The 117,662-nt window shown below is 44.3% G+C and overlaps 3 protein-coding genes across 7 annotated transcripts; all 3 read right to left on the bottom strand.

The window, feature by feature from the left end:
- Positions 1–2,909: 2,909 nt before the first annotated feature.
- Positions 2,910–9,586, bottom strand: LOC125624520 (chymotrypsin-C-like). 2 transcript variants are annotated; one of them, XM_075121075.1, is made up of 8 exons: positions 9,393–9,586; positions 8,585–8,673; positions 8,388–8,485; positions 7,476–7,598; positions 6,097–6,233; positions 5,156–5,301; positions 3,897–4,046; positions 2,910–2,983 (listed from the first exon to the last, which is right to left on the bottom strand). In XM_075121075.1, the coding sequence occupies exons 1-8, from the start codon at positions 9,430–9,432 to the stop codon at positions 2,966–2,968; spliced, it is 801 nt and encodes a 266-aa protein (XP_074977176.1). In that variant the 5' UTR covers positions 9,433–9,586; the 3' UTR covers positions 2,910–2,965. The 2 variants fall into 2 exon arrangements, with proteins under 2 accessions (XP_074977176.1, XP_074977175.1); XM_075121074.1 differs by having other exon boundaries at positions 2,937–4,046.
- Positions 9,587–16,611: 7,025 nt separating this feature from the next.
- On the bottom strand, positions 16,612–37,670 carry EFHD2 (EF-hand domain family member D2). The gene is made up of 4 exons (XM_048825107.2): positions 37,307–37,670; positions 23,533–23,680; positions 19,374–19,508; positions 16,612–18,761 (listed from the first exon to the last, which is right to left on the bottom strand). The coding sequence occupies exons 1-4, from the start codon at positions 37,615–37,617 to the stop codon at positions 18,627–18,629; spliced, it is 729 nt and encodes a 242-aa protein (XP_048681064.2). The 5' UTR covers positions 37,618–37,670; the 3' UTR covers positions 16,612–18,626.
- A 6,701-nt stretch (positions 37,671–44,371) lies between these two features.
- FHAD1 (forkhead associated phosphopeptide binding domain 1) lies at positions 44,372–112,990 on the bottom strand. 4 transcript variants are annotated; one of them, XM_048825091.2, is made up of 31 exons: positions 112,773–112,951; positions 110,780–110,862; positions 109,540–109,651; positions 107,595–107,801; positions 100,113–100,386; positions 98,292–98,365; positions 97,593–97,820; positions 95,476–95,599; positions 94,387–94,517; positions 90,117–90,182; positions 89,375–89,479; positions 87,626–87,733; positions 85,387–85,467; positions 83,622–83,774; positions 81,805–82,000; positions 78,252–78,322; positions 77,775–77,912; positions 75,927–76,034; positions 74,980–75,069; positions 74,198–74,423; positions 73,667–73,748; positions 72,457–72,563; positions 66,436–66,595; positions 65,967–66,096; positions 62,726–62,861; positions 60,741–60,865; positions 59,616–59,711; positions 57,338–57,558; positions 52,430–52,595; positions 51,519–51,599; positions 44,372–47,721 (listed from the first exon to the last, which is right to left on the bottom strand). In XM_048825091.2, exons 3-31 carry the CDS (start codon positions 109,633–109,635, stop codon positions 47,623–47,625), a joined length of 3,879 nt encoding a protein of 1,292 aa, XP_048681048.2. In that variant the 5' UTR covers positions 109,636–109,651; positions 110,780–110,862; positions 112,773–112,951; the 3' UTR covers positions 44,372–47,622. The 4 variants fall into 4 exon arrangements, with proteins under 4 accessions (XP_048681048.2, XP_048681049.2, XP_048681050.2 ...); XM_048825092.2 differs by lacking the exon at positions 112,773–112,951 and adding an exon at positions 112,459–112,700; XM_048825093.2 differs by lacking the exon at positions 51,519–51,599 and having other exon boundaries at positions 112,773–112,942.
- Positions 112,991–117,662: the final 4,672 nt, after the last annotated feature.

The following is a 117,662-nucleotide window of genomic DNA, read 5'->3' on the forward strand; positions in this document are numbered from 1 at the left end:
TTGCCTTGATGACGGAACTCTGCAATGCACCCGGGGTGGCTCAGATTTGAGATGAGTTTGGTCTCAGTATCAATCCACAGCAGAGGAATATTTGAACGAAGAGCAAAACCCACTTCAGAGTTTGGAGCCAATAATCCATGTGCTCTGGGAACACCCAGCACACTGGCAGGAGAACTGGTGGCAAATAGCTGCGTGTGCCACAGGAATTGGGCTGTTTTCAACCAGTTTGCTCAATTCCCCAGTGTCACAGGCACTTTAATTTAGAAAGGCCAATTGACTTATACAGAGAGCTGGGGACGGTGGTGGGGCGAGGTGCGTGTGAGTGTGAGAGAGAGCGAGAGTGTGAATATTTTACAGTATTTCCCTTCTACAATGTAGGTTGTGTAGTGAACCTAAAAGTCACCAGGAGGCACGGTTTGGCGCACATGGATTGGGTGCTGCCTCTTCATTTCTGGAGCCCTCTGCTCTTGCTCTGTGAAGGCCTTTGATCTGTCTTAGTCTCTCTGCTGTGCATGCGCATTCATCCCCAAAGCACAGACCAGTGAGCCCGCTCTGTGCTCCCCGGGAAGTAGGGAAGTGTTAACCCCATTTTGCCAAGAGGAGAATGGCGAGGTGGCTCATGTGAGATAACAGTGAATGGGTTAGAACTCAGCAATGCCTGGCTTCCAGCCCCGGGCACCCTTACGAGATGCAATACAGAGTTAGAGCCAAATCTTTTCTCTACCCCTCACCCTTAAAAAAAAAATTGTGTAGCAATCCCTGATTGCAGTCAAACAGGTACCATTCCACTGCCCATGGGAAGGTGGGGCAGGATTCCAGGAGCCCACAGATGGATTCTATAGAGCCATGCTCCCTTCTCCAATGCACGGGTGTTTTTGGAGGAGCAGGTCAGGGGAGGGTTGGATCTGGCACGTCTAGGACTGCATTAATCCCCTAGCCACTCCCCTACGCAACAGGGCTGTGCAACAGGACAATTTTCTGCATCATCCAGGAAAATCCTTAGTGAATTAAGGTTAAGTAGCTCTGGCATCCTTTAAAAATGCAACGTTTATGTGTTAGTGTGGAATTGTACACAACTTCTCTAGCGGCGAGAGGTGACCAGTGTAAACGCTGGGATGTGTTTTGAGCCCCAAAGGACTATTTGAAACAATGTGCCTGGCCAGAATGAACTTTTGGGACAAACAAATTTAAGTGGGCTTCCCAGAAAATCGTCAGGGGGAGGTGAATGCAAATGTACAACCACCCCTCCTTCCCAGTTGTGCAAAACCCCAGCCTTCTGAAGCTATGCCCTGAGGAAAGGACCTGTGTCTGCTGATCACCTGTTACAGGAGGACAAGAGCAAAAACCCAAACCTTATAAAGGAAAAACAAAACCTATGCACGGTTGTTCTTGCTCTGAGCTAAAGCAGTTGTGAACTTGTAGCCCCAGGAGAAAACCGTGCATAGGGTTTGAAGGACTGACTCCTGTCAGCGCCTGTTGGCGTTAGGGGCCTGATCTCCAGTAACCTTAATAGCAAGCATGTCAGTTCTTTTATCGTTTCTAATGATTTTGCTGTAATGCTTTCACCTTAAGAATAAATGTGCTTGCTTAGAAAGGGCTACACAGTAACTTAACTCTGGGCCATTACCCTGTTTGTAGCCTCTGGAGAGAAAGCAAAGCACAGATGCTGGCTGGGTTAGGCAGTCTGGCTTGCTGGAGAACTCACCATGTAGTTAGGGAACAGTGCAGCCTCGGAATACCCCGGTCAGAAATGGGAAAGATGCAGGTCCCCACCCACGAGAGGTGACAGCTGGGGAGTGGGTGCCGTGCTGGACCATGGAGGGGGAAAACAGCTACCGCTGCCCTGAATTGTGGCACGGTGCACAGCAGCCACCATGGAGTGGCTCCACTGTGTTGCTCCTCCTCCCGCCATGCTTGGGGATCTCCTGCAGTGAACATCCCAGTCCCAGTCACACCAGACCAGCCGTGTTAAAGGAGATGCTCACTTGTCATTTTAGCTCTGTGGTCCCTCAGACAGTTCTACCGCATGATCTACCAAAGCATACGGGGGCATCCAAATATCTCTTTCAACGTAAAAATGAAAGGATCAGGCAGAGAGTGGTTCCAGGTAGGACCAACACCTTTCCCCTCCTTTGCTTTGTTGCTTGTGCATAACAAAAATCTTCCTTTGAGTGGTTGTGGGGGAATGTGCTATGCGATTTTGCAAGCACAGGACAGTAAACATATGGGTGAGTGGGCTTCCCTCTGCTGCAGAGGGAAGTGGCTTATACTTCTTCAAATGGAGCCTGAAGTTACTGACCAGTAAGACAGGGGCTACTTTATAGTTACATTCCACAAAGAGCCAAGCCTGGTTGTGTGCAACTGACGCGGGTTCGTGGGCTTGCTGGTTTGGGATGCATCACCGGCGAGATAAAGCCGTTGTATAAGCGAATGTATCAGCATCCAAAATCAAAGCAAGGCAGCTTTCACTTCAGCGTTATGTACAGATGCCAGAATAGCTTTGATCATTTCACTGCTGAGCTGATACCCCTTGTTTTTAGCCCAGCCTGGGCTCGCCAATCCTTGAGGAATTTGAGGTACAGACCATATCTCTGTTGTGTTTGGACAGCGCCTGGTGGAATAGCACTGGGAACTCTAGGTTCTGCTGTGGTAACAGCAGTAGTAAGGACAACCATCTGCTTTCAACTCTTGCCTATTGATAGTCACACATGATTCCACAGTTTAGTCTCAGGTATTTTCTCCCCTGTATAAGTGTCCCTGGGAAAAGGCAAAAAGCTGGGCCAGATCCTCAGCTGGTGTCAATCAGTGTAACTTAACTGAAGTCACTGGCACTGTGTGTATTTCCTGTAAATAAGTACCCATGTGTCAGACACATTTCAAGCAGCCTCTGGACCAAGGAAAGTTATGATGAGACAATTTATTAGGGTTTCCTGGGATTTACAATCAATGAAATGAGCTGGACTCTTCAGTTGAGATTTATTTTCTGGTGACAGGGGAAAGAAAAGAAGCAGTGTTAGTCATTTTTAAAAAATAAGTTACAGTTTCACACTAAACCAGACTAAATGGCTCCCGGTAAAGCAAGTTCTTATTTACAAGTCCACTCTGTCTGAAGCATCAATGGCTCTCTCCTACTGGAGAAGTGTAACCTATACTGTGGCAAGCTAAAACAGATGGGCCCGAAGTCCTGGGTATCCAATTAGATTTATACACGTGCAACAAGCTGGTCATAAAACTGGGAGATTTCTTTGTAAATTTCAAAAAGTGTCCGAACAGCTGACCACTCTCCTCTAAAGTAACGTCGGCATCTGAGGCAAGCCCACAATCCTTCTGCATGGTGCAGCTGAGTTAAGTCTCTCTGGGTTGCCTCCTCTCCTATTGGCATTTCCAGCATTGTAGACTATTTCTAGGCCAGGAGGCTCAAAGCTAGGGATGAAATAAATGGCTGGACTTTCAAAGTTGCCCCTTACCTAGTAGCTCTCACTGAAATCCCACTGAAGTCAATGGAAGCTCCTTGGTGCTCAGGCTATTTACTTCAACACCTAAGTAAGCCTAACTTTAGGCCTCCATTTTTGACGCTGGACACAAGAATGCCTCATTTTTGTAGGACAGCAGCAAAACCATTTGCTGTGTAGAGATGGCACCAAAGATGGGCCAAGGCTGTTCAGTTGCGATCCTGCTCCAAACTTCCCCAGAGTTTGAGGGCTTTGGTGCAGGCCTATACATTTGATTTAGTCATCGAGAGCTGACTGAAAAGGAAACAGAGATAGTAGTTCTGGGATGGGTCAACCGGTTTTCTTTTAGGTACTTAAATAAAAGCAACTAGATAATCATTTCACGTAAGTGTGCAGAAATCTAGTTAAGCACTTGGAGCTTTGCTTTAATGGGCCGATACCTACCTCATTTATCCAGTCGATGTAGGCAGACACCCGGGTGAAGACAGTTGGCTTCTTATAAGTGTTGCAGCCCAGCCCAGATCCAAAGCTCACAATGCCATGTACTTCCCAAGCATTAGCGCCATGACAGTTCAGTGGGCCCCCAGAATCTCCCTGACACAACACAAAAGAGGGAAACTTTTATTATAGTAACAGTCCTTCTGGCTCAGCGATAAGGCTTGGCTGATTTTCTTAGTATTAAGACTTTGGGAGGATACAGAGAGAATTTCTGCCTTTTTTTTTTGTGTCTAGTGTCTTGGACTTCTTCAAACTCTTGGGGATAATGCCTTCATTCTGTACTGTGGTCACTGTTCAGAAAGTCCATATGTGACCCGGTGTTGTACATAGGACACTACCATTTTTCTCTATACTCGGAGTAGGAAATAACTGGTAGCTTTGACTTTTTCAAGGCAGCCTTGCGTATCTTCGCTCATGCATTCGAGTAACTTGTTCTATTGGGTGTGTGGCCAAGCTGAATTCCACTGTTCTATCAGAAGTGGGTGAATTGGTGTCTGCATGGAAATAAGAGGCTCGTGTTCAGATACGGGTGAGGCGAGCACCTTCAGACTTCTTCTCCACCCAGGCACTTCACTCTAACCTGCAACAGCTGCTTCAGTTCAGAGGATGGGCCTTGTGCTCAGCTATGAAGTGGATGAATCTTTTACATTTGTGTTCTGCGTTGTCAAAGGCATACATCAATCACCAGTGAAATGCAGCCCCTCTGGTGTGGCGAACAGCCAGATTAACTCTTCTGCTCAGCAGTTAGAAGAGACACTGGGATCTTATGAAAAGCACTGTGGGATCTTTAATTAATTTGCACGGATCAAAAAGGACATTGGTTTGCAAGATTGAGTTCAATCCTCCCCTTACCCCCCCCAAAAGAAGTAAATAACATGGCTTGAGAGGTGACTTGATCCCTGCTTAGGTTTGAACCTGTAACTCCAGGGAGTCCTATATTCCAAACTTGATACATGGACTGCTCAGCTGTGCCACAAAACTCACTCAGCTTGTTAGCAAATATCAGAGGTGCCAAGTCTCACTTTGATGTCATTATCCAGAGGACTTTCTTGGTTGAATTTTCATAGCTAGGGAGTCCCTAGGAGCCACTGAGATGCCGCTGTGAACCCATCAGCACATGCCCCAGTTCCTGCCAACAGGATTTGCTCACCTTTCTTGAGAGGTGATGAGAAAGGATGCAGCGCTACCGTGCTGGGAAGACTTACTTGGCATCCAGAAACGACTCCATCTCCTCCGGCACAGACCATGGTTTCTCTGACCATGAAGCCCCACCAGTCCCACTGACTGCAAGTGGCATGGTCCACCACAGGCAGCAATGCCTGCTGGAGATCATCAGAGATGGGGCCATTGGCTGGTAAATAGAGTGGGTCACAAAAAAAGAAAAAGAACCATCAGGAGCGTTTTACACAGGTGAGAAGCCAAGTCAGGAGCTGTCTTCCTCACAAGGGAGGTTATTCAGAAAATGGAAACATCAGATTGACTGGCTATTGGTGATCACTCAAGATACCAGTATATGAAGGGTGCAAACAGCAAAGGAAGGAGAAGAATCACTGAGGGTGCGTAAAAGCATTATGGGAAGAAACTGAGTAAAGGTAAATTTAAGATGTTAATCAGAGAAGACTAGACTGGGAAAAGGACTAGAACAAAGAGTAGGAATCAATGCTGCATTGTCAAGCAGGTAAACTAGTAACTCTCCTAACTCTCTTCCACCTCTAACCTCTATGATTTATTAGCTCTTTTGGGAGTCTGAGATCTGATCTGGCTCCAAGGGAAATCCAAGCTCAGACATCCTTTGGTTTCTGGTTCAGGAGCTCAGTCAGCCTGAAGGCACTGTGTCCTATTTCCTCCAGCATAATAGTTTCCAATCTTTTTGGCCACCTGCACCAGTTCCCCATGCTTTGGCCTCCACTGAACCAGCCCATGCTCACTCTAGCCTTTCACAGTGCATGGGCTGTTCCAGATCTTAGCTTTGTGAGAGGGCCATGGCATGTCAGAGCGGGGCCAGTGACATGGGAAGCTTGCAAAGGAGGCTCATTGTTAAAACAGGTAGCCTGGAGTAATACTCAGCAACAACTGGAGTTTATCGGTACTGGGCCAAGTCCCAGGAGCGGGACACCACGGCTGTAGGAGAAGGTGCTCTACTCACTCCAAAGGCGTCCCCATCCGGTGATGTAGCAGGGGAAGTCTTGTGTCAGGATTGCACCGTTTGCAGGAAGGCAGGCTGGCTGGATCGTCTTGCTCAGTTGTACGGGCTCCGCTAGCTTGATCAGGGCAATATCGTTGCTGAAACCCAAATCAGATCGGGAGGGGAAGTTTAAACTCAGCTGGGAAACACTGGACTCCTTAGGACTGAGAGACCCTTTGAGACCCTCTTACCCACCTTTTCTTTTCTAGCTGAGTAAGATGTTCAAGTTCTTGTTCCTTCCACACTCAAGAGTGAGTGGGCTCACTAACAACCTTCCTTTCCCTCCTTCGCTCATTTCTAACTGCCGGATGTCTATGTCAATGTCTATGCTCAGTCCTGACTTGGTGTGGAAGGCAGACCCACAGAACAAACAGCAACTCTCTCAAGCAGAGAGGACACAAGTCCAGTTCAGTAGCTCTATGCAGGGCCAGATTTCAGTGGGAGTTTTGCCTGTGGGAAGGAAGCTGCAGGGTTGGCATCTTTAAGCAGTATTAGAGTAGGATCCAAATTTCAAAACATGGTGTTAAAAAATAATCCCACCGTAAATAAAGATGCAATATCAATATACTGGATAAAGAGCAAAAGTGTCAAAACGGCTTAAGTCCCATTTTCAAAAATGACCTGGGTACTTAAAACCTGTGTCCCTTTGACTTTCAGTGAGACCTAGGTGCCTAAGTCACTTGGGCCTTTTTGAGAATTTTACCAACCACTTTTTCGCACACATTAAATACATGCCTTAGTTTGCAAACACTTTAAACTTGAGTTATGAGAATAAACGAAGTTTAATATCTGAGCCAGTCAAAAAAAAAAAAAAAAAAAAACATGGACAGCCAATGTAGCCATAAAACAACTGCTGAGGTGTTTGTGCCTTACCCCGGCCTGTCTTCTTAATTTGATTGAATTGATGTAATCTGAACCGTGACATTCCATTACAAAAGCAACCCTTCACTAGAACCACCTCACCAAAGCACATCCCACACGGCAGCCAGTCAGAAAGCAAACGGAACCAAAAATCTCCCCTGCCCACTCCTTAGCTTCCCAAAGGAAACACGTCACGTGACTCCAGATCAAAGCAGGGAAGGCTGGCAGTGAGTTTGGGGCGGTGGTGAGAGAATGAGGGTTGGTGACATGACCCAATAATTCTCTTTACACAAGAGTGGCCCGCCTGAATAGCAACTTTCCTTATTGCAGCTGTCAGAGGCATATTTTAATCAAAGTGGCTTAGGGGGCAATCAGTGAAATAGAGCCAGAACTGGCTGATTTGAGCTCAGCTTTCACAGCACAACTGCTGAAAGAGAAACTGTAGAGCCCCCAGCACCCAGGGGCCTTAGAGGATTTACATGATCAGGAAGGAGTTCCATTTCTCATGGACAATGATCTTCTCCACAGCAGCGGCCACAGAGCCAGGTTCCTCGACCTCCAGGTTTTGTTTCCCCAGTAGAACTCGGTATGTTCTGCTGTTGCTATAGGAACAAACGGCAGGAGAAAACACTGTTAAACTTACGTCTTCAAATTCACAGCTTATCTGCTTAGGCCTTGCATTAGTTTCCTAGCTGTGACGAGGCCATCAATGAAAGCTAAGGAAGTAACTCTGTTAGCGGACAGCTATTAGCCTCATTGTGGATCAGGCACCAGGTGAAGGCAAAGACCCACACACCCCTAGCATGAGTTGCGTATTCTCACTCTTGGTCCCCTCCCCAGCTGCGTTTCTGCACTAAACACTTGGACTTCCTGGACAAGGGCTTGGGGCCTGTTCCCTTGGCAAAAAACTTCCGCTCCTAGTTTGTGCGCATGGCTTATCTGCCCTCGTTCACCCACCATGGCTATTTGTTTATCTCAGTGGTTCTCAGCCATGGTACATGTATCCCTGGGGGGTACGCAGAGGTCTTCCAGGGGGTACAGCAACTCATCTAGCTATTTGCCTAGCTTTGCAACAGGCTACATAAAAAGCACCAGCAAAGTCAGTACAAAGTAAAATTTCGTACAATGACTGGTTTATACGGCTCTGTATACTATACACTTAACTGTGAGTACAATATTTATATTCCAAGTGATTTATTTTTATAATTCTATGGTGAAAATGAGACAGTAAGAAATTTTTCAGTAATCATGTGCTGTAACACTTTTGTGTTTTCATGTCTGATTTTGTAAGCAAGTTGTTTTTAAGTGAGGTGAATCTTGGGGTACACAAGACCAATCAGACTCCTGCAAGGGGTACAGTCGTCTGGAAAGCTTGAAAGCCACTGGTTTACCTGATGCAGTGGGCCGCAGTGAGGACCCAGTTGGTAGCAATAAGGGTCCCGCCACATGTGTGAGCCCAGACGCCACTTTTGTCGTACTGGAGGGAAATCTGAAATTCACCGAAAGCATGAGGACGTTAGCCTGGATTTCACCCAGTGGTTAAAAAAATAAAGCCCAATCTTGGGCAATAATAACGCTGCTTCTTTACCTGCCAGGGCCAGCTGTGGGGATTGGCATCTTCACCTCCGACCACACGGGCGACAAAAGGTGGGTAGGCAGGGACGCCACAACTGTAGGCTGGGAAATGCAACAGGGAAGAGAGATGAGCATTTACAAATTACCACAACCTGATACTAATGGCCTGACCCTATGCTCCTGTCTGCTAACCAGCTCAAGGAGTCCCAAGTTCATTTGGGGACGGGGAATGTGCTTGTGAGCTTTATTTCCACCTGAACTCCCCTGCCCCCTGCCCGCCCATGCGATTGGATTGAATGCAAGTTTGTCATCAAGCTGAGCTGGGCATCTGAAGAAGAGATGTTCACTAAAGGATGTGGTGCAACATACCAAGGAAACTTAGGAGGGAAGAGGAGAAGCCCTGTGTATGGTAAACCTGCATTCAATATGCTATGGGCACTGACAGTAAATTGCACCAAGGAAATCCCCCAAGTTAACTGACCCAAATTGGGTCCAGTCTCAAGTGCAACTGTCAAATTCTCAGGAACAAGTGTCCATATTGCAGCAGGTGTGAACTGGTCACCTTGCTGGAGTCTCTGTAGTGAGGCCAAGGTCTAACTGGGCCAAGGTAACTGAATTCCCATCTGGCTCCTGGAAGAAGTCCCTGTGGAGTAGGTTTGAGGGACACCGGCAGGAAGCTTGCTCAGTGCTCCAGCTTGTGGTGAGGGAGAGGCCTTCAGTCGCCAAGGCTGTCATTTGGCAGCCCCCTGCACTCATTTCGGGCCTCCCCTCTCCCTTCCCATCCAAGGAGACTGGAGTTGCCAGACATATAAAAAACTTACCATAGCCCAGGAGCAAAGCGAGGAACACAAACCCGAACATGGTGACTGTCTAGGTTCAGCGAAGGGGACTGCTGACTACTTATAGGGTAAGACCAGTTTGACCTGAAGCCAAGAATGGAGATTAGCTGCAGCATAGAACCAATACGCGGTGAGATAAATATTTGTTCCTAACCTTGGGAAGTTATCGTTCCGCAAACATGATGCACTGGGCAGTTTGGAAGAAAAGGCAATGTCTTACCTTTAAAATGTGCGACCTAGCAGGATTTCTCTCTCTGTAGAAAGAAAAGGAGTACTTGTGGCACCTTAGAGACTAACAAATTTATTTGAGCATAAGCTTTCGTGAGCGACAGCTCGCTTCATTGGATGCACGTAGCAAAGGCTCACTCACCGTGCCATGCTGGGCAAGCCACAGTTGCTTTTAGGTATACCCAGGATATCAGGCACCACGAACCAGGTAATGCTTTCATTCTACACAGAGATCCTGGGGTCAGTAAAGAAAAGGCAAAACTTTGCTCTCCGGCCTCCATACACTGGGTTTGTACCGTGTTTAATCTGCTAATGGGCAGTCGTTTTTGACTCGCTTACCTGATCTTCTCTGTGCATCAGTTTTTCCATCTTAATTAATGCTCCCTGAAGGCCTCACATGGACGAGGCTATAGCACAGGCAAAGTACCGGTGTTATAGTCAAGTATTTTCTCATTTCGGAAACTTTTTCTTCTCAAGTGGGAGGCTTGGCTTGGTCTGGGTTACTGGGCCACCCATTGCTACTGTATAACAGTGGGGCCACTGTAAGATGCATATGCATCTCCAGCACCTAGTTTTGACACCGAAAAGGGGTCAAGACAGTATCTGCCAAGGTATTTAGGTACCTAATGCTCATGGGAATTTGGTGCCTCAAGCCCTTTGAGGATCTGAGCCTCACTACTTAAACATTCCACAGATAACCTTAGCAATAGCTTCAGTCCAGCCGAGCACTCGCACGCTGTAGCAATTTTCCGGACAAGAAGCCCCCTGACTTCAATGGGACGATGGTGGAGTAAGATTGCAGACAATGCGAATAAGGGAGGCAGAACCTGGCCTATCGCTAGAGAAGCTGTATCATTTTGCCTCGCCTTGCGACAGATTAGCGAGGATATTCTCTTACTAGTTACAAGAGCAGGGTTCCTAGGCCTCTGAAGGGCTTCTGTAACATTTAAGCACTTCCATATTTTCAAGGCGTGTTCTCAGAACGGCTCGCGCAAGTGAATCTGTGGGACAATTGTTTTTGGTAACAGGATTAAGGAAAAACCGTCTGGTTACTTCCAAAAGTAAAGCTGATGTTCCGGCTTCTGCAGAAAGCATTTTAGGTGCTGCTGGCATTCACGAAATCCCCGTCCAGCTGCTGCCTGACCTGTAGGAGCCTCAAAGATATTTAGATGGTTTCAATGGGAGTTAGGTGCCAAACTAGATTTGGATCTAGGCACTTAAGTTCCACTGTGACAGTCCCTAAAGCCCCTGACTGGCTAGTGCAGGGGTGGGCAAACTACGACCCATGGGCCGGATCCAGCCCCTCGGGGCTTTGGATCCAGCCCGCAGGATTGCCCCCACTGCTCTCAGAAGCGGCTGGCACCACGTCCCTGGGGCCCCAGGGGGGGCAGGGGACTCTTGCCTCCAGGCACCGCCCCCCCCCCCCCCCAGCTCCCATTGGCCGGGAATGGAGAACCGCGGCCAATGGGAGCTTTGGGGGAGGTACCTGGAGGCGTGGCAAGGGCAGCGTGCGGAGTCCTGTGCCCCCCCTACCCCCAGGGGCCACGCCGGGACGTGGTTCCTGCCGCTTCCCAGAGCGGCGCGGGGCCAGGGCAGGCAGGCAGGGACCCTCCCCTGGCCCCAGTGCACGCCGCTGCCACCCCGGAGCCCGAACCCCTCCTCCCAACTCCCTGCCCTAAGCCCCCTGCCCTCCCATGCACCCCAACCCCTTGCCACACCCCTCCTGCATCCCAACCCCTTACCCTGAGCCCCGTCACACCCCACACCCCTCCTGCACCCCAACCCCTTGCCCTGAGCCCCCTCCCACAGTCCGCACCCCTGCCCTGAGCCCCCTCCTGCACTCTGCACCCCAACCCACTTCCCTGAGCCCCCTCATACACCCCGCACCTCTCCTCTGCCCCAATCCCTTGCCCTGAGCCCCTTCCTGTACACCGCACCGCCTCCTACACCCTGTACTCCTTCCTGCACCCCAACTCCCTGCCCCGGCCCTGCATACCATTTCCCCTCCCAGATGTGGCCCTCGGGCCAAAAAGTTTGCCCACCCCTGGGCTAGTGGCTAGTTTAGGCAGCTCACCGCTGAGCTTGCTGGCTTTTGTGACTCGGTGCCTAAAGTGCCCCACACATTGTGTGTGTGGGGAGCCTGGACACCTAACGCGGAGCTGTGAATTCCCCTGGGCAGCCCAGCACCTAAAAGATGGGTGCTGCCCCACTCCGCCTGGCAGCACTTACGTTCCTCCTTGAGCATCCGGCCCTTAGACTCAGCCTGGAGTCTGGGCAACCGGAACGGAGTTGCAGAAGGCAGGGGTAGCCCTATATGAAAAAGGAAGCCAAGCTTTAGAAGGGTCAGTGTGTCAACAATGGGAATGGAGAGCCCAGACTCTGTAGATGGACACTGGGCCTATCAAGAGGGAATTTGAGGAGCAAATAGCCAAAGGCAGAAACAAATCACAAGAGGTAACGTAAGGGCTTGTCTAATTCACAGGGAATTGGGGAATTGACAGGGCCGTGAGTGAAGAATAGCCAGGGTGGGAATTCAAAGTGCAATAGCTGTTCTGCACTAACTCCCTGTGTGGACACTTACTCCGCAGTGGATTGACCTAACCCACACAAAGGCACTCACCTGGCAATAAGAGTGTTCACACGAGGCGCTTTGCTGTTCCGGGCTTTCCCCCCAATGGAGATAACACTGGTATGTCAGAGACAGTAGATCAGAAACAAGAAGACTGAGAGAATTGGTGGATTTGCTGGAATACTAAAGAACTGGGAGTGCAACTACAGAGACAAATGTTTTCTTTGATGTTCATCACAGAGGATGTTGAGGAGATAGCGAGCCTAGACCCACCTTCTCAAGTAATAAAGGTGAAACGGTGAAAGATGTGGAGCCATCAGAAGAGGAGGCGCTGGAAGAAATTAGGACATATCAGCTGGGTAGATCTCACGCCATTGTGGGGCCCTGAGGCATTGGTGCACCTCAGGCCTCCCTGTTCTCTGCCTGCCGCACACAGTAGGTTAGTCTCTTGAAGGCTGTGTAATTTGGTCTTATTCTGGTTGTTGGGTTCAGTGGGTGGGTGCTGGGTGGAACCTGTGATGTTCAGGTCAGATTAGAAGATCTAGGCAGACACTGCAAAGGGACTGGCTGACCCTTGCAGAGAGCTCAGCTGTGAGAGGCTCCAGTTCTTTTACACGTTGGCGTGAATTCAGCCAAGCTCCCACAGATTGGAGCATTAGCTTTGCTTCTGGCGGGAAGGCCCCTGAGAGCGAGGTGCTAACAGGTGTTTCACAGAAAGACAAATAGGCAAATACTCAAGGACCCATTTTTCAGCTGTCCTGTGTAACCAGCTGCTCAGCTCCCCCCAGAGCCCTCGCTGGTGGCAAAGCGTCAGCTTGGGTGCCCTAGATGCAGTGAATTTTACTGCCAAACCTCCTAGTCAGACATAGAACCATGGGCCTCCAGCAGGGTGCGAGGCAAAGTGCTGTGTTCTCACGCCCTGGGAGGACACAAACCCGAGAGCGCCTTGCAGCCCGCGGACTGGCTGACGCATTAAAACGCAATGGCGCTTCCTTTCCTGTAGAGTTCCCGATAGAGTCCCATGCAAACTGTCCCCAGCACGCTTTGTAGATGCCAACGCAACAGTTGATGCCGGGTGTGAAATGGTTTTGGCACCCCTTACCGGGTGGCTGTGCCCGAACGCCAACGGAAGCCATAGCTGCAGGTCAGCCTGTGTTAGGTGAGCATAATGGTCCCGTGGGACCTTAAAAATCTATTAATTTAGTTCTTACAGCTTTTGCATAGCGACTTATAATCAGAACCTGAGCAACGGGGTGGCACGGGGGGAGGATGTCTTTGCAGCCTGCCTGTGTGCTCTCCTCCCCTCTATACACTATTGTCAGTTTTGTGGCTGCAAAACCTGCAGCCCCACTGAACACCCTTGGCTTTCAAAAGCAGCCTGGAGCGACCTCTAGCCACGGACAGCTGGCACTGGAGCCAGGGTGGGAGGCTGGTACAGATCATCCCTCACCCCTGCTGGCTTAGATGGGCTGCTTAATATGGGGCTTGCTGGCTGCTTCTAAAACTTCATGGTATCATCAGGGCTGGATTAACCTTTTCTGGGCCCTGGAGCCTGGACTGTGGCCACGGCTCCCCCACTTCACCCCCAGGCCCTGCCCCCGCTTGGCCTCTTCCCCCAGAGGCCCGGCCCACCACTCACACAGGGGTAGGGGGCAGAAAGGAGCAAGCAGCAGGTGGGTGCGGAGAGGAACGAGCCAGAGGTGGGTCGTCCGGGGCAGGAGAGGCCAAGTGGGGGAGTGGCCTCAGGGCGGATCGCAGGTGGAGCAGGGGGTGTGGCCATAGTCTGGGCACCAGGGCCTCTTCTGGCATCATTGTAAACCCGGTACTGGGTATCATACAGATTGCACCAGCCTGGCTGCACTGTATCAGGGTGGGGAGGGTGGGGAGAAAATGGGAGGACTGGGTATTAAAACTAACTGTCACCAGCACTAGTAAACCTAGCATGGTCATAGCCAGCATCACCTCCTATTGCTCTCTACTGAATTGTCCCATCTTGGATCCATCCAGCAGAGCACTTTGTATCTCCACCTACTCCTGCCTCTCCTTGGATCTAGTTTCCCACTGCTGTGGCCTCCCAACTCCCTTTTCCTCACGGTTCCTATGCTGGCTCAACCTCTCTCCCAAGTCTCCCTCGCACCCTTCTGTTTCCCCGTGTTGTTTGTGTTTCCCCTTCTACTTTAGCCCATCTTTCTTCTCCATCTCTTTTTCTAAGGGAGGCAGGTGCTCAACCCACATTGATTTTCCGCTGGTGCCGAGTGACTAATTTCCATTAGGCCTCTCTGAAAATCTTATCCGCAAGAGCAAACTGGGAGGTTTGGCTTGGCAGCCGCAGGGGATTCTTGTGGGCAATTTGCTCATTTCATTACGTTTTAGAAAACATTTCTTAACACGGACGTTTGCCCCATTTCCGCCTTCCCATTCCCCAGGGTCGTGAGCAGGAGAATAAATATAGCTGCTGTGATTTAACTATCCAGGACAAATCCACAGCCCACATGGAGATTTTGCTTATCAGGCGGCTGCTGGTATGAAAGTAGGGTTTGGGCTCATGAAAATTTCATCTGGGGCTCCCCAGGGCAACAGCCTCCATGCTGCATCAATGAGTAACGAGCAGGAGGATTAGGGAAGAAGTTTTAAGAATCCATTTACTTAGGAACCTAGATCCAGAATCTAAAATGATCCAGTGAAAAAGCTCTTCTTTGGCAAGAATTCCACTGGGTCAATTTCTAAGGTCAAGCACAGACGCAGACAAGTGAGAGGGAAATGTTCTACTATATCAGCGAGTCCATCACCTAGGGGGCTGCACAGGGTAGTCACCTACCTTGTTCTCTAGCTCAGTGCATCTCGGCCTTTCCTGCACCAGGATCCCAACCCCTTTTAGGGAGCACTAGGGGATCCCTGGCTTTGTCCAGTCCATTTTGAAGTGGCCCCAGTAATGAAGTTTCCATTACTTACCTTGAAGCTGTTACATGATCTAAGATCCACTGGCAGGACAACTGTCCTTATCTTCAGCCTGAGTGTGTATTTTCTGAATTTCTTCCCAGGTCTCCTAGTTATTGTTTCCTGTACCACATGCTAGGTAGCAACATGTGGACTCCATGCTTGTAAAATTAAAACTGCTGACAGAGGTGCTGCAGCCAGCATTCCAGCCTTGTGCACACAGACTAGCTTCCTGGTCCCTCCTCCAAACTTCTCCTGCAACTTGTGCTCCTCCCTCAGAGTTCCATACAGGTTGCTACAGCTCCCCAGAAGGTTAGGCTGCTAATCTATGGGCAAGATGATGTCATAAAAATCAAATCCCACTCTCAAACACACATACAAACTCCCATTGGTTTCAGTGTCTATCTAAGAGCAGAAACTAATCCTAAAACTTCTCTCCATTTTCTAGTCTAGGCTATGGGTCTCAATCTGTGGTTCCCAAACTGGTCTGCAGAGAGCAGCTGGTGATGTGGGAGAAGAGGCATCCATGGGTTTGAGATGTGGGTGTCACTATGAAAAAGCTTATGAGTCACTGGTTTAAGCAGAACCAGGAAAAACCAGTGAACAAAATTGCCTGTTGCAATTCTACACGCTAGGTGGCAGTTTTCAGAGTAACAGCCGTGTTAGTCTGTATTTGCAAAAAGAAAAGGAGGACTTGTGGCACCTTAGAGACTAACCAATTTATTTGAGCATGAGCTTTCGTGAGCTACAGCTCACTTCATCGGATGCATACCGTGGAAACTGCAGCAGACTTTATATACACACAGAGAATATGAAACAATACCTCCTCCCACCCCACTGTCCTGCTCAATTAAAGGGTCCCGTTATTTTTGCAGGGGTTTCTGTATTGCTATCATAGTGGCTGGCTGTACAACACTGCATGTGCATCTTCTGCACTGTTTCCATTTTAAGGGGTAGTGACCAGAAGTATTTTTGAGTAATATTTGCTGCCAGCAACATAGGGGGGGAAAGTATGTTGCTCTTTGCCACTGCAGTGTCACGCTCACTTTCAAACGGAACCTAGGGAGAGTACACAGGTCAGGGGCTACACACGTGTTCACTTGCAACAAAGCTGGTTTCTGCATGCGTTAGACAGCTTGATGCCTGACTCATGCCCAAAAGAAGGCGAATGGGCAGCTTTGCACCTAAACAGCCGCGCTGCTGCTAGGATTTAACTCATGCAGAGAGTCATAGTTTAAGGCCAGAAGGGACCACCAGAGCATCTGACCTGTCTACCACAGGCCACCAACACCACCCCTCACCTGCCCGCTAAACCCAACCAGCTGGAATGAGACCACAATATTACAGCCCATGGGAGACTAGACAGACTCATGGGCCACAGGCAGAGAATAATACCTACATAATAGGAATAATAATAATAAATCCCTTTGCATTTGAAATTCACCAGCCATCAGCCACACACAGGCATAAGAAATATAGGTTTTATTTTAGTTTAGTTACAAAAAATAATCGGACCCCTGAATGGAAGGAGCTTTTGAAGAAAAAAACAAAACAACAACTTCTAAATTCATCTGTAAAAACATCTGCTAAAGAAAAGCAGTAAAAGAATGGAAGAAACCAATATAATCTTTTAGCAGATAACCGTATGAAAAATAATAGAGCCTCTAAATCCACCAATGGGTTTCTTCTTAAAATCTTTTACCAGAACACCAGGTTGGTCTACACGCAATCAAGCAATTAACTTTTTCAGGATGAACATGACACTCTGCATTTGCATACCAGTGGCATGGATTTTTAAAACACTTTTTCCAGTAAACATCAACACTTAAATGTCAAGTCTTCTGTTCTCACACTTCACTTCCTCATCTGAATGACGACATTAAGGGTTAGTTCGGGCTTTCCATGCTTACAGGCAGGCACAAACCAATTCTACTGGTTTTCCTTACAAACACCACTTAGTGCCATGGAGGTTTCTGCGCATTCCAGTTGACCTTGTCAGAAATGCAGTTAGAGACATTAGTTATGCGTATGGTTTCGTTACAAACCCTGAAAGGACCGAACAACGGTGATTAGAGTTTGTCCCTTTCTTTTAAGGATCACAGTGCATGCAAAAGACATATAAAAGCACTTCTCAGAGAGGTGTTTTTCCAGCCGGAATGTTTATTGGTTGTTAAAGAGCCGTAGCTGTATTCAGCAAGTTTCCCCAGCATGCCTGTGGCTTTCCCCTCACTTTTTGCAGGTGACCAAAATATTTAGGCCTGATACTGAGAAATCCCCTGCGTTCGTTCTCCTACCATGGCTCTTTCTGCACAGGGAACACTGTCTACAAACCAACTCAGGTGACATACACAAGATTATGCCAGCACTAGCTGCATCTTCCAGAACTAGGCTGTCCCCTTTTCCCTAACACCTCGGTACTAAGCGTTTATCAAGAGGGAATGCAGAGAGAGGCAGAGCTTCGTCATGAAATGCAGCACTTGGATCTCAAGTCAGCAATATGCCAAGCAACTTCTGGAGGTGCTGTGAGTCCTTAACTCCCACTGCCATCAAAGGCAGCTCAGGGAACTGTCCAGATTGTAAAGTTGAGCCCTTAGTGTATGCAACCATTTAGGACCAGTCTGTGGTGCTTAGCATCTCACAGAGAGGCAGGCCCTGCTCAAAATCCACCTTCTCGTTTGCACCCCCTGGTGAAGGGAGGTAGCCTTGTCCTCATTGTACGGGCACAAAAAGTTTCAAGCAACTCATCCAAGGCCACACAGTGAATCAGTGCCAGAGGCAGGATTAGAACTCAGCGTCCCCAGCTCCTCATCCCTTATTCAGTTGACTGACCATGCTGCCTTAATGTGGGCTTTCCCCCAGATGATTTTTGGAACGGTTTCAGCTACGGGCCTTTAAAGTGACTGATTTAAAGCATTAAGTGTAGACTGTTTCCAGAAGACCCCGCACACTAACAGCTGCCTGAGGCACTTCTGCACAAGCAGGAGATGCTAGTCCAGAGTGCAGTACAATCAATGCCGGGGGCATAGCCACAGTGCTTATCATATGGTTTGGTTTACAAAATGGTTCACAGCTAGAGAACACACACGAGTTCAGAGCACACGGAAAGTTGTTTTCTTTTTTTGTTTTGTTTTGTTTTTTTAAAAGCAGAGTTACACCCCCACCAATTTGCAGACACACATCGTCACAGAACAGCTAACAGACCAACGGGAAACGGCTCGCCAAGTCTTCACTTGCCATATTTACATTGCAAGACAACAGGATGATAAACAAAACCATCAGCAGCCTGTCCCTGAAGGTGGCCCAACAACTCTGGATTCACAGACAAAAAATGTTCTTTATAAATTGGTCCATTCAACCATCACTTACACAAATCATTCCGGACATTTCCCAGACAGCGGTTTGCTCAGCACCTCCTTGGCACTCTGTACCGTGGAAGTCCTTTCCAGGGCTGCTGCCGCCCGCCGCCCCCTGCCCACCTCTGATCATTGCTTGAACGCGGACTGTAGTTCCTTAAAGGCGGCTTTCCTCTGTTTCATCTCCTCCGCCTGCTTTTTCTTCTCCTCCTGCTCGGCTTTGATCTCCTCTTCGAAGCGGCTGGCCTCATTAACAGCTTGGACCTGGAAGTTCAATCGCATTAGGCAAGGGAGTCAGAAGAGCCAACCCCACAAGGCCTTTGGCAGCAGGATTTCTCACAAAGAGCGTGAGCCAAAGCCCAGCGGAGCCCAGGGGAAACTCTCCACTCCCTTCAGTGGGTTGGGGATCAGGCCCTAACAGCGAGGCTTCTAGCTGGCCCTTTGGGCACGACTCATCTACAAGTCGCCATCCAAACTCGTCATGTGTGAACCGGCAGCAGGTGCGAAGCCACGGCACCTTTGCTGTCCCGGCTGTCATTCAGCAGCCTCGCAAGGAAGAGCAGATGCCGCATGCAGCAGCTTTGCAGGCTGCAAGCCAAGCTCTACCCTTGGGGGCAGGCAGCTGCCATTGGCTCACACAGGAAACGCACGACAACGGGTGGTGGTCGGGGTCTGGCTCCAGAGTTGCTTTCTGTAAACCGCAGTGTGATGCACACTGGTTATATAAGACATCTGAACACCGGGCACTATGGTCAGAATCCTCTACCAGGCCCAGAACACCCGTCACCTTGTGATAATGGAACACACCCTCATGTGTTCCCCCTGCCCCCCTCCTAGCTGCACTAAAATGACTTCAAGTTGTATTTTTATCCTTACTTTGGCCTCGAAGAAGCTTTTGGCTCCTTTCACGCCCTCCGTGGAGACGTCGATCTCCGAGAGCCGCGCTAAGGCGTGAAGCCCGCTGTCTTCCTGCAATTCGCCTGCCGCGGCTTTGCGGAAAATCAGGAGAAACTGTCAGAGGGAAGAGGCACAAAACTGCAGTAAGTGGAACTTGGCTGGAGGGCCTAAGAGAATAATCCTGGGAAGAGAGACTTGCTCCCCGCTGTGTTATTTATTACTGACCAAGATCAGGGGCCCACTGCACTCGGCGCTCTGCAGATACGTAGGACAGTCTCCGCCCTGAAGAACATACACAATCTCCACCACCGAAGAGGAGAAGGAAAAGCTGAAGTGACTTTCCCAAGGTGTCCCAAGCCAGCAGTGGCAGAGCTGGGAGACACCAGGTTTCCTCAGTCTTGGTCCAGTGTCTTGCCCACTGGACCTGGCCTGATACAAAATGTTCAGAGTCAGTTGTATCAAGCACGAGAGGGCGAGTCAGGAGACTGCCGTGTAACCAGGAAAGGCGGGAAGCTGACAGGTTAGACACTGAAAATTAGGTCACTGGGCCAGCATCACCATCTTATTTAGCGACTGTAGGACCAAACACCATGAATATTCATCTTGTGAATGATACTGAGCTGTATCACATGTCTGCTGCACATCTGCTCACGAGTATTTTAAGGGCAAGTGCCGAGATAACTGCATAGAGCAAGCAAGCATGAATGCCAGCCGCTCAGGGTTGCATGCAGCCATGTCCCTCACAGAGAACGAAGGCGCTGGCGACAGCCTGGACAGTGCATAGAACAGGAAGATGTAATCCCCTGAGTGCATTATTTTGCCTTGCTGCTAAAGTCTCACTTCTCTTTTCGGAAGGGGATTTCATTCGATCTGCAGAGGCTTCGTTACGACGCCCCAAGAGCGGAGTGCTTTTGCACAGATGCTGTTTAAGGAGGCAAGCAGCCCGTCTCCCACAGGAAGCGTGTTTAGAGCGATGCCACCCCAAAGTCTCCGTGCAGTTAGTGTAACTCACTGGAAATCTCCCACAAGGAAGGAAGACTTTGAAATGCAAGGGGCTGCGTGTCCGCATGAGTGTCCTACACTGGGGGTGAGGTTCAATGCTGGAGAGACCTAGAGATCTGCAGGAATGCAACAACCTAAACACGACTGCCCCATTAGACTTAGCCTTGTTCATATAGCACGGTAGGAGTGCACAGTGCTTCGCGGCTAGAAGAATATATTAATGCCTGCCAGCTTACAATCTAACAGACATAGCGATCCTCCTCTGGGTGGGTCAAGAGGGGAAGACATTCTGGGGAAAGCAGGTTTAACCATTTCTTATATTATCCTAGACAAGCTCCAGAGCAGAGATGGGTGCCAGCCGGATGCTAGGCCAGAGTGTCGAGACGGGGTCTGAACCGAGGACAGCGAGGACGTGAGAGGCAAAGGGGGAAGGAGGATTTTGTAGGCGAGATGGACAGCAGAGGCAAAGGCATAAGTGGAGGGAGAGAAGGAGGGGCACAGAAGCATCAAGGCAATAGCAGAATTAGGGATGTAAATATCAGCTGAAAAGTAAACCAGTTAAAATTATATTGTTTAACTGGTTAACCGAGGTTGCTCTGGCCGGTCTGGCAGGGGTCCCTCCTGCCAGCCCGACCCGGCATAGCTGGGGTCCTCTGGCCGGCATGGGACCGCCGTGGTTAACAGGTAAGGCCAGTTAAGGGTAAACCTAATGCTTACTGGTTAACCTTTTACATCCCTAAGCAGAATGTGGGGCCAAGCAGGGAGACCTCAGAAGCGGAGGCGGCAGCACTGATGGGGAGGAACGTGCAGCAGATGACACCGGGGAAGGACGTTACGCCATTATGACGTTTCATCTATTTTAAGTAGAAGGGACCATCGTCCTCCAGCCTGACCTGCACAACGCAGGCCCCAAACCTCACCCTGTGATCCCTGCAGCAAGCCCAGCACCCTGTCAGCTAGCGCAGATCTTTTAGCCTTGATTTAAAGTCTATGTGATGGAGAATCCACCACACCCATAGGTAAGTTACTCCAATGGTTTGTTGCCCTCACTGATTTAAAAAAAAAAAAGCACCTTATTTCTAGTCTGAATTTGTTTAGCTCCAATCTCTAGCGACCGTTCTGCCATTGTCTATTAGACTGACAAGCCCGCTGTGAAAAATGTCTTGCCTTGTAGGTACTTCTAAAGCCATGATCAAGTCAGCCCTTAACGCTTTGGTTGTTAAGCTAAAGAGACTGAGCTCCCTGAGCCTCTCTCCATCAGGCAAGTTTTCCAGACCTCAAATTTCAGCAGAAGGATTCTTGAAGGGGGGAGATGACAGCTCAGAGTGAGAGGGGACCGGCTGCATGGAGGAAGCACTTGCAGTTTTGATTTAAACCCAATACAGATATTTGCGGGGAATCCAGCCCCATTAGCAGTGACCCTGTTTGCCCTTCCATTGTCCAGGGGGAATTTCTTGCCAAAAAGACATGGCGTGGGGCGTGTTAATTTCTCATCCAACCGAATAAGGAGTGGCTGAGCACTTGTAGACCTGCAGAATCAGGTTAATTGTGTGTGGTCTCCTGGGAACTGTCTTATTTAAGCGCGTGATGGACAGGGAATGGGGAGGGGCACAGGGCTGCGTTACGACTCTTTTCCAGTCCCCAGACTCACATTAACAACACTGGTTTTGCCAAAAGTAGTAGGTGAAGCAAAAAGTGCATCACAGAGTAACAGAACCAGACGCTCTCCATCCTATCTCCCTATCAGTCATTCGCAGCCCTGTGCCAACTCCCCCCCTTTCCTGCTTCATCTCCCCTCGAAGAGACACTGGGCCTGGGGCCAGACTGCCTGCTGGTCCTCTGACAGAGCTAACGTGTAATGGGGACAATTCACACTCCAGATGATACAGGAAGAGGGTGAGCCAAGATCTGGACCAACGGCTGCCACAGGGGACTCCGAAAATGGCACAAGCATCGCTCAGACAGGAGGTACAGAGTCATGGCTCCGCACAGAGGCAGCTGGACCCCTGGTGCCCAGAGATCTTTTCAAAGGTGGGAAGGAGGGAGAGGCCTTTATCAATTGCTTGAGAAGCAGCCCACTCCTTCCTGTAGCAAACGCCTAGAGCGCACATTGACACTTACCCCCTCCCCTCTAGTGACTGGGCACTCAGCCTTTATACGCCGTCCCCCAGTGCCAAACCCGCCCACGTTGCGCAAGACAAATTCCAGTATAACCTGACCTCACCAGTGTCATGGAAGCTTTGCAGATCCCGAAGAAATCAGAGTCAGAAAAGCCCCTGGATTAGTGAAATGCTGGTGATTTAAAAACACGGGAGCTGAAAAAATAAAGAGCCACAAATTTGGCAGGTGACTGAAGCCAGTGGGACTGGTCCGAGGCTTAAAGATAGGCACGTGCTTAATTATCTTGCTGGATCAGGGCCGAAGGGAGAGATCACACAAGCCCCACGCTGCCAGCCACAGTAACACAAAGATGCTACAGCTGTGCAAGGTGGGAACCTCAATCACAGCCCAGCGTTGTGGCCTCCAGGTTGAAGTTGCCAGCTGTAAAACCGCCCAAATGCAGTTTAGCTGGCATTTAAGCACAAGCTTCACCCCAGGGCACAGTTGCTATAGACATTTATATGGGGCACGTGTTGAATTCTCCTGCCTTCGACTGGGAGGCCATTCCCTTAGGGCTATGGCAGGAGAAACAGGCTGGTGGATCTGGAAACTGACTCAACCCACCCTGACTCCAAACTGACCCAGATCTAGCCCTCTAAAGCATTTCTAACACACCCATCACCATGCTATCTACATCCTTCTACAGGAGCCTACAGACACATCAGAAGAGCTTTTAGCCAGCTACTTTCTAGGGCAAAAGGCAGCCTGGCTGAACGTGCACAGCACAGATATTCAGTGGTGGAGGGCTCGGAGACACATGCAGCGTGATTAGCTATACACCGTAACCGAGGGCACAAAGATCACTGGGGAGCAGGTGAAGGAGCAGTTGTCCTGCCCTGGCAGAGAAGAGAAACATCTAAAAGTCTCGGTATCCCCGGAGAGGAGCAGGTGCTTCCATGGATCAGGCACACAAACCAGGATGGGCACACTGTCCTGGCGCACTCACTCTGATACTGCTCACTAGAGAAGGCCTTACCTCCCGGAAGCTAAGCTTGCCATCAAAATCTTCGTCTACTTCTTTGATCATATTTTTCAGCCCAAGGTGCGTTTGTGATGCTCCTAGTTTTTCCATCATTAGCTTCAATTCCATCAGATCAATGAAGCCATCTTTCCCCGCGTCATACCTAGGAGACAGAAACAATAACTACAGAGACCAGCTTCCCTTCAGAAGTTGCTAATTCAGATCCCGTGAATTTGCCTCTATGTTATCAGCATTTTTCTAGAAGGCCCTGTCCTATCGCTCCCTGTCAGTGCTGCCTTTGCAAACCCACCTGTACCATCTCTCTATGCCGTGGATTCATCAAATACCATGGAGTCAGTGGAACTCAGGGACTTCAGTATCAAATGATCAGGCCTCTCCCAGTTGAGCTAAAATGTTAGCTTAGCTAAAATCTTAGCTGTGAGCAATAGCAAGCTGTCATCCTCTGTGGGCAGCAGCTACTCAAGGGAGACATGATCACACATGATGGGTGAAATTTACCCTCCTCTCCCCCAGGGCCATGCAGCAAAGCTTCATGGGGGGACATATATAACATACTAAGAGTGAAATCCATCTCTGTACAGGAGACCAGCAGAGTGATGCAAGGAGATAGTACTGACCCTCTGTATTATACATGCACCCCCTGATGCTTGGCTACAGCCGCTCCTGAACGGCTAGTTCTCAATCAAAAAAGAAACATTAATTCCACAAAGCATCATTCCAGCTGGCAGAGAGTGAATCGAAGACCTTTGCCTAGAGCCCCTGGCATGGGATTGAACTACACACCCAGTAAATGCAATCCCTTTCCAGCTCAGGACCCTGAAGCGCTAACTTTCAATTCCCTCTCCAGCAACACAACACACAGACTGTAAAAAGAGCTACAGTTAGTGACATTCAGATCCAGCTTAGGAAGCTGATCTACTGCCCAATGGTACAATTTCCCCACTGTACAAAAGCCGACCAGGTGAATACCACAACAGGAAGTTCATAGTCCATAATAAAATAAGTTCTTAAAATAATGGATCTGCTTTCGTCTCTTAATGGCCTACCGCCATGCATTATGCAGCCTGTTGACACTGAGTGCAGAGTTATGGTATAGCTCAGCCCCTTCATTGTACTTAGTGGGCGAGTCTGTTTGCTTTCCAGCCTCCAACCCTGGCAATAGCTGGAGCTTATCACAATATCCACAAGCAATGCCATGCTAAAGACAAAGACCAGACTCTGTGTGGGTGTGGAAAGAGCATGGGGACATGCCAACCTGAATGGGGCAAGGCAGGAAGCAAGAGCAGGAAGCATTTCGACATTGCATTACTGATTGTACAGAGTGCAATGGCTTGCAAACAGACAAGAACAAAGCAAACAAAGGAGGAAATTACAGGGTTGGTTGTGGGCTTTTTTGCACCATTAAAATATTTCTTCTACTTATTGTTCCAAAAATTGTACAGGGGGCATAAACAACACCAGAACTTACTACGGCAGTTGCTCTGATAAGAATCGGGGCACCCCTAGAAAGTGAGCAGAAGTTCGGGTAATGGGCCATCACTTCCTTCAGTGGAGATTCCAAGGCCACAAGGGACCACTGATCATCTAGTCTGACCTTCCATATAGCACAGGCCTGGGCACTGCCCCACGATAATTCCTAGAGCAGAGCTTTTAGAAAAACATCCAATCGTGATTTTAAAATGGTCGGTGAGGGAGAATCCACTATGAGCCTTGGTTAATTATCCTTACTGTCAAAAATGTACGCCTTATTTCCCGTCTGAATTTGTCTAGCTTCCACTTCCAGCCATGGGATCATGAGTTAACCCTTTCTCTGCTTGATTTAAGAGCCCATTATTAAATATTTGCTCCCCATGTAGAGATTTATAGACTGTGATCAAGTCACCTTTTTAACTTTCTCTTTGTTAAACTGAACAGATTTAGCTAACTAGATGGAATGGTGGCACTTTGGTAGTGTCAGTACACTCTGCATCAAGCAATAGCTCTTAAACGGCTTGGGGGAAGAGAGGGAGAGAGACTTGGCACAAGCCTCCAGGCCTGGCAGCTGAGCTGTGAATATCAGTCGTGCAGAGCCCTGCTGTAGGAGGTCGTCTTACAGATCTCCAGCTGGTGGCTTCAGCCGGTTATAGACACATCTATATGGAGCTTGGCTGCTGCACTCCAAGTTGAGTACTCTCAGGAGCAGGAATTTTGTTTCCCACTCTGAAGAGGAGATGGCGCATTCAGGTATGAAATTAGCTACCGGGATGGGAGGAGAAGCAATTAAGAGTCTGCACATTCTAGGAAAGCCTCTCCACCCACTTAGCGTGCAGATGATCTGCCTGGTGCGCTGTCTAAAACCTTCCTGTTAAAAGAAATGAATAGTGGAAACCACACACCTCCCCAGAGGCTTATGATATTGTGAGGTTTTAGATGAAGATCTGGTTCCTCTAAAGTCTCCCAGGTCAATGACTCAACATGTATTTAAAAATAGTAGCCAGAATTTAGATAGCCAGGATGTGGCTGGAAGCACCTAGTATTGAAACTCATCACCAGGCATGTACCAATGGACCTCAAAACACCCTCAGTCTCTTCTCTTAATTTCGTCTCTGGCTAGGAATTCTCTGTCACTAAGGAGTGCATAAAGAGACATGAAGTTTTATCATCCTCAGATGCAGCCCCCAATTCACACTGCAAGAGCTCTGTGGCTACAATTATTAGTACCGGTGTTGCTTATATCCACTGTGTCCTGGCCCAGGGGTTCCCCATAAGGACGTCGATATCCCACTATAATAATAGTCAAGGTTCATCGTGAACATGCCCCATAAATCCCATCACAGAACATGTTTGTGCTGAACGTTTATAGCAAGCATTAAGATGAGCCAGGCCGTGCTTTGGTGGCTTACTCAAGATGGCTTTGGGTGTGTTTCCACACCGGAGGCATGTGCGAGACCACTAAAGGCACCCGAGAGTGTCTTTTTATAGCATCTACTTTTACTTTTGGCTTAAATGAGATTGGTTTGCAATGGTATTCAAGCCCTCCAGGACACATCCAAGTGCTCCATTTGCTCATCACTCTCGGGGCTTAGAATGCACTTGCACTAAGCATTAACAACCCCACTAAAGGGCTCCCTGCGGGGGGGAGTGGATGCTTTTTGAATGATACTTTGTGTTACTGCTGAAATTAACACGCCAGATGCTTTTCTCCCCAGTGAAGCGTGCACCACTTCAGCTAAAGAATTTGTTGCAGTACAAGAGGAGCTTTTCCAGGTAAATCTTGCCACCGCTACCAAGCATGGAAGATTGGTTTGAGACCTGTGCCTTGATAATCCCCCTTCAGCCTAGGCCAACCTACTTTTGAAGTGGAATCACAGCTGTACATGTGCTTTGAGTTGAGTGGATTTAATTTGCTTCATCATTATCTGACGACACCCTACACCTCTTTGCTTAAGTCCTACATGGTAAAATGTGCACATGCTATAGGAGGTTCAGTGCTTGCTTTACTCGGCATATACGAGATTTCCAATGAAGTGATCACGCTAAATCCATTCAAAAATACTAAATTAGAAAACATAGTGCTCCAGAGGCAGATTCAATATAGGACTGGTGTGTGCATCAAGACGAATGTAGCTACGCACATCTGTTAAGGAAGGAGGAAAACACATCCACTTCAGTTGTTGAATCATTATAAACTCTGAAGGGAAGTTTAAAATCTAAATAAGACTAAGCACTAAGCAACAGGACTGAACCCAGAGACTGATGTATAATATAATGGGGTGGAATAAATAACCTAAACATTCTTATTTACCATTCTTCTTTCTGCCATGATGTCCAGACACTGGAATGCTGTGCTGAAACAAAGGATTTCTGCTAATATACGTGTCTATGGTGACACAAGAGACGTGTATCTTAAGGCACAGAGTAGCTCTGCACTGGTTTTCAAACCAGGAGAGATGGCCACAGGATCAGTGTTTTAACAATGACTTCATTTCTATTGAGCAATGAGAACTGGTGAATCAGCTAACCTGACAGACACTGGTAGTGAAAGTAACTATTACGCTGATACACCATTTACCTGCTCTATTAAGATTGGTTTAGAACAAAGTTGCTGTTCTTTAATGAATCAGAATCGTTTGTCCATAAACTAGAAGGTTCTTCTGATTAGGGTGAAGTCTTCATACCTACTCTTATCAGTGAATCATTGTCGGGCAGCCAACAATTGCAGAAGTCACAGATGGAAACGACCCATTAGAACATGAGGGCCCTCTCCCTGAAAATGCTAGATTAATCTGGCAGACTGTCTAGGAAAGCAGATTCAAGTCATATCCATACTTAAAAATTTCATAAGGACATCTAGTGAGTTTGTTTGAAGACCCTGATGTTTTTTGTCCCTAGAATACACCTGCTGAAGTTACCTGACTTCCCTAAAGAATCATAGAAGATTATGGTTGGAAGAGACCTCAGGAGGTCATCTCGTCCAACCCCCTGCTCAAAACAGGACCAACACCAACTAAATCATCCCAGCCAGGGCTTTGTCAAGCTGGGCCTTAAAAACCTTTTAGGATGGAGATTTCACCACCTCCCTAGGGAACCCATTCCAGTGCTTCACCACTCTCCTAGTGAAATAGTGTTTCCCAATATCCAACCTAGACCTCCCACACTGCAACTTGGGACCATTACTCCTTGTTCTGTCATCTGCCAAAACTGAGAACAGCCGAGCTCCATCCTCTTTGGAACCCCCTTCAGGTAGTTGAAGGCTGCTATCAAATCCCCCCCTCACTCTTCTCTTCTGCAGACTAAATAACCCCAGTTCCCCCAGCCTCTCCTCGTAAGTCATTAACACATCCCAGACACATTACGCTAAACACCTGGTGTCTGACAGAGTAGATCCCAGCAACATCCAGCAGGAATTACTTCATCTCCTTGAGCTGACTTGTTCAGAAAGGCGATTTATATGTTTGATCTGGATGATCCCTGCACCTAGCACAGTTCTCCCAGCACTGCTTGATAGTTCCCCATCAGCAGTTCTTTTAGTTACTTTATTCATTGTTCATCTTCAAAGTCCTTTGCAGACATCCTCCCAACACCCTTCTGAAACAGGCAGATATTCTTACAGGTTTATAGATGGGGAGAAGCCCGTGGTCAGAAAGCTGAGCTCAGAAGTCAGGAATTCCTGGCTCACCATTAGAGTTGGTAATTCAACAATCTGGAGTGGGTAGCCCTGATTTCAGAAGTCCTGAACTCCCCTAATCCAGCTGAATGGCAGCCCCAAGCAGCACCGCTAGCTTCAATATGGTACAAAGGGTTGGGTTTGTAGAACTAGCAGGTCAACATCTTGTCTACAAAAATGAAGCTGGAACAGTGGCGGATTTAGAGTTAGTGGGGCCCTGTGCGCAGCTTCATTTTCGGGGGTCCCCCCCCTCGGGACCCAGCCAAGAAAAAGAACATTCTCTCTTATCTCCCTCCTCCGTTTTTCATTCTTTTTTTCTTCATCCTCCTCCTATATTATAAGTAATGGGAAGTAAATGAAAATAAAGTGAGCTACCTTGATTGGGGCAGGGGGTTGGGGTGCAGGAGGAGGGCAAGGGGGCAGCGCTTACCTTGGGCGGCATGGCTCCCAAAGCAACCGACACCCCCCCCCCTCCGTCAGCGACTCCTAGGCGGGCGGAAGGGCAGGGGGGTCTCTGTGTGCCGCTGCCCGCAGGCATTGCCGCCGCAGCTCCCATTGGCCGCAGTTCCCAGCCAACGGGAGCTGCAGAGTCGGTGCTCGGGGTGGGGGCAGCGTGCAGAAACCACACCCCCCCCCCTGCCCAAGGGCTGCAGGGACATGCCGGCTGCTTCCAGGAGCAAAGCGGCGCTGAAAGAGGGAGGTAGAGCGGGCAGGGAGCTGCCTTAGCCCTGCTGCTGGCATGTCTCTGCATGCCCCTGGAGGGGAGGGGGGGCAATGGGTCTCTGTGCATTGCCTGGGGCAGGGGCAGCATTTGGAGCTGACTCTCTCCCTCCCCCTCCCACGAGGGGCGCGCAGAGACGTGCCAGCCGCCAGCCACTTCCAGGAGCAGTGTGGGGCCACCGGCCACGGCATGCAGGCAGCCTGAGCCCTGCTGCGCCACCCGCCGGGACTCGGGGCAAGTTGTCAGATATTTGTCCTGCATTTTGGGAGCCCCCCCATCATTGGGGGCCCCGTGCCACGCCTCAGTTTGTTTCATGGTGAATCTGCTCCTGAGCCGGAAGACATATCAGGGGGTGGAGGTGGGGAAAGAGTTTAATCTTCCAGTTTGCCAGGGTCGGAAACAACCCTTGCACAGTATTGGAAAAATGGAGCCCGCTACTTCCCGGGGATACACACCGCTCTCCGTAAGACACGGGGCGTCAGGAAGCGTCCCTTAAATCTCTGCATGGTCCCTCAGCCGAAAGGAGCCTTTCTGGCACTCCTCCAGGGATTAATAGAGCAAAGGCCTTGGATCAGGGTAATTTCCGGTCCTGAAAGCGAGATCTGAAAACGCTCCAGGCAATTCTCATAATTGTGCTTCGGAGTTTGGAGGTGGAAAGTCTCAGCCGTGCCTTGTCTGATCCTCTGTGAGCAGTGACCTGCTTTTGAGTCCCGGCTGCCAGCGGGGGGCAGTTCGCGATACCCGACACCCACGCTGCTAGCCAAAGTTGAGAGCTACCCTGCAGCACAAATGAAGGCTTGGTCATTTTCCACCTTTATCGGGAGCTAGCGCTGTGAGTAACTGGTGGTGGGCCAAGGTTCCAGACTGCCTTCCATTAAGTATCTTGCCTGCAGGACATTCATCCAGCCCCAGCTTGTGCCGTCTGCTGCCAGAGGACAATGTTCCCCACACTGAGCAGAAGAGAGGAGAATGTGGGGCTGCCCCGACAGCCGTCTCTCTGTTCCACTCATTACGGACATCGTAGTGTAACTCACGACTTCACCACTTGTGCGCGCCACACTCTCTCCCCTGCACGGGAAGGCCCGAAGATCCCAGTGGCGTGTCTCCAGCCTCTCTGGCTGTCCTGGAGTGAAATCAGACCCACGAAACACAGACCCAGGGACAGGTCCCCACCCCCAAGGAACCTGCCAATTGCGTTGGCTCCAGCGGCAACGGGCGTCAGGCTTCTCCTCTGCAGGGCGCTGAACAGAACCATTTGATTCCTCTGTTCAGAATTCCTTGACGCAGGCCCCTAGAGAATTAGTGATCCACATGGCTGGGATTCTCGAGCTGCTGCAGGGACTTGTGCGTTGGAGAGGTGGACACAGCGAAGAGATTCCCAGACAGACACGCATCCCTTGGCTTCGCTCCTCCAAGAATGCCAAAAGGGCCGGGCCAGGCCCACCTGGCTGGGAGGGGTCAGTCTCACCCTCCCCTCCCTGCCACAGTAGCTCCAGCTAGGATCAGCTGGAGAGCAGTACCTTGGGGCCACCTCAGCTGCTGACTCTGATCCTAGTGTTAAGAACCCAGCAGGGAAACTGGGCTCTTAGATGTGGGCCAGTCAGCGCCCCCACTGCCCTGAGAGTTCAGGGGCAGAGGGATTTCTCGGTGCTGTCCAGCTGCAGGAATCCGGCACTTCACCACCGTCAGCAAAGCACAGGCGATCCTGAAAACATGCCCAGGCCCACCTGATCATTTCCTTTCTTCCAGCAGGAAAATCCACAGATCTGTCCCACCTTGTTAGTTACCGCAAGCAAGACTCTCTTCCCTCTGGAGGAGGGGGGAGAAGTTGTGTTTAGGCTCTGCCACAAGCAGTCACTGTAATCGCAGCTCGAGGAGCTAGAGCTGGGTCCGAATAAGGCGTGTTTGAAGCTATCATGCGAGGGGAGCAGAGGTTCTCCACAGTGCAGAGCCTAAACCTGCGCCGGCCTGTGACTCAGGGGTGCAGTTTGCTTTTGGAGCAGCAATGGTTCCTCTCACTCCCCATGGTCTGTGGGCCTTCCTACTATATTAGGAGAAAGGACGGTCTCCTGGAAGCCTGGGTACATTTGGTTGAACGTGTAGCTGATGACAAAGCCAGTTTGGGAGGCGGAAAAAAAGCTTCTCTCTAGACTGGGTTCTCTCCAAACTGCAACAAATGCAGCTCCAATTCAGTGGCTAGTACATTGGCTGCCTTGAATTAGGCACCTGCCCCTCTTTTCCCCTTCCTTAAGTTATTCTAGGGATCCATTTTAACTTCAGTGTGATAGCCTGGGCTATAAAGCAAAATCTCCCTTCTTGCTAGCATGACTCATGCTTTGCGTGCCAGGGCTGGTAGCCGCTCTCTTGCTGAAAATCCCGCCGCCCTGTATGTAACTCAGTCCTTCCTCTTCCCCAAATCAGTGGGGTCAATTCAGTGCAGCATTTCAACAAAGCCTCTGTCTGGATAACATTAAATACACCCTGTGGATGAATTATTGCAGTGTTGCAAATTCCCTCAGCTTCCTAACTTGGAAAGGGGGATTACCTCTCCTGGAGACAGGCTTTAATTGTGCCCCTAATCTCTGGCTAAGTGGTAAATGACCCCATTATTAACAACCTCAAAAGAAACATCATTAGAGCATTTCTGTGTCAGAAGGGTCAGTCAATGGCTCCTTCAAATTCTTTGCTAGCAAGCTCTTCCTGCTTGTGTTACTTAGTCTTCCCCAGTTCTTTGCCTCATTAAACAGGACCGTCCCAGGAACCCTTCATAATTTAAAACAGCCATGTTTACCAGTTTGGCGCCAACAGATCGAATAAGGATTTGACCAGGCAAAGAGGACAAGGACGAACTATGTTGAAACCAGGCTCCTAGCTAGAGACAGCATGTCCTTGCCCTGGTTTAACCCCATCCACACCGGGTTATCTTCACTGGCACCAACCAAGCACGATTTTTAGAATTCGGGATGTAAAGCCTGTGTAAATGGAATCTGGAAGATGCCAAGATTCTAGAATCTTGGAAGTAACGGGGCTGCAATCAGAGGTGCTGGATAGGAGGCGATGGACCGTTTCTTTCTCTGAGGAAGAAGTATCCCCCAATCTGCCAACTCCTTTCAGGAAGAGAGCATGGCACAGAATTCAGCAACATTTTGTCTGACATTATATATTATACCGTAGGAAAACAAGTACTGATTAGATCTCTACCATAGCTGCTTCAGGGAAGACAGATGACTAAATATGTGACTGACCTATACTATAGAAGCAGATGACTGTATTTCCTGTGTCTTTCTAAGCCTCTGGTTCTATGGTCTCCTTAAACAGACACTTAATTGCTGTAGCAGAGAGAAACACGCACACAAAAGACTGCAGAAAGCAGTGAGCTCATTTCAAATTAAGTGTAAAGGTATTTGAAACTTACAGAACTAAACGTAAGTATGTTGATAGCAACGTGGCCTTTTGAACAGGAGCTAATAAATACAGAACCAAAAATACACCCCACAACTCAGAAGAAAGCCAATGGGGTAGAAGAGGAACAACCTGCAAACATATACCGGAGGAGAAAAGCAGAACTAGAAAAAACAGCATGAAAGGAAGAGAAGTAAAACCTCTAAAGCCGGAACAAGCTAACACAGCTTTGGAGGTGGACTGACTTAAATCTTTACCTATGCGGTTCTGGTGACTAGGAAGGAGAAATAATTTAAGGCTAACTTTTGTTTTTCTTTAAAAGGTTAGGGGAGAAGCAGAACTTAACAAAGGGATATTCATGGGCAGAGCATTACTTCTGCAACCTTTTCATTTTACAAGATGTTTTAATTGTTGCTTTCCCTTCTGGACATCTACAGAAATGCCTCACACTGACTTAGGAAGTGGGGGATGAAGTCAGGGTCCCTTAGGTTCTGTTACACACACACACAACCGGGCTTTGCAAGCTCTGCTACAGGCCAGCACAGCTACACTACAAGAGATTAAAAAGTAGCAATTTGCTGAATTCGATGCGACACATAAGCCACTGTCTGAGGGACTGATCGAAAGACCAAGGAAGTCAACGAGACACTTCCCATTGACTATGACATGCTCTGAATCACACCTCGTGTTAATACCCTGAAAGGGACGCAGGAGGAGGGCGAGAGAATGAGAAACGGTCCATTCAGTAGGTTTTAAAAATGAAGAACAAGGGAGAGCACACAGAGGCAGATTACAAAGCCGCTAATAACAAAATGTCTGGGTAATGCTGGATCTCAGGACCCAGACCAGTAACCCTTACTCACACGAACTATCCCACGGACTATGAAAAGTGAGCTCTGGAAACCTTAGTACAAATACACATTTAGAAACTGAATGCCTCATGCTATGATTAATCACTTCCCTATCACCGAGGTGGCCTTGGGCACTGGAGCACCTTGCTCCCTCCTGTTCTCTAACTGTGGCAAATAACAGGTTAGTCTCCTGTGGGCGCTGGTGCTGTGGTTTAGTTTTGGTTGTTAGGTTTAGTGTGAGGGTGCTGGGTGCTGTTGGTGGTTTGTAATATACCGGAGGTCAGACTAGATGATCTGGTTGTCCCTTCTGGTCTTGAACTCTATGACTCTTTGATTCCACTAGGCTCCACGGGGCGAGTATACATCTCAGGCCTCAATGGAGAAAAACTTTCCACAGACCCTCATATTTTACCTACCAAATGTCTGTTAACGCTATCAGAACGGGGGCAGTCTTGTCACTAAAAAAAGGCATCTGTGGCAAAAGAGGAGCAGCAAATTCATCTATACCAATGAGAAAATCTTCGGAGAACAAGTCAGATACAGAGAAATTAACACAAGAATAGGACAGGGATTGCCACTGCTCTAGTTTTCATCAATATATAGACAACACAGGCAAATCCAGAAAGTAACCTGAACTGGTATTCTGGCTACCTGGATTTGCCAGTGGTTTTGGGTAGAATTCTCTAGATTTTGCTAATTATCCAAGTTATGCCAGTGGCCCTGGCTTGATACATAAGAATGCAATTTGCTTGGCTTTACTTTGCAATCTAGCTTTACAGCTCCCACACAGACTCTCATTCCTCATGCGGCAGCAAAATGCTCGGAAGTGTGTTCAACTAAGTAACGTTAGAACAAATGAGCTGAGTGTGTAGAAACTGCTCACTCTGTAGTTCTGTAATCAGAAGTAGGCGTTAGAGCTGGGCCAGAATATGGCCAGACGCAGCTTTTGGCCAACAATGTAGCATTTCCTCATTTTCAACTGCCACATGCAATGCCTATCCCTGAGCAGTGGGTTGCACTCCAATTTTAAAAGAACAAACACAGGTCAGCACTGGTCCAAAATTAAGATCTCTGTAGCCAGAAAAAATTTAAGTTTCAGGGGAAACAGATTAACAATCCCCAAACAAACATTCCAAAACAATGCAGCAGAATAATGCCAGCGCAAAGTATCTGGAAGTGAAATTGACTCGGAACTTACCGTAAAAACAAAAGCAGAACTAGTCCATTTTTAATGTCCCAGCAGAAAAACATTTTAAAAAAAAGGCCCATCATAGTGAAAAGTAACTTATTCAAACAAAGCGTTTCCAGTATAATTTCAGATTTTGTAAACATGAGGAAACGTGTTGTTTTCCAATAGCATCTCCCTTAGTTCCATCACTGCATTTATTTTAAATCAGTGTCAGAGTTTAAAGCCAGAAGGGACCATTAGATCATCTCGTCTGACCTTCTGTATATCACAGGCCATTAAAATTCACCTACTTACTCCTGTATGGAGCTCAATTAAGAGTCTATGGACCATTGCCCTGAAGATCCTTATGTTTTTTTAGTGCAGCCTTTCTAGTTAACATACTCAAACTCTCTAAATATTTGTTCCTAGACTGATTTAGCTAAATGCTGTTTAAATAAATGGCTAACAACATATGTCATGTCTCAGCTGGATGCGAATTTAAAATAGCTGAGCAGGAAAGGTCAGGATTTAAAGAGCAATGACAGGCCCTTATATTGATGGTAGTAACATACACAGAGCAGCATCCTTTCCACCGATTTCATCCCTGTTCCTACCCCTATTGAAGCCAACAGTAAAACTCCCAGCAGTGGTGCAAGAATGGGCCCTCAAAGCATTACACAACTGACCAGGCGCATTATGGGATTTTCCCACTTTGCTTTGAAGCATTTGGTGCTCACCAGTGCCAGAGGCAGGACACCAGACTACATGGCCCATTAATGTGATCTGTATTCCCGGAATTTTAACTTGTTACACTGAGAAGGTAATGTCTGAACATCAAGCTATAGATCAACCGATTTTTACAGAGGAGATCCAGGCTATTTTACTTATTAATGTTGCAGCTTGTAACTTAACCCACAGCCTGCAGAATTCTTATGTCTCCAGAAGATCAAAACTTACGTTTCTTTTCAGTTTCCATGAGAAATTTCTACAACTCTAAGGTTTCTTCCCCGATAGTTGCCGTTAGCGACTAGTGATAACTTATTTGAAGCAAGCTGGTTACAGTAATTGTCAGAGCGCGAGCCTCAGGAGGGACTGAATGGAGAGCAACCAAAAAGAGGAATGCAGCAGAAATTAATAGAGCAGGAAGTGTTGCTCTGATGTGTGAAATTTATTGCCATGTCAGGTTTTTCTAAAGTTGCCTTCTTTTCTGTTAACTCTACGGAAAAGAGCAATGTCTGCAAAGCCGTAACGCCACAGGCCCGGCTTGGTTAGTTGGGAAGAGATGGAAGGATTTTCTTGTTAAATCCAAAACAAGAGCAAGTCACCTCCAATTCTGGAAATGGAACTTGCAACACACACACACACACACACACACACACACACGACAAAAAAAGGAACAAGATTCCCTAAGCTATAACTATTACAAAAGCAGCACTGGGTATTATCTCAGCATGCAGCAGAAACGCTAATCACCCTCACACCACTAAGCTTTCTTGTGCAGGACCAACTTCTTCTATAGAGGTCTGGAGGCTTCACCCCCGTTGCCAGACTCGCTTAAAAGGAGGGGGGAGTTTGTGCAGAGATCTTTTCCCTCTTCTATCCACAGGCACACTGCACACCCTGCTTTAAATCAAAAGCCCAGCCTCTCTAATGCAGCTAAGTCTGGCAGTCTTTTGGGGGAGGAAAGGGGGAATTGCTCATGCTTCTAATGTAACCATTCCTACTCCCCCCAGCGTCACATGGCTGAGAGTGGCATCTCTAAGCCTGCCAGAAGCAAGCTGAACTACACCCCACTTGTGCATAGGTCAGTGATGCCCCGAGGGGCAGAGGAGTGTCTTAGGGGCAATTCTCCCCCCAAGACAGAGGTCAGTGATGCCCCCGGGGCAGGCGATGAGGATGGGGAAGCGGTTGGGTTTGCTCCTCAGGAGGGGAAGGAAAGGGGCTGGAGTCCCCCAACCAGAGACACAGGTGTCTCTGCCCAGAGGAAGGAGGCTGGGGAGGAGGATCTCCATCATCTCCCCCCGGCACTCAGTGGTTGCAAGTGGCTCCATCCACGCCCTGTGGTGTGTGGTTAGGGGGTGGGGTGGGGGCTCCCCTTCTCCCCCGGACTTTACGGGGGGGGTCGCTTTCCCGGTCCCCAGCACCGGCTGCCGGGGTGGGGAGCGGCTCAATTCCCTGGTTCTCCTTTCCCCGGGCACTCACTGCACCAGCCTGCACGGCCGCCGGGGAGCTCCCTGCCCCGCCCCGGGCGCCCCCCAGGCACCCCCGACCCCGGGCACCCCCCGCGCCCCCGGGCACTCACTGCTCCAGCCTGCACGGCCGCCGGGGAGCTCCCTGCCCCGCCCCGGGCACCCCCGGCCCCGGGCACCCCCCGCGCCCCCGGGCACTCACTGCTCCAGCCTGCACGGCCGCCGGGGAGCTCCCTGCCCCGCCCCGGGCGCCCCCGGCCCCGGGCACCCCCCGCGCCCCCGGGCACTCACTGCCGGAAGAGACGCTCCATGTCGCGGATCTGCCGGCGGGAGAACTCGCGGAACTCGGTGTAGGGGTTAAAGACCTTGCGGCCGCCGCCGGGCGAGAGCTCCCCGCCGCCCTGGCTCAGCTCCGTGCGCCGCTGCAGCCTGGCGCTCAGCTCGTCGCCCGCGCCGCCGCCCAGGGGCTCCGGGCCGTCGGGCTCGGGCGCGGCCGCCTCCCCGTTCTGCCCCTCGGGCCCCCCGCCGCCCTCGCCCTCGCCCTCGCCCTCCTCCAGCTGCAGCCGGCGGCTCAGCTTGCTGGCCAGCTCGTCCGTGGCCATGGTGCGCGGCGGCTGGCGCGGCCGAGACTCTGCAGCAGCGGCGGGGACGGGCCCAGAGGAGGAGCCGGCGCCGCCCACCCGCCGCCACTGACTGACAGCGGGGCCAGGCGCGGGGCGGGGCACGGGGGCGGCACGGGACAGGCAGACAGGTGAGGTCGGTGCACGGTGCAGGACAGACAGACAGGAGGCTCAGGCTGGACAGGACAGGGGCTGGGACACAGGACAGACAGACAGGTGAGGTCGGTGCACAGTGCAGGACATAGAATCATAGAATCATAGAATATAAGGGTTGGAAGGGACCGCAGAAGGTCATCTAGTCCAACCCCCTGCTCGAAGCAGGACCAATTCCCAGTTAAATCATCCCATCCAGGGCTTTGTTAAGCCTGACCTTAAAAACCTCTAAGGAAGGAGATTCTACCACCTCCCTAGGTAACGCATTCCAGTGTTTCACCACCCTCTTAGTGAAAAAGTTTTTCCTAACATCCAATCTAAACCTCCCTCACTGCAGCTTGAGACCATTACTCCTCGTTCTGTCATCTGCTACCATTGAGAACAGTCTAGAGCCATCCTCTTTGGAACCCCCTTTCAGGTAGTTGAAAGCAGCTATCAAATCCCCCCTCATTCTTCTCTTCTGCAGGCTAAACAATCCCAGTTCCCTCAGCCTCTCCTCATAAGTCATGTGTTCCAGTCCCCTAATCATTTTTGTTGCCCTTCGCTGGACTCTCTCCAATTTATCCACATCCTTCTTGAAGTGTGGGGCCCAAAACTGGACACAGTACTCCAGATGAGGCCTCACCAAAGTCGAATAGAGGGGAACGATCACGTCCCTCGATCTGCTCGCTATGCCCCTACTTATACATCCCAAAATGCCATTGGCCTTCTTGGCAACAAGGGCACACTGCTGACTCATATCCAGCTTCTCGTCCACTGTCACCCCTAGGTCCTTTTCCGCAGAACTGCTGCCTAGCCATTCGGTCCCTAGTCTGTAGCTGTGCATTGGGTTCTTCCGTCCTAAGTGCAGGACCCTGCACTTATCCTTATTGAACCTCATCAGATTTCTTTTGGCCCAATCCTCCAATTTGTCTAGGTCCTTCTGTATTCTATCCCTCCCCTCCAGCGTATCTACCACTCCTCCCAGTTTAGTATCATCCGCAAATTTGCTGAGAGTGCAATCCACACCATCCTCCAGATCATTTATGAAGATATTGAACAAAACCGGCCCCAGGACTGACCCTTGGGGCACTCCACTTGATACCGGCTGCCAACTAGACATGGAGCCATTGATAACTACCCGTTGAGCCCGACAATCTAGCCAGCTTTCTACCCACCTTATAGTGCATTCTTCAGACAGACAGACAGGAGGCTCAGGCTGGACAGGACAGGGGCTGGGACAAAGGACAGACAGACAGGTGAGGTCCGTGCACGGTGCAGAACAGACAGACAGGAGGGTCAGGCTAGACAGGACAGGGGCTGGGACACAGGACAGACAGACAGGTGAGATCGGTGCACAGTGCAGGACAGACAGACAGGAAGGTCAGGCTGGACAGGACATGGCTGGGGCACAGGACAGACAGACAGGTGAGGTTGGTGCACAGTGCAGGACAGACAGACTCAGGCTGGTGCCCAGCACAGGCCAGCCCCAGGGGCTGCAGCAGGACACACACCAACAGGGGAGGCTAATAGGCTGCCCCTCTTCCTGACACACCCCCAGTCCAAGCGCCACCTCCTAAAGAGAGAGAGTTTCTTTCTGGAACAAATTTTAGCAACCAGCTCAATTCTCTTGACCCCCTCCTATGCCCTGCACCCCCAGCTGTTTCATTTCCTTGGGAAGCAGTTCTTGGTGTGCTAGTCTTTTACACTCCCACGCTCTAGTCCAGGAGTTGTTAAACTGTCTCATAAAGTGGCCCACCTCTTAAGGAGATACTGGCCAACACACCCCTTCCCTCCCACTGGTGCTAGCATGAACCATTTTCCCTCCCACTGCCAGAACACCGCTGGCAGCTACTGCGATGGCTGACATGACAAAGTAACAAGGATGGAAACAAGGAGAACACTCAGCACTACTAGACCAGCCAGCTTGCTGCAGTCCATTGAGGGTCTGATGGATGGCTGCTGTTTGGGAACCATGGGTCGAGTAGTTAGCTAGAACCAGGAGACTAGACTCCCGATTCTATTTCTGCCTCTGCCACAAACTTCCTATGGGATCTTGGGCAAGTCACTTAAGGCCAAATTTTTAAAGGTAGTATAGGCTCCTAACTTCCATTGATTACTTTTGTGAATCTGGGCCCTGGCCCTTAAAGTCTCTGTGCCTGGCCTTTGCTTGTTAAACAGGGACAGACTGAGAGAGAGAGAGAGTGTGTGTGTGTCTCTGTCTCCCCCTTAATTTGTGTTTTGAGATCCTTGAATGGAAGACACCACAGATTTGCAAGCTATCTACTCCCTTGCAGTGTTTATGACCATACTGTGTGTAATAATGGTATATCTGCCCTGGGAGATTATGAGGCTGCTGTAGGCAGGGAGGGACAATGGATTAGCTGGTGTGTGTAGAGATGTCAAACTAATATCTGCCAGCATTTGAAAGAGATTAATAGGTTGGGTTTTTTTTTTTAATACTAAGCATTGCTACGATAGCTGAACATCTCACAACAATTACAGACAAGGTGACATCACAGAATGCTACAAAAAGAAGAGCATGCTTGGCAGGTAGACCTTAAAGGAATCGTACACGCCAGTAGCTTTTGTAAGAGCTAAGCATTATCATTGCTGCATTTTAGTATTCAGATCCCAAATCAATTTACTTTGCACATTAAATGTTCATTAATCAACACCATTAAAAGAAACCTCTAATGGGGAAGTCCCTTTCACTGTCACTGAAATGATTTAGACTGGGTCATAGATATTTTATGAAAAAAATACAACCCCTAACTGCGGCTCTCCCTCCCCTAGGGTAATGAGCTGATCTTTCTTCTCTCCTGCCAAGCTTCTCCTTCTGCTGGAATCCCCTGTAGTCAAGTCATAATCCTGTGTTTGTGACACTTGTCTGTTGCCGTGAAAGTGATTGTGATGGGCCAGACTTGGCACCGACATAGCAGGGTTACCCAGGAAGAGCTGGCTCACATGAGAAAAAGAAGCCACTGCCTCCCCAAAGAGAGTATTTTTTTATTATTGTCAGGAATAAATATGTGCGTATATGTATATGTACAGAAGCACCACTATATGTGAGCTAAGTCAATGCCAGCATCAACTGAAAAGTTAGAAACCTGCTGGTAGAAACACTGCATTTAAGGATATATTTATATCCTTTTATTAAATTCATATTAAACACAGAACAGCAAACTATCCCCATGGGAAGGAGAGATAGGAAAAATAGTACAAGGCCAATATGGCTCTAACAGGAACTTAAAGTGCAAACTTGGACAAATTGCTAGGGATGGGTACAGAAGAAGAGTGCAAGCATCTAGGGACAAAATTAGAAAGACTAAGGCACAACATGAATTATAGCTAGCAAGGGACAGAGAAGGCAATAAGACAGAGGTGGGCAAACTACGGCCCGCAGGCCACATCCGGTCCACGGGACCGTCCTGCCTGGCCCCTGAGCTCCCGGCCGGGGAGGCGTCCCCGGCCTCTCCCCTGCCGTTCCCCCGCAGCCTCAGGGTGCTGCGCCGCCAGCACTCTGGCCCGCCGCTCCTGCTGGGCAGCGTGGAGGCGTGGCTGGCTCCAGCCTGGTAAGGGGGCGGAGAGCGGGGGTCCCAAGGGGCAGTCAGGGGACAGGGAACAGGGGGCGGTTGGATGGGGTGGAGGTTCAGGGGTGGTGGTGGTCAGGGGACAGGGAACGGGGGCGGGGGGTTGGATAGGCGTGGGAATCCCAGGGGGCCTGTAATGGGGTGGGGGTGTGGATAGGGGTCGGGTCAGTCAGGGGACAGGGAGAAGGGGTGGTTGGATAGGGGCGGGGGTCACGGGAGGGGGCGGTCAGGGGATAAGGAGCAGGGGGGTGGATGGGTCGTGGGTTCTGAGGGGGGGAATCGGGGGCGGGAAGTGGGAGGGGGCGAATAGGGGGTAGGGGCCAGGCTGTTTGGGGAGACACAGCCTTCCCTACCCAGCCCTCCATATAGTTTTGCAACCCCAATGTGGACCTTGGGCCAAAAAGTTTGCCCACCCCTGCAATAAGAGTTTATTTACAAACTTTAGTAACAAGAGAAAGACAAAGGACAGTGTAAGTCCTCTACTTAGCAGGGAAGGAGAGCTAATAATGGATGATATTAGGAAGGCCGAGTTGTTTAATGCTTATTTTGCTTCAATCTCCACTAAAAAGGTTAATTGTGATCAGATGCTTAACACAATTAATATTAACAACAAGGGGAAAGGAATGCAAGTCAAAAAAGAGAAAGAATGGGTTAAAGAATATTTAGATAAGTCAGATATATTCAATTCAGCAGAGCCTGATGAAATTCATTGTAGGGTACTGAAAGAACTAGCTTAAGCAATCTCGGAACCATTAGCGACGATCTTTGAGAACGCACGGAGGATGGGTGAGGTCCCAGAGGATTGGAGAAGGGCAAACAAAGTTCCCATCTTTAAAAAGGGGACTCGGCCAATTGTAGACTAGTTAGCCTAGCTCTGATACTTGGAAAGATACTGGAACAAATTATTAAACAATCCATTTGTATGCACCTCGAGAATAGGGTTATAACGAATAGCCAGCATGGATTTGTCAAGAACAAATCATGCCAAACGAGCCTAATTTCCTTCTTTGATAAAGTTCCTGGTCTAGTAGACGGGGGGTGAAGCTGTACACATGATATTTCCTAATTTTAGTAAGGCTTTTGATACAGCCCACATTATAGTCTCGTAAGCAAACTAGGGAAATGTGATCTACAGGAACTTACAATAAGGTGGGGACAACACTGATTGAAAGACCGTACTCAAAGAGCCGCTATCAATGGTTCGCTGTCAAACTGGGGGGAAAGCATCAGATATGGTCCTGGAGGGATCTGGTACTAGTCAACATTTTCATGAATGACTTGGATAATGAAGTGGACAGTATGTTATAAAATTTGCAGATGACACCGAGATGGAAGGGGAGGCTAGCACTTCGGAGGACAGGATTAGGATTCAAAATTACCTTGACAAATTGGAGAATTGGTCTGATGTCAACAAGATTAAATTCAATAAAGACAAGTGCAAAGTGCTACACTTAGGAAGATAAAATCAATGCACAACCACAAAACGGGGAATAACTGGCTAAATGGTAGTACTGCTGAAGAGAATCTGGGAGTTATACGGGATCACAAATTGAATACGAGTCAGCAATGTGATGCAGTTGTGAAAAAGGCTAATATCATTCTGGGGGGTACTAACAGAAGTGTCATATAGAAGACATGGGAGGTAACTGTCCTGCTCTGTTCAGCACTGGTGAGGCCTCAGCTATAGCACTGTGTCCAGTTCTGGGTGCCACACTTTAGGACAGAGGTGGCTAAACTGGAGAAGAGCAATAAAAATGATAAAAGGTTTAGAAAACCCAGCCTGTGAGGAAAGGTTAAAAAACTGGGCATGTTTAGTTTTGAAGACTGAGGTAGGACCTGGTAACAGGCTTTAAATATGCTAAGGGCTATTATGCTGAGGATGGTGATCAACTGTTGTCCATGTTCACTGAAGGCAGGACAAGAAGTAATGAGCTCCATCTGCAGCCAGGGAGATTTAGGGAAAACTTTCCTTTCTAACTACAGGGGTAGCTAAGCTCTGGAATAGGCTTTCAAGGGAGACTGTGGAATCCACATCTCCATCACTGGAGATTTTTAAGTACAGGTTGGAGAAACACCTGTCAGGGATGATCTGTGTTTATTTGGTCCTGCCTCTGCACAGGGGGCTGGACTGAATGACTTCTCCAGGTGTCTTCCAGCCCCACATTTCTATGATTTATGGTTCTGGAGTATTTATTTAAAAAGAAAGGCCCCAAACAGGTTAGCCACTAGGCAAATGCACGGAAATAGACAGCACCTGATCTAAAGATCTTACAATCTGAATATCAGGACAAAAGATGGAGGAAATTGCTGAGATGTCATCTCAGCAACAGACGGGTATGTATGTGTGGTCTCAAGAGTCTTGACACACTTTCAAAATGGCTGCAAACGTCACTTGAATTACATTCAACCTGAATTACACTTCTAAAAAACAACCACCAATAGGCTTACTCACACAGATGATATGACCCATAACAGGCCATTTTGGTCAAGAGATCTTATATATTCAGGGGTAAATTTTCCAAGGCGTGGTGAACTATGCACCCACAATTTAATTGCTGATGCAAAGCAGACTATTTGAGCAGCTGCAATCAGGTAGCTACAGCTCAGTGCCTGCACAACCAGGCTGGGTTACAGAGCAGCTGAATATGTAACCCTTAATGATTGCTTTGCGTGTTCAACAAGACAAAGATTCTTCTTTTGTTTTCTTTAAATTATTCTTCTCTGGTTCAGGTCTTAAGTTTTCTGGCAACAGAAATAGTTTTGATAAAGGTGATTTATGCTTGTCACCAGCTATTTTGAGAATATCAAGCCTTAGGCTGGTAGCTGGCTGACTTGAAACAGATATTTTTGAATGCCAGTCTCTTGTCAAAACCTCCTGGTTTCAACATGAGCCCTGACTGAATGAGTGGGAGAGAATGCGAGCAGCAGTTTAAAGTGTGGTTGTTTTGTGTCCTTTTCAATGGCCTGGGAGTAAGAAAAAAAACAAACATAAAAACCCCATCAGGCTAGAGTGCATGAAAATAATATTTAATTAAAGCAGCAGTTCACAGTACTAGAGATGCAATTACTAAAGAACATTTATAATGGAATTAGTGGAGCAACTTTTCAGAAGCTGTTCCATCAAGTACAGAGCAGTGGTGAAGAAATAAACAAAGCAAACAAATATGTCTAAGCTATAAAGGAGAACTTGTTCCATAGATTCCAAAGCCAGAGGGACCATTGTTGTCATCTAGTCTGACCTCCTCTATAACACTCCAGAAAACTTCCCCAAAATAATTCCTAGAGCAGATCTTTTTGAAAAACATCTGGTCTTGATTTAAATATGGTCAATGATGGAGAATGCACCATGACCCTTGATAAATTGTCTAATAGTTAATTATCCTCACTGTCAAAAATGTACATCATACTTCCAGTCCGAATTTGTCTAACTTCAACGTCCAATCATTGGATTGTGTTATACCTTGCTCTACTAGAAGTGAAGATCCCATTATTAAATATTTGTTCCCCATGTAGATACAGTACTTACAGACTGTAATCAAGTCACACCTTAACCTTTTTTTTGTTAAGCTACATAGATTGAAGTCTTTGCTTCTCACTGTAAGGCATGTTTTCTAATCCTTTATTCATTCTCATGGTTCTTTTCTGTACCTTCCTTAATTTATCTATTTCCTTCTTGAATTATGGGCACCAAAACTGAACACAGTATTCCAGCAGCGGTTGGATCAGTGCCAAATACAGAGATAAAATAATGACTCAATGCAAGTGTGAATTGCAAAGATGTAGATATTTCCATGCATGAGGTTGCTGGAAAAGGTTATTGTAGCACATTGGCTCTGTGCACTGAATCTTGAGAATAGGTATTCTATTAAAAATAAGCTTTTTAAAAATAATTTCCCTGATTTTCAAAGGTGCTGAGCACATATGTGTTCCCACTAACTTCCACAGAAAGCTGCGGTTGCTCAGTACCTCTGAAAATGAGGCCAAATTTACTTAATTTTATATTTTTAACAATTTGGGAAGGGCAGTAACACACTAAGTACATGGCTTGTACTAGTTTCCTCAACTTCTCAGATTGTTGGACGTTACTAGACCTTTGGCATCACATGCTGAGCACCAAGGGCAAAGCTATTGATTTTTGGTGTCATCAGAGCTCTGCAGGAATGATATAACCTTAACAGGTTTCAGAGGGGTAGCCTTGTTAGTCTGTATCAGCAAAAACAACAAGGATTCCTTATGGCACCCAGGTTTTAGCCCACGAAAGCTTATGCCCAAATAAATTTGCTAGTCTCTAATGTGCCACAAGGACTCCTCATAACCTTAACAGTTTCCCTGTATTGCAAAATATCTTGAAACATCTGAAAACATACTTGAGCAAAGGTCTGATTATCAGTGATGACCTGTTGTTTAGACACAATATTGACTGACATATGGAAATTAGACATATAGATAAAAAAACTGCTAAACGTATTTGCTAGAGAACCGTTTAATTAGACTATAAAGGGTCTGAAACTGACCACAAGACATCAATTATTCTTTATGAAGTCACTGAGTGACTGCCCTCTGCAGATTAAAATAATTATGATCAAGCTTCTGAGATGACCTGAAAGTATTCCACTTCTAGCAAAGCTACATCTACAGCTGGTGCACTGGGAAGAGCAATGGATGAGAGTATGAAAGAAAAAAACATAGGAAATAAGGCAGCATATGCTAGTTTGGTAATGATTACCTTACTAGCAGCTGATCAGAAGATTAAATTTATCACAAGCAAGACAGAGGAGACTTTTCAAATCCTTGGGACAATACTGAAGTGATAGCCACATGCAAATCTAGATTATTCAAGGTACGGCAGCTATAGAAATTAGCTAATGTTATAGGGCAGGGGGAAGGGCAATATATGAGGATTGCAAAATAATGATGCCCCAAAAACGCTCAAGGAAGAACTGCTGCAAAGGTTCAAACAGAACAGATAGACGGGGCTAGAGCAAAATGTTAAAATAAAACAGGCATGTGAGGTCATGTATTGTCCCAAAATAAACTCAGGACATTGTACAGATGGAAGCACATTGCACATCTGGTAAGAAAAATAGGCCAAGTCCTAAAGAGAGACTGACTTTACCCAGTGTGTTAGGAACTAAACCAAGTCTGCACTAGAAAAGAGCTACTAGTTACGGACTATTGTACCATACATAACATTAGCAGTGAGACTCGGACAAAAGCATGTCCACGCACTGGACATTTTAGCACTAATGAGCCAGTTTGTTAGTGCCAAAATGTAGACAATTTGCAATATAATAGGACTTTATCTATACAGCCTAGAATCCAAATTACCCATTGTTGAAAGGATCTGTGCAAACTGTTCAGAATACAACAAAGGGAGAATGACTGTGGGGACAGTATGTACCAGAACCACTAGCTTACTGCGCTGACCCAGCAGCGAATGGGCTAACACCTACCTCACTACTTAGCAAGATTAGCTTTCTCAGATATCAAGAATTATTTTGGGTGGTAACTAGTACGAACATTTTGCTCTGATTTTGCAAAGGAAAATAGCCTTTAGTTTTCAAGAATGCTATAGTAATAAATAATACATCTGATCAGAGTAACAGAGAGGTGAGCCCTTGCTGTTCTGTATTCACCGGAATATGGGAATTTGGGTTGGTCCCTAAGGCTGCTTATCAAATGTGGCTCCCAGATTGCTCATGCAAGTGTATTATTTAAGTAACATTCTAGTAAATGAACAGTGTTCTTTCAATTGGTTGTAATTACACAATGGACTCAGAATGGTTCTGTTCAGTCACATTTATGCAATTCTGGAATTTAGTTGTCAGAACCTGGTGGTCCATTTTCATACCTCATGCTGGAACTCTACCATGGATCTACTTGGATTTAGGACTGTGTTAGGGCTCAAGTGAGCTACACCAGCATAACAAAATTTAACCTAAGCAGACCTTAGGAGTTTGAGACTATTTAAAAAAGGATACTTATAAAGATAAAAAATACACTTCTGAATTTATATATCAGTTTGTATTAAAATGACCATTTTTCTTACACTTCTAATTATCAGAAATACAATATGGTACATAAGCAACATATTTAAAAAAAACAAGTCCTAAGTAATTCAAGATACACTGCAGCATTTCATATATTTACATAAGGGCTAAATGGATTCTCATCAAAACAATACAATTAATAACAGCTCTAACCCAAACAGTATTACAGTACTTGGCAAATTCCTACTACAGGATTTTTGCAAGAGAAACGCCTATGAGGTGGCATTACTATGTGCTCTCCTCTTAAATGTTTCTATCACATGGTCTGTCGTCTTCAGCTTTTCGGGGAATGATTTTGTTTTGGGTCCAGGCTGCGAGACAGAGAGAGATTAAAAAATTGTTCTTATACGGGACAATTTGTAGATTGCAATGTAAACCTTCTCATGCTCATGTGTTCATCACATCAGTATTATGCAATTTAAACCAAAGGGTAAACTTGCCAGGGTAGATTGCCCACATGTACCGGGGAGCAGTAACACCACATGGAGGGAGGTGCAGTGGGGCAAGTGTTGTCTAGGATGCCTGCATCTAGTTAGTGCAGCACACAAGATGGAAGGCTGGATGAGAGGAGGAGGCCTGGTTCGGTGTGTGGAAGCTGCTGCATATCCAGCACTTAAGAAAAATCAGGCCACTTATGATACCTCAATATGAATCTCAGAGCCAAACTTTAAGCACCCATTTTTTAATGATTCAGTTCAATCCTCGTAACAATGAGCTACTGATAGAGCTGGGTTAAACCACAGAATCATAAAAATATGGAGCTGGAAGGCACCTTGAGAATTCATCAAGTCCAGCCCCCTGTGGTGTGCCAGGACCTAGTAAACCTAGACAGACAGGTGTCTGTCCAACTTCTTCTTAAAACATCTGATGATGGGAACTCCACAACCTCTCTTAGATGCCTATACCAGAGCTTAATTTGTTAATTTCCCCCCTAATATCTAAACTAAACCCCCTGGCTGCCGATTAAGCCCATTACTTCTTGTCCTACCTTCAGTAGATACGGAGAACAATTGATCACCATCTGTTTCACAACAGCCCTTAACATATTTAAAGATTGTTATCAGGTCCCCCCTCAGTCTTCTTTTCTCAAGACTAAACATGCCTGCTTTTTTAATCGTTCCTCAAAGGCTGGGTTTTCTAGATTTATCATCATTTTTGTTGCTCTCCTCTCGACTCTCTCCCATTTGTCCACATCTTTCCTTAAGTGTGGCACAGAATTGGAAACAGTGCTCCGAGGCCTCACCAGTGCCGAACAGAGAGGGACAACTTCCTTCTGTGCCTTACACATGACACTCCTCACACAGCCTCACATAGCATTACCAATGCACTTTAATCCCAATGAGCTATACTCCTGTTTACTGCAGTGATGAAACTGTTTGTAGGAGAATGCCAGTCCCACTGCATTCTGCTAACTTGTCTGATGATTTGGTGACTTGCATAAATGCAGATTAGACCGAAGTCTGAAGGGCCTGGACATTGGGGCACTGCTTTATAAGATGATACTTGTGATTGTGCAGAGCCAAGGAAGTAGGACAAAGGGAGGTGAAGTATTTTAGAAATATTCCCTTCACTATTATCTACACTTCCTTTTCATGAACAGACTGCATGTGACCTTCAAGAGGAATCCCTTTCCCTGTTTCTTGACTCTCTTCTCACACTTCTGAGTAAGCTCTGTTCTTTTATGTCCTGGTTTCCCTTCCAGCCGCATTTGTTCTGAAAATTAGTACATGCTACTACAAGTTCTTTTCTCTGGAGTGTGACTAAGACCAGAGGTTAAGACAATCCCTGCATCACTCATCACCTCTCCTTATCTGACCAGTGTCACTATGCCAATTTTTCGTCATTAACACTGTAATTACTAATCTTATACACAGTACTTCTCTCCCTTGATGGTACTGTGTTTAAACCCTCTTGAACTCCTAGTTGATTACGTCTGCTGCCTCTCTCCTGTCAGCTCTCATTGTCATTTCCACAAGGAAGTTAATCAGATTTGTTATGCATGACCTACCCTTTATAATCCTTACTTACTGATCTAGGAAATCTGGTGCTGGATCCTCGTTTTTTAACCATCTGCTTGTTAATACAAATGAAATGTACTAGTTTCTTTTCCTTCCCTCACAGGGGAATGTCAGATATTATTTGTGAAACACCACAAGTATACATAGAGCTTTATGGTAACTAAGCAGTGATCAACAAGTCACAAAGAAATTATCTCGTTTCATCTGTGTGGACTGCCTAGTGAATATTAGGGATTTAAGTGAGCTGTGTAGGGTAGGTGGGTGTAGATCTGTAAAGAAGATTACCAATTACTGGTTCATAACCCTACCTTGGGATCCCCTCCGTACATCCTTGGGAGAACTAAAACCAGTGCTCCACAGTTAAAGGGTGGTGAGTGCAAAGATGCCACTTGTGACAACAAATTCAGAGGACTGCCAATCCCAAGCATTCAAAAATAATGAGTCAGGCCCCCCCATATTGAGACAACTGGTTTAAAAAATCTTGAGAGTTGAAAAATAATACATTTTGGGTTCTTTTTATTCTTTTGCCTTCTGGATTTTGAGCCTCTGGGGATCACATTTTCAGGCTTTTCTCTGCAACCATGAGGGCCAGAGATTTACTTAAAAAAAATGCTGAGAGTCTCAGGTAATCACATGACTCCAGGAGATGGATCTTTAAAACAAATTCCAAATATACTAAAAAATTCTAAGCACCACTTTACTAGAGTGAGCTCCCTGTGTGGTGTATCAAGACCATATTATTTCCTACCTGGTAAAAAGTAAAATGTAATACCTTGTGTTTACAGATGCTTAAAGCAAAGGTGTGGCCACATCCGTAAGAGAAAGACCATTGGGCCCTTCTGGACTAGGTATTTTCATAAGCAAATAACAGATGCTGCACAATTCTGTTTCAGATAGAGATATGGAGACCTTCAGATTCTATAAACGGAGTGTGATTTACAAAAAAGACCTCTCAGCTGCAGAGAAGGTAAATCATTGCTTCAGCAATGTCTTCCCCTACAGATGTAGAGGGTAACATTTTCAAAAGGGCCTAAGCAAAATAAATCTCATTTAACTTATAGAGGGACTAAGGCACTTTTGAAAATTCTACCCAGGTTCTATAAAAGGAGATTTACAATCAATGGGTTAATTAGGTATAGAATGCATTGGACAGAGCACAGGTTAATTAAGGTGATTGTCTTAGGCTGACCAAGTGGTTAAGAGAACCATAACTTTACGCAGTATGATAGGGGGTTTACTGCAAGAATCTACAGTTCACTAACTCGTTATGTAACCAGAAAAAGCCATGCACAGTCCATGCACCCAAGTGTAGGGAGAGGATGACTCTGCACTGCTGTATGCTTGCAGCTTTGAAATGTACAACGTTTTCAAAAGGTTCTCTAGGTAGAGCTTGCAGAAATTTCAAATTCTGTACCTGTTGATGTTTGTAGTGCCTTGCACATAGAAATAACAATAGTCAACTAAGGAATGAAGAGGCCAGAGTTCCCCTGAGGAGTTCAGGATGTACATACACTGAGAGCTTGAGCGCCTCTATGGAATTATAGTCATTTCACTTATGGTCCAAATTTGGCCCATTTTAATTCCATACATGGCTCCCTCCTTCTTTGGCAGCCCCTCCCAGTTTTCCCTGTGTTGTCATCTGCTCCCCAGGCTCCTGCTGTGTGCGCTTCCTCCCCTCCACGGTTTGTTGCTGCTTCCCTCCTGCTGTTCATTCAGTTGCAGCACTAGCTTTCACCTACTTCACTGTGGTCAGAACAGGGGACTAGAAATCAGGAGAGCTGGGTTCTGTTCCTGCCTCCAGCTGGGTATGTGATCTTGAATGAGTTACTTAACTTCCCTGTGCCTCGGTTTCCCATTCTGTGTAATGGGGTTTCTGCTTTGAGTTCTTTGGATCAATGCCATTAATATTACTGCTACCTTACTGACAGCTCTTCATTCACATTGCTGGGCCAGTTCAATCTCTTCATTCACGGGTGTTATGACACACAAATGAATTATTATTAGATGGGCTGAAGTCCATCTCTTATAAGTTAGGCAAAATGATTACACTGATCCTGTTACTATGAGCAAGTGTTCAGACATATGCATACCTTCCTGGCTCTGTCTTTTTGTGAACAGGTACGACATGGTGACAACTTTTCACTTCTCTTCTCCAGTTCCTCTAAATGGCTCTGGGTGAAAATACCAGTAAAATGACATCCAATTGCAAATCTTGCCTTAGACATCCTATCAAAAATACAGCTGAGACACATCAGAACTAAATAGGACTCCAAATCTGATAAGACCAACAAAGCGGACTGAGTTACTCACATTCCCCAAAGCCAACAGCAAGCTGCAATGAAAAAAGCACCTAACTGCTGGCAATTATTGTTTAATCTCAATACTTCCTTCAAACATGAATTGTCTTAACTTGTACCAATGTGCAATTCACTCTTCTAAGGGTCATTTTGATGAAGACCCAAAGCATCAACTAAATATGAAAGTCTGGATAAAACCACTTATCATATGGCCTTTTGGGGCTACAGAGCATTCTCCAAGCTCATGACACTACACAGACAGATTAGAGAAATCAAGGAAACAATAGCAAATGTACTGCTATTCTTGTCCTAAATCTCAGCCAGTTCTATTCTTGGTTACATACTAAGGTGACAGGCTCCTTGGGATCTTCCAAATCCTGTGCAAAGATAGACACACAGAGGCCCTTCCAGCTTACTACCTGTTTGTGATTAGCTCCCTTCCCACCTCCACGTACCCAAGTCAAAACTTGCAGGGTCTTGTTCTGTGGTGTTTGGATTGCAGGGTGACATCTCAGTGTTAACCCTGCAGCTATAATATAATCTTTCATCGGTGCCTGCCTCAGTGAGGATGTTTTCAAGCAGGACCTACCAAAAGTCAGCCCCCTAAATAATTAGGTTACTGCCCAACACACAGCTGCAGAAGAGGATGTTTAGGTACCAGGTTCATGGAAGCACTGCCATGACTTTTGTCCCTAGACCATTACCTTATGCAGTTTAACAGCTCTGTTCAACCTTTTCTCCTGATTCAGCTGGAACTGTGTCCTCTCTAGAGCCTCTTTTAGCAGAGCATTCTCTTCTGCTTCTCTATAGACATCATCTTCCAGTTTAGTTATCTCGGCCTGGTACGCTTGCAGAGAGACCTTATTCGCCCTGTACAAAACAGAAGAGGTAAAGTATTCTGGGCTTTATTCTCATCTACACTACAGCCTCTTGATACATCTCTGGCAGTGTAAGGGGCCTTAAAAAGAGAGGATAAATTACATTTACATCCACTTTAAGAGTATGTCTACACTATGAAGTTAGGTCAATTTTATAGAAGTTGATTTTTAGAAATCGATTTTATACAGTCGATTGCATATGTCCGCACTAAGCGCATAAAGTCGGTGGAGTGCGTCCTCACTACCGTGGCTAGCATCGACTTATGGAGCGGTGCACTGTGGGTAGCTATCCCACAGTTCCCGCAGTCTCTGCCACCCATTGGAATTCTGGGTTAAGCTCCCAATGCCTGATGGGGCAAAAACATTGTCGCAGGTGGTTTTGGGTACATGTTGTTAGTCACCCCTCCCTTCGTGAAAGCAATGGCAGACAATCGTTTCTCGCCTTTTTTCTGTGCAGGTGCCATACCATGGCAAGCATGGAGCCCGCTCAGCTCAGCTCACTGTCACCGCTGCTGTGGTGAGCATTGTAAACACCTCGCGTATTATCCTGGAGTATATGCAGAACCGGGCTAAGAGACGTCAGCATGAGGAGGATTTTGATGAGGACATGGACACAGATGTTCCTGAAAGCACGAGCTGTGGCATTTGGGACATAGTGGCGGCAGTAGGGCTGGCTGATACAGTGGAATGCCAATTCTGGGCCCCGCAAACAAGCACAGACTGGTGGGACCGCATAGTGTTGCAGGTATGGGATGATTCACAGTGGCTGCAAAACTTTCGCGTGCGTAAGGCCACTTTCCTGGAACTCTGTGAGTTGCTTTCCCCCATCCTGAAGTGCAGGAATACCAAGATGAGAGCTGCCCTGATAGTTGAGAAGCGAGTGGTGATGGCCCTGTGGAAGCTTGCAACGCCTGACTGCTACCGGTCAGTCGGGAATCAATTTGGAGTGGGCAAGTCTACTATGGGGGCTGCTGTGATCCAGGTAGCCAGTGCAATCATTGACATTCTGTTATCAAGGGTAGTGACTCTGGGAAATGTGCAGGAAATCTGCAGCTCCAACAGATGCTTCATCATGTCCGTTTGCTCTCCCATTAGCCTCGCATTGCCTCCTGCCTCCACTCTTCACGCTCCTGCCTCCGCTCTTCGCGCTCACTTAATGCTTTCCTGGCCTCTAACACTGAATGCCTCCATGCATTAAGCTGTGCCCTATCAGTGCGGGAGGACTGCATGAACTCGGAAAACATGCCATCACGAGTGCATTTTTTTCGCTTTCTAATCTGCGATAACCTCAGAGACGGAAATGATAGGAGGAGCGTAGAAACATTTGCACCTGGCGGGGGAGATAAAAAGGGTGAGTAAAATTTAAGATGATACATTTCTGAGAACAAAAGAGATACTCTTTCACAGTGAATCAAGCAATTCACAGCAGACAGCACATGTGCTTTAGGTACAAGGTCGCATTTTACCTTTTATATTGAGTGCCTGTCGGTATGGTGACACATCACACATGGCTGGGCAACAGAATTCAGTTTCCAGGCAGCCATGGTAAGGCCCAGGGTACGCGGGGTTGGCTTCTTACGCATAACATGTGGGAATGGTTTCAAACTGCAGCACCACCCTTTCGCATAGTAAGCAATGGGTTGGGTTTCATATTTAAAAGGAGGGGCTGTGGTTTTCGGGTGGATATGCAGCACACACCTCCCTCCACCCTTTACCGCGTGGCTATTCTCTGGGATGATCCTTTCACCCCTCCCCCTGCTGTGTGGCTATTCTCCGGGATGATCCCTTTTAGCCAAGCGCAAACAGCCAAGCATGAACGGGGTCCTTTTACTATTCCCTTACAAAAATTCCCCTATTTCAACCAGGTGACCATGAATGATATCACTCTCCTGAGGCTAACACAGAAAGATATAGACTGAATGTTGCTTGAATGTGACCAAAACCCAGGACCATTCGCTGCCATGCTTTGTGCTGCAGTGATTCCAGACTACTTGCTACTGGCCTGGCGTGGTAAAGTGTCCTTATAGCACTTAAAATAAGGCAGCCCTCCCCAGAAACCTTCTGCAAAGTCTTTCAGAGTACCTCCAGGAGAGCTTCATGGAGATGTCCCTGGAAGATTCCCGCTCCATCCCCAGACATGTGAACAGACTTTTCCAGTAGCTGTACTGGCCGCAAATGCATCCCAATTCGTCGGAGCAAATCAAACATTAAACACTATTGCTTTTAAACCCTGTACTGTAGTTACAAATGTGCACTCACCAGAGCTGCCTTCTCCAGCTTCAGGGTCAGGGATCCCACCTTCGGAGGGTATTGGGTCCAGGGTGATGAAAAGGTCCTGGCTGCCGGGGAGAACGGATTCACCGCTTACCTGCTGCACATTCTCCTCCTCCTCCTCCTCATTCATAAAATCCTCCTCCTTATTGTGTGAGACTCCCCCCTTGCAGGTGTCCCCGGACAGTGGTGGGGTAGTAGTAGAATCCCCCCTAGAATGCCATGCAGCTGATCATAGAAGCAGCATGTATGGGGGGTCTGACCCAGAGCACCCATTTGCCTCCTTTGTCTTTTGGTAGGCTTGCCTCAGCTCCTTAACTTTCACGTGGCACTGCTGTGTGTCCCTGTTGTAGCGTCTCTCCATCATGCCCTGTGAGATTTTGGCAAATATATTGGCATTTCTTCTTTTTGCTCTGAGTTCTGCCTGCACAGATGCTTCTCCCCATACAGCAATCAGATCCAGTGTCTCCCTTTCGGTCCATGCTGGAGCTCGTTTGCAATTCTGCGGGGACTGCATGGTCACGGCCAATACCGTCATTTTGCGACTGCACTACCCCAAATTTGATCCAGCAAGGTCGATTTTAGCACTATTCCCCTCGCCAGGGAGGAGTACAGAAGTCGATTTTAAGAGCCCTTTAAGTCGACGGAACGGGGTTGGTTGTGTGGACGCATCCATTTTAAAATCGACCTAACGTGGCTAAATTCGACCTAACCTCGTAGTGTAGACCAGGGCTAAGGCTCCTTTACACTACCAGAGGCATGGAAAAGGCCTTAGTGTAAATGAGAAACAGGCCCCCTGTTTTTTCCTGTGAAATGCTGAAAATGTTTTAACAAGGATTTCCCACAAAAATTTCTCCTTAGTCCGTGATAAACCCCTCTCTTTAGGGTGCATGTTTCTGCTGAAAGAAGTGGCTCGTGATGGGGAATTTACTCATCCTATTGAAACAAAAATGCTTTCTCATAACCACAACCAAGCAAGGAGGTAGCATCAACCCACAGACCATACTGAGTGTGTTTATTAGGAATGTTTATACTTGATTTCTGCAAAGTACATGGAGTGTGAGGATAGCACAACACAGCATTCGGTGTGTATGATTGGGAACACTAGGTGAAGACTCAGTAGGGGCTCCTGGGAGTTCCTTCCTTAGGAATTATGTTGAAAACACCTGCACATTTGGGGCAATTTTGTACATTTCAAAGTACACAAAAATTCCTTTAAAAAGCATTTTAATGAGTCCCAGAGATAAATAGTTCTGTTAGGGAGACTTTACTATCCACAGGGATGGGGATTTCTTCACAGGCAGCGAAATAACCCCAACCTTCCCTTCAATTTCAGGGTGGAGTATTAACCAGAGATTCCAGAGAATCTCATCCAACACTCCACTGTTCTTTTTGGCTTCATTTTCCAAATGGTTTAGACATTTTTCTAGTACAAGACAAACACCACATGTGATGCATATGATTAAGCAGAATAACACCGCATTACTTGCCATGGATTCTTCAAAGAATCATATAAATAATTAAAGACTATATAATTATTATATCTGTTACTAATAATAAATCTCGAACAGGAAAAACAGACAAGAGTAATGTTGCCGTAGAATAAAAGCAGCAGATGTCCCTCTGCTCATATTACAAACCTTTAGATATCATTTTCATCTGCAGGATCCTATTTTCAAATTTGAGTTTCTATGGTAGGTAGTTAAGTGACCAGCCCTAAACTTAGGATTTCAAATGGGCACTCAGATGCTTAAAATGAATGAATGCCTAAGTGCTGCTATAGGGGCTCAGAATGTGGATGTCCTATTAAAATATCCATTTTTGAAAACTGGGCATACAGTTTCCAGACATAGCCTGTAATGGACAATCCTAACAACACATAGGTATTTGGTACAATAATAGACATTGTGTCATCTTGTATGGTTAGTTTTTAAATAGAATTGCTCATTTATTTACTTGGCTAGCTCAGTAGTTCTCCAACTTTTGTACTGGTGACCCCTTTCACATAGCAAGCCTCTGAATGCGACCCCCCCTTATAAATTAAAAACACTTTTTTATATATTTTACACCATTATAAATGCTTGGAGGCAAAGCGGGGTTTGGGGTGGAGGCTGAGAGTTTGCGGCCCCCCCATGTAATAACCTTGCGACCCGCTGAGGGGGTCCTGACCCCCAGTTTGAGAATCCCTGGGTTAGCTTGATGTGGCCTTAGAAGATACAATTTTAGAGAGCTATGAAGTTCAAAAAGGGCATTTCCTAGCTACGCCAGCTTTATTTCCACGCAATAACATAGTGAATGTTTTTATAGAAACAAAAGTATCCTGTAATTAAAACTGAATTGTAAATATTCTCCTTCCACTAAATTTCTCACAATTTTTTGTCACCGTTTTGGGTCTTTTTGCTAAAACAGCTGGATCCACGGTCACTACTCTTAGTAAATAGTAAGTAAGTGTGTTTTCTCTACCTGAGTTGTCCAATGTCTGACTCATACTCTTTCAGTAGTTCTTCTTTCCTTTCTAGCCGACTCTTGAGTTTACTGATCTTATCGTATAGCAGCTCAAGGTCCTTCTGTCGCTCCATTCTCACTTTTTCTCTCTCATCCTGAGAAAGATGCTTAACAGACTGCACTCCTGTCAGCTCTTTCACATTCATCAGACTTCCAAGAGCATGAATTAAGTTTAGATACTGTATGAAGAGGAGAGAGTGAATTATTTACTAGGTGTGCTGACTCCTAATTAGAAAAATATCACACTGCTCAACCCATCGGCTTTCATTTTGCTTTAGTGTAAAGGATTAAAAGGTAGTACATAAACTACTGTGTGCAAGCCTCTTCATTTAAATTTAACCTATTTTTTTCCTTAGCCTCTTTGTGTGTTCCTAAGGAATCAAGCAGAACAATAATGTACCAAATAATTCATTCATAATGTATTAGACAAACTAATTTGACTATGAAGCAGTTAGGTGCAGAACTGGATCAGCATCCAATGGTTCTAAAGTCACTATTTCTTGGGTTGTCACAATGCCCACGTAATGGAGGCATAAGGACTCGAAACTAACTAGACGTTGGAGAAAGAAAAGGAGTACATGTGGCACCTTAGAGACTAACAAATTTATTTGAGCATAAGCTTTCGTGAGCTACAGCTCACTTCATCGGATGCATGCAGTGGAAAATACAGTAGGGGGATTCAGTGTTGTTCTCCAGGAAGTAGAACCAGGATGAAATGTCGCTATTGGGTTTAAAATAGGGAGATTTTATTTACAGCGCTTTGATGATGATCAGCACATTTTAAAAAAGAGGAGATAAATAACACACAGTAATTGGGACATAAATAGAGACAAGATGAGTCAGTGCACTGACTGTGTCCTAGGGCAGCGGTTCTCAGCAGTGGCTCACAAAGCCATTACTGGGGATATGCAGGATCAGGTTGAAACATTCTCAGACCCAAACTGTGGGGAAGCGGAGAGGTGTCACTCAGATAACCTCTTCTAAAGTGGAAAGATTGGAGAGTCTCTGACACAGGTGAAGCATTCAGATGATGGGCAGGCTATAAAGGCCTAGACTGATACATAAGATATATCAAAAACTCCTTCCACCTCAATACATCACAGGAGTTGAACCCATTGTTTTACTGGATTTTTGGTTCTGTCTTCCACTTCCAGTCAGTCAGAGGGATACCCAACCATTTATTCGCATACAGAACACTCAGGCCCCTGTGTCTCCTGAAGTTTAGGATCATAGAATATCAGAGTTGGAAGGGACCTCAGGAGGTCATCTAGTCCCACCCCCTGCTCACAGCAGGATCAATCCCCAATTTTTGGCCCAATCCCTAAATGGCCCCCGCAAGGATTGAACTCACAACCCTGGGTTTAGCAGGCCAATGCTCAAACCACTGAGCTATCCTTCCCCCTTCTCTATATACACAGCCCTTCTTATATCATGCAACGCACAGGCAACAACAGGCTTGGTAATGTTTGATGGAAACACCCTGCCCTGTTAGTAATTTTTGATTCTGATGGAAAAGTATTTAGTGTGTTTTGCTGTTTCACTAATACGCGTGGCTCATAATCCCATTCTGCTACAAGGCAGGCGGCAGTAGAGACAGAAGAGCAGTTCAGAGGTAGGAACCCTAGGAGCAGCTCAGTTGGGGAGAGGGCTTGAACTAAACATTGCTAAATTGCCAAACCTCAGAAAGGGGCTAAGTGTTTGGCTTTACACAGTGTGTGGTCTGTGTTTTAGAGAAGGTTAAGAATGGCACTTTCTCCCAACACATTTAAATACATTTTAAAAATCCCTATGTCTCAGGCTATTTATTCCTACATATCCTCTCTTCTTTTAAGGCAAAGCATACTCCAGCGCATATCCACGACAGTTCTAAGCTGTCATGCCATTGAAGGGGCCCATTTGCTGGAGGGCAGTCTGGCTCCATAAATCATTTGGGCTTTATTTTAATGCCATGCTAAGGAGACATTCAAAGATCTAAGGTCTTTTAAGGGAACATTTTTTTGGAGGTTAAAATTGAAGGGAAAGGAAACACATGCCATTGGGAGCTGCTCAGACTGTATATTTCCCAGGCAGCTAACAGAGGTTTTGAAGTTCCTGCAGATATGAATTCATACTCTAAGAAATACATGAGATTCCCAGGGTACCTGGAAGCTGATCACTAAATTCTGAAACTGACTTTAACAGGATCCACAATATACAGTTCCTGAATGTGATTGTACCTTGTCTTTTATTTACATACCATCTTCTCGCTGAGGTCTAAAGCGTCAGACATTTCCAACTTTGCTGTCCTCTCTAAGGCTACATTTGAATATGTGTTGGGAAAATGGCTTGGAAGCTGAAATAGATAGAGTAATGGATCGCCTTACTACTTGTAGACCAAATCCTGTTCTCCCTCCTGCAGAAAACAAACAAACAAAACAACCACAACAACCCAAAGCTGTGGTGAAAAAACACCCACCCTTGTCAAAGCATGTCACTTCTGGCTGTCAGAAGGCCTATTATGTTGTGCAAAGTAAAGCATTGGGTCTAAACAAAGGGTCTGTCAGCAAGTATCTGATAAAACACTAGATTACATGTTAAACACACTTGATTTCTGGTTAACCATGCCTCTTTCCTCTCTTACCCACCCTCAAAGGGGCACCACCTTCCCATGAAGCTTTCTACCTGCTTTTAATTAGGGTTCACCTCTTGCTCAGTGCCCAGTGATTACTGGCGGTATGTGTACTGTTTATTTTTCCTGCTAGCACACTCTTGTCTTTAGCTAGAGCTTGCCCATATTACCATTGACTTTTTAAGGCAGAAAATGATTTAAAAAACTATAAATCTGAGCATCAAAACATTCACTTCAACTTAAAAGCCACTTGATTCCACCAGTTGGCCTCCTTGTTTTTTTACAGTCATTCACACTATCAGAGCAGTTCCTTTATTGTTCTCCATATACATTTTGCTGCCTTTTTACATGGTTCACAGCCTAAAGGCAGCTAGAAAGATGGATCCAGAGAGGATGTACGGGCAGTGGGGCCAGATCCTCTGCTGGTATAAATCAGCACTGTTCTACTGAAGTGAAAAACATTGAGAACTGGGTGTCTGAATCTCCTATGCAGCTTTGAAGATCTCAGCCTAAAAGTGTTAACTCAACATTCATTGTGTAATGCTGAGTTAAAGGAGAGAGATATTGGAAAAGTTCTATGTAGATATAGTTACAGGAAGTCACTTTTTGTAAAGACAGATGACTTCAGGAACTGTACTAAAAAGTCAAAGGTATTAAGGAATATTTATCTGTAGTTTTCTTATTGCACCTTAAAGACGTTCCTACGTATTCTAATGAAACCACAACTAAAATAATATATAAAATTCTGTTTACCTTGGCCTCCATTTTTTTTATTGATGATGGCACACGTTCCTTTTCTAAGCCTATTTTCTGAGCTATTTTCTCAGATAGGTCTTTCTTTAGCACTATAAGTGGCTCAGGAACCTTCTCTTTAACAGCTAAGGGAACAAGAAAACCCCCCACACAGAGTTGTTACGTTGTCACATGTAATGGATTTACTAAAAGCACACTGTTTTAATAATAGATCTCAAAATTTCCTGAAGAAATTTTCCTGTAAAAATATAAATATAAAACGGGTAACACATGGAATGTATTTCTCATAAAATCAGGAACAGAACCCACAATAAATCTAGTAATCAGACAATGTACTCAAGGTTTGAAATCTAGGGATTGCACTGGAAATTACTATTCTAATCCTGGAAGTTTATGGGGGTTATACCTATCTTCAATATTTTCCTGAAGATATATAAATTGTGGACAGAGAATGGGGCTACTTCTATACTGGGAGCTAGGGGTGTGATTCCCAGCTCGCATAGACATACTCACACAAGCTCTGATCTAGCTAGCGAACCACATATGACAGTGTTGCCGGGTACCACAGCCAGCAGTGGCACAAGCTTGCAGTGTTAAGTGTGTACCCAGGGGGTTCAGGCACATTTGTACTCAGCGTGGGCTAGCCATGCTGCTACACTACTATTTTTAGCGGGTTAGCTCGATGAAAGCCAACGTGAGTATGTCAACACGAGCTGGGAATCCCTTTGCCCAGCTTCAGATATAGGCATACCTGGAGCGAGAATAATTAAAGAAGTTAAATTAAAACAGGAAAGGAACCTTACTGCAAAAACACACGTAATTTACTGTATTAATACTTCTCGCAGAGCCAAGTTCGTTGCTGGTATAAGCAGGCATAACTATTGACTTAAGTGGCATTGTGCCTGCTTATATCAGGAGTAGACGTGGCCCATGATATTTCGATGTCTAGTCAGAACTCTGCTCAGTATCTGAATCTTAGAATATAGTAAACAGAGCTGAAAGGGTTGTTCTTGCGGATTCATTTTGCTAACCTCTGAGCAGAATAGAGCCCCTTCATACGTATATACCCGTACACACTTGACTGTCTTTGAATGATACACGGTATGCACCTATTATCATTTAACTGTGGGCCTGGTTTTGCAGAAGTGTAAATCCATTCAACTCCATCGAGTCACACTGGTGAAAGCAAGAGCAGGGTTTGGCCCTGTAAGGGCAATGGCTGCGCAGTGTAGGGTAGTTGGCTTTCCTAGGTTTAAACGTTCTACTGGTTCAGGCCCCACTCATGCAAAGACTTACAAGCATGCTTAACTTTAAGCATCTCAGTGAGGAGTGGCCAACCTGAGCCTGAGAAGGAGCCAGAATTTACCAATGTACATGGCCAAAGAGCCACAGTAATAGGTCAGCAGCCTCCCCGTCTGCTCCCCCCATCCCACCCCTAGTGCCTCCTGCCCGCCGGTAGCCCCGCCAATCAGCGCTTCCCTCTCCCTCCCCATGCCTCCTGCCCACCATAATCAGTTGTTCCACAGCATGAAAGAGGCTCCGGGGGGGGGGGGGGGAGGCTCTGGGGAAGGGGTGGAGTGGGGGTCAGGACCTGGGGCAGAGCCAGGGGTTGAGCAGTGAGCACCACTGACACATTGGAAAGTTGGCGTCTTTAGCTCCTGCCCCGGAGTCGGCACCTATGCAAGGAGCCGCATATTAACTTCTGAAGAGCCGCATGAGGCTCCGGAGCCACAGGCTGGCCACCCCTGATCTAAGTATTCCTATTTTCTTGCATGGGACTACTCATGTGCTCAATATTAAGCACGTGGGTAAGTCTTAGAAGGACTGGGGCCCTAGTCATGATATACTATGAAAATTTAGCAATCCCAACATCACAAATTTGATTCTTTCACTGTTGTACAAGAGCCCAGTATCCCTTTCAATTATATTCACTCTACACAATTACCGAAAAATGTTCTAGCAGAAGAACTGTGTCCTGGACTTACTTAAAGGCTGAGTCTTTTCCAGCGTCTTGATTCTGTCTCGGAGCTCAGTCAGTGCATCTTTTTGGCGCTGAATTATCTCCTCATGTCTGAGACCTTTACACTTAGCTCCTAGGTCAGCCAAGTCCAAATTCTGCTTCTGAAATCAGAAACCCATCCAAACCATCCTTGATTATATTACAAATTACTGTGCTCTGCACAAACGAGCACCATGTAACTCTTGAATAACTGCCATATCATAACCTTGGTTCAACGTAAACCCATACATGCAGGTGCTTGGGCCCTAAAATTCTGCAGCTTTCCTTAAAACTATTACCCCACTTGCAGTATTTGTGATTCTGATCTCACCAGCTAGAAGTCATATGCTAGTCATCTTAGGTGTTTTGAGAATCAAATTCTGGTTGGTGTGAGAAAAGTAGCTCTCTCCATTGGTTTTAGAGATAAGGAATTAAAACAGGAGTAGTCAGCTGGCTAGCAGTGCCTATGTAACACACTGGAGAATATATGTTATAGGTCCCCCGCTGCATCAATCCACAAAGGACAGGAGTTGTCCTAGCTGCAAAGCTTTGGCTCTTCAGTTCAAGCTGTGGCCGCTCATGCTTTTTAGCTCTGGAGGTCTCTGGTTCAGCCTCTGCTGTGTCAGCCAAGGTGGCGGCCGACGCACCTCGATGCAGCTTATTCGGCATTGGTCTCAACGTATAAACTGAATGTAAAGTCAGCTTTTTCAACCCCTTTCAACAGAGGTTTAAATTAAGGCACTGCTCTCTTCAATTATTTCCGTCCCTGCCTTCTCAAGAAACTGCATCTCACATTGATGTGTTTGTTGTTTCCAAAGCAATTCACTGTGTACGCCACATCTGAAGGTGAGCTTATAAATTATGCCCCATTTGTTTTTTAAAAATATATATAAATTATGCATTTCAGTATTCCACCACTGTCCAGTGACTGGCTTTATGATTAATATACATAGATATCTATGTAAGCATGTTCATTCAAACTGCATCCAGCTAATGATAAATGGACGACACTATCTAGGGTCTCAACGCTTATTTTCATTGTATTGTTTAAAATCACCTCATTTATAAGATAAATATACAGCTGCAAACTTCCCCACCTTACGTGTATGGAAGAAGTGGCTGGTGATAATTCTCAGTGCAACACCCAGCCACGATTCACCACTTTGGCTGTATAAATCAAGTCAGTTGGTCTTGCATTTTGCCTGTCATTATTACAGAGGATTTTCATAAAGTCATTAATTAAAAAACCTCTTTCTGCCATTACATCCTTTTTGAATCTGTTTGTATTTTTGACAGTAATATATACAGCATTTCAATACAAAGCAGGAAACCTGCACATTTTCCCCTTTTCTTATTCACAAAAACATCCTATACTGTACATTAGACCCTATCTGCCTAGGAAAGAATAGGAATGGGCTGTGGGAGAGCTAGAGTATGGTATCTTTTTTCAAGCTGCTTTACACAATCTAATTGGCAATTAAAACAATACTTAGCACTTTCCACATTTCACATTTGCAAAACAGCTGTACAAACATTAGCTAAGTAATCATCACAAAATGTAAGAACTGTTATCCTGAATTTGCAGAAGGGGAAATGAGAAAGATTAAGGCCAAAATATTTCAAAAGTTGCTAGTGATTTTGATGAAGTGGGTTTTACCCCACGAAAGCTTATGCCGAAACAAATTTGTTAGTCTCTAAGGTGCCACAGGGACCCCTCGTTTTTGCTGATACAGACTAACACGGCTACCACTCTGAAACTAGTGATTTTGAGTACTTCAGTTTTTGAGTATCTGACCGGGGACACCTTGGGCCTGGACTTTCCCAAGTACAGAGCATTGACAGAAACCACTGGTGCTCAGCAACCCTGGAAATCAGGCCACTTTTGAGAATTTCAGAGTAAGCGATTTGCCCAGGGCCAGCATGTCAGTGGCAGAATTGGCAGAACTGGGTAGAAATCTCAAATTTCTGACTCTCAGTCCTGGGCTTAGCCCATTAGAGAATGTTGGTTGTCTAACAGTGAATGTACTTCTATGACAAAGCCAAGTAAACAAACTCTTGTTCAAGAACTTTAAAGCTACTTTACTTTAAAATATTTTATCATTTTCTTCTTACTACTGTTATGGTCAATAAAGCCATCCATCATAAATCCCACTTCTACATCAATATCACATTTATTGGTATTGTGGTAGCACCCAAAGGCCCCAATCAAATTCAGCATCTTTTTGTGTTACAAATTGTACAAACACATAGAAAGAAACAATCCTTGTCCTGAAAAATGTGTACTCTAATTTAGGACAAGATGCAGCAAAAGAGGTTAAAGAACAGAAGAGGCAGGGGTGGGGGAAGTGAAGGAACGACAAGGGTAGCAATAGTCAGATTATACAATGGCCTAGGATAGTTAGGTGCACAACCTGATGGTGCATAACATACATAGCACACAGCTACACAGTAAAACCATTACCACTACAAAAATATATACCAGGAAAGCCTGCTGGAAAGCACTAGACTCATCAAGGCAGTGAGTAACCAATTTTTTCCATTGCTCTGGTCTGAGACTAAAGATGTTGCTCCCTGGCCCAATCCACCTAAAGGCAGGAAGTAAATACAACCCTCCACCTAGGGTGACCAGACAAAAAGTGTGAAAAATCAGGACAGGGGGTGGGGAGTAATAGGAGCCTATATAAGAAAAAGACCCCAAAATCAGGACTGTCCCTATAAAATCGGGACATCTGGTCACCCCTACCTCCACCTCCTTCCCTCACAGCTGCCTACAGCACCAGATCTAGCAGTGAAAATTTCAAATATATGCCAGAAAGCAATGGATCCAGCAGCCTGATTCTCATCTCACCACTGTACAGGTTTACACCACTGTAACTCCACTGACTTCAACTGGTGTACTCTGATGTAAGTGTACTTGGTGTAAGTGAGATCAGAATCAGGAGCAGTGTCTGATTAAAGAGCAGCCCTTAGTGAAACAAACATCTCAGATCAAAAGGAAAATGGAAAATGTTATGAAATATTGTGGCTCCTTTCTCTCTCTTCCTTTTGATCTCTGGATATTGCTTCTCATAGGTTGTTGACCAGGCCTTGCCCATTCAGTTTGATTCTGTTACTGCATCAAGGACATATTGCTCTAGGTTTTCTTTATTTAACAATTGTTTATTCTTTATTATTCAGTTTAGTCTATTGCATCCTCAGTTTTTTGGCTTGTTTTGATTTGGACTTGCCTTTTTGGTTTTGGGGACTTCATCCTTTGTGGTGTTACTGGCCTGCACATCTGTTTGTGGTAGCTTTTCAAACTCACTCTCCTTTTCTTTTGCTGCATTCTTCAGCTTTTTCAGTTTTTCTTTCTCATGCCTATGTCAAGAGCAGAAAATATTGCTGAAGAGGATGATGGGTGAAGGTGAATAATCAGTTTGCTGAAAACAGCAACTATTAAAGCATACAAATGCACAGACAGGAATAGATAACTAGCTGTGATTAAACTCCAACTCAATTTGCAATGGCTCTTCCAAATCCCTGTAGAAGATTGTTTGAGATTTCTGCAGAGGAAAGTAAAAATTTACATTTTAAAATGTTTCCAAGGGAAGTAGTTATCTAAATGAAATACTGATTTGACTTATGAAGTCAGTGGGTTTTTTTTGCTGGGCTGGGTAGCTCAGCCTCTGCTATTCTTTATGTTGAGGTGGCTTATACCTTAATTCTTCAGCTGAAGTTCTCAGGTCTTTATCCTTCTTGTCCACAAGGTCTGACATCTCAAATAGCTTCTCTCTAAGCTCATTCAGTTCACTCTCTTGGCTTCTAACAAGAATTAGGTTCCGCTCCAGTTCCATCTTTTGTTTCTCACTGAGTTCTCCTGCATGGAGAGAGGTTTCAGTGGTTATTGGCTACCTTGGTGCCTGATGCTGCCAGATGCTAGGTGCCTTCAATTCTATTAGGATCAGGGCCTTGGAGAATGCCTCTCTTCCCCATGCAATATCATGATGGCTGAGATCAATGAAGGTGCTTTTTCCGACAGTCCATAGCTGTGTACACCCAAGGACCTCCGCTGTAGAACTCACTCACTCTGGCAGTCCATTAGAGCTTGAGTTTACTGCCCCTCAGAACTCAGAGCAAGGCACAACTTTTCACTTCAGCAGTTGTGTCTATATCATTGCTAGTGCAGTTTATCTTCTGGGTTGGAAAAGGACTGGGATGAGATAGGCTGTATTGTTTATTGTGGACAATTTAAATGAATATCCTGTTTGTAATGTAGGTACATGCACCCATATTCCATGGCTACCAGCACACTAAATAAATCAGATACACACATTTCTAGTTTTAAAACTATTCTTTCAGACTCTGTTCCACAATATTCCTTCCTTCCTATGCAGAGGACAATATTTAAGCCCCTAAAGGATAAAGCATTTAAGAATTCTGGCCAAAGTTTTCATTAGTGTCTAGTGATTTTGGATGTCCAACTTGAGACCTCTTAAAGGGGCGTGACTTTCAGAAGATGGACGTCCAGCACTTTCTGAAAACCAGGCCCCCTCAAGGTGTCGCAAGTTGGGCATCCAAAAATAGAGGCATCCAAAATCACTAGCTACTTTTGAAAATCTTAGGGTATGTCTACACTACGGAATAAGGTCGAATTTATAGAAGTCGGTTTTTTAGAAATCGGTTTTATATATTCGAGTGTGTGTGTCCCCACAGAAAATGCTCTAAGTGCATTAAGTGCATTAACTCGGCGGAGCGCTTCCACAGTACCGAGGCTAGAGTCGACTTCCAGAGCGTTGCACTGTGGGTAGCTATCCCACAGTTCCCGCAGTCTCCGCTGCCCATTGGAATTCTGGGTTGAGATCCCAATGCCTGATGGGGCTAAAACATTGTCGCGGGTGGTTCTGGGTACATATCGTCAGGCCCCCCGTTCCCTCCCTCCCTCCGTGAAAGCAAGGGCAGACAATCGTTTCGCGCCTTTTTTCCTGAGTTACCTGTGCAGACGCCATACCACGGCAAGCATGGAGCCCGCTCAGGTAACCGTCACCCTATGTCTCCTGGGTGCTGGCAGACGAGGTACGGCTTTGCTGCACAGTAGCAGCAACCCATTGCCTTCTGGCAGCAGACGGTGCAATACGACTGGTAGTCGTCCTCGTCGTGTCCGAGGTGCTCCTGGCCACGTCGGCTGGGAGCGCCTGGGCAGACATGGGCGCACGGACTAAATTTGGAGTGACTTGACCAGGTCATTCTCTTTAGTCCTGCAGTCAGTCCTATTGAACCGTCTTATGGTGAGCGGGCAGGCGATACGGACTGCTAGCAGTCGTACTGTACCATCTTCTGCCAGGCAGGCAAGAGATGAGGATTGCTAGCAGTCGTATTGTACCATCTTCTGCCAGGCAGGCAAGAGATGAAGATGGCTAGCAGTCGTACTGTACCATCTTCTGCCGAGCAGCCATGAGATGTGGATGGCATGCAGTCCTTCTGCACCGTCTGCTGCCAGCCAAAGATGTAAAAGATAGATGGAGTGGCTCAGAACAAGAAATAGACCAGATTTGTTATGTACTCATTTGCCTCCTCCCCTGTCTAGGGGACTCATTCCTCTAGATCACACTGCAGTCACTCACAGAGAAGGTGCAGCGAGGTAAATCTAGCTATGTATCAATCAGAGGCCAGGCTAACCTCCTTGTTCCAATCAGAACGATAACTTAGGTGCACCATTTCTTATTGGAACCCTCCGTGCAGTCCTGCCTGAAATACTCCTTGATGTACAGGCACCCCCTTTGTTAATTTTAGCTCCCTGAAGCCAACCCTGTAAGCCGTGTCGTCAGTCGCCCCTCCCTCCATCAGAGCAACGGCAGACAATCGTTCCACGCCTTTTTTCTGTGCGGACGCCATACCAAGGCAAGCATGGAGGCCGCTCAGCTCACTTTGGCAATTAGGAGCACATTAAACACCACACGCATTATCCAGCAGTATATGCAGCACCAGAACCTGGCAAAGCGATACCGGGCGAGGAGGCGACGTCAGCGCGGTCACGTGAGTGATCAGGACATGGACACAGATTTCTCTGAAAGCATGGGCCCTGCCAATGCATGCATCATGGTGCTAATGGGGCAGGTTCATGCTGTGGAACGCCGATTCTGGGCTCGGGAAACAAGCACAGACTGGTGGGACCGCATAGTGTTGCAGGTCTGGGACAATTCCCAGTGGCTGCAAAACTTTCACATGCGTAAGGGCACTTTCATGGAACTTTGTGACTTGCTTTCCCCTGCCCTGAGGCGCATGAATACCAAGATGAGAGCAGCCCTCACAGTTGAGAAGCGAGTGGCGATAGCCCTGTGGAAGCTTGCAACGCCAGACAGCTACCGGTCAGTTGGGAATCAATTTGGAGTGGGCAAATCTACTGTGGGGGCTGCTGTGATGCAAGTAGCCCACGCAATCAAAGATCTGCTGATATCAAGGGTAGTGACCCTGGGAAATGTGCAGGTCATAGTGGATGGCTTTGCTGCAATGGGATTCCCTAACTGTGGTGGGGCTATAGACGGAACCCATATCCCTATCTTGGCACCGGAGCACCAAGCCGCCGAGTACATAAACCGCAAGGGGTACTTTTCGATAGTGCTGCAAGCTCTGGTGGATCACAAGGGACGTTTCACCAACATCAACGTGGGATGGCCGGGAAAGGTGCATGATGCTCGCATCTTCAGGAACTCTGGTCTGTTTCAAAAGCTGCAGGAAGGGACTTTATTCCCAGACCAGAAAATAACTGTTGGGGATGTTGAAATGCCTATATGTATCCTTGGGGACCCAGCCTACCCCTTAATGCCATGGCTCATGAAGCCGTACACAGGCAGCCTGGACAGTAGTCAGGAGCTGTTCAACTACAGGCTGAGCAAGTGCAGAATGGTGGTAGAATGTGCATTTGGACGTTTAAAGGCGCGCTGGCGCAGTTTACTGACTCGCTTAGACCTCAGCGAAACCAATATTCCCACTGTTATTACTGCTTGCTGTGTGCTCCACAATATCTGTGAGAGTAAGGGGGAGACGTTTATGGCGGGGTGGGACATTGAGGCAAATCGCCTGGCTGCTGGTTACGCGCAGCCAGACACCAGGGCAGTTAGAAGAGCACAGGAGGGCGCGGTACGCATCAGAGAAGCTTTGAAAACCAGTTTCATGACTGGCCAGGCTACGGTGTGAAAGTTCTGTTTGTTTCTCCTTGATGAAACCCCCCGCCCCTTGGTTCACTCTACTTCCCTGTAAGCTAACCACCCGCCCCTCCTCCCTTCAATCACCGCTTGCAGAGGCAATAAAGTCATTGTTGCTTCACATTCATGCATTCTTTATTCATTCATCACACAAATAGGGGGATGACTACCAAGGTAGCCCAGGAGGGGTGGTGGAGGAGGGAAGGAAAATGCCACACAGCACTTTAAGCACAGCACTTTAAAAGTTTACAACTTTAAAATTTATTGAATGACAGCCTTCTTTTTTTTGGGCAATCCTCTGTGGCGGAGTGGCTGGTTGGCCGGAGGCCCCCCCACCGCGTTCTTGGGCGTCTGGGTGTGGAGGCTATGGAACTTGGGGAGGAGGGCGGTTGGTTACAGAGGGGCTGCAGTGGCAGTCTGTGCTCCAGCTGCCTTTGCTGCAGCTCAACCATACACTGGAGCATACTGGTTTGGTCCTGCAGCAGCCTCAGCATTGAATCCTGCCTCCTCTCATCACGCTGCCGCCACATTTGAGCTTCAGCCCTGTCTTCAGCCCGCCACTTACTCTCTTCAGCCCGCCACTTACTCTCTTCAGCCCGCCACCTCTCCTTCCGGTCATTTTGTGCTTTCCTGCACTCTGACATTATTTGCCTCCACGCATTCGTCTGTGCTCTGTCAGTGTGGGAGGACAGCATGAGCTCGGAGAACATTTCATCGCGAGTGCGTTTTTTTTTCTTTCTAAGCTTCACTAGCCTCTGGGAAGGAGAAGATCCTGTGATCATTGAAACACATGCAGCTGGTGGAGAAAAAAAAAAGGGACAGCGGTATTTAAAAAGACACATTTTATAAAACAGTGGCTACACTCTTTCAGGGTAAACCTTGCTGTTAACGTTACATACATAGCACATGTGCTTTCGTTACAAGGTCGCATTTTGCCTCCTCCCACCTCGTGACTACCCCCTCAACCTTCCCCCCTCCCTGTGGCTAACAGCGGGGAACATTTCTGTTTAGCCACAGGCAAACAGCCCAGCAGGAATGGGCTCCTCTGAGTGTCCCCTGAAGAAAAGCACTCTATTTCAACCACGTGACCATGAATTATATCTCACTCTCCTGAGGATAACACAGAGAGATAAAGAACGGATGTTGTTTGAATGCCAGCAAACATACACTGCAATGCTTTGTTCTACAATGATTCCCGAGTACGTGTTACTGGCCTGGAGTGGTAAAGTGTCCTACCATGAAGGACGCAATAAGGCTGCCCTCCCCAGAAACCTTTTGCAAAGGCTTTAGGACTACATCTAGGAGAACCGCAAATGCCAGGGCAAAGTAATCCTTTCACATGCTTGCTTTTAAACCATGTATAGTATTTTAAACGGTACACTCACCAGAGGTCCCTTCTCCGCCTGCTGGGTCCAGGAGGCAGCCTTGGGTGGGTTCGGGGGGTACTGGCTCCAGGTCTAGGGTGAGAAACAGTTCCTGGCTGTCGGGAAAACCGGTTTCTCCGCTTGCTTGCTGTGAGCTATCTACAACCTCCTCCTCATCATCATCTTCTTCGTCCCCAAAACCTACTTCCATATTGCCTCCATCTCCATTGAAGGAGTCAAACAACACGGCTGGGGTAGTGGTGGCTGAACCCCCTAAAATGGCATGCAACTCATCATAGAAGCGGCATGTTTGGGGCTCTGACCCAGAGCGGCTGTTCGCCTCTCTGGTTTTCTGGTAGGCTTGCCTCAGCTCCTTCAGTTTCACGCGGCACTGCTTCGGGTCCCTGTTATGGCCTCTGTCCTTCATGCCCTGGGAGATTTTCACAAAGGTTTTGGCATTTCGAAAACTGGAACGGAGTTCTGATAGCACGGATTCCTCTCCCCAAACAGCGATCAGATCCCGTACCTCCCGTTCGGTCCATGCTGGAGCTCTTTTGCGATTCTGGGACTCCATCATGGTCACCTGTGCTGATGAGCTCTGCATGGTCACCTGCAGCTTGCCACGCTGGCCAAACAGGAAATGAGATTCAAAAGTTCGCGGTTCTTTTCCTGTCTACCTGGCCAGTGCATCTGAGTTGAGAGTGCTGTCCAGAGCGGTCATAATGGAGCACTCTGGGATAGCTCCCGGAGGCCAATACCATCGAATTGTGTCCACAGTACCCCAAATTTGAGCCGGCAACGTCGATTTAAGCGCTAATCCACTTGTCAGGGGTGGAGTAAGGAAATCGATTTTAAGAGCCCTTTAAGTCGAAATAAAGGTCTTCATTGTGTGGACGGGTGCAGGTTTACATCGATTTAACGCTGCTAAATTCGACCTAAAGTCCTAGTGTAGACCAGGGCTAAGTCTCTTTTTGCTAAGTCCAAAGTGGAATCTACCCAGCCAAAGAGAACAGACAATTTTGCTTTTGCCTAAACCTCAATGAAAATGTTCCAGTGAGAAAGTAATATCCATTTTCACTATCTTGTGTCTCCTTCCATTAACACCTATTCTCTAAATATGTTTTGGGGGAAGTCATGGCAGTACTGTAAATCACATGATACATTTCACAAACCTATCATATCCGACATTCTGGCTTTGGCTTCTGAGAGGTCTTTCTTTAATCCCAAAATGATAGCCTGTTTGGACAGGATTTCCTTCCGAGCAGCTGCTAATTCTCCTCTGAAATTCATGAGACAGATAATTGCAAAACCCAATTTCATTTGAAAGATTAATATTACTTAACGTGTACATGTCATGTAGGGTAAGATCATATAAGTAATACACACACCTTATTTTAAAAATACGATTTTAAATCCCCTAAACCCAGGCATGTAGCGTTAGGTATTACTGTCTCTTTCACTGCTTAATTCAAGCCAACATGCCTAGATGTTGCAGAATGGATGACAGATAAAATGACACGATATTTTGCATCAGAACCACTCCAATCAAGATGGAACACTATATAGCATAGTCTCAGCTGGATGCAGCTCCCCAGTGAAGATAAGAGCAGCTGTGGATCAGTGTAGAACTCTGAGAGCCATCACTTGGCCTATGGGCAGTCCATTGGCCATCCATACTCAAATCCACAAAAGCAATGAATGTAGTAGTCAAGGCAATGTCAGAATTACATGCTCTATGATTTTGTAGCTTAATATACTTTAAGTCCCCAGAAGTGATCCTGAGCAGAAGAAAAACCACAAAAATAAGATGATATAAAGACTGGCTCCCTTCTCACATACAAATCATTTACATTTATATGGGCCTCTATGCACATTTATTAGATGTTCTGGACCTGATTCTCATTTACACTAAGGGTATGTCTACACAGCAAAGAAAAGCCCATGGCTGGCCCATGCCAGCCAACTTGGGCTCACGGGGCTGTTTGATTGCTGTGTAGATTTCCAGGCCTGGGCTGGAGCCTGGGCTCTAGGATCCTGCGGGATGGGAGAGTCCCGTGCTCAGGCTCCAGCCCGAGTCCAGAAGTCTACATGACAATGAAACAGCCCAGCAGCCTGAACCCTGTGAGTCCAAGTCAGCTGGCACGGGCCAGCCATGGGTTTTTCTTTGCTGTGTAGACATACCCTTAGGGACCTGAAAGCGTGAATAACTTCCATTTACACCCACGGGAAGGCTCCTTTATATAGCCAGAGTGATATAAAGGGGGCTTCATCTAAATGAGAATCAGGCCTTTGATCTTTTTAAAAGTCTGTTACTGATTACTAGTTTTCCTTAAACGCTTTTATATGACGATCAAAATCAGAGAATAGTTGTCAGCTGCTTACATCAGAAGAACATGGGCCTCTTCATTGTCAGAAAGCTCTTGTGAAATAGACGATGTTGACTGCTGAGGCTCTTTCTGAAATACTAAAGAAAAAAATAAAACTGACTACCTACAATTAACTAAAAGTTACTAGTTTATTCTCAAAACCTATGGATACTTGAGGTCTGTTTGCTTTTCTGGTGCAACCTTAGTTTAATAGAGGGCTTTTGAGAGATTGTTGAATAGATTTCCCATCAACAAATTAATTACATTATTTGATTAGGGTCTTTCTTTTTGTAAGTCTGTCTGTTCAAATCCAGACATTAATGTCTTTGTATTAATAGGCAGCAAGCCAGCACAAGGAAATATTTGTCTTAGCAACCCTGGCACATTATACAGAAAATGTTAGATTTGGTCCTTCATCCTGTCAGTCACTTAGGCCCCAATTCAGGAAAGCTTTTAAACATGTACTTAAATCCATCCCTATTCAGGTGCACTTAAGACATGCTTAACTCTTAAGCATTAACTTAATTTACCTACTTAATTTACCTACTTTCTATTTTTTCCCGTAGAGCTAAATTTTCCTCCTCTATATTCTTCTGATGCTGTGTGGCCTCCAGCAGTCTGTCTTCTAAAGCCACAATTGTCTCTGAATGTTGCTTGATTTGTTCTTTATATTCCATTATTTCTTTCTGAATTTTCTGCTTCAGTAACTCATTCTCATCCTGAATGAGTGTTAGATGTTTGTCTTGCATCAACAGGTGCTCTTGCAACATGGCCTAGGAAACATTTGTTAAGACTCTGAGAAGTGTTTAACTTTAAACATTTTTTAAAAGGGATAATGAGCTTAATCCTCAGGCTAGTAGATACTGTGGAAATTTTTCAAAGCTCTGCTCCAAACTTTTCTTCCATATCATAAAAGGAGTGTAGGAACAACCTGTGTTTCATGAACAGTAGCAAGACCTGAGAACCGTTCCCAGTCCCAGCCCAAATTTGTTAGTCTGTAAGGTGCCACAAGGACTCCTTGGTTTTTTTTTGCTGATACAGACTAACATGGCTACCGCTCTGAAACCTTTGACTGATTATGTAACTGACCCTGCTTGAGCCTGGGACCTACAGAGCTAGAAGCATGAGCTACTACTACAATATCCACAAACTTCTCATGTAGGTTACAGTTACATAGGAGGTGACCCCTCAAATGAAGAGGTTTGCAGGGGGCTCTGGATGTGCTTGAACCAGCCTGGCTCATCAAGGTGCAATGAAGAAATTGCATTCAACCAAAAATGTGTATAATGCAAAACATAGTAAATATATTCTCCTTTCTACTGTAGTTACCTCTCTCTTTCTAGCCTCTTCTAAGCTGTCCACTGCTTCTATCAGTTTGGCATTTACACTTTCTTCTTCTTTCATTTTAAGTTCAATTACCTAAATCAGAAAATAAGCAGTAGATGAGAAAAAAGAACTAGAATATTTCCTTTTATTCCTAATAGAGTTGAAATCTATCTGAATCCCACTCAACCCATTACAGACATGGAATCTCTGGGAAAATTCATCATGTGTAAGCAGGCACACGCCCCGTGAAGTCAATGGTGACGTGCCTGCTTACACCAATCGTGAATTTGGCTCATAGTCATAAACATGATTTACATTTTTTATTTAAGCACCAGGAATTTGCAGTAAATCTAAGAAATAAGTGTATATAGTAATTATTTTTTAAAATTGTGAATATTAAATATTTCAACTGGAGAAACTCAAAATTATGTACTTTGCATTCTACTACAAAGATTAAAAAAAAATGTCAGAGGTCACTAGCTATTACTGTACCAGAGTTAATTCCAATTGGTGCCAAATATATCCTTTTGAATAGGGACAAAGAAAATATATATAGGCCTGGGAACACCAACAGGGAAAAGAGAACTTGGCTGCACATCACTGTTGCTGCAAAGAAATACAGCTGCAGGTGCATTGATCTGACTATAAATAAAGTGGTGCAGATCCTCGTCTGCTTTACTTACTGGCTGCTTCCCTTGCTTCTAGGTCTTTAATAATTTCAGAGCCCTATGGATGACTGGCACATACCCAAAAAGGTTATTCCAAAGCATGTGTGTTTGGTGTGTGCATACACATGTTGGATGTATAGCTAACACGTTGATCTCCTGTTGAAGTTTTGCCTGAAATTGAAACTCTTGATGGAACAAAATCCAATGGGCTCCAAGGTTGGAGTGGATTTTGAAAATGGGAATGTAGGATGTTCTATTTCATCTCTTTGGTTTTCTAAATACCTCAGTCAAATGTCTCCATTGATTTTCCAAATGTTGGACCTTTTTCTTTTCTTCCTCCACAGATTCCTTTAATTTGTCTTTTTCTTGGGCAACAGCACTGTCCAGAATCTGAGAAAACATATCAAATTATCATCACCCAAGTGCCGACGGTTTGTGTCATAAATATAAAGGGAAGGCCAGGAGGGATTTTAAAGGTGTTTACCCTTCCCTTTATATTTATGACAGTTTGTGTAACAAATAAAGAAATATTATTTAGAGGAAGGACATTGCTGAGACGGAAAAGGCAGAGAGCAACTAATATGAGTCATTCAGAGTAGCAGCTGTGTTAGTCTGTATTCGCAAAAAGGAAAGGAGTACTTGTGGCACCTTAGAGACTAACCAATTTATTTGAACATAAGCTTTTGTGAGCTATAGCTCACTTCATCGGATGCATCCGATGAAGTGAGCTGTAGCTCACGAAAGCTTATGCTCAAATAAATTGGTTAGTCTCTAAGGTGCCACAAGTACTCCTTTTCTTAATATGAGTCAGGGTTTTGAAGGGAGGATGGATTACGAAGGAAGGTTAGCTGGACTTGGCACAATTTTAAAAAGAAGAGTGAAGAATGCTTCACCAGAGATACTGCAGAGATCACAAAACTAAAAGAGGAAGTGAATGGTCTGCTGATCAACTGATTAATTTGAAAACCAGAAGTCTCGGAAGGATGTTCAAGAGGAGACTCATGAATAATTCAGGCAAATTTGTAATACACAGTGTCATTTGAAATATGGCTACTAGCAAGAAATTAAGTCAAGTTGGAGAGAACTGTGATTTTTTTTTAAAAAGTAAGTGTGTCCCCCACTCACCCCAGATCTTGTGAAGATCTGTATTTCCCTGAATTTAAAGGAAGTCAGTGAAGACTAGTAAAGAGACAGCCCCAAATCTGACCTAACAGGGATATTTTTCTTCACAAATATATATGTTGATATAATTTCAATTGTGGAGAGCTGTTTCCACAACAGAGGCTACAGCAGTTTTATAGAGATACATTTATGCCATCATCCCTTCGTTCACAAACAGCCCTATAATATGCATTCCACCCGTGTGGCCATGTGAGGGGGGGAGGAAAAGGTGAGATGCAAATTCCAGCTTCAGCCTCCCGGGGAGTTATTCTAGACAATATCACTACTGAATACATTATAGTACTTCTATAAAGCATCTTTCATACAAAATTATCAAAGCATTTCACAAACATACTGTGAGGTAAATTAATCTATTATTACCCCATTTGAAATATGAGTCATCCGATACCCAGAATGGTTTACATTTTTTTGCCCAGGCTCCAATGAGGAGTCAGCTGTGGAGCTGTGAACAGAAGGGCTCCTGATTCTCAATTTGTTGCTCTAAACCATGGGTAACAAAGTGTCTCGTGGCCCGCCAGGGGCTTACCCTGAACAAGCAGCAAACCAAGTTTGGGAACCCCTGCTCTAAACCTTAGACAACAATGCATTTAACAGAGACATTATTGTTCTCTACTGGCCCCTACTTATATTCATTTAATATCTGTGCAATAACTGCAAGTCTTGATATCTCTCCTGACTTTAACAGAAACATACAGATATGGGCCCAAAGCAAAGCACCAGATCTGGGGTAAAAGCCTGGCTCCATTGAAGACAATGGCAAAACTCCCATTGACTTCAAAGCTGCCAGGATTTCACCCCTGGACTTTTTAGAAGTTTGGATCTGGATCTGAATTTTGGGGCTAGAGTTTATCTTCTTTATACATGCAAAACACAACAATGTATTTGAATATATTGTTTGTGCATAAAAGAAACATACTGTATTTTTAAAAATAAACTGCTTTACTATACCTTTTTATTTTCTTCCTCTTTTTCTAAAAGTATTAGTTTTATCTTGTCCTGTAATTCTTTCTCATGTTCCACTTTTAGTTCATTCAGCTTCTCGTGTAGCACAGAATTCTGGGATTCCTGTAATTTGTCTAATTGGGCCTACAGAGAAATGTTAGAAAACAAAGATATTAAGGAACTGGCCCTTTAAGCATAAGAAGAAGGACATTCACTAACATTTTAACAAACTGTTCAGAAAAGAATGATGTTTAAATGACATTTGTAATTAGTGACTTCTGAAAAAAGAATTCATCTATAAAGCTGGCATTGGACATAGAACGTTTCCATAACACTGCATTGCAGGCATATCCTACACTTCACATCTCTGCTCCACTCTGGATTAATCAATCAAAGTCTCTAAACCAGATCGCTAATAGTTATCACCATATTTTCTTTTAATACAAATCCACTCAAAGTGTCTTATGACTTTTTTTTTTTTACCTGCAATGTTTGAATTCTGCCCATAGTTTCATGATTATTCTCCAGCAGACTCTTCATGTATGAGGCCATTCCTTGGCAAGAAATGAAAATTAAAATGACAGGGGTTTATATAATCTCTTTTTTATTACCTGGGGTTTTTCTCACTTCTGGTCATTTACCAAAGGAATGTGATGATGCATGAAAAGGCCTAGCCAAGGGTGCTGTTTGTTTTGCTTTCTAAATCAAGAGCTTCAAGGTTGGCCTTTTTAATCCTAGATTTCACTGTCCTCACTATAGGTTCTATCCTCCCTTTTACAATGCTGAGGAGACCAAACAGATGTAAGAGAGTCAGAAAATGGCCTCCATGGAATCATTCAATGCCACGGTGTAGCTACTACTAGCCCCCTCTTTACCAAATACGTGTGCACAATCCACGCTCTGAGAAGGGAAGGGCCTGAGAGAAATCAAGGAACAGAGGCTCTACATGGCATGTTCATCTCACAGATACATAAAACAAATGTGGGAAACAGCTTCAGGAGTTGATACTACTTGGAGCAGCATAACTTTTTGCCCTCCTCCTTCTCTCTCCCCCCTCCATGGCCTTTGCGAGCCGTTACAATAACTGTGAGACTGGGAGTGGTTGTATGGCAATAGAACTAGTATTGCTACTAACGCAGGGAAGAACCTGGAATCACACTCTGGTGGGGACACTTTATGGAATGGGCTGAGACCCATGGGATCTTCTTTAAATCTACTGTTCAGGATTTTCTGATTTATGTGTGAATTTGAGGCCACCTGCTTTGCCCTTTCCATGCTGTCCTTCAGTCCTGAGGAGAAGATGCAGTTCATGCTTTGGTGCTCAGAAGTAGTAGGTTAATGAGCATAAATTCTTTCCTTCTGCTGTTTTCACACAGGAAAGGAACACACTGCCTATTCATTTATTTATGTAGTAACTAGTCTGTGATCAAGAGGGCACAACTACCAGCTATTTCACACTTCAATGGAGAAGCATATTGTCACTGGATAAGAATCACTTGCTCATACTGGAGAGGCAGCACTGGCTAGTAACAAGAGAGCCAAGAACTCCTGGGTTCTTGTCCCAGTTCCACCAGTGACTCTCTTAAACCTCTCTGTGCTTCAGTGTCCTCATGTGCGACATGGCGCTAATAATTAGCTACTTCATATGTGTGTTGTGAGGAGTGTCATGTTTGTCAAGTGCTAAGTATCGTTACTGATATATAGATCCCAAAAATGCAGAGTAGATGTCGTTTTGGATGTGTTATTCAAGATACAGACAATTTATCCCTGTCATCATTTGCTAATTGGATGAGGAAAACATATGCATACAACACCCATGTGGTTTCATGAGACACTGTGGTCTATAACATGCTACAGGGTATGTTTTAAGCTAAGAAAACTAGCTATTTGAAGAGATCATGCAAAATAATCAAAGAAATCAATGGGCCAATACCTGCAACATAGCCACAATAAAATGTCCCCCGGAACTGAGGTTCATTTTAAGAACAGCCTGAAACTAGTACTTTCCCCTGAAAGGATGATCACAAAATGATGGTGTTGCTTAATGACGCTACCATTGTTGCTGTGTTTCAACTTATTTCTGCTTTGGGGATTCCTTCAAAAGAGGAGGAATCAACTTTCCCTTTGGTAAATGTCATTCTTAGGCCTTTTTGGCACTAAGTTTAAAACCATGCTAACCACAACAGCGTTTAAACAGTCCTAGCATCGTTTCCCTAAACAGTGTGGGTTCTCTTGCCATCCTCCTGCCTTCCTGCACCCTTTTAATTCAAATTGTATGAGTAGATACACAATTTACAGCTCTGTAGGCAAGCACCATGTGAGAGAAAAGTTAATTTCTCCTCTTCTCAGTGCAAGGAATCACCTCTGGATCAGATTACATAATGTGAGCTGCATGACATGATGTATTGTTCTGCATCAAGACATAAAAAGCTATTTGTTTTTCCACTCACGAAGTTAACTTATTTTCAGTAAATCAGAATAGAAACGGCTCTGTTTCACAATACAGATTAAAGTGGAAGGGAAAGACAGGACAATCTGTTACCTTGCACCACTGAGTTAAGATAAGGGCTCTGGCACTAAAACAGCTAGCAGTGCTAAATTCACCGCCAAGAGCCTTTTCTTTTATTACAAAAGGAAAAGAACCACCAAGATAGAATAACTGGCATGGAGGGAGATATGAAACTGCATAAGAGCCAAAATATAAATAGTATATTTAGAGGGGCAAAGATCAAAATATGGTTTAGGTGATATCAACTGATTTTGGTATCAGTTTGGCCATAAATATAGGGATACAATAAGACAGATGGACAGAAATTGCTTCAGGATCTGATTCTTTTAATGCCATAGGATGAATAATGACCATAGCAGAAATCAGCTGATTTGATAATACCCAAGCACGTGCTAAACTCAAGAGATGCAGAGGGAGCCAAGCTGCAAACTTAAAACAAAACTTTCACAGTTTGGGAATGTCAGGAGCTGGAGTTTTGGTTTGAGCCATGATAAAGATAGTGACCAGCCATGCAATTTCCACACAGCTTGGACCCAGATCCAAACTTCCCCAAATCTGGGGATGTTCAGGGCTGGGGTTTTGGTTTGGAACTGTCTCTACTAAGAGGATCTAAGAAACTGGAAGCCCATACTTATTAGTATTTTAAAGAGGAATTAATAATGATTGAAATGTTACTTTTGTCACAGACATGACTTGCAGGACAATAACTGCCTTTTAGGTTTCTCTTGTAAAAATGACCTTTATTACCCTGAATCACCTACTATTGAGCAAGACTTCTCCATGAATTTTTACACATTTGACTCTATATAAGTCCAGGGGAATGGAGTGTGGGTTTTAAGATACATTGCAACTATTAGTTAAATATTTTATTGTAAAATTAAGGATATTTAATAGATTGTTCTCGGTTTCCCTAAATAAACAACTTTAAAATATTGTATCCTGTGACTTTCTTCTTTTTTGCTAAATACTAAAATGACAATTTCTGTCTTTTTTGCCATGACTCATCCTATATTTTTGCCATAACCACCATTGGCCTTAACGATGATTTACAATGCTGCAGGTCTACAAACTTGTTCAAAATAATGACGGCTGGTATTCTCACAGGAGAATAAGGAAGCTAGGCACCCAACTACCATTGAATTTCAATAGGAGATGAGCACCTAGCTCCATTAAGCTCTTCTGAAAATCCCAGCTACAAATACTAAAAGGAGAGCTGGCAAGTCTAGTATCAGAACTATCTGTTGTGGTTTTGCTCACAACGTGTTCCTCATTGTTTTGCTTGTCTATTCAGTTCCTCTGAGGAAGTATGGTATTGAAATGCACAAGAATCTTGCTTTCTGCTGCTCTTCAGATGTCCCCAGGTGACTCTATCTTCTAAGACACTGTAGTTGCTAAACCCAGCCTTAGTTACTGTGAAATACTGGATCTAAGATTAATACGTGATAGTATTTTAAGCTGCATTTTGAACTCTCATGCTTAGTATATGGAAAAAGGTATGAAAAAGGTAAGAAAAAGAAAACCAAGAACCTTTGTCAGAACAAGACACGTCAATCCCCACATCATGAAGGAGCTGCTCCATTGCTTCTACCCATGAGAGTAAACTGCTTAGAATTTCAACTACTGGTGTGTGGATCCACAAGACAGAGGGGTCAATGCACAGATCTTGAAGGTTACAAATCTCTCTTTTCAAGCTACTGCTGCAATAGGAGGTATTTAAGAAAGCCTGAAAGACAATTAATAACAAACAATCCAAACCTTGTGATTATGGGTCATTTGTGTCTTAACACAACAGTTAATACAATAAACTCTTTACAACAAAATACATTCTATTACCACTACAACAATCATGTTCTGTTTTAAAGATGCCTATTTATGTATTGCAACAACTTTCAGGAAAGTGGTTTTTGTAGCAACTTTGTCCACTCCATCAGATACTGCACGTGTACTGTGATGCATAGCAGGCCCTATCCTGCAACAGCCATTTCCATTGTTGTCTGGACTCAACTGGGTTTCAACCAACATTTCAGACAACTTTTGACACTTCTGTGACGGGGAATAGTTAGTGCTCCACAGTAAAACATATTTGTATCTCTGGTACTATTACCCCTAGCAATTTTTAGGGACCTCAGCCACAAACCTGTTTTGAGGTAGGCTATCTTTACACACACACACACACACACACACACATACACACAGATACTGTTTAAAATGTAAAGTCAATCAAGCACACATTCAGCAATAGGATCGAGAATAACTCTAGTTATTTCAAGACAATCTGAAAAAGCAAAATTATGTGATTTTCCACTCCCATACACTAGAAAAATTATCCAGGCCAAACCAAGACTATACTGTATCCTCCAGAGTCTTGCATCTAGCACTGAAAGTCACTGGGAACTCGGTGCCCAGCTTCCTTGAGTTCCTTTGAAAATCCCAGTCTGCAACTTTTTCCCATCATCTTTGCTCCAGTTTCAATAAACACATTTTGCTCAGCAGTCTGCAAGGCCAAAAAATCGGGTTTTCACATTAACAGTAAAGTTTGTTCAGATCAAATGGACAATGGATCATATTCTTCATACCCCGGTGATGCACTGAAGAGCCTAACTTGGAAGATTAAAAATAATTAAAAAAAAGAACTGTATCTTTTTTTAGAGTTGCATGTAACATTTATATTCACAGTGAATTCACACGCAATTGGCCAACCAGAGGTCTAACTTGCATTTGTACCTGCAATTACCATGATTTTGTTGTGTGCAGTTCTAAAGATCTGGGGCTCCCAGGCTCCCAGCAGCTTGGCAGCCTGTCTGGCAGCCAGGAAGCCCAGGGAACCCCAGTTCCTTGGCAGCCCACCAGGTGAGATGAGAAGGAGCCAGGAGCCTGGAAGTCCTGGGAGTTCCAACTCTGCAGCAGCCCACCACGCAGGCTGCCAAGGAGGCAGGGAGGCTAGGAGCATGGGGAGTCCCAGCAGGCAAGCTGCTGAGGAACAGGGAGATGGGCAGGTAGGCGAGCTGGCAGGAAACAGGGTAAGTTTCCACTGGAATCCTGTTTGGTTTCCTTTGAAAGGTTCGCTGAAATCAACATGCTCCAGTGGAAAATTTTGCTTTCGACTAATTGGCATTTTGTGATGGGAAACTGTTTCATCCAAATGTTTCTCTCCAGCTGTAACAACCACAAAGCATTGCTACTGATTTGTAGAGAAGGAGCACATCTCTTCAGTACCATATGCAGCAGATCTTTTCTCTGGTTAAACATCTAGATTAAGTCACTATTTAGGACAATCATGTGCAATATATCTGAATTATCTTCTAATTCACTTTCAGTATACAAAAAGCACTTAAACAAGTGACCTGGAATTCATCCAATGATTTCTTCAACATCTCAACACTTTCAGATACTTCCTTCTCTTCAGAGTCCTTGGAACTCATTTCCTCCTGTAATAACTTCTCCTCTTCATGATTCTGCAGATTTTCATTAGTGATCTGTCTTATCTTTTCCATTAACTGATAAAAGGGTATGAAGGCAGAAGAAGAAATAAATGCACAAAAAAATGGAAGACATTCCCATTTTCACTTGAAAAGAATGGCTTAGTAAATGTAAGCTTACATTTTTCACAACAATTCTTATTTCAGTGTAAAATAATTGACTAAAATAGTTTGGTGCTTTACTCATCACTAAGGCCCAGTTCCTCAAAAGTATTTAGGTGCCTAATTCCCATTGACTTCTGGCTAAATACCTTGGAGTATCCTAAATAACTTTAAGGATCTAGGCCCAAATTAATTTTTATGAGTTGGCTTAAGGAATATTCCACCATCAAGAGGCCAATTTTCAAAAACAGCTTCTCAAAGCACATGTACATTTTGTGCTCTGAACTAATTTTCACCGCCATACGAAAGAATGTGTGTGCCAGCACACACACTCACACACACACTCAGGACTGCTGCATGCAAATGGAGTAGTTTTAAAGTAGTTAACTGCCAAATTTGTATGCTGCTCAGTATTGACTTCAATGGATGCTTAAATTTAAATACGTTCTTAAGTGCTTTGCTGAATCAGGGCCAGAGCACTCAGCACCTTGCAGGACCAAGGTGTCTCTAATGTGCAACCCAATTTGTCTCCATTTTGTAGAACTTCCATGCAGTAAGTGTCAGCAGCAGATCCTGCAGACTGAAATGATAGAGAAAATGAGCCTTTCCCCAAGTCATGGGCAAACTTTCGGAGTCTTGGAAATCTAGGATGCAAACTATAATTTGGTGCAAAATTTTATCCATCCTGAAATGTGTTTTCCTATTAAAGCATACTTGCTCAACCCCAGATTTGGAGGGGGAAATTATCACATTTCTTCTTAAATACAACAACATTAGATATTGTTGATTTTTCAAGTGAAACCAGTACATCATTATATCTTAAACTACACCTTATTCAAGTGTTTAACTTAGATGGTCTCCTGAACCTAGATGAAGAAAGTGGTAGAGAGACAGAAAGCCAACTCCTGGAGCAGTAAAACATTTGAATGTAACATTTTTCTTAAAGATGAGCTCCCTCCTTTCTTAATTGGTATTCCAGTGAAATAAAACTCAGATATAGCACCAGATTCATTTACCTGGACTGTACAATTTATCCATATAGTATTCAACTCGCCTCTCTCCCCACCAAAATTCTCCATTAAGGTACCTTAGCTCTGTACTCATGAGCATCTTTTGGACCAGCGTCATATGTCACCTTGGGGGGAGGGATAGTTCAGTGGTTTGAGCATTGACCTCCTAAACCCAGTGTTGTGAGTTCGATCCTTGAGGGGGTCATTTAGTGATCTGGGGCAAAAATTGGGGATTGGTCCTGCTTTGAGCAGGGGGTTGGACTAGATGACCTCCTGATGTCCCTTCTAACTCTGATATTCTAGGATAAGGTGTCTGTATGGAAAGAATCCCAGATGGATGAGTACAGAGAATTACAAAATTACCTTTGTTTGTCAATTGGTAAAATGAGTCTGGAATGAGGTCCAACAAGATAAATATGTGTAAACAAACAAAATCAAAAAGATCTGTTCCCTCAGTATCAGAAGCTCCCAAAATGTAAAAGCACCAAGAAGTTGTGTTTGCTGTCACCTGAACTAACCTGTTGATCTGTTACAGTCTCTGGAATTTCCGCTTCTTGTGAATAGAAGATTTCAATCATTTGCCTTTTGAAACACTCCAGCTAAAGCAGAGATTGATAAAGTAAACAAAATCACTAACAGCTAGAGTCAACAGAAACTCCATTTGGCTAGTCTGCACTAGTCCTGAAAAATCAATTAGGAGGGCACACCAGTTTAATAATTATGTTGTTCTATGAAAATTTTCAATAATTATAGAGGGCACGAGTAGTAATTTTGAAGGTATTCTGCCCATGATCATTGACCTTGGCGCCTAGTGACCACACTTGCCCTTGCCTTAGGCTATAAATTCAGCTCACAATCAATTTTCTGTCGGAATAGTCCACAACAAACACTACTACTAAACTGTACGTTTACACCACTTTGATAGAATAGCCCTGTAGTTAATAATATTACTCATGTTGTCTACTAAGTTAAAGGGTATAATCAACAGTGAGACACCAGGGGGATTGTTAAACCATTATCAGTGAATTAAAAGTGGTTCTTGAAAAGTGAATGCCATCTTTTGTAAGTACTGTATGTTGGAAGGAACGTGAAGAAAGTATGCATAAAAATAGAAACATAAATACATTTAAAAAAAACAGAATAAGGATCCCTATAATAATTCCTAAGCAAAGACAGCAAACAAAATACAAAACAGAATAAGAAAGAATTTAGCTTCATAAGTAGTAAACACACAAGCAAAAGGATCCACTGAGGAACTACACTGGAAAGCTGATGTCCAAATCTGCTCCCATTAGAGTCAATACAAGTTTTGACATTTATTTTACTGTGAGCAGGATTGAGCCCACAGTAACAGATGTGGTGAAGGTCAAGTGCTAGATGGGGCTCTTTGTAGCCTCTTGTTAACATTACAGCCCCAATCTGTAGGGAAGGTTGAACTGAATTCTCTGCCTCTGATTGAGTCACCTCTCTGGATACTGCTAACGCACCTCTGTCAGAGATGATTTATCTGTGAAACTCATAAAAATGTTTCCGGAGAGCAAAGGCACCAGATTGCATCACACGTCAGATATTTAAACAATTGTCCAAAGATATCTCTACAAGGTTTAAACTCCCGGCCCTGCTAGCATTTCAAATTACACCAACTAGACAGATTGCTAGACTAGAACAGGTTGCTAGGTTTTATGTTCTGGGTGTGATTTTTTAAAGTAAAATTCCCATTGCCAGCACTGAAGGCTGTTGAAAATGCCACCCACTGTGTATTTTTCAGAAACGAATTATAAACATTTCCAATGAAGTGAGCTTAACATAACTTTGTTTGCTAGGTGGTATTTGTCTCTTCCCTTGGCTGTAACAAAACATTATCCAGTCTTTCATCTAACGCATCTACAAACACATGCACTCCTGGGACAAGGAGTTTGTAATCTGTGACAATTGTGTGGGTTCCTGTTAGACACTGGCAGGACTTCCCAGTGAAGTAGCTGTTACTAGGGGCCTGATATTTACCCTTTGCTCCATTAGTCACAAAACTAATGGATAATTCGCATACACCTGTTCAAAAAGTTAATGCTATAGCAGAGCTTCTCTGACCAAGGTCAACAGGATTTCTTTGCCGAGAACCTTGCTAACAACACTGGGTTATAGGCCACTGAGGAAGATGGGATGTGAGATGATGGCATAGTTTTATAACGCTGTTCTGTTATGATTGTCAGACCAAAAAATATATCCCTGTTCATACCAGACAGGAAACTTTTCTGAATCCTGCTAGCAACCATCGTGTTTAAAGATGGTGGTAGCTGGCTCCGTTCTGTAAGGAGAGGGCCCTAAACTAGGAAATTAAACATTTAAAGGATCTGTAATTGCACCAGAGCAGATACTTAAACAGAAGTATTTTACAAAGGGCTCTGTTCTTCCTTGAAGTAAGTCAGGCAGCAGCTGTGGATGATTTGTGGGTGATGGAGAGGACAACAGAAAATAGAAGGAGTGTATGGTGCCTATGCATCATATAAACACTGGCCATCTGTAAATGAGATATGGAAACACACCTTGTAGTATAACCCAGCCATGACCTACACAATTTGGAATTAATACCAATGTAGCAACCACAGAGTTCTGTGCTCCAGGTTTATATTTCCTCTGCGGCACTCTAGCTTTCAATAGCTTTTATGGCTGTTAGAAATCATTTTTTCCTAGAGAAACGCTCCTATTGTTAGCTATAATGCAGAGTACAGAGTAATGTTTCTTTTCAGCAACCCCTACCTGAGCTTTTGCCTGTTCCAAGTCAGCTTTAATGAGGCCTTCTCTGCGCCCCATCTCTTGTAACTGCAGACATTTCCTTTCACACTCTTTTTTCAGTTCCTCTTCAGCCTGAAACAATGAAAGCACCTGAATATCAAAGTGATACCGTATAATAATGCCATAAGCAGATCTATCACTATTTCCTACAGAAATCTTATTAGAACAGTAGAGTCCACATATAACTTTGGGTCATGCGATGTCACTTTTTATTTTTTAATTTGCAGTGCTGGGTACTTAAGCTGTTTAACATCCTAGCTATAGGTCATTGGTAGCTCATCAGTCATATAGTTCTAGCCACGCTGCCCATGGTTTTAAATTAAGTCACTGGTACTGAGATTTTTGGGTCTCCTCTTGCACAAGATAAAAGAGTTACTGAATGTGCTTCATTCTACAGCCAATCTACAAAGAAAGGATTCCTGTAGGCTCCCTGACTTATGAGCAATATATAGACAACTCCTTGGATTCTCGACAGTACCAGTATACCTGATAAATCTAAAAAGGACATATCTAATTCTCCATGCATGTGTCATGTACCAGCTGGGTGGGTGGGTGGGTGTGCGCACGCGCATGTCTTTCCTCTGAATGTAATCAGACCTATTCAAGTACCAGCTAGTTTGCGATGATCATACCCTCTAGTGGCTGGCCAGCAAATATGTTTAGTGCTTTAATACTATGGCCAATTAACAGAAAATGTCATTCTTTAGGTCGGGTGGCAGACACCTGTTTTCTAAGCGCTAACGGCTGTGCAAGTGGTTTAAGCAGATGATCTTGGAACAAAGTACAGTTACAATTAACATCCACCGAATTTAAGGTAACAAAGTTGGAAACCACTGCTAGACACAAGAATTCTATCACATTCATGGAAAGTAAGAATTCTTTATTGCAGAGCAAGTAGTGAGATCAAAGAAATAAACATCTAGGCAATAGCCCTATAAACACATTATGGGCCTTTCAAGGGGGCAGGATTATACTCAGGAACATCAGAATGGGTCTCTGCTTATCTGACTCCACAAGTTGCAGCCTGAGTTGCACAATAGTCTTGCTTTGGAAAAGGAGAGCATTATCAAGAGTTGTAGAAGAAAGAAAACGGAGATGATACTGGGGGACTATACCAAAACACCACCGAAGAAATAGCGAGGAAGAGTAAAGGCGATAAGAGCAATTTTAGAATCCTTTGCAATGGAGAATATCACATTGAAGAAATACCATAAAAACATCTTAATTTTATTTTCATTCTAAGACACTAAGAAAAATAAAGCTATTTCAAGAAAAAAAACGGCTGCAAGCAGAGTCCCTGTACATGTGCTGCAGAGGCGAGCCCAAATCCTGAGCTGGCCTCTGCTGACACATTAGAACCAAAAGCAGGAACAGTGCTACAGCATGGCTGGGCAAAGCGGCAAAGAATTTCCTTGGGGGGCATCCACCCTTGTATGTGTGCTGGGATGAGTCCTAATCAGCGGGTCTCCACAAAGGAATGTGAAAGGGGGAAAGTGGGCATGTCACTCACAAATAAACACGAAGCTGCACAGCCCAAAGTCAGCACAGGAACTGTGCTATGGTACTTACCACCGCAGTGGAGTCAGGGAATCCATTCCCAATCTCAAGACTGTGTTAGCCTGGAGTTTCACTTTCCTTTTATTCAGAATTATAATTTCCTTTTCAGGACTGTACCTCATGAGAGAGAAGCTAGCAGGCAGAATGGAAATTTACCTTTGTTTTTTCTGCAAGCCTACTTGTTATGATTTCTTGTTCGGTGCGGTTCTTCTGCATTTCTCCCTGCAGCCCCTTCACTTGCAGCTCCAGCTCTCCAATGTGCTGTAAAAATCCCAATAAAATGGAATCAGCCACACAAAATAGTAAATCACCCAATTTAATGAGATTATATTTCAATAAACCTCCTAATTTCATTACATTAACTTCAAGACCTTTTTTGTTTTATTAAACAATCTGAGTAATTCAGTTATTGCATATCCTAAATCTTTAACTAATAAGAAATACATTTGCCCTATCTATCATTTTAAAGATATTGGATTCACAGAGATGGGTGAAAATAATCATTAGCTTATTTGGGAAATTAAGGAGTAACATTTCATTTACAGTACAAAACAGACAGGTTTATGGTTTCATTTACCTCTGATGCTTTGCTCTAAATTTCAAATAAATGAAAAAAACACACATTTACTAATCAATATAGTGATTGCCAATTGTAGTTTAAATCTTATTTCAAACAGAATTCCACTTCATAGAAAACTTCTATTAAAATATTTCCAGGAGTCAACATTTCTCCAATCTGTTGTGTAGTTACATCCCTTTCCACGACAAGACCTGGATTATAAATACAATTCGTAACGTGTCTAGTTAATTATTCTCAAAGGGGTGCAGAGTTTCAATTTGCTGCTTGTCTATATGCTAAAACAACCCAGGCAACTAAAAACTAAGAAAACTAACTCACATTTTGGTATGTAATTGCTTCTCTCTCTCTGAATTCATGCTTCATTTCCTCTTTAATTCTAGAACACTGGAATGAACAGCAACCAAGAAAAAAATCATCACAAGCAAGGAAGATATGATCATTTTTATATTATGTTGAGCACACAGCAAAATAGTATGGCACAACAGTAAGGGCCCAGTACCACAGATTGCTGAGTGTCCTCAACTCACAATAAAGGAAATGAGAGAAGGGGCTGCTCAGCATCTTTCAGGATTGGACTTTTAGAAAAGCATTCCCTGTTTTAGAAAAGAAAAACAGAAAGACAATTAAGAGTTAACAAAGCTACATGAGACAAACCCCTTGTGCTTTTGAAAAAGAGTGCTATTGAAAATGCAGAGGTAAGGAAGAAAGGAATAGAAGAATTTTTGAAATGTACAAGATGATCAGAACCAGTGTTAAACAGAAATTTTAAAACAAATACATGAAACAACATGTATGTTCTGAGATAGTATTCTGAGCCCAGAGAAACTGGTTATATTTATAGGACCAAATGTTATCAGAAGTTCAGATAATGAGCCAGATTCTGATTGACACGTATATACAGACACATAGCAGAAAGCCCATGGCCATAGGGTAGCCCAGTGTGAAAATTGTATGCCCCGACTCTGGCTCTTTCCAGAACTCATGAAGAGGCTTCTCTGCAAGCCCCCCAACAAGGGAAATGATGGATGGAAGTTCTGGGATGGGGCTATATGTAAGGACTCTATGTTTCCTGCATATAAGCATATGCCTCCTGGCCTGGTAAAAGAAATTATAGCCTCCCCATTCCCACTACAGCTGGGTGAATACTTGATTTTTCAGTTCCACAGGCAAACCACAAAAATCCCAAACAACTTTTGTTTCAAGTCGACGTGAAATGACAATTTTTTGTTTTTTTCTTGTTGAAATGAAAAACAAACAAAAAAATCATTTTGGGTAAAACAAAACATTTTGTTTAGTTTTCAAGTGCTTTTAACCCTTTTGTTTTAGTGAAACTCAGCTACATTTTGGAACAAAGTTGTTTTGAAACACAAAGTCTTTGACTTTTTCAGCATTATTTCCCCCATTTTTTTTTTTGCAGTCAAAACTATTAGCTGAATTTGACCCAATTTGGTGAACAGTTTTGACTCACCCAAAATTGCATTTTTCAATAAACTGTTTGCTTAAAAAAAAAAAAATCACCCTGCTCTATTCACATTGCTATCAGGATTAACTTGAGGGGCCAATATGGGTGCTTTTAGCACAACATTTTGCAACTATTTGTTTTCCACAATCCCTAGAGCTCTGTCCTGCAGCCCTTTGTCTCATCACTAATCTCACTGGTTTGAAAAGAACACCTCACACAACGCGGCCTGCAGGGCCAGCCCTATAATGCCATCAGTTTGAAGGAAATGTTGAATCTGTGCAGTGGAGTTGGTATGAGATGAAAGATCCCTGTCTTCTGTAGTGCTACCCAGAATCATAGACAGCTAATCCTGAGAGGAGCTGAGTTACTCCTGTAAACTGCTAAGCACATCAACTCCTGTGTTCGGTGATGGAACTGTATCCACACGGAGTCACACAGGGAGTTTAGGAGCAAGCTATTTTTAAGAATTTCAGATGTTCTCACAATGAATCCTTGAGTCATATGCCTCCAACCATCAGCTACTTTGCGCCTTCCAAGTTAAAATTGAATAAACTGATCCAAAAATCTAACTCAGAAGGAAAGGAGAGGAAATACATTTCTTCATTTATAAACAAGAAAACTGGGTTACTTATAATTAATTGGTATTTTGCTGTTACAGCTGCCTGCTCCTTAGGAATTCTACAAGTATGCCACTGTGGTACTCCAGAAAACCCCACCAGTCAAACTCTCAATAGTACACTCTCATTCATGCACCACTGATTGCTCCTTCTCATCTAGAAATATGCATCTTTTACAACTCAGCCCTCCCATGTTTCAGTCAACTCAGTGTGATGTTAAGGGGGAAAGATCTGAAATGAAGGGGATGTGGACAGACAAGTGGGGATTTGGTTAACATTTCTTGGTCACAGAAATCCAATATGCATAGTTTTTGAGGTCTCCTTCCCTCACTGCTTGGGAACTACAAAGTAATAGTGTGGTTTTAGGTTACAATATTCAGTCATGCAGCCTGACCAAAATCAAGCATCTGCTCTAAATTTGATTTGATTAAGCTGCCTTTGCCAGGTGTAGAAGCACAGCTTGAGGGTAGCATCTTTGTAAATATACAGGACATGTTTAGGAAAAAGCCATACCGCAGCTTTCTTAAAGAACAGAATTGAAGACAATCAGAAGTGGGCTTGGTTGTGAGACAGAGGCAATGATTGGATCTCAGACGTAGAAAATCCCTGTTTGGAAATAACCGGATGCGAGTGTTTTGGACAAGCAAACAGAGGAGATGATTCACTGAAATAGCACCACACCACACAGTGAGAGAAGGTCTAGGAAAAATCACAGCAGGAAACTGGTAACTGAAAAAGAAGGATCCATAAAAACACCCTGCAACTTGCTGGTTTTACAAATGAACCTGTCTAGGTACATACCTGGCCCTCATCACTGTAACACCTGAGCAATGTGGCTCAGCTTTCCATTGACTTCTATCTGAGTTGGATCAAATCGGAAGCACCAAACAACAAAAACAAAAACCACTCACTAAGGGAGAACAGGTGATGAGCTCCATTTATAGAGGCTCAAACCTAGGGTCCCAGAGTTGGATGAGGATCAAATTCAGGCCCTAGGAGAGAGGGAGAATTTTTCCTGCTGGAAGGTACCTATATAGTAGCCCTTTCAGGAAGTATCAGACACCAGATGATGATGATGATGATGAAGAAGAAGCAGCTCTGTGATGAAAAGTTGAGACAGCAGCCAGATGAACTCTCGGAGAAGGGTTAAATTAAACAACTGCCACCACCATCAAAAGATAGTAGTACTCTCCCGAAGTCCACCCGTATCCCAAGATCTGCTCACATCCCAGAATTCTCCAATTCCACCACCAAAAAGAGGCACCACATTTTGACAAAGTGGTTTGAGTTTGCTTTCCTCCTGGTTGGCATGCAAACGTGCTCACATGCACAAATAAATCTACTCCCACCTGCTTGGGCTTTTCTTCCCTCCCCAAGGCTTCCTGATAGGGTGTCCAACCCATCAGGGAATATACTATTCCTCTTAGGTGGCTGGAGGAACCATAGAACTCTTGTCTCAGACAGAACTAGGAAGTTCGCTGGTGAGGTTGCTGAGTAGTTGATTTGCTCTTCAGGGTACAGGGCATGCGGGATGGCTCTCTTGCAATCTTGTACCAGGAAAATCAGTGGCTGCTCCCACTGGATTTGGGGACAGGTAGCAATAGCATTAAGTGGGGAGCCAGCAAAATTTTGAATTTGGCACCATTGTCTCTTGTGAATGGATAGTTGTGTTGTCGTTACTATAATATGGCCACAACCGAGCAGCAGAGCAGTCAGAGTAGCACAGCAAAGGGAGTGAGAAAACCTGTTGGACACAAGCTTATACACGCTTTCTTTGAGAGGATCTTGGAGAGGTTCACTGAACTGGAAGAGAATGACCATGCAGACTAGGAAAAGGATTTCACTTGATTGAAAAAAAGCACTGTTTCTAAAATTGGAAGGAGGAGAATTAAAAAAAAAAAGACATATTGGCTAGCGCCTGAGTTTTTCACCTGCCTTGCAGTAAGGGGGTGTACTTTTAACAGGAACTCAGTGCTATTCAGTGGAATTCACCATGCAGGGCAAGTGGGATTCAATGTGCCAGAGCCACACAACAATCCTGAAGTACATCTACATGAACAGCAGAATGAAATTTGAGACTGATACAGAAACTGCATAGGTAAAATTGAAGTCTGGCATAAGAGGATGAGACATTGGTATGTCAGCACTGAAATCAGGTGGTGTGATTGAGACAATGTAGACATATCTGAGCTAGCTTTAATCTAGCTAAATCAAAGGTAGCTCAAGTAACAATAGCAGAGAAGCCATAACAAAATGGGTTGCAGCCACCCAAGGATGTGCCTACGGTCCTGGGTGGGCAGGACATACCCCATTTCCTTGACTCTTAGTTCTTGCCTAGTATGAAAATACTGTACAGATATAGAAACTATAGACATTGGCCCAAATTTGGCTCCGGTATAACTCTGGTGAAATCAGTGGAGTTGTTGAATTGGGTCCATTTTGTTGTTGTTATTTTACTAAACCATTTGTAGTATAGTAAATAACAGTGCACATAAGCATGGGTGTCAACCTTGGCAGAAATGACTGCAAGCTGATTATCCTTCTCCCTGTTTTCCTTCTTTAGTTTATCTGCATTCAGTTTTAGTTGCAGTATTCTCTGCTCTTTTGCTGAAATGTCTCTTTGCAAACTGGTCACCAGTCCTGTGAAGAACAGAATTTAGGTCAAAGAATACAAAGGCATTTCAGTTATGAAAACCTGCTAAACAATATCATCATATAAACATTGAAGAAGAAAAAACATTTAGCATATATTAACAATATCTGGTTTTGAAAGCAGATCCAAATTTAGTCCATACACTCTGGGAGTTATTTAGTGTGACCATTAGTCCCAAAGAATTCAGTGCTTTGCTCCTTTGGGCAAGAACAATTCTCTTACAGCTCAGTTTTTCTTGAAAAACTATGCTTAGGTCTGAAACTTTGATAACTTGTCCCTGTGGACTGGTGTAAGTAAATATAACACACACTGTTTGCTTTTGGAAAACGGAGATGGAGTGAAATGATTTCGCTAACAGGACTGTATTGTTAGCTACTGTTTAAATAAAAACACTTGAGTATTTTGTGTAAATATTAAAGTCCTTTTGACTACTAAATCATTATATAAAGGAAGGCTGGAAATTGGAAAATGGTTTGCACTCTGAGACAGGGCCCTTGAGAGATATTCAGAACACTGGACATAGGAGGCCGGATCCTCAGTAGGTGTAAATCAGTAGTGTCCCTGAAGTTAGTGGAGCTATACTGATAACACAGCTGAGGGTCTGACCTACAGTGACTAACAGTTCCTTATATTCCAGGGTTTTCCCCCCTCTTTTTTTAAATAAACCATCTGTCCCACAACTCACCCAGATTTAGGTCCCAATGTTCCTTATTTCTACTCTACTAGTTCTTCTGTCAGAAGATATCTGTAAGCCTCAAAGAGGTTAAAATGAAATAGAAAAAAGGGACGAACAATTTTAGAAGGTCCACAAAGCCACTAAAAATCATTTCTGGCCAGAGAAGTTTTCAAGTATACATTTTCATTGCTAAACTATATTAACTGTGATCCTAGCCCTAAAAACTGCATATTAAAAGTAGACTACCTGAGATGCCAGAGGAAATATACCTGTAGTTAGACCTTGGTTCCTCCTTAGCTTCTCACCCTCTTTTTTCAAGTTTGCAATTTCTAAGTCTCTTTCAGAGAGGGAATGGCACAAGACTTGGCTCGAATCTCTCTGCAGACTGCTGATCTACAAAAGATATGCAAAGAAAATAAATTATTGGTAACCTTAAATAGGGAATGGGCAAACCAGCTCAGGTCATACAAACCCTATCTTTGTTCTACATTTGAACCAGACTTGTTTTGAGGTTTGAAATAAGTTAAATGGCTTTTTGTTTAAATTAATCAAATACACTCATGTCCATACTTCCCAATTCAGTTGTGATCAAAAGCTGCTATGAGAAAAGTGTTCTTGCTACATTTCCAACTCCATGGATATGCCAGATATTTAGACAGTCTGTCCAACAGCAAGTTAAGGAGGGCCTTTACAGCTCTCCGTTTTCAATCTACGCAGACATCTAACTTAAAAGTCTGATATAAGGCATTGAGAAATGTAATCACCTCTGTCCATGGGGCTTTGGGTAGGTGGAAGACCTACCCCATTACTTATGATTTTGTAATTTGTATTGCCACTTGAGGTCAAAATGGCTTTCTGTGTTTTTGTCCCAGATGCCTGTTTCTAGAAAACTGAATATTTGTTAGGAATTGACAGTGTATCTGTGATTCAAGCAGTTGCCCTATTTGCATGGTCAGCCGCTACAATAAGGAAAAGGCAAGTGGCACAGTGATTATATATGGTTTAATTGGTTTTTGTTCTTTTTAATTGGTTTGTACATATATTTTAAATATTTTATCATTCTGGATATCATTTTAAGTTTTATTGTAATATATTTTAATTTTTGTGCATTGAACTATGGCTAAGTTGCTAGTAATAAACTTGACTTGATATTTCCAAATGGGAAAAAAGCATGAGAAACTTCATTTGTGAACTTATTTTCCAAGATCTCCAGCCCAATTCTGCAGACCTGAGTGGTTTGAATAGTTTAGACAAATATTCAAACCTGAGAGTTTATCCAAACTGAGCAGGGTTCAGCCAAGATTACTCTAAGCACAAACAAAAGGCAAATAGTCTCTCTGCTACTGAAATATTCCAGCAGTCAAACATTCAGAAAAAAAACAAAAAAACCCACAGATCACAGATCCTTCTCAGCTAACTCACATGAGCAGCCCCATGGATGCTTGCATGAGTAAGTCAAAAGGATTTATATATCATGGGCCAACTTATAGCAACAGGAGGAGTAAGGCTAGTATTTCAAGGTCATTGGTTTATATGTTTTTTTCGGGAGTCTTCAGCTAATTGTCAAGAACAAATATTTCAGATAATAACTTACTGAAAGCACTCAAAGTCATGTACATTTTCTAATGCAAATAAAGATCAGCCACATTACCTCCTGGCTGTCATGAGTGAAGATGAAACTTTGCAGTCTACTTTTGCATCTCATGGCCAAAGAGATAATAAGAAGGGAGGAAATATAAATTTCCCATTGTTAAAATAATTGGTTTCATGAGCCTAATTCAGAGCGGATAAGTAGACCGTTTGAAGGAGTCCACTGGGGGAGTGTGCAGCTCTACCTGCAATATATCGTCTTCAGCATAATACAAAACCAGAGCTGCTGACAACTCACTGAAAACAATCACCAACGCTCTGTATAGCAATAATTCTGTTTTATGTATCCGATTTTCAGTATTGCTCTTTCCTTGCTCTTTATCACTGTGTGCATTCACATGAACACAGAGCTTAAAAGGGACATGGTCATCTTGAAATACAGTCAACATAAAAATGTCTTAAAAGTAGTTTCAGATATTATACTTGCCTTCCAGCCACCCTCCCAATTTATATAGCTTTTCAAACAGATTTCCATATTTTAAAAATGTTTTCTCTCTCCTGTTGTTGTATGAAAGACACACACAAACAGATAAGGAAGCTAACTTTCTATGCAAAGGAAACAGTGTCTATATACAAAGGGTTGTCAAAAAGGTGAACAAACTGAAAAAAAAAACCCAGCCCTTTTTCTCCTCTAAGCTCTTTTGTTTCTAGCAACAATTGTTAGTAAAAAAAAAAAAAAATTCACAAAGGAGTCTAATTAAAGTTGACAGTGTCCCATTACGAGTTCGAAAGATACCTGCTCTTTCAAGGCTTTAATCTCTCCTGTCTTTGCTTCAATATCTCGCTCAAAGGTCAGTAGTTTTTGAGTAGACTCAACATCATTCCTAGCAGCCTGAGCCATCTTCTTTGTCATCACTGCAATTTCATCCTGAAGATTGGCTATCACTGTATCTTTATGTTTTGACTCACTTTCAAAACTCAAGAGACGACTGATTTCATCTTTCATTTTCAGAATTATTTCATCCTACATGCAGAATAAATTTGAATATTATACACAAATGTGGATACAACATTGTGCCTATTCCAAAAAAGGTTTTCAAATTATTTTATTTTATGATAAATTTTCTGTCTCCAAAACGCTACACTTGCTCATTCTAGTATTATTAAAATATAGTGGTAGTCCAACAACTTTAAAACAAAACTTCAGATACTCACATTTGCTACCTTACAGTTCCTCACCCTGAAATTCACTAGCTCCAAGACATCTCATTCCTTTGTCCACATAGTAATTCTCACTCATGTGTGTAGTCCCATCAAAATCAGTTACTCTACACTGATGTGCGTGAAGGGAATTTTACTATTAGTCATTTAAAGACCCTATTTGTATAGCATTTCTGCTTTGTTTGCCCACCAATCACAATATTTGCTTCAATATATTCCTGTTGTTATAAACAATATTTTTGTGATCTACCTCCATGTCACATTCATACATCACCTTTTCCTGAAGAAGTAAATCCATATGATGACTTCCTGATAATGGAACTCCACTTGCTCCAGATTGTCCATTTCCTGGTACATTTGTCAAGATTGAATATAAAAAATAAAAGGGGCTTCTAATGACTTGCACAGAAATTCAACACAAGAGTCTGTTCTGATTAGGATTAATGCATCTTTACCTCCCTAGTTTGTCTACAAGCATTTCCAAAGCCACCATAATTTTAGTACCTATGCTTTTTATCCAAGCAATTGCAGAATAATAATAAAATGTTATAATAAATGACATTCACTGGCATAAACAAACTATATAAACAGTGAAGTATAATATAGTTTCAAGATAAAAAAAATCCTCGGGTGGAGGAGGAGTAGATATAATGTCTGAATGTTTTTCTGAATATGCAACATTGAATAACTATGCATATACTAGCTATAATGTTATGACATATGGCACATGAATAACTATGACTATATAACCTATAACATTATGAAATACAGAATATGGATCATTTTGGCCCTGATTAAGAAAAGCATTTAAGCTTCAGTCCACCACTATTCAGGAAAGCACTTAAGCATAAGCACATGCTCAGAGCTAAGTGTAAGTCCCATTAACTTCAATGACCTTAAAAATTCAGTTAAACACATGCTTAAGTGTTTTTCTCCATCACTGCTTTTCTGTTGTGCTGGCATGATTGTGCAGCAATGCTTTTTTGTCTGAAACAATTTCAATTCAATTTGATGATATGCTGTTTAATCTTTTGTATTACTATATGTATAAAAACAAGAATAAGAAAAATAAATATTTAATTAATGTCATGCTATAGTGTTAGGGACTACAGTAGAGTTAGGGACATTACCAAGTCTTAGCTAACATATGGCCCTAAAATTTGTGGGCATGCAAATTCTTATACAATATGCCAACCATGGTTAAAAACTTGGTTCAGCTTTTCCAGTTGTATTTGGGTTTAAACCCTCTAGAACCTTTCCTTAGCCATGACATTGTCCTGTTCTTTACACTTAGAAAATATATGCAAGATATGGCTCTATTTTTAACTCACTCCCAATGAGAACGGCTGATAACCACAGATCAAAAGAGAAAACAAAGTTACTCCAACCACCAGATGTAACAGTTGAATGTATCACCAATGGAAAACACAGTAAGTAGTAACAGAGCAAGTTACACTTTCATAGAACCACAGGACTGGAAGGGACCTCGAGAGGTCATCTAGTCCAGTCTCCTGCACTCATGGCGGGACTAAGTATTGTCTAGACCATCCTTGACAGGTGTTTGTCTAACCTGCTCTTAAAAATCTCCAATGATGGAGATTCCACAACCGCCCTAGGCAATTTATTCCACTGCTTACCCACCCCGACAGTTAGGATGTTTTTCTTAATGTCCAACCTAAATCTCCTTTGCTGCAGTTTAAGCCTGCTGCTTCTTGTCCTATCCTCAGAGGTTAAGAACAACAATTCTTCTCCCTCCTCCTTGCAACAACCTTTTATGTACTTGAAAACTAAACAGCAATTCTATACTATGAACCTGATCCAATGCCCACTGAAGACAATGCAACAACTCCATCGACACTGGATTGGGTCTGCATGCCTAATTCTCCTGTCACTTGCCAATGTAAGTCAGAAGTATCTCCAACAAGGTCAGTGGACCTGTGAAACTAGTGTGAGAGGAGAATCGGTCCTGTCAATCCTTCTGTAGACTGACAAGTAGATACATGTGAAAAAACATCATTTTGCATGGAAGTCATGATCAACTTTACTACTGTGCAATGCTATATAAAGGATTAATAATGAAAGCACCAAAAAATACCTTGTCTGACTGCAGTAGGCCTATTGAAAGTATCTGGAGAGAAAGAAGAAGTCATACTTCTCCCCCAAGCACTCACAGGTCTTTTTCTGTTTGGTGGATGGGGTGTAGTTCCATTTGTTCCATGTATCCAACTGTTGTGAACACTGGATGGGTGCTGAGACTGGAGGAAAGGAAGCTGAGGAGGAGCTGTTGAAGGGGTGTAAAGTTTTATCTCTGAAATTAACTGAAGCTGCCCTGGCCATGCTGTGCGATGTTTCATTGGTGGGCAAGACATCTGCAGGGGGAAAAAATGCAATCTTGTACAGAGGGTGGGAAAAAATTACTTAATACAGTGTGTGTATGTTATATATTAATACATACTGCAATATGTATGAAGAGAAGAAAAATTCAAATCAACCTGCATCACCTTGCCATTTTCAACTTTGAATTTCATCTTTCATCATGCCACCTAATCACTTAGCTTTGTTTGGTCTTTTCGTAGTTCTTCAGAGTCTTCTCTAAACTATTGTCATCTACAAAATCTGCCACCTCTTGATTCACCTTTTTTCCAGATCATACAGGAATATCTGTACAACATCAATACTAGTAAAACTCACCCCGATGCTCTGTTGGCATACTTTGCTATGACAACAATTAAATGAAGTCTTTCAAACTATTCGTGTGCTTAAAGTTAGGCATGTCCTTAAGTGACTACTGGCCAAGGCCTGAGTTTCTTAATCAACTCTTGTGCAGAATTTTGTCAAGGCTTTGTAAAAGTCAAACTGGTTCTCTTTTATCCATTATATTATTGACAGGATTTAAGAATTCTAGTAGACTACAAAGCACAAACTTCCTTTACACACACAATACTGGTTTGTACCAATCATATCAAGTTTGTGGATCTTTGGAGGCAAATCTGGCTAGGTATTCATAAAGCTTGTGGTTGGGTTATGGTTTCATATGAAAACCTCTGGTCTGCATGATTTCAACCCAAAATCCTGGCATTTTGGCAAAGTTTCACTTTGAGACAATGGATGCAAACCCATGTTCAGAGAAACTGAATAAACGTTTCTACCCTGGGGTAATTGTATGAAGGAAACTATGCCAAATAAAGTGGTTAAGCAAATAGTTTGTGAGCAACAACACTGTGTTGTGGACAGGAGACTAAACTGAAGGCTATTTTCTTCAGCAGTTCTCAGACTTTTCTCTTGGTGACCCCTTTCACACAGCAAGCCTCTGAGTGCGACCCCCTTTTATAAATTAAAAACAATTTTTTTATATTAAACATTGTTATAAATGCTGGAGGCAAAGCGGGATTTGGAGGTGGAGGCTGACAGCCCACGACCCCCATGTAATAACCTCATGACCCCCGAGGGCTCATGATCCCCAGTTTGAGAACCCCTATCTTAATCTGTCATTTGGTATTCTGAAATCCCCATGAGGACACCTGGATTGAAATCAGATTTATCCAGCCTGATAGCCCTAAATGTCAGAGAAATTATGTAGGGCACTGCATGCTTATCTGTTAATTAGAGCACCTTTCAATTGTTGTAGAGATGAGCCAAAACTGAAGCTCTGAATTCCAATTCCTTTTAATTTCATGCTGTGGGTTTATATTCCTGCCCTGGAATACAAACCTGGCCTGTGGTTTCAGTCTTGGGTCAGATCCAAAATCAAGAGAGGTCTAGTTTCCAGTTTGGTTGTGACTGAATTCTGATGAAAACTGCCAAAGTCTTGTGAGCTATGATCCATCCTATCCAAACCCTATCCCTGGTTCAGCATTAAACCTGAACCCAACCCTAATCCTGAGCCACAACTAAACACTGGTTTCAGAGGAACAGCCGTGTTAGTCTGTATTCGCAAAAAGAAAAGGAGTACTTGTGGCACCTTAGAGACTAACCAATTTATTTGAGCATGAGCTTTCGTGAGCTACAGCTCACTTCATCAGATGTATACCGTGGAAACTGCAGCAGACTTTATATACACACAGAGAATATGAAACAATACCTCCTCCCACCCCACTGTCCTGCTGGTAATAGCTTATCTAAAGTGATCTTGACCCACCTCTAGAAGAAGCTGGACCTTCCACAAAGGGATGACTCCACTGGCAAACAGTAAGCATGCTGTACAACACTTCTCTTGCTACAGGACAAGTCCCAGAATTTGGAAAGGGGAGAGCCTGAGTTTATCAGCTGTATGGCCCGTGCTTTGGTCATCAGACTAGTATCCTTCCACAGAAAGGGTGAGTCAGGTATCTCTCTAGACAGCCACCCAAGTTTTCAGGCAAAGGCTAATATTGCTCCCTGGACTTCAGTGTTCCTCCAACTATCATTCTTTAACCCATCCTTTTTGGACACAGGTCTGCACTACATGACTGATTTTCCAAGCAAAGGAAGAGGCTGGACTCAAAGAATCTCTTGATTGTGGCCTAGCTGCAGCTGGAAAAATATAATCACTTTGGGAAACCAACAATATTTTGTCTGTTTTATTCTTTTAAATCTGTTTACCACTGAGGCATTAGCAATTGACTCCTCAGAGTTTATCTTTTGCTCTGTGACACTGTGGAAATATAAGAAGTACTTGTGGCACCTTAGAGACTAACAAATTTATTTGCGTATAAGCTTTCGTGAGCCAGTATGTCCCTCGACCTGCGCCGCTTCCTGCGGCCCCCATTGGCCGGGCACAGCAAACCGCGGCCAGTGGAAGCCGCGATTGGCCGAACCTGCGGACACAGCAGGTAAACAAACCGGCCCAGCCCGCCAGGGGCTTTCCCTGAACAAGCGGTGTCCCAAGCTTGGGAAACACTGACTTAAGATGAACTGAAATACTTTTAAAATACATACAAAAAAGATCCTAAGTCTCAAACAAAATGCATGCATGAATTAAAAAATTATAAATAAAATCTGAAGCAAACAATGTGAAAATAATGTCCTCTTTTACTTACCTGCCCAGACCCAATTTCAAGGTCCAATGTTTCCCCTGCAAGAATGATAACATCATACACACCTAAAGCAGCATTATGAATGCAGCGCCTCACTCTGTATAGGTGTTTGTGATGCTCAGATCTTGACAGGTTAAAAAAAAAAAAGGCTTTTATTTGCCTTTAAAATGTATTTGTAATTTCAGGGCTACACATTTGTTTTGTTCAGGATTGAATAATTTAACATCTTATACAATTATAGTTAAAAAATTGTTTCACTTTTAATACTAAAAAAAGGGACAATCGTCTTTTTATATATATAGTAAGTACTTGGTGCACTGAAACTTAACCATGATTTATCCTCTACAGTGAACAATGTCAAACATCAAAACTATTATATCAAAAAGGAATCATAAAGCCTGAAGCTTTAAAAAGGCACCGTTGTGCTGTTTCTGTGTCAGTATGTATTGTACATATTTTTTTAAATGAAAATGCCTGATGTTCTGCTGTGGACAAACTTTATTTAAACAGTTTTTCTGCCACAGCATTGGAATTCTAACTGCATTAGTTCATCAAGTTGGTTTCACCACCTAGAATCAGGATTTTTCTCTTCAGTTATCAGCTCTCTGTGTATCTTTGGGGAGAAGAGTCCAAACTACTAAACTGGGCTAGGACATCCAAAATCTGCACCCGGATACTCAAATTGGCACTCTGGGACTATTATGTGTACTGAGGTGGTGCTTAGAGGCCCAAGATCAGGGCTTAATTTTGCTTGGCACTCTACACACAGCAGAGATAATCCCAGTCCCTGCCCAGAAGAATTTACAATCTAATTTATAATTTATATGTTAGTCTCTAAGGTGCCACAAGTACTCCTCGTTCTTTCTGCTGATACAGACTAACATGGCTACCACTCTGAAATCTAATTTATGTATAGGAAATGTAGCCTAGTGCTTAAACCTCAGGTTTGAGAACCAGAATTTCTGGGTTCTGCTCCTGGCTCCTCCACTGATTCACTCTGCGACCTTGAATAAGTCATTGAACAGCTCCCTGCTTCAGTTTCCCTACCCATACAATAGAAGTAATGCTTCCTTAATTTACAGGGGGCATATGAGGTTTAATTATTATATGTTGGTAAAGCACTTTAAGATACTGTGATGGAATGAGTTATAACTGTGCAAAGTGTTAATATAAATGTGCATTTTGTGTGCCCAATGTTAGTCTGAGTGATAGAATATGTCACCCCATTAAATCACCCATTTTGGAAAGTTAGGCCTTGACTATTTATTTGAAGTGCAGCATTTCTATGTTTGCAATATGGGAATACAAACTATTGCGACATCCTTTGCTACTTGCTGCATTTGAACACTCCTTCCCAAATTCTGGAGACATGTCTCCAAAGACAAGCCTGAATCTATCAGATTGTTTTTTATCCTATTCAAGGAAGATTTCTAGATCTCCAATTTCTTGAGATCTTCAAGACCCAGAGCAATAAAAGTATTACAGGTTCTTATCAATTCCTTCCCATATAAATTGCCTGAAATCTTGGTGATACTAGCTGACTGTCCGGTGACAGGAGTACTACAGTTCCTTTTTTAATGTCATTTCCTATACATGTGAATGCTTTTATTTTACACTGCGTTCAAGAGTTGTGGTGTGACATGGTGTCTTTGCTGGATGCCTGTCTCATGTTAAGGACATGAATGATACTATTGCTAATAAAGTAATCACATATAATCCAGGTATACTTTTGAGTTTGAAAGCGCAAATTTTTAAGCGCAATTTTCAAAAGGTAACCGTTTTTATAATCTGTTATTTTTACCATTTAACTTTTGAAAACACATCGTGATAAGGGAATTTTCCAGTTTGGATACTCTGTACTTCTGAAGAAGAATCAGAAAAAACTGGAGATATTTCTGAGTTTTCTAGAGGCTTAACTTTTCTTGTCCCTAGTGCATTTGGGGGCGGAGAAAAAGCCAGGAGGTTATACAACCTCTCAATGAAGGGCCTGAGATTGTGCAGCAGGTGGAGCTAAAGACCTCTTATTTTCCAATTCCCTCTCACAATGAATCCAAGAACATTTCTTTCCCCCTCTTTTGAGAGAGAAAGCGTCTCAAACGGAAAACAATTTGCCTCACTACCATATCTAGCTATGCTGACTTTTTGAAAAATAAAATGTTAAAACCTGAGTAAGATGTCTAGGCTGTGATTAAAGTACAATTATCATACTTTATTTCTGAAAGAGTCTCTCTGTTTGAGATGCATGCCCTATACCTAGGGCCCTACAAAATTCATGGTCCATTTTGATCAATTTCATGATCATAGGATTAAAGAAATCGTAAATTTCATGATTTCAGCTACTTAAATCTGAAATGTCATGGTGTTGTAAGGGTAGGGATCTTGACTCAAAAAGGAGCCTTTGTGTGTGTGTGGGTGTCACAAGGTTATTGGAGGGGGGTTGCAGTACTGCTACCCTTACTTACTACACTGCTGCTGGTGATGCTGCTGCCTTCAGAGCTGGGCCGCTGGAGAGCAGTGGCTGCTGGCTGGAAGCCCAGCTCTGAAGACAGAACCACGCCCAGCACCTGCGCAAAGTAAGGATGGCCTGGTATGGTGTTGCCACCCTTACTTCTGCACCGCTGACTGCAGAGCTGGGCCCTCAGTGAACAGCCGCTGCTCTCTGGCCACCCAGCTCTGAAGGCAGCAGCACAGAAGTAAAGGGTGGTATCATATTGTATTGCTGCCTGCAGCGCACTGCCTTCCTTCAGAGCTGGGCGCCTGGCCAACAGCTACTGCTCTCCAGCCACCCCAATCTGAAGGCAGGGCAGAAGTAACAGTGGCAATACCGCAACCCCCCCTAAAATAACCTTGCGACTCCCCTGCAATTCCCTTTTAGGTCAGGACCCCCAATTTGAGAAACGCTGGTTTCCCCATGAAATCTGTATCATATAGGGTAAAAGTACACAAAAGATGAAATTTCACAGGGGGAGACCAGATTTCATGGTCAGTGACACATACCTACCTATACCTAAAACAGGGTTTACAGCTGGAACCGGCAATATCTCTCAATGCAATAAAACCTTTTAAAGTACACCCACTGTACTAGTTAAGGAAGTGAGTATCAGAGAAGGGGAACATGCAAAGAGAAGGATGAGGGGGAAAAACAGAAGGAAGAGAAAAGAAGCTCCTTGGGCACGGACCATTGTTTTGTGCTGTTTGTACAGCACCTAGCACAATGGGATCATAATGGAGGGGCACACAGAACCCTTAGTGTCAGGCCTGGATTAACCAATATGCACTGGGTGCACTTGCACAGGGCTCCCATCTCATGGAGTTCCTCAGCCACCAGAAAAAATAAACAGGGTCAGAAAGGGGGCAGGGCATCGCAGACATGGGGCATTGCCTGAACACTGTGAGGAGAGCCAATGGGCTGGATCAGGGAGCTAGGCCAGCACTACAGCACAGAAGCTGCTGGGGGTGAGTTTGGGGTGAGCTCACACTCCAACACCCCCCATGGCTTCGCACCTAGCACCAGAGGCAGGACCAGACACCCTCCCTGGGGCCTTTCATTCCCCTGGCAGCAGGAAAGATGGGGGACCCCCAATTGTCATAGTGCAGAGGGCCTCTGTTGGTGGTGGTGGGAGACTGATGGAGCCAGTGTGAAAGAAGGAGAAGCATACAGACCTCCTGCCATAGGGGAAAAGGCAGGGAGGGATGGGGATGAAAGGCATATGGGGAAGTGAAAATGGAGATAAACCCAGAGCCACTGGTTTGTGTGGGGGAGAATGGGAGAACCTGGAATGACAGAACAGGAGAAATGGGAGGCACACAGATCCCCTGGTGCTGGCAGAAGTGACACAGAGTCCCTGAAACAGAGGAGGATGGGAAGGCACCAAACAGCGAGTTGTGGAGTGAGAAATGGAGGTATGCAAGGAGTCCCTGGTGTGTGACCCTCTAGTACATAATAATACTGAAAATGAGTGAGAACTACAAGGTGAGGGATGGAAAAAAGGACCAGAAATGCAGACATTACAAGAGGTAGAAACATGAGAGAGGGAAACAACTAATAAAATAAGCAGAATTTTTTAGCTTTTGTTTTTCTGGTATATTAATATAGTAATATGTTTGGGTTTTAAATGTAACCAAATACATAGCTATTGGAGGCTTATTTCACACTGTAGCTTGATGTCAAAGGGAGATTTACCTGAGAAATGAGGTACTGAACAGGACCAAGGAAATGGTCATTTGGTATAGTCACATGATTAACAAATCCAGTCAGACTTCCGCAATTTCAGCCCATTTTTTACTAAACATTTCACTCCATTCTTTGTATCAATATATTTACTTTTATAAATAAGGAGTGTTGTCCATTGCTCAGTTCTAGATTTTACATATCTGTCAGGTTCCACTCTGCATTATTCTTACATTGGCATAAGAGGGTGAACAAATTAATTAAAAAAGGAATTTCTAAAAGGTCTTGGGTGAAAACTCCTCAAAGGGGCCAGAATGTCACCCCTGGAGCAGACACTCATATGCAGCTACCTTACAAAATAGGAAGATGTTATCCACTCATGGGACATTACCTGAGAAGTGTTTTCTATCACTAGCTCATAGGATGTTCCTCCTGAACCAAAGCGCAGAATATCCCCTGCACCCACTTTCACTGCTGCGTTCTGTATATGGCAATCATTAACGAAAGTGCCATGAAGAGAGTTGAAATCTTGAAGAACAAAGCTGCTTTCTGAATCACTGAATTCAATGACTGCATGGTGATCTTCAATACCTATAGACTGAAATTAGATAACAGTTTCAGAAATCAGTGCAAAGAATTTCCCAGAGTTATGGATCGCAATGGGGATTTTGCTGGGATTTATTTTGCTTTGTCTCATCTGGCTAATTTCATACCATAATATGTTTTGGCTCAGAGGTAGTCAAAATGGCTGCTGATTCCTCATCTATTATGCAAGATACAGTATTTTTTTTTTATTTTGTTCAATGGCTAGATTTTTTTTTAAAAGCTTCACATTTTTGCATTTTATAAGTCAGACAGGTCATCTGAATAGGTACCAAAACATACAAGATCCCAGCAATAAAAATGGATAACTGATCATAGAATCATAGAATATCAGGGTTGGAAGGGACCTCAGGAGGTCATCTAGTCCAACCCCCTGCTCAAAAGCAGGACCCATACCCAATTAAATCATCCCAGCCAGGGCTTTGTCAAGCCTGACCTTAAAAACTTCTAAGGAAGGAGATTCCACCACCTCCCTAGGCAACGCATTCCAGTGTTTCACCACCCTCCTAGTGAAAAAGTTTTTCCTAATATCCAACCTAAACCTCCCCCACTGCAACTTGAGACCATTACTCCTTGTCCTGTCCTCTTCCACCACTGAGAATAGACTAGAACCATCCTCTCTGGAACTACCTCTCAGGTAGTTGAAAGCAGCTATCAAATCCCCCCTCATTCTTCTCTTCTGCAGACTAAACAATCCCAGTTCCCTCAGCCTCTCCTCATAACTCATGTGTTCCAGACCCCTAATCATTTTTGTTGTTGATGTTACAGAAAGATGCATATGATAATAATGAAGGTATGATTTTAAGAACTTTTCCCTCCCCCTTGCTTCTTGTGATCTTTCTCTATAGCATATTATTTCATATCCAACCTAGGCCCCAATACTACAGACACTTAAAACACGAGTAACTTTTTTGCACATTTAGTACTTCCATTGAACTCAGTGGGACTACTACTCACATATGCAAATATTTGCAGTATCAGGACCCTAGATTGTAAGCTACTTGGAGCAAGAACCTGTCTTTTTTCCTCTCTGTAGTGTAAAGCATCCTTGACACTTACTGTAGAGTGCTACACTAATGTATGCTCATGGTTTAAAAACCCTCCTGTGTAGAGACATCTGTGGTTTTTAGTAAACTAATCTCAGAAAAGGAACGATTTTTAATTGTGATCTTAAACTTAATCACAGATGAAACAGCTGTAAAATGACATTCTGATCCAACCCTTATTCACATAGGGCTTGATTCAAAGCCCACCAAAGTCACAGGACAGATTCCCATTGACTTCAATGGGCTTTGGATCTAGTCCCCAGCACTACTGAGGTATAATTTTCTATAATACCCTATCCTTTTCTAAGTGTTAGAGCTAGTTCATGTATGAACACCGGTAATGATGGTTCTTAGGCAACCTCCTTGGCAAATTAGTGAGTTGTCTAATTGAACTGGTGGTTCCTAATGTCTATGTTAAGTTTTCCTATTTTTAGGAGGCTGTTTTCAGGCTGTTGCTTCATGTTATATGACCCTAACCCATATCAAATAATTCCTCTCTCTTTTGGTTGTCTAACTTAAATATTTAAACAGGTTCTCTAATTGCCATTTCATCCCTGTTGCTCTAAATGAAATCAAATAAATCACTGCTGACTAAGAAAGACTGGAATTATTATAAATGGGGTAATGAAGTTAAGTAAGAGTAACTGCTGTAAAGAATAATAATGAAAATAAATTTTATGCTTATACCTTCAGAACGAGATCTGAATCTTCATGTCTTCCTATAGTAGTTACTTTTGCTCTCAGCATAAAAACACCATCTGAACTTTTTAAAAAGGCTTTCATTGTCTCTTCTTTTTATCTGTAAGGTTTTATTTTTAAAAAAAACTCAATTTCTAAGTGTTATCCAATGCACTTTTGCAATTACTACAGTCAAAACATTTTAAATAGCTTAAATGAACAGTATCAAATAACATAGAAGAAATATCGTAATTTATTTACAGGGATGCTGTCAGATTGAAATTAAAATTAAAGACAAATTCTCTACCCTGTATAACTAAAAAAAAAAAAATTTAAAACAAATTTTCAAGACAGCCTGAGAGAGTTAGGCATCCATTTATCATTAAAATTCAAATCCCATCCTAAGACAGAAAGAATTTTAAATATCTGATTTACTTTTTATACCATTCATGCTATTTGGATACTTTCAGAACTTCATTTTGAGACTGAGAGGCATCTAGAGACTGGTCAAGTTCAGTTTCTCGGTCACTAACAGATGCTGCAATGTTTGGGTTTTATGCAGGGTGAAAATATTTAGATCCAAACAAGGAAATGCTTTTATTGACCTTTTTAAAACATCATTACCAATATTTCTTTGTAAATTTGTTTCCCCACTTGCAACCTAGACTAGCTGACAGTGTCACTTTAGGAGGTCTAACATTCACAGCAGGGTGAGAAATTTGTGTATCCTCTGCAAAATTGGTATCCTATGCAGCTGACATCACACCAAAAAGATCACTACCTCCCACAGTGAATTTCATCTGTAAAATATCAATTCTGCTTAAAAACTTTGTGTTCAGTCCTGCAAGTGCCCTATGCACAGAACTCATACTTCTGCTGGTATAAGTTCTGCACATCATTTTGAAATGCATTTCACAGTTCATCAGTGATGTGCTACCAATTTTAAACAAGGTTCTCCAACAACCATTTGCCCATGTAGCCTATGACAAATCCTCCGTTCAAGAAGCACTGGAGAAACTATTCATTTGTATTCCACTATATACAAACATACCTTTTATATCCATAGACAGGAATGAGAATAACACCAATTAGCAAACAAACTAAAGCTACACATCATTGGAAAAGCTTGTACTATGATACTGAAAATTACACGCAAATATTGAGAGTGCAGCAGAGTTTAATATGTATAATTTGAAGGAGGGCATGAAGAGCTGTTAAGGTCTCCAAATGTAAAGCTACATGCACTAACCTAATATATCATCATTGGATCCATTGCTGGAAAGCAGAGAGAGTGGTTTGGGAGTCAATGCTGCCCCACTTCCTCTCACGAGGCTGTGGAAAAGCAGAAGGGCGGCAGCTTATGTGGCGTCCAAGGGATACATAATCATGCAAAAATCATGTGGAGAGAGGATATTCTAGGATATGTGTACCTGCAAGGGAGGGCTATATCTCAAGTTTCTACAGAAAAGTGGTCAGAGTTCAAGGGGCCATTGGTTCCTCTGGACAATGGTTCTCAACCAGGGGTACATGTATCCCTGGGGGTACACAGAGGTCTTCCATGGGGTACATCAACTCATCTAGCTATTTGCCTAGTTTTACAGCAGGCTACATAAAAAGCACTACCAAACTTAATATAAATAAAAATTTCAAACAGACAATGACTTGTTTATACTGCTCTATATACTATACACTGAAATGTAAGAACAATATTTATATTCCAATTGATTTATTTTATAAGTATATGAAAAAATGAGAAAGTAAAAGCAACTTTTCAGTAATAGTGTGCCATGACACTTTTGTATTTTTATGTTGATTTTGTCAGCAAGTCGTTTTCAAGTGAGGGGAAACTTTGGGGTACATAAGACAAATCAGACTTCTGAAAGGGGCATAGTAGTCTGGAAAGGTTGAGAGCCATTGGCTCAGGATAATGTGTGGGGGAATTCTGGGCTTTGGGTAGTAGAAGGGCAATAACCAAGGGTGAGAAGGGAAACTAGCAAGCAGAGCATGGTGATGAATCACTAGACTGCTTATTTCTTTGCTTTTTACAGTGCATTGGTGTCTGTCAACCTTAACTCAGTTGTCCTGCTCTAACTATAATTAAAATGAAAAGGAGTACTTGTGTTACCTTAGAGACTAACCAATTTATTTGAGCATAAGCTTTCGTGAGCTACAGCTCACTTCATCGGATGCTCATGAAAGCTTCTGCTCAAATAAATTGGTTAGTCTCAAAGGTGCCACAAGTACTCCTTTTCTTTTTGCGAATACAGACTGACACGGCTGTTACTCTGAAACCTATAATTAAAATGGTACAACTCCCCTAGTGGGGATTCAGCTATACTGGTATAAATGTGCTTATACCAGGACAGCTTATTCCTATCAGGAAGTGGAATAATAATTTATAACAGAATAAGGCATCATTGAATGGGTATAACTGTGTCCACACTAGGTGTTTGACAAGTATAACTATATCACACCCCCTACCAGATATAATTATCCCTGTACATAATCTCGTGCATAGGCCTGGCCTTAGTTTTGAAGCTGTTTGTGTGGCGATATGCTGGATCTCACACACACTACCGCACCTATTGTTTGTAACCCTTTGTGTAGAGTTGCAGCCTGTGTCCCTGGCAGATTTCTAGCCCACCCGCAGAACATCCTGTACCGTACTGCACCAGGGAGTCTCAGAAACAACACTTTATCCTCCGCAGAGCCCTTAATCGCGTGGCGATGGCTTAGCACAGGGCACCGTTCCTCTCCACAAGGCCCTTGGGGGCAAGAGGGATGCCACCGACATGGGTTTCTTGGGTAAGTGGGCACCTCGCCCGGGGGTGGGTGGGAAGGGGCGGGCACCCCTGTGGAGCTCCATGGGAGCCTGGCACGATGCAGGCAGTGGAGTTAGTGGGATTACTACACGAGGAGGCCCCTCACCTCGGCGGGGGTCGTGCCGAAGGAGACTGGCCATGCCAGTGGGAGCCTTGCCCGGTGTCTCCTCGAGGTCAGTGGCGGCCTGGCACAAGGGCGTGCCTGGGGTCAGTGGGGTCCCTCGGGGCAGCGGGAGCCTCGCCGGGTGGGGGTGGCAGGGCCCCAAGGAGACCAGTCATCCCAGAGGGGGCGAGGGGAGTCTTGCCCCTCAGGCCAGAGGGGGCCTGCTCCATCTTGGGCCCCCTCGGGAGTCCCTGCAATAGCCCCTCGGGCTGGGCCGTGCACTGGGGCGCCCGCAGCCCCAGCTCGCCCCCACTCACCAACGCTGCCGAGGCCGCTGCCGGCGCTAGGGCCCCGGGGGCGTCCCCTCATCGAGCCAGGCCGCGCCTGGTCCGGCCTGAGGCGGTGCTAGGCCTCTTGTGTTACCCGGGTCGCCGAGGCAACCGAGGCGGAGGCGGAGCGGGGAGGCCGCCCCGGCGCTCGGGGCCGGGGCCGGGCAGGCACCCGGCCGGCCCCCCACGGCCTAGGGCTGCACCCCCGAGCGGGCGGCGTGGGCGGCAGGCCCCAACCCTGGCGCTGTGCTCGGAGCGGCCGCCGCGGCCCGGGCTGGGACCCACACACCGCGGGTGGCAGCCAGGCTGGGGCTAGGGCCTTGCTCTTGGGGAGGGCAAAGGGGAGAGACGACGTGGGCCCAGCTCCAGGGCTAAGCGCAGGCAGCGCTGACGGGGTGAGATCGAGGGGGGCCCTCACCCTTTAGCGGCTCCCCGCCCAGGGCCCCCCTTTTGAGTGACAGTTTTTCGGGGACAAAATAGTGAACAAGGAACGGGAAAACTACAGCGCCAGGTGAGGCCGCGAGGGGAGGGGGATGTAGGGTGACCAGATGTCCTGATTTTATAGGGACAGTCCCGATTTTGGGGTCTTTTTCTTATATAGGCTCCTATTATCCCCCCCCCCCACACACACACACAAACACCCTGATTTTTCACATTTGCAGTTTGGTCACCCGAGGGGGATGAGCCCTACTAATAAAACGTGGGACTTCAAAAGGGGTCATAATTATAAAGATTACACGGTGCTGGGACTCGCCCCCTGTGTTTGGAAGTTGTATTCCTTCTCCTCCCCCCCCCCCCCCCCAGTCTTTGGGGGAGAAGAGGGGTGCTGTTTCAGATTGTAAGGTTTTCAGCCCAGAGCCCTTCACCTCTGCTAAGAACATTAGAACGGCCACACTGGGTCAGACCAAAGGTCCATCTAGCCCCTCAACCTGTGGCCAATGCCAGGTGCCCCAGAGGGAGTGAACAGAACAGGTAATTATCAAGCGATCCATCCCCTGTCGCCTGTTCCCAGCTCCTGGCAAACAGAGGCGAGGGGCACCATCCCTGTCCACTTTGGCTAATAGCCATTGATGGACCTATCCTGCATGAATTTATCTAGTTCTTTTTTGAACCCTATACGTTTGTATAGCACCTAACCGACTTTGGGCACCACCCTACTGTAAATAATAATCAACTAACCACAATTAGGGCTTAGGTGGACCTGCCTGCTGCGCAAGAACAGAACATCCTTGTGTAAACACAGCTCGTTTTCCCATCTAGACCTTATCGTCTATACCTGATTCTATAATACCTCTGTGGGCTAGGGGAAAGAGCTGTTTTAGAAACAAACACGCAAACAAAACAACCACAAGTAACCTGCATGTGAAGAGGCATACAGAAATTAGACAAACTTAACAATCAAAAAGACAACTTAAAAAACAAACAAACAAACAAAAAACAAGGGCTAAAGTCTGCCCTGATTACACTCCATGCAATCCTATTAACTTCAACAGTCAAGTGCAGATCAGGGCAGAATCTAGTTCAAAATTAGATACAGAAAAAAAATCCCAATAACTTTGCCTTACCTATTAAAAACAATACTTTCACAATCCAGAAAAGTACAAGTTCAAAGTAATTACTTGAGTTTGTACATTGTGATCATACATGACACTGTTTAATCCACATTTTTTGAGAATTTTTTTAACCTAGACTCCATAATGTACAATAACTGGTTTAAAAGAAATAATTTTGTTCCTAAAGTCTCGCCATTTTGACAGACATTTTTCTGATGTCAGTTTTGCAAACCACAATTTCTTAACTGAGAGCAATTCTTCTGGCAACACAATTAGAAAGCAGGATAACTTGTTCCTGTAGAACAAGTCTGAGCACACAGTGCCAGTAATTTTCTTTTTATTTCTTTTGAAGGCGTATCAGTTTTCTTGCTTGGTTTACAAATACCTTTTAAAAATATATTTTACATTTCCACTATTACATTGTTTTCATTTTTTGCATTTCTTAGTTCAGAGGAGGAAAAGTAGGTTTAACTTTTCCAAGTTATATTGTCAGATGGTATTATATATTCCTTTATATAAGCTATTTCCACTGAATTTTCTTAACAGTAGAAAAAATTCTTTTTAAATAAAACCAAATTTTTGGCTGTAAATTGATCCAACTCTCTAGCTCATTCTTTCCCTTTTACATCCATTCTAGTTCTTGATTGAAACTTTAAAAAAGTGCTTACAATGAAGTCCTGTTATTTTACTCTGGCTAGAAAACATCAGATGACATAGCTCAGCTCAGCTTGCTTTAATTCTGTGTCTGTGCTGGCCAAGAAACTAACCTTTCTAGCAATAGTATTTAAGATCAGTTCTTGCTAGAAACATGCCTTATGTGGAGTTTGAAAATTGACTTATGAAAACATATTCCCTTTGTGCTACAAACATTATCATCATCCAGAATGTTTTAGGAGATAAGAATAGCATAGAAATTAAAAAAGCTTAGAGGCCTACAGATAATGAAGGTAGCTGTTGTCTAACTGACTCACATCAGGGATCAGACTTGGACAAAGGAACTGTGGAGTTTTACTGTATTACCCAGAAACCAATATCCACGTCTCACAACTTTCAGGACTTGTGATGGGCGTTGCAGCTAGCCAACTGACATAATGATGCAATACTCAAGCGTACAGTTTGCGGGTGAGGTTATAGCCACCACAGATGTATGCACCTATAAAGGTCAGGTACAAAGCATAATTGTGTGTGTTTGGTTAATGAACTTTATAGCTTTTGTGATACCAAAGAAAAATTCTGCAACCACTTTTTACAGGTATTAAGAGGAATAGAACTCCTGTTTTACTACACATGCAGTCTTTCAGTATCTTGCATTGTACCCATTTGGATTATTACAATCCCTGGTATAAATGGGAGCAACTCCATTGGCTTCAGTGGCTGGACACTTGCTTAAAGCAGGTCTGAATCTGACTCAGAATTCTTGACGTGTTTACATGTGGGGCTTATATAAAGTCAGAACAATCGTATGATTTATACCTTTTTTCCTGTATATGCACAGCATAGCTTAAGATCTTGTTTCTTGGGGGTGTTCTACTTCCTTTTCAGATTTGGTCTTAACTCATTTTGACTTTTTGTCTCATTCTCCCATAGAAAATGTGACCCTTGATTAGTTCATACACTATGATGAACCATATCCAAGTGGCTGTTGTGGAACAAGAATGTTCACCCAGGCTTGATTTTGTTATCTTTTTTCTTGACTATTGCAGTCTGTGGTCCCCAGGTTATTTCCCAAGGAGATGGAGTAATAGAGTCCCTCTACTCCAATACTATGCAGAATGATTTAGTATAATCATCTTAATTAGCACACCTACTCAAAAGAGAAGCATATCATATAAATGACAATAGCCTATGCTAATTAGGACAAATATTTGTGCTGATTAATACTCGTTTGCTGTATTTCATTAATTTCTGTTTTTTAATCCATTAACACATATTAGATGTTTTATGGCACAGCTGACTAATCTGTCACAATAGATTTGGGAAGTGAACAGATTTTTTTGCTAGCAAACACCCAAATCATACATGGTAGTTGCTGGAAATAGGCAGATAGATACTACCACCCATTGTTCAAAATCATTGAAATGCACTACCTTGGAGCTGCTCTCCCTAGCAATTATCCAGATTAAATGGGTGTGTCATATTTGATGTAGATTTAGTATATCTTACCTCGGAGTCAACTCTGTCCATTTGCTAGCACCAACACATAGCTGGTGTTTCCTTCAGCAACAGCCCTGCGGTTGTTTCTTTAATGACCCAATGCTGCTCCCAGTGGAAGAACCCCCACTGAGTCTTGGAGGGAGCAGGATTCAGCCCTCTGTGCCTAGGCAATCTTTTGATATAGAGAAAGGGAATTACAGTAGTCACCAAAATTGGGCGGCGGGTGGGCGGGGGAGACTTGCTTATGATGTGGATTAAAAAAAAAAAAATCATAGAGTACAAACTAAGTGTCAGACCTAAAAAGCCAGTTTAGGAAGAAAATGACAAGACTATGCTGAAGAAGGATTACTTTGTAGTCAAGAGACTGTCCCTTAAAACTTGAGTGGCTTCACAGCCAAACTGGCTTCACAGCCAAAGAAACAGATTATCCTCAAACAGTATCTGCATTTTGGGGGGGTAGCTTTATTGACCCTGCAAAAGGGCCGTTCAAACTGTCTCATTTTTCCAGAGATCATCTGCCTTTTCACAAAAGTGGTTGAGGGTCACATTTGTTGCTCAAGAGCAACAGAGCAAGCAACTAGCTGACTGGACTGGAATTTGAACCTGGGCTGCTCCTTCTTAGCCCTTGAGCTTTAATCATTACTGCACGCTCCCCTCCTCTTCCTCAGTTTTAGTTCAGTAAGATATAGTGCTCCAACCTTGATCAGAAATTGCCAGAAATCAAGCTAGAATGGGCAAGGGGTAATTATCTGTTTGAGAGACCTGGGTTGGAAAGGAAGGTGCCCCCTTAAGGAAGAGGGTCAGGTTTCAATCACTTTACTGTACCAACAATTTCTTACATTACTGCTCCTTTGGAAACTAGGAGCAGAAGGTTTAAACTAAGGGCCAAAATCTGGACTTCAGTGGGGTTGCTTGGATACAACACAGCAAGATTTGGCCCTTAGCATAAACAAAATAGCACCCATTCTATTATTTTCCATTTGAATGTGGAAAACTAGAAAGTTTGAATCACAGACAAGGATTCCAAAAGTCGTGCCTTCTTAGAGCTGCATATGGATAGGTGCAGTGATACACAAATCAGAATGTGCTTGCAAACAGGAACATAGGGTACTGGGAAAGCTTTTCCCTATAGGATATTTTAAAATCTTGTTCAAGTGGGTCTTCCCTACCA

Source organism: Caretta caretta, chromosome 18 (genome assembly GCF_965140235.1).
Source record: "Caretta caretta isolate rCarCar2 chromosome 18, rCarCar1.hap1, whole genome shotgun sequence".
NCBI classification, from domain to species: Eukaryota; Metazoa; Chordata; order Testudines; family Cheloniidae; genus Caretta; species Caretta caretta.

What these genes read in the sequence shown, in the direction of transcription:
- LOC125624520 (XM_075121074.1), bottom strand. Translation starts at nt 9,432, where the DNA reads ATGTTCGGGTTTGTGTTCCTCGCTTTGCTCCTGGGCTATG. An exon ending in CGCTTTGCTCCTGGGCTATG is followed by an intron (nt 8,674 to 9,392) that starts GTAAGTTTTTTA and finishes TGCATTTCCCAG; the next exon opens with CCTACAGTTGTGGCGTCCCT. An exon ending in CCCACAGCTGGCCCTGGCAG is followed by an intron (nt 8,486 to 8,584) that starts GTAAAGAAGCAG and finishes GGTGAATTTCAG; the next exon opens with ATTTCCCTCCAGTACGACAA.
- EFHD2 (XM_048825107.2), bottom strand. Translation starts at nt 37,617, where the DNA reads ATGGCCACGGACGAGCTGGCCAGCAAGCTGAGCCGCCGGCTGCAGCTG. An exon ending in ATGGAGCGTCTCTTCCGGCA is followed by an intron (nt 23,681 to 37,306) that starts GTGAGTGCCCGG and finishes TCTGTCTCCTAG; the next exon opens with GTATGACGCGGGGAAAGATG. An exon ending in AAAGCTTCTTCGAGGCCAAA is followed by an intron (nt 18,762 to 19,373) that starts GTAAGGATAAAA and finishes TTGAACTTCCAG; the next exon opens with GTCCAAGCTGTTAATGAGGC.
- FHAD1 (XM_048825091.2), bottom strand. Translation starts at nt 109,635, where the DNA reads ATGAAAGCCTTTTTAAAAAGTTCAGATGGTGTTTTTATGCTGAGAGCA. An exon ending in AATCATTGGATGAATTCCAG is followed by an intron (nt 82,001 to 83,621) that starts GTCACTTGTTTA and finishes ATTGTCTTTCAG; the next exon opens with GCTTTCTTAAATACCTCCTA. An exon ending in AAGAGGAAGAAAATAAAAAG is followed by an intron (nt 76,035 to 77,774) that starts GTATAGTAAAGC and finishes ATGTTTTCTCAG; the next exon opens with ATTCTGGACAGTGCTGTTGC.